Source organism: Oreochromis niloticus, unplaced genomic scaffold, assembly GCF_001858045.2.
Source record: "Oreochromis niloticus isolate F11D_XX unplaced genomic scaffold, O_niloticus_UMD_NMBU tig00008304_pilon, whole genome shotgun sequence".
Classification (NCBI taxonomy): domain Eukaryota; kingdom Metazoa; phylum Chordata; class Actinopteri; order Cichliformes; family Cichlidae; genus Oreochromis; species Oreochromis niloticus.
Genome location: NW_020329108.1, coordinates 1 through 126,332, shown reverse-complemented (window position 1 = coordinate 126,332; position 126,332 = coordinate 1). Strand labels below are relative to the sequence as shown.

Below are 126,332 nucleotides of genomic sequence, written 5' to 3'. Positions count from 1 at the left end.
TTGTGCAAAAACATAGAATTTCTGCAAAATCATAGTATATCTGTTATGTTATAGTATTACTACTAAGTCACAGTATTCTGCCAATTCGTAGTATGTACTAAATCATACTACTCGTGCCAAATCATAGTATTGAAATCAAAATATAGTATTTGTACCAAAGCATTGTATTTGTACGAAGTACAGTATTTCTGGCAAATCATAGAATTACTGCAATTTCATAGTATTTTGAGGAATCCCTTTTGTTATAGTATTACTTCTAAGTCATAGTATTTCTGCTTTGTCATAGTATTTGTACTAAACATAGTATTTCTGCCAAATCATAGTATTACTTCTAAGTCATAGTATTTGAGTGAATTACAGTGTTTCTGACAACAAAACATTGTATTTCTGCAAAATCATAGTATTTCTCTCATCTTAAAGTACTCAATTATTGTATTTGTGCCAAAGTTTAGTATTTCTGCCAAATGATATTATCTCTGCTAAATCATAGTGTCTGCCAAATCATAGTATTTATGCCAAATTATGGGATTTTGCCAAAACATGGTACTTGTGCAAAATTATAGTATTTGTGCCCAATTAATATTTCTGTTATGTTATAGTATTACTACTAAGTCGTAGAATTTCTGTTATGTTCTGCCAAATCATAGTATTACGGCTATTTCAAAGTATTTGAGTGAAATTACAGTGTTTCTGCAAAAACATTGTATTTCTGCTAAATCATAGTATTTCTGTTATCTTAAAGTACTTGCACTCAATTATAGTATTTGTGCCAAAGTTTAGTATTTCTGCCAAATCATATTATCTCTGCTAAATCATAGTGTCTGCCAAATCATAATATTTGTGCCTAAGCGCAGCATTTGTACCAAAACATAGTATTGCTGCTATATCATAGTATTTGAGCCAAATCATAGTATATGTCCTAAAACATAGTATTTCTGCCAAATCATAGTATTTGTCCTAAAGCATAGTATTTCAACAAAATCACAGTATTTCTGCTATGTTATAGTATTTGTGCTTGTAGAAAAACCTGTGTTAGTGTGAGCTACATTACCCAGCAGCCTCTGAGCAGTGAGGAATTCATGGGACTTCTGAGCTAGATGGTCTTCCTTCGTTCCTGGGCTAACGATTGAGGAGAGAGCTGCTGGGAAGGGGAGCAAATAGCCCATCCTGTATTTGTTGGGGATGGTGTGTGTCACATAAGCGTGAGTTAATGTTCCATGCTTAAGATGTTTACCTTGCTACTTGTGTGTATTGGTTTTAGTTACCTTTAGCGTATGTGCTAGTTAGCGATAGCTATGGCAGCACAGTTATTTGATTGTTTGGGCTTGTTCCTGCTTTGTTTGTTCCCCCTGCAAATTTATGTGAATTTGTACACTGTAATATCACTGTATTACGTAGTGGCTAAGTAGGAGGCTGACTGTTACTAAGTGCATCAGTGTACATAGGTCATCTGTTGTGTTGGAGTGCCCTCTTGTGGCGCCTTTTGGGTAGTGCCTTAGTAAACGTGAACACTGCAAAGAAGTGGTATCAGACTGGTTTGTAGTGGAGGAATTTGTTGCCAGTTTCTTTCATCTTTAATCTGTATTCATGTTGTAATGTAGTAACTTTTGTGGCGCAAATACCACAATATGGCAGAAATACCATGTTTTGGCACAAATACTTTGATTTGGTATACTTTAGCTTCTTCACCCCTTTTCAGCAAAATTTTCATTTTTTTCACCCCTTTTCAGCACAAATTCCAGCTTTTTTGGCGGTTTTCAGAAAAAAAAACTCTTTTCAGCAGAAACTCTGCTGATTCACCTCTTTTCAGCACAACGTTCTGCTTCTTTGCCTCTTTTCTGCAGAAATTCTGCTGATTCACCTCTTTTCTGCAAAATTTTCATCCTTTTTGCCTCTTATCAGCACAGTTCTCAGCAGCTTCTGATAATTTCACCACAATTGTCAGTCTATCCACCTCTTCTTTGTGAGAATGAGTTTGGCTCAGTGAGATGAGTAGCTGCCTTGAGACCAGGAAGTTCGAGGGGAATCCTGAATGTGAATGTAAGAAATACACTGCAGAAAACTTATACCTCTCTGTGTGTCTGTGTGTGTAAGGGCTGATTACAGCAGGTGCAGCTAATTTAACTGACCTAGATATACCAAGCCCAGACTCTTAACAGCCACTGTTCCTTTAGGCTCTGTGTATGTGTGTGTGTATCAATATTTCTCCCATTTTAAAGTATTACTCCTCCATAATAGTATTTCTGTTAAATCAAAGTACTTCTACTAAATCTTAGTACTTCTGCTCAATCATAGTATTTCTGCTAAATCATAGTATTTTGGCCAAATCATGGTATTTGTGCCAAAGCATAGTATTTTCACAAAATAACAGTATTTCTGCTATGTTATATTATTACTGCTCATAGTATTTCTGCCAAATCTTGGTATTTGTTCCAAAGCATAGTATTTCTGCCAAATCACAATATAACTGCAAAATAAAGGGGTTTTTTTAGACAAATCATAGTGTTTGTGCTAAATCCTAGTAATTCTGCTCAATCATAGAATTTCTGCTATGCTGAAGTGCTTTTTGCTAGATTATAGAATTTCTGCTAAGTCAAAGTATTTCATGTAAATCATAGTATTTATACCAAGTCCCAGTGTTTCTGCCAAATCACAAATCATAAATAATGTGGCGTGTTGGGGGAACAGCTAGTTCTCTCCCATCATTCCTTGGGACATGTGCTGCATTTTAGATGTTCTTGTTTCATTGTTTATGGTTACGTTACTTTTAACTGTTGTCTTGAATGTTGTGTTTATACTACGGTACAAAGTCACTGACAGTTATTGTTTTATAGGAAGAATGCAGTACCATAAGTGAGTTCTGTTATGCTGTTATTGACCCTTGAAGCACATTGTAGCACAAGCAAGTATGTTCAATAAAAAGCTCCCCCTACCAGCTTGGGGTGGAAATACAGGCTCAATCTCTCCCTGTGAGTTTCTTTGCAAGATTCATCTGCATGCCACAATAATTTTAATAAAGCAAAGTGTCGTCTTCCTGTTGAGCCATAAATTACGTTTGTTTTCAAACTCTTAAAATGAAGCCGTTTCTTCTCTCGTCATATCTCCGCGACGGAGGTACAAAGAGCTATGGAAATCGCAGTCAAAGTTCATGAAATTCTGCTGATTCACCCAGTAAAGGAGTTGTGCTTCTATCCCACCTAGTTTTTGAGTTACACGACATTTTGTAACTCCAGACGCTTTATGCCTCTCACCGTGATCTAATTCTGACTGCTCATCTCCCTGTTTTCCAGGCACCAGCTCTCTATGCTGGTGGCGCATTTGGTAATGACACGGGTCTCCAGCCCAAAGGTCGTGGGTTCAATTCCACCTTGGTCCACATGGTTTTTTTTCACTACAAATTTATACACTATCACAGACCTGTAATTTATATTGCTAATTTATTACAATTCTGCAAAGTTTTATGATGTTAGCAGTTTGTCTAATACGGACCTCAGATTCTTGTTAACGCTCCATGGCAGAAATACATACAAGTACAAGGCCTGATGAAGCAGACAGAAGCAGTACCTCTGATTGCAGAAAGTATTACTACTCCATAATAGTATTTCTGTTAAATCAAAGTACTTCTACATCTTAGTACTTCTGCTCAATCATAGTATTTCTGCTAAATCATAGTATTTTTGCCAAATCATGGTTTTTGTGCCAAAATATAACATTTCTGTTAAGCTATAGTATTACTACTAAGTCGTAGAATTTCTGTTATGTTATAGTATATCTGCTGATTATAGTATATGAGCCAAATCATAGTATTTATAGCAAATCATATTATTTGTGCCCAAACATAGTATTTCTTGCCAAATCGTAGTATTTGTGCAAAAACATACTATGTCTGCTAAATCACAGTATATCTGTTATGTTATAGTATTACTACTAAGGCATAGTATTTCTACCAAATCAAAGTATTCCTTCAAAATCATAGTACTACTGCAATTTCATAGTATTTGAGTGAAATCGTAGTATTTGTTCTAAAACATACTATGTCTCCAAAATCACAGTATATCTGTTATGTTATGGTATTACTACTAAGGCATAGTATTTCTACCAGATCATAGTATTCCTTCAAAATCATAGTATTACTGTAATTTCACAGTATTTGAGCGAAATCGTAGTATTTGTGCAAAAACATACTATGTCTGCAAAATCACAGTATATCTGTTATGTTATAGTATTACTACTAAGGCATAGTATTTCTACCAAATCATAGTATTCCTTCAAAATCATAGTATTACTGCAATTTCATATTGAGCGAAATCGTAGTATTTGTACGAAATCATGGTACTTGTGCCAAATCATAGTATTTGATGCAAATCATAGTATTCGAACCAAAACATAGTATTTGGACGAAGTCATAGTATTTGGACAAAGTCATAGTATTTCTTCTACATCATAGTATTTCAATCAAATCTCAGCAGGTTTGCTAAAACGCAGTATTAATGCCAAATCATGGTATTTGTACTGAAACATAGTATTTCTGCACAATCATAGTATTTCTGCCATATTGTGCTATTTGTGGAAAAAAATAGACTGTCTGCAAAATCATAGTATATCTGTTATGTTATAGTATTATTACTAAGTCGTAGACTTTCTGTTTTGTTATAGTATATCTGCTGAATGAAGTATATGTGCCAAATCGTAGTATTTATAGCAAATCATAGTATTTGTGCTAAAACATAGTATTTCTGCCACATTATAGTATTTGTGTAAAACCAGAATGTCTGCAAAATCATCATATATCTGTTATGTTAAAGTATTACTCCTAAGGCATAGTATTTCTGCAAAATCATAGTACTTTTGGAGAAACATAGTATTTCTGGTAAATCATAGTATTTCTACTAAATAATAGTATTTCTGCCAAATCATAGTATTAGTTTCAAATCATAGCATTCCAACCAAATCATAGTATTTGTGCCAAAACATTGTATTTGCACAAAGTCATAATATTTCTTCTAAATCATAGTATTTCAATCAAATCTCAGTAGTTGTGCTAAAACGCAGTATTATTGCCAAATCATACTATTTGTACCCAACCATATCAGTTCAACTTATTTAACTCGTCTCAAGACCCCAACACCTCTTCTTCATCCCGTTTCAGCAGAATTGTGAGTTTTTTCATCCCTTTTCAGCACAAATACCAGCTTTTTCGGTTGTTTTTAGCAGAAATCTCTTTTTTAGCGGAAATTCCACTGATTCACCTGTTTTCAGTGCAACGTTCTACAACTTTCCCTCTTTTCAGTAGAAATTCTGCTGATTCACCTATTTTAAGCACAATTTTCAGCCTTTCATCTCTTATCAGTACAAATCTCAGTATCTTCTGCTCATTTCAGAAGAAACTTTTTCACCTCTTCAGTACAAATTTGAACCTTCTTACCCCTTTTAAGCAGAATCTTTGCCTTTTCAACTCTTTTCAGCAAAAGATTCTGCTTCTTCACCTGTTTTCAGCAGAATTTTTCAGTTTCTTTACCGCCATACAATTTTTTGCAGCTTTTCATCTTTTTCAGTCATTTTCAGCAGACAGCTTCAGCGTTATGGCATCCACACAGCATTTTCGCAGGAAATGCAAATTTTTCTAATTATTATTATTCTCCAGTTTCCGCCTGAAATTTTGCAGCGAATCTCGCCCCGCAGTTTTGAGACAAGCTTCATATATGTTACCTCATTTTGTGCGGCCGGATCTGGAATGGTGTGCTATGACTTTTGGTGTTTATGAATTTTATAGTTTTTTAAATATTAATATTTTAGTGAAAATTTTCTCGTGCTCCTCTGCCGAACAGTTTTGACATTAGGGTTACATATGTTAGATCATTTTGTGCGGCTGGAGCTGGACTATTATGTCATGACTTTTGGTGTTCATGACTTTTATAATTTTTTAAATATTAATATTTTAGTGCAAATTCAGGCCAATTCATCTTTTGGCGCCAAATAAACAGACTTCATTTGTGGTGTGTTGGCTCTCTCTAGTGGTATGCCGGGAGTGGTACAGCCTGTCTACCCTTATTTGGATTACCGTAATGATGACAATTTCAACGGTGCGCACAGCGTCGCTGCTTTCAGGAGCCATTGGAATTTTTAAGGTTGCGCAAATCATTCAAAAGTTACGGTAATGCTTGGTGGAAAACTCAATATCCCACAATTCATAGCACACCTCTGCCGAGTTAAACAATGGCGGCCACCACTTCGTTTTATATGTCTTTTATTAGTGTTTCTAGGTCACAAAATAAACTTTTAAGATATTTTCAGGCGAGAATGTAGGTGTGTAAACTTCAAATATCTGCTTGTTTTATCAAGACATCCCATATTAGCGACAATGCTCTGACGACCTCGGTCCTGCCTGACAGCTAGCCGGCTACCTAGCTAGCTGCCGCACTTGGCTGCAAATGGACAGCGAGGGGACTCTCTCTCTCCTTTCACCTCCCCGGTCTCTCGCAAATGCTCGCACAGAATCGGAGTTACAGCTGGATGTGGAAAAAAATAACTGAGTTGTTTGGTGGTGCTATAATGCGGAGCTACAACAGTGGGCAGCTATCCACCGGTGTATGACAAAGGACATGCCGCGACCGCCGATCGACCGGTGTTTGCTAACGCGGAGGTCAATCGTGGATCAGGGAAAGCGAAGGCAGGAGCGTGAGGTGAACTGAATTTCAGGTAAGAAGTTATGACCTGCACTCTATTTGGGTCAGATATAAACCGAGTTTAGGTGTAGTTTATTTAGCAGCAGTTCTCTTATGTGTTGCTGATAGCCGGCTAGCTAGCTAGCGCCGCTAACATAGTTAGCTCGCGCCGCTAGCGACCCTTCGTGAAAAAGCACCCAGGCTTGGCTTATATTGAGGCGGGTGAAACTCGTGTCAGCACCCGGTCGCTCGCCGACAGTATGTGTTTTAGCTGGACTTATTTTTCGTTTATATGGGCCGATGATGCTGGAAACCGAAGGCAGGAGCGTGAGGTGAACTGAATTTCAGGTAAGAAGTTATGAACTGCACTCTATTTGGGTCAGATATAAACCGAGTTTAGGTGTAATTTATTTTCGTTGACCTTTTACAATCGTAATGCCACGGGAGTTTATATACAGCTGTGTGCGCACTAAGTTACTGACGTTGGACTTTATTTTATTCATTAGGGTTAGTTCATAGAGTTGCCGTGCCGTACAAACGGAATCGTCCCACATTCAGAGAAAACATTATGATTTATTCTGTCGTTACGAAGCCTCCCCTGTCATTCTCTCGCGTGTTGAAACGTCAATCATGAAACTGATCAGTGATCGGCTGTTCGCTCTTATTTATCGCGCTAAACAACAGCAGCACGTTTAAGCTTGATCAGCTGTTGTTAGAATTCTTTTGATTTTAATTTCTAGTATCAGCTGATGTTTGCTGGAGCATGAAGATGAAATCAGGAGATGTCCTTACTGAATCATCAGAGCTGAACTGGTGATGGAGAAACAGGTTTACACTTTAGGTGACATGAATGAGTTGAAGGGAAGTTATGAGTTGTTTCTGAGAGACAAAGACCAAGCTCCTTTTTTGTGTAGCTGACAGCTGGTAACTGTGCAGGGGCGGATCTAGCAAAGCTTTTGGGGGGGGGGAGAGCTAGGGCATTAACAGAGAAAGGTGGACACAAAGATATACTTTTCTTTCTTACTCTCATATAAAATATTTAGCTTTTATTAAATAGTTATCTGAATCTCACAACCAAAGTTTGTATAATAATACACAGGATTGGCTGTAGACCATTGTTCATAATTCAGAACACTGTGTAAAAATAACAAAAAACAAAAAGTGAATGCATGTGTGAAAAGTGGTCTATAATGTAATGCTTCAAAGTGTGTTCATGCAAACATTGTCGGGTCTGCCGTGGTACAATGGGACTTCTGCTCATGAACCTGTGTGCACAGCGTCTGCAAATCGGCGCTGTACAAAGTAACTTCATCTTTACACAAAACTGTAAGCTGTCATCTGTGAAGCGTGAGCGGTGTTTGTTTTTACCATAGTTCATGGTGGAGAATGGCTGCTCTTCTGAGTTTTGCTCTCTGTAGCCGTATGAATGGCAAACTACAGTGATTAGCAGCGGCATAGGCACACAAAATTTCTTCTGAAATTTTCGCTTTCTAGTTTACTATTACTACTCTAAAATATGAATTACATCTGACATGATCTACTACATGTAATAGAATGATTAATAGTACATTTCCCTTTTTTTCGGAAATGACCTGTATGTATCTGTATGAAATCAATAAAAGAATCAAATACATTATCTTTAGTTACATTGATAATATTTATTTATGGTAAAACAGTGGCGACATATCGCTCTTGCTTTCATATAACTGCAGCGGACATACCTGAGTGGCCGCGATCTAATCCTGTTTACATAAAGTAAACCTGCTCCCGAGCAGGTTTACGCTTACGGATCTGTTGCTATGACAGCAAGCCCCAGATGAGCTTCGGAGAACCGAACGATCCAAGATCACGCGAAATCGTCAACATTCAAATCCGGCTAACTTACTTAGCGAGGTACGAAGAACAGGCCCCTGCTCTGTGCTGCCCTTGTATACAAGTAAAACTGTTTCTCCTCTCCGATTCTCAACTGAAGTAGTGTTTTAGAATAAATCTCCTGACATTTGTAAACCTCTACCACCAATCTCATTACTTTTCCGACTTTATTAGGACACTTCAGTTGCACCATTACCTGCTTTAACTGCACATTTTTGACTGGAACTTCTTGGTTCCTTGACACCACTTTCCGGATGGCCAAACACTGAAAAGTCAAATACATTATTGAAACTTGAAAATGCATAAAACAGTCATGGCTTCTTAAAAAAGAAAAAAAGAACCAAGCAATATCCTGATCACAGCACAAATACTTACCTCCACAACCTCCCCTTCTACGGTTATAAGCCCCACATTTGTAGAGCTCATCTTCAGCTGGGTGAAAGGGGCCGGGGGATGCAAAAGATTGTCTGCTTTAGAAAGCAGCTCTTCGGGGACACAGAGGGCAGAGGCTCTAAAGAATTGTGTGGTGGCACTAATATGAATGGCATAGGGGGGAGCTGTCCCTTTTAGCTCATGCCCTTTAATTATATAAGAAACCCCTTCCTGCACTTTTGATGCAAATGCCTCAAACAAAGTCACTTTAACAACTGTTACCCCATCAGAGAGGGCTGCCACCATATTACACTTTTTACTGATGGGTTTTGCCACTCCCTCCTTCACATCCCATTTTATCACCCTTGCCTGTTCACAAACTTTTAATACACGCACATGTAAGGGTGGTGGACGAAAATAAGGGGTCTCAGGACGACTATTAATAAGTCTCATCAACGTCATTCTGAAAGAAAAAAATACATTCACAAATTTATACATTTCTGCTAGATACACTTCTGATATTACAGTAAAACACTTTACATTCATGTAGTCTCTGCGTTTTCATATAGACTCTTCACCTCTTACAACTTCAAAAACACATTTAGGTGTAAGACAGGGTGGGCATTCCAGGCCTTTTGGGCTGGTGTCCTGCAAGTTTTAGATGCATTCTTGATCTATCACAGCTGAGTACAATTGCATTCTCAACATGTCTTGAAGTTCTCCAGAGGCCTGGTAATAAACTAATAATGTGATTCAGGTGTGTTGACCCAGGGTCATATCTAAAATCTGCAGGACACTGGCCCTAGAGGCCTGTATTAGCCAACCCCTGTCTTACACCCAATTTTAAGTTCCTACTCCAACTACAACCCACAAATTATTACAGTACCTGTCTCAAATTACCATCATAAAATATAATTCTCAAAATAAATGTCACACTTATCAGCCTTATTTAAATACATAAATATTACAACCAAAAAGTTTGTCCACAGGGGAAAAAAATAAATCAATCACTTTTCTTTGCCCAACTTGTGTGTTTTTTTAATTTTATTTTTTATTTTTACAACTAATACTGACTTTTGAAAATATTTATATTACACTTCAGAAAACAAGGAAACATTTTAGAAAAAGTTCACCAAACATTTATGTTAACACAGTTAAATACTTAACTTTACCACTTAACTATAAACTTCTCCTATTTGGCATTCTCTCCTACTGTGTTCTTAAATTTTATTATAATGTACAATACCAATAACACTCCCACCAAAAGTATATGCAACAAGTACATATATAACTTTAGCATAAAAGTTTAAATTCAGGAGACAAAATCAAACTCACCTCAACTGCAATGGGACTGCAAAAAGAGAGCTGGAGGTGAGTGCAGTTCATTTATAATGTGTGCCAGGTGTGTTCAATTAAGGCACAGACTGCAGAGGCAATCAGTGGTGAGAAAGTGAATGACAAAACAAGGTCAGTCTGTTGAGTTGAGGGAGACCTAGGAAAAGGGCGCATAGAACTTGAGAGCAAACATTCCAGTAGACATTTTAAGTGTGAAAGTTAAATATATGTATGAACAATTTAATTTATTAAATTGGCCAAAGATTTTATGATTTCTGCAACTTTCCAATATTAACTTCAGCTTTTTCACCTGTCTTCAGCAGTTCCCATTGAAATGAATGGCAGACATCAGATAAGAAAGCGCCCAACTGGCTTTTTTTTTTTTTTTTTTAGCTAAATTACTTTCAGCTACTTTGACCTTCAACCACCATTCAAACTTTCAAATGTTCTCCCATTCTTGCTCTATCACTGTATAACTCAGCTCCTTCATATCCCTTGCCGTTGTCCTACAATTCATTTGCATTGGTTGATATCATTGCAAAGTGCGTGCAGTCTAACCTCTGAATATGTCCGAACACACTCCTGTTGCATACGTAGTTTTCCTTGAACCAACACAAATTATAAATCAAAACATAGGTATTTTTCTTGGCTTTCAGACAATGTCACTGTCATTATTCAGAGAGCTATTCCTCAATTTGCCTCAAAGTGACACAAGGTCTGAAAACTGAAAACATTCAAGCAGATAAAACCTGATTTTCATTGGTGGATTAAAATTTAGCAGATTAAATTTAATTTAATGTCATAAAAACACAGAATTCACAGTCTCTGATTAATTGTGCTCTAGATTTTGTGTGTGTGTTTGTGTGTGTGTCCACAGTTGTAAGCACTGTTAGGCGCAGGTGGAGGAATGCTTGAGAATTCTACTAATTTGTTAAAGATATGCAAAGTTTACATAACAATTTCCTAATAAAACGTCTGCTATTTCAGCTGGTTTCACCTTAATGTGTAAATATATAAACATAAATATATATTGCATAATCCCTTCTCATGTGTTCTCAACAGTGTTTATCTACCATCTACTAGTGTCTAGTGACCAGTGTAAACTTTCAAATAAGATTCGACACATCAGCTATGTGTAAAAAGAGCTGTGTCCAAATTTAGCATTCAGTACTTCACGGACTACATATGGCGGGTACAACGAACTGCGAGAAGTGCGGAAGTGAGATGCTGCTGAAATGGGACGGTCTGGCCTTTGTCACGCTGCTCAGGTTGCCTAGCAGCCATGATATTAACCGCGAGAAACGTTTCATACAGCTGTTTTGTTCATTCATTTTTTTTATGATATCACTTTGATTTGATAAGTATCTTGAGACTGATTAGTTGAGTATATCTGAGGCTGAGACCACAGGACTGTAAAAACATGATTGTTGGGCTTCATGTCTGTACTGAACAGTAATGTCTTCAGACACTGCTGACATGAACGGTCGAAATAGTTTTTACAGTCATCTTACTGTTGAGCCATAAATTATGTTTGTTTGAGGGGTGGAAATCTTTTCCTCCTGTCAGTTTTCAAACTCTTAAAATGAAGCCGTTTCTTCTCTCGTCATATCTCCGCGACGGAGGTACAAAGAGCTATGAAAATCGCAGTGAAAGTTCACCAAAGTCTGCTGATTCACCCAGTACAAGAATTGTGCTTCTATCCCACCGAGTTTTTGAGTTACACGACATTTTGTAACTCCAAAAAAGGCGTTTTACACCTCTCACTGCGATCTAATTCTGACTGCTCATTACCCTGTTTTCCAAGTGGTTGCTCTCTTTGCTGGTAGCGCAGTTGATAATGACACGGGTCTGCAGCCCAAAGGTCGTGGGTTCAATTCCACCTTGGTACACGTGTTTTTTCCCTACAAATTAATACACTATCACAGACCAGTAATTCATATTGATAATTTATTACAATTCTGTAAAGTTTTATGATTGCTGAATATAGTATATGTGCAAAATCATAGTATTTATACCAAGTCCCAGTGTTTCTGCCAAATCATAAATCATAAATAATTTTAACAAAGCAAAGTTAAGACAAGAGGCTTGTGCCAATTCATCTTCAGACACTCCTGACACTCACGGTCGGAGCAGTTTTTACAGTCATCTTACCGTTGAGCCATAAATTACGTTTGTTTGAGGGGTGGCAATCTGTCCTCCTCTCAGGTTTCAAACTCCGAAAATGAAGCCGTTTCTTCTCTCATCATATCTCCGCGACGGAGGTACAAAGAGCAATGAAAATCGCAGTGAAAGTTCACCAAAGTCTGCTGATTTGCCCAGTACAAGACTTGTGCTTCTATCCCACCTAGTTCTTGAGTTACACGACATTTTGTAACTCCAAAAAAGCGTTTTACGCCTCTTGCTGCGATCTATTTCTGACTGCTCATCAATCTTTTTTCCAGCTGCCCACCCCCTTTCCAGGTGGCGCAATTGGTAATGACATGGGTCTGCAGCTCAAAGGTCGTGGGTTCAATCCCACCTTGTTCAACATTTTTTTTTCACTACAAATTTATACTCTATCACAGACCTGTAATTTATATGGCTAATTTATTACAATTCTGCAAAGTTTTATGATTTTAGCAGCTTTTTTGGACCTCAGATTCTTGTTAACGCTCCATGGCAGAAATACATACAAGTACACAGCCTGATGAAGCAGACAGAAGCAGTACCTCTGATTGGTGAAATTGAGCAGAACCAGGTTGTTCTGCCTCTTTTCTGCAGAAATTCTGCTGATTCACCTCTTTTCAGCAGTATTTTGAGCTTTTTCACCTCTTTCCAGCTTTTTTAGCTTTTTCTTGTGTTTTCCGCAGAATTTTCATTTTTTTCACCTCTTTTCATTTGACAATCTTTTGCATCTGTTTTCAGCTGAATTTTCAGTTTATTCACCTCTTTTCAGCACATAGTTTTACTTCTTCTGCTAATTTCAACAGATTCCACTACAAGGCATCCACACAGCATTTTCGCAGGAAATGCAAATTTTTCTGGTTAAATTATTTATATTTATTTATTTATTAGTGTTAATGCTTATTTAATATTTGAGTGTATAAATTAATATTTATTCTTTGAGATTATAATAATGAATTTACTGTTATTAGTTTAACCCTATTACATGAGATTAATATATTTTTTAAAAATTGTACTTTATGAAATCAATTAGGGGAAAACCCTTACCTTTTCTAACAAGTCAAACTTTGAATTAGGGGAAATTAAGTTGGGAGTCCGGTCCCCGAAGGGGGTCGGGCTCCAATGCACTGTCCATACCTGCTCCCATCCCGGGCGTTCAGGTCTCCCACAGTACGCCCCAAAGGGGTACGATCGTCCAAGGGGCCGGTGATGATAACCCTGTCCCAGTTCAAAAAATTAACCATAATTTGGTTTTATAGTACACGTGTGTATCGTTGGGCCATCGCGACGTTTCGGCGAGATATTGGCCTTCTTCAGGCTGGCCCAACGTGTCTGTCTCTGTGTGTTTTGTGTGCCTCTCTTGGCTTTTATAGTGTGTTCTGTCTCCTCCCACTCTTGGGTTTTCTGTTTTTTTGTTTAACATTATTTTCTTTGGCTTTCTTTATTTTTTTATTATTTTTATGGCACCCCCTTCTTAAATGTCCTTTCCATTAATTTTTCTATTTATGGCACCCCCTTCTTATTTGTCCTTTCCGTTAATTTTTTCGTGACTTCGTGATTTTGTTGCTTTCCTGTGATTGTCCTGTTCCTCCTGTTTTGTCCTTGTTATGTCCTCCTCCGTGACCTTTTGTGTTATGTCCAATTGTTTTGTGTCCGTTCCATCCTCCTTCTCCATATGTTTGTCATTTTTATGTTTTTTCGTGTTTTTCAATTTATTATTTTTCTCTTTTGGTTTTATCTCTGTTGTGTACTTCTCTTTGACTTTTATGTTATGTCCAATTGTTTTGTGTCCTCCAAATCCTCCTTTTATTGTTTTTGTCCTAATTATGTGTTTCTCTTTTTCATGTCCAATTATTTATTTATTTATGTCCTCTGTGGTTAGGGTCAGGATATGTTAGGTCCAATTGTTTTATGTTTCCTGTGTGGTTAGGAAAAAACAAAATGGGGGCTCGATTGCCGAAGGCGAGAGAGGGAGAGAGAGAGAGGGTTGAGTTTGGGGTTTAGGGTCATCCCAATATAGGGTTAAAAGTGGGTTTAGGATTGAACTCAGGGTTGGGCTTCAGGGATAAGGTTAAGTCCAGCACAGGGTTAGAACTGGTTAGGTTTAGGATAAACCTCAGGGTCAGGATGCCACATCAAATATATACAGACAGGAAGAATGATGGTAATAACGATGATGGTAATAACGATGATGATAATGACGATGACAACCACAGCAACAATAAAACAGTAATAATAGACAACTATGTACATTATATGGACTTTATGCCCTTTAAAAACTTTTTTCATTTAACCCTTTAGGGTGTACAGTGTCTAATTTGGCAATCCAGACTCTTTCAGCCTTCCTCCTCTGCTGAGCTGTCCAGCTGGGATTTGCCTGTGTCACTGTGGCCCTGACAGATTCCCAGCCATGTGACAGGAAGTGTTTCACCAGATATGTGTGTGTGTTCTTTTTTCTTAACACATTATATCTGTGCTGGGTGAATCTGGTCAGGAGTGTGTTGCCTGTCTCACCATCATATTGGATTCCACATTTGCTGCAGGTAATCAAATAAACACAGTTCTTGGAGCGTGGAGTACCATTACACTGTGAGCGGAACACATTTCCGTTTGACAAGCTGCGCAACCATTTTTGGTGTTTAAAAAATTGCCCCTGGTCTCTGAGTTTGGGCTCAGAGAGAGGTGAAATTTTTGCCTTAATGAGGAAATCTCTCAGGTTTCTATTCCTCCTAAAGGCAGCTATCACCTTATAATCTCCCAGCAATTGGGTTTTCTGGACAAGATCTTGAAAGTTGTTCTTAATCACTCTGATCAATTTGCATGTTGATGGGGCATATGTCACAACCACTGGCAGAATAGGAGTTAAATCAATGGGTTTGGTCTGTAGGAATGATTTAAAGCATTTCCTAAGAAAAGAGCAACATTACCCTCTAGTGGTGAGAGCTGAAAATAGAATTTTGGTCGCTGCTCTGAAGTCAGTCTGCTGGGTGCAAATTCTATGAAATCTTAATAACTGGGAATTAATTAAACCAGCAGACGTATGTTTTGGGTGAAAGCTTGTTTTAAACAACAGAGCATGTGTGTCCGTGGGTTTGAAAACTACTTTAATGTCCAATTTGTGATTCTGTGGGAAATTTGGGCCTTTAAAGGTGGTTGTGTCCAAAAAGTCAATTGTGGTTTTGCTAATTGTGGATTTGAGTTTAATTGAGTCATTATGATCATTCAGAATGCTTAGAAACGTTTCAAAATCTTGTCATCAAGAAACCTGTAATAATACAGTGGTTTTTTAACACATTTTGCCAAGGCTGCAGTTTCCCATTCAGCCATGAATATGTTGGCATATGCAGGGGCAAATTTCTTGCCCATGGCTGTCCCTTTTATCTGCAAGAAGAAGTCCCCATTGAATTCAAAATCGTTTCTCGTGAGATCACTTTCCAATAATTGTAGTAATTCTTTTTCTGGCCTTTTCTTGTCCGGATACTTATGGAAAATATTCCTAATGGAGTTAATTCCTTCCTTAATATGAATATTGGTGTAAAGGCTGTCAATGTCAATAGAGAAGAGAAATGATTCAGCGGGTACTTCTATCCGTTTCACCTTTTCAACAAAGTCATAGGTATCTTTAATGTAGCTGTCATGCTTTGTGGACAAGGGATTTAAGAAAAAGTCCAGATATTCTGCTGTGCGGTAAGTTTCACTTTCACAGTCAGACACGATGGGACGCCCGGGGGGCACTTGGAATGGTACAGACCACTTTGCCGGGTCTTTGTGGATTTTGGGCAACAGATAAAACAGCCTTCCTCTTGGCTCAGAGGAGCCTAATAAATAGTTTTTTTGTTTCATATTAATGAATTTCTTTTGATATAGATTATTAATTATTTTCTCCGCAATAGGCAATGTTTTCAAATAGATGGGTTTCTTTAATTTTGAATACTATGTTGTATCATTTAGTTGTCTGTAGCCCTCCTGTAGATACTGATCTCTGTCCAGGATGACTACAGCACTCCCTTTATCTGCCGGTTTTATAATAATTTGTTTATTTTCCTTTAGTTCTTTTAGAGCTGTGGTTTCTTCTCCCGTCAGATTGGGTTTGATGCGGTCAATGTGAAAATGATTTTGAAAATATTCATAATCATGAACTTAAAATCTTATAAATAAACATTTTAAAAAAAAGAAAGAAAATATTCATAATCAGCTTTCACCAAGGTGGATACCTCAGGTGGAAGCTGACCCATGGGAGGAGACCAGTCAGATTTGGGAGTGAAAGGCTGGGGTTCTGTGTCAGACTTGTCTCCATAATGTATAGCCAATTTGACTCTTCTGTGGTATTGTTGTATATCATATTTACATTGCAACAGGAAATTTTTATTATAACCTTTTGTGGGAATGAAATTAAGGCCCCTGTTCAAAAGGGTCCGCCGAGCAGTGGAAGTCTGAAAGTGTTTAGACAAATTAATAACACCACTACTCACCCTCTCCCTTTTCGCTGGGCTTGTGGGGACACCACATTTACATAGTCACTCCAGTGCTCCAACATACACTTTGCTGTCTTATCAGTCCAATGGATATTGTCCCCCTCCGTGTTGAACATTGAGGTAGGAAGAGCAGGGATGTGATTGTCCAGACCTGCAATGAAAGTGTTCAAGTGCAGCAGTGTTTCCTGCTCATTCTGGGGCAGAGCTGAGGAAAAGTTAACAACTGGGATGTAGATGTCAGCCTCAGGAAATTGATCCTGGGCTGTCTTCAATGTCTTTTTCAGTTCTGTGACTGGTGTGTTCTTGTCCCTTTGTGACCTGTTGTTCAGTCCAAAAGATAACACCAGTGTTTCCACGTCTTCATCGCAGGTTGCTTTTTCCAGCAGGGGCTGTGCATGGCACCATCTTGCACCGGGAAAACTGTCAATTTGCACGCCCCGTGCTGAAAAGGATGGGAGTGTGCTCACATTTGAATCACCAGTGATAAGTGATGTTTCCCTGATGTGAAGACTCCACTCTTGCAGTTTCCTCTGCGTGTTGTGGTGTCTCGTTGGAGCGTGCACTTGTTGAACCGGTGAAGCTGGTGAAGAGGGAGGAGACAAGGAGGATTCCTCAATTCTCCTCGTCTGGAGGCGGGTCTGCACGCTGGATTTCAGTCTATCCGGAATGATGCGTGGCAGGCTGGAGTGTGAAACCGTCGGAGGTCTGGGCGCTGTTATTCTGCCTCCCTTGGTTTTGGTGGGGGTAGATTCCCCCTGCGTGAGGTCCATTACCTCGATCTCCATGTCCTCCGAAGGCTGTGGAGGCTGAGTGGGCGGAGGTGACTTCTCCCCAGTGGAGGTCACCTGGAGCTCGGAGAGGACCCTTCTCACTCTCTGGTCTTTTGGTGACGTTGGCTCGGGCTCTGGTTCAGGAGAATCTTCACGGGGGGTGGTGGGCCTCAGGTCGCCATCCTCCTCCACCTCTCTCTCTATGAAGGGTGACCAGTCACCTCTGATGAGGTCCGTCATGGTGGCCGCTGTCGCCATGGTTACAGTGCTCGCTGCAGGTGGAGCATGGACCTGCGCAGTAACCGTCATGGTCCGGCTGGTGCTGGGCTGTGGCGTGGTGGATCGCGCGTACGAAGGAGCTAGCTGCAGTACCTCATCAAGAGGTTCGATAGAGTCGAGCTGTATTAGGTCCTCGATCACCTCTGGTTGTCGTGCCGGCTGGCTGACTGTGTGGCCCCGCTCTGACGGTCTGGTGTCTGCCCTCAAGTCTGCCAGCTTTGCCACGATGACTGCCTGGGTCTGCTCCAACGATTCGGGTTAGAGGCGGCGGCCCAGGTTACGTTTGGCCCAGGATGTCGCCACTTCAAAAGGTCCCCTCCATTCCTGCTTGGGGAACTAAAATAGGTTTTTTACCTCCTCCTCTATAGCCCCAGAGTAATGTTCACGGAGGATTGAAATAGCAGTGTGCGCCCAGTTTTTAGCATTCCCCTCAATAAGAGTCTGTGTCCGTCTGCTGGGGACAGCTGGCTTAATAACAGTCATTAAGTTCTGGGCTATTTTGTTCAAAGAGGGCGGATATGCGTCCTTTGAAACATTTTTAAGGTGGTGGACTGATTTGATGAGTCTATGAATAATTCGGACTCCTAACCAATCCCCACTCCCCACCCTAACCCCAGGCCTAAGACCCCCCCCCAGAAAAACAAAAAAAGCCAAAAGAATGGAAAAACACAAGACACAGAATAAATACCCCAGCCAACATGAGGTTGATGCCATGGCAAAGCGATTGATGGAGTACTACCCAATGCTTAAAGAAACGTGTGGTGAGTGAGTAAGTAGCATTTGCTCAATACCACTCTGTGTTAATCATGAGTGATGTATCTTATCATCTTTTAATTTTTACCGTTTGTACCTGTTAGGAGCATGTTGCTAAAAAGCTAATGAAGAGACTCTCCAATGTCAAAAGTCCAAGGAAGGGCAAAAAAACTCCCGCGAAGAAGCCAAGAAAGGATGGGAATGAAAGTGTTGCAAAAAGTGACAGCAGTGGGGAGTCCAGTGCATCAACTATTATTCTAGATAAATCACCAGTTAGATCCATGGGCACCCCAGTGCACCACCAGGATGGCAGTGATGAAGAATGTAAGTATAATATAATGCACCCTCTTATTACACCCTGAGTATAAATGTGGTTTGGACGATACTTTTTCTTTTTTGTTAAAAATTCTGCTAACAATGGAACACAACTACTTCACTGTTTATCTTGGAATCTTTGCGTTCCATTTAATAGTGACAACTTGACAGGATGAATGAACAATTTTAAGATAGGTGGTTAGTTAATTTGTTGATCTAATTTACAGTTATATTTTGGTATTTTTGTTTTATTGTTTTGCACCAATAACAGATATATACAGCCTTACTGTGGCAATAAATGATTTACACACCTCTGCTCTGTGTGTTTAGCTGGTTCAGCTGACTTCTTTGACAGCCAAAAAACCCAGGCAAGACACTACAAGACACTTCAAGAAATATTCTTAAAGTTCAGATCCACATAACATGTTGATGTTAATAAAACCTACAAAAAAAAAATGGATCCATTTTAAACTGTAATGCAACTCAAAAATTGTGTTTCTTACGGTCTTCTTCTAATCCTCTTTTTTTCTGTCATGTAGACTTCAGAAGACCCTGAAGGCTACCTGCGCCAGCGACCCCTGGCTTGTCCAGTTCTGCTTGTCTCTGAAGGCAACTGCATGATAGCTGTTGGAACCACACCGGTGAGCACCTTTGACCGGATGGATCTTAATGAGGGACTGCTCTATCTGATGGCATATTACTATGCCCTCCACCTCACATATCCAAAGTGCATTTCCACGCTGCTCTCTGTCTTGCAAACTGAAATACTCAAAGACTCCATCCATGTCCGAGATTCAACCCCCTCTTACAGGAAGGCGCTTGGTGAGTGGAAGTCATTCATTGAGTGAGTCTCTCAGATGACAGACATCCATCTGCCTTGTTTATCAGACTCAGTGTTAGTCAGTGAGGTTGTTTTTTTTTCTCTAGAAAAGTTGTTCAAATGTAAAACACATGTTTGTTTGTGTGGTCGTTCTAAAACGTTATGTAATATAGGATTTGAAATAGTGATTGTTTTAAGCTTCAGCAAAATTTATTTTTGATACCAGCCATGAGTGTGTTATACTGTTATTATTCATGTTAAGAGTATCTGGAATATGCACTTCTTAAATTGGCCATGGCCAATGTAGGTAATTTTAGGCATGATTCTCCTGGAACAGACGTCAGTGAGTTACTGACCCATTGCTGTGTCAATAAAAGCGCAAAAACTAAGAGTGCTTTTGCTGTCTTAATTTAAGATGAATTCCCTTAATTTTAGTAGCTTTTTGAAGAGATGGTGTCTTATCCTCAGGAATTTTTGCTGATTATTGTTCTCAGAGTCGAAACATAATTCTTATACTTAGCTCAATCAAGAAAGAAACAACTCAGTTTTAAGAAAATTTGTCCTATAGTAAGTTTTTTTTAATGTGAAAAATCTAAATTAAGGTGTAGAATCTTAAAGTAAGCAAATAATTCTTGAAAACAGCTTGTTCAAGAAAGCATAATACTCATTTTAGGTACAAATTTTCTAAATATCAAAGTGTCTTTCCTTATAATAAGTCACATTTTCTTCAATTAAGCATACATTTTAGACAATTTTGTCTACTTAAAAGGCATATGGCAGTTAGATTAATTTGCTAGTTTTAAGAATTCTAGTCAAGCAACTTTTGCTTACCCATTGGCAGATTTTTTTGCTCAAAACAAGAAAATTTTGTCAGATTTAAGAATATTTGGCTTGTTTCAAGTATAGCTGTTTTTGCAGTGCACAGAGAAAAACTAAGTAACAGAAACATATAAATAGAAGACAAGACAGTCTCTAAAACTCATTGAGCCCAGCCTGAAGAAGGCGAAGTAACGCCGAAACGTTGCGACGGGCTCAATAGAAACAATAAATGGCCACTACCACCCGAGATGGGTAATTTTTTGAACCGGGGGCATCAGTGCCCACCCCAGTTGAGTGAGCGTGCATCAACGGGGGACCAGCACTTGCTGGGACCCTGTGTTTCTTTCCAAACCCTAACCCCCCCTAAAATTTATTAATCCTAAATTTGGAATTTCTCCCTATTGTACCTATCCCCTGATCTAATCTGGCCCTAAAACTTGAAAATTTTGGAAAAATAATCCCATTTCTACTTCTTTCCTGGAAATCAAATCTTGAACCTTACCCCGAGTAATCCTAACCCCATCTGAAACCTAAAGCCTAACCCAAAGTCACATCGCCTTTCTAAATTGGACTCCCCAAGTCGGGTTGAGTGTAGATATAAAAAGCCAAGTCGGCATTAATAGTAGCCTATTAATTAACTACATCTGTCCTCTTGACCAAACGGAAGGGTAAAGGGCCGAGGTCAGGAGAGGGAAAGAAAAGGATGATGAGAAAGGGAAACGCCAAAGGGAAAAGAAAAGAAGACTTGAAAAGAAGACAGAAAGCAGAAGGGAAAGATTAGAGCCAAAAAGTCTGGCACAATTGGAAAAACACAAAAAGCTGAAAAAAACATGAAAAGTAAAGCCAAAGAAAGCCAAGGAGGCGGGATCAGAGGGGAGAGTATAAATAGGAGCTTCAAACACAGAGCTCTTCAGTATGCCCTCTCCTGAGGAAGAAGCAACACCTTCGAAATGTCGCGACAAGGGCATACTCATTTAATTTTTTCAACTTTATGTTAGTTTGTTATTTTAGTTTGTTATTTTGGGGGATTGTATTTCATGTATTAATTCATATTTTATTGATTTTCCTTAAAAAGCTCTAATCAGAGATACATCAAAACTAAATTAAAAAAACACACAGAAAACAAATTGGGATTGAAAACACTTTATTGAAAACAAGCCAAAGTAACGGACACGAAAAATGAGAACCTGCAAAAAAGAAATACTTACCTTTCAAAATTTAAACCAAAAACCATACTTACCTGAAAAGAAAAACCGGTATAAGAAATACTTACCTTGAAAATCAAAAACACTTATGGAGGTAGAGGGATGTGAGGCTGTGGACCATCGGGGTTGATGGCCCGTGCACGTTCTGTTCCTCCTTCGGGAGGGACAGGTTCTTTTTCTTCAACCCTAACCCCTAACCCTTAAATACACAAACCCAAGAAGTATAGAAACATAATTTGGCCAAAAACATACAAATCCAAATTTTAAATTATAAACACATTTCTCTACAAACCTAAGAAAATTCATAAAAACACAATTGGATTGAATCTTTAAAAATTCACATAATATAGAAAATATAAATACACTTCATACAATTTTGTTACAAAGGTTAAAAAACATGCATTCATTTTTGTCTAAAATCATCACAGACATTCTAAAACACATTGTCTAACCTCAAATTCAAAAAACTCACGAACACGAAACCACGCCTATAAAAGGCTGCACAGCAGAGAGGCAGTATTGCCAACTTAGCGACTTTGTCGCTATATTTAGCGAGTTTTCAGACCCCTTAGCGACTTTTTTTTTCTAAAAAGCGACTAGCGACAAATCTGGCGACTTTTGGAGACTTATTTATGACGACTTTTTGACGTGAAAACGCGTGTCGCTCTTACTCTCAACAAGCAGCGGGTGCTGCCGTGGGCACCTCACCCGTGCCAAAGCACTCACAGGCGGAGGATAGTCCTCCCCCAGCTGCTATCAGGGCAGGAGATGTTCACACCTATGCGTCCAAACGGCAAATGAATCGCACATGAGCGAAGCCGCAGCTCCCGCACTGTCTGTAACGCAGTCAGTTCTTCTTTTACTGTTATGCTGTTTTGTGGATCACAAGGTTTAAAACTACTTATAAACACACACTCACACACACAAAGTAACTCCACCAGAGTGCCAATTTCGGGTCACTTTTGCTGGTCCAAACCCGGATAAAGGAGCAGGGTTGGAATTGTGACATTAAAAAACAATAATTACTAAAAGAAATAGAATTTATTTAGAACTACAAATTAAAACTGCATTTAGGACGTTTACTCACTTTATGTCTCTTCCACGATGTTATTTCTCTCTCCAACAACGTACGTTACAATTACATTAGCGTGACCAAATATGCAAATTAGGCGATGACGTCATTTAGCGACTTCTAGCGACTTTTAGGACAGCCAATAGCTCTCAATACCAATCTCTTGCTGTGCTCATTCCCAGCTTACAATTCATTGTGCCCCAGCCTGAGGAAGACCTATCTTGGGTCGAAACGTCGCGGCAGTGGGCACATTAATTCATTGATTTTCACTTATTAAAAATTAAAAAACTTTGTTAATTTTGTTTATTATTTTTGTTTAAAAACACAAATTTCATTTACGCCTTTTCTTTCTTTTTTTTCTCTCGCCTTTGTTTGTGATTGTGAATTGATATACAAATATTTTACATATCTAACTGAAATAAATAGCACATTAAAACAATTATTAAATAAAGATAACAAAGGCAACATCAAGAGACACAAAACAAGAAAATTAAAAATTCGAACATGGGGTCCCGGCTGGACTGTGGTGCCTTCCCGTAGACGTGTCCAGCAGGCGACAAGCGGCAGAGACGGAGGGATGGACAGAGCACCATCTGGACCCTTTAGGGACCGGACTCAATCCCGCACCCCTAACCCAAATGGAGACAGCACATCAGCAGGGCCAGTGCAGCAGCAGCAGCAGCAGCAGCACATCTTTTTCGACTGTAAAGGAGACAGGAGGCCGACTCATCCCCTCGGCCAAATGGAGACAGAGTAGCAGCAGGGCCAGTGCAGCAGCAGCATATCTTTTTCGACCGTAAAGGAGACACGAGGCCGACTCACCCCCTCGGCCAAATGGAGACAGCACATCAGCAGGGCCAGTGCACGAGCAGCAGCACATCTTTTTCGACCGTAAAGGAGAGATGAGGCCGACTCACTGCCTCGGCCAAATGGAGAGAGATTTTCAGCAGGGCCAGTGCAGCAACAGCAGCACATCTTTTTCGACCATAAAGGAGACAGGAGGCCGACTCACCCCCTCGGCCAAATGGAGACACAACAGCAGCAGGGCCAGTGGAGCAGCATGCATCTTGTTTAGCCGTAAGGGAGACAGGAATTTGTGATGGTGGTCCCCGGGGCACCCTGGAGGTGGGGGAGATCAGCTATAAGCTCACGAGGAGAGTGCGTACAGCGGACGTGGCAAAGTGTTTCTGCGCAGTGTACCAGGGGCATGTGGAAGAGCTGTCATACCATATGCACGGGGAGTACTTAGCAAAGTGCTGCTGAGACTTGTACCAGGGGCATGGAGAAATGTTGTAGCACCATATGCACGAGGGGAGCATGTTTCAGGGAGCTATTGGGGCAGTGTACCAGGGGCATGTGGAAACGTTGTCATACCATATGCACGAGGTTTGTGTGGCAAAGTGTTTCTGCGCAGTGTACCAGGGGCATGTTTGAATTTGCTTTCTGGAGTACCAGGGGCGCGAGGATTTTGCCAGTGGTGTTCTACTTTGTTAGTGGGAGGGGGCTTAAGTGTGGGTCCACGGGATCTGCTGGAGGTCAGGGTCCATACTGTATATTCGGTGGAGGGTAACTGCAAGAGAAGAAGCTAGTGGGGGACTAGAGCAGGGGAGCATGTGGGTCCCCGGGGCCTGCTGAAGGTCAAGGTCCATGCTGGATATGCGGAGGTACAGGTTAACTGCAGGAAAGGAAAGCTACTGAGGGACTAGAGCAGGGGAGGATGTGCGTCCCCGGGGCTTGCTGGAGGTCAAGGTCCATACTGGAAATGCCTGGGGTCGGCAACCCGCGGCTCTGGAGCCGCATGCGCCTCTTTTGTCCTTATACTGCGGCTCCGGGTGGTTTGGGAAAATAAATTAGAAGTATTTAGCTGAAATGTATTTTATTTATGTTAGTGCTTTTTAAACTTGTAGTTCTAAATTGGAAGATTATTGTGATTTTGAAATATAAAAATACAATTATATTTTATTATTTCATCGCTCACAATAAGCGTCACACTCGCGGAAGTCGGTATACCCGCTGAAACGCCATGCATTTATCGAGACTTTCGACCCTAGGTAGGCCAATTATGGATCTTCAAATTCACATTATGTCGGCAGCTGTTCTCAATAGGGGTGGGTTTTAATAATCGATTCATAGATTAAAATCGATTGTGGCTTGGACAACGTGAAATTCATTAAAATCCTGAATCGATTTTTTAATATAAATTTATTTTGCCCGAAACGCCAGAATCTCAGGTGAAACCTCACAAAATTTCAACAACCACCAAACAGCTAAGACAGTAAATGAGACCAGGTACACAGATTCTGCACAAGGACGTAAACAGACAGCGCGGATCAGAATCAGTGAGATGTCGCCTTTCTCACCCGACGGGCGCTGCAGCTTTAAGCGGCTGCGCGCGCTCCCGCGGACGGCAATCACTTTCTGGCACAACAACTGCACGGACACGGTTGGGGCTGAAAGCCGACAGCTTGCTGATTCTGATGTTTCGGCGGGTCCACGCTTTGTGTTCACGCCCTTTTTGCGCTGATTCTGAAGCTGTTAGTTTGATCTCTCTCCAAACAATATTGACCGAACCAGCAGCAAAAGAAGATCCAAACTACGCTTCACATAAACATCGTCACGAATTCACTCTGACTTTTACTGTTTTGCTTCACCCACGATAAAATCACACTTCATGCACAGCTCTCTCTCTCTGTACTGTTTTCTGCATTATTCTCTTGCTTGTTACCCACAAGTCTACCGTTGTTTACAGCGCTGTCCGCCGCTGTTTTTTTTTTTTCGTTTTACATACTTCCGAAAAGAAAACCTAATTTCTGCCGTTCAATACTGAACAAATTTAAACTTTTTTAAATTATGCAAAGTGCAAAACGCTTAGCCGTGTCTCTAACAAAACCGCTGTAACGTCAGAGGTAACGTTCATATGTTGATTAATGGTTTTCTTTCGTTTTTGATGTACTGCAGAATATTTTTATAAAATTCCAGGCCAGGAAAACCACCTTCATGTTTTTCTGTGTTTTATCTTCAGCTACTTTGACACAAAGGCATCTGCTGTGACGCTCACACCTTTGATAAAGTCTTGCGTGTGTCAACTTCCTTTTTATAGATACAAAAATATGTCAATGTACTGATCTGAATTATAATATTTCTGACTGTCAAAATTTCCCAGATTCAAATCGAACTGAATCGAATCGTGGATCGAATCGATTTGGGATCTTGTGAATCGGAAATGAATCGATTCTAGAAATCAGTGACGATACCCAACCTTGGTCTCAACCATGAACTATGTTAAAAACAAACACCGCTCACGCCTCACAGATGACAGCTTACAGTCCTGCGTAAAGATGAAAGCCCCGATTTGCAGATGCTGTGCGCAGAGGTTCGGGACCAGAAGTCTCATTGTAAAAACATCACGGCAGACCCGACGATGTTTGCATGGACATGCTTTTCAGCATCTCTTTATTGACCACTTTTCACACACGGTTGCTGTACGCATACAGCAGGCTGTGGCTTTTCAGCTCACAGCCCGCATATACCAACAACAGCAGAGAGAGCACAGACTTTAAGGCGGCGAGGCGTGATTGCGGGTGCCGCTCAGGTGCGTCCGATTCCCATGCAGCAGCACTGCAGACCACGCCCCGCCACACACATTAACCAGGTAAAATACATATTTAGGCAGAATTTTGCAAATATCTATTTTTTTAGCGGCATAGTGCTTTTTTTTTCAATTACTTTTTAATTGAAAAAAAAAACTGTTGTGAGGGTGGCGGCTCACAACAGTTTTTGTTTGCTACATGGATCATTTTAGTTCAGCTGGGTGTCTTCCCTTTTGTTATATTTCTTTAAGAGTTCAAAATGCGTTAATTGCATAAACAAAATGTACTTTTCTCTGTAGCACTTCATGGATTTCATAAGCAACACACCTTAGTTTCTCTGTGGATTCTTTTAAAAAGCAGTTAAAAACTTTTCTGTTCAAACAAGCCTTTTGTTGATCTACGTATTTTATATTCTTTACATTATTTACATTTGATCTTTTACATTGTGTATAATGTCTATTGATTGTATTGTTTATTTTAATATTTGTGTACAGCACTTTGTGACTGCCTGTCTGTGAAAAGCGCTTAATAAATAAACTTTACTTACTTACTTTAGTTGTTTACACAAAGCACAAAGGTAAAAAACAATATATACAGTGTTATCTTCATTTTAGATGTCAAAAAGTATTTGCGGCTCCCAGTGTTTTCTTTTGCGTGGAAACCGGGTCCAAATGGCTCTTTCGGTGTTAAAGGTTGCAGACCCCTGGGATATGCGGTGGAGGGTAACTGCAAGAGAAGAAGCTAGTGGGGGACTAGAGCAGGGGAGCATGTGGTTCCCCGGGGCCCGCTGGAGGTTGAGGTCCATGCTCGATATGAGTAGCAACAGGGCCAGGGCACCAGCAGCACATCTTTTTTGACCGTAAAGGAGAGGGGAGGCTGACTCACTGCCTTGGCCAAATGGAGAGAGATTTTCAGCAGGGCCAGTGCAGCAGCAGCACATCTTTTTCAACCGTAAAGGAGGCAGGAGGCCGACTCACCCCCTTGGCTAAATGGCAGCAGGGACAATGTAGCTGCATGCATCTTGTTCAGCTGTAAGGGAGCCAGGAAGATGTGATGGTGGTCCCCGGGGCCCCCTGGAGGTGGGGGAGATCAGCAATTAGCTAGCGAGGAGAGTGCGTACAGCGGACGTGGCAAAGTGTTTCTGCGCAGTGTACCAGGGGCATGTAGAAACATTGTCGTACCATAGGCACGAGGAGTGTATGGCAGAGTGTTTCTGCGCAGTGTACCAGGGGCATGTGGAGAAACATTGTCGTACCATATGCACGAAGAGTGTATGGCAGAGTGTTTCTGCGCAGTGTAACAGAGGTACGTTTGAATTTACTTTCTGGAGTACCAGGGGCACGAGGATTTTGCCAGTGGTGTTTTGCTTTGTTAGTGGGAGGGGGCTTAAGTGTGGGTCCCTAGGGCCCGCTGGAGGTCAACGGCCATGCTCGATATGCGGTGGAGCGTGACTGCAAGAAAGGAAAGCTACTGGGGGACTAGAGCAGGGGAGGATGTGGGTCCCCGGGGCCTGCTGGAGGTTGAGGAGATCTGCATTTAGCTAGCGGTGGTCAGAATAGCAGCAGGGCCAGTGCAGCAGCAGCACATCTTTTTCGACCGTAAAGGAGACAGGAGGCCGACTCACTGCCTCGGCCAAATGGAGACAGCACATCAGCAGGGCCAGTGGAGCAGCATGCATCTTGTTCAGCCATAAGTGAGTCAGGAAGTTGTCGTGGTGGTCCCTAGGGCCCCCTGGAGGTGGGGGCGATCAGCAATTAGCTAGAGAGGAGGGGGCGTACAGCGGACGTGGCAAAGTGTTTCTGCGCAGTGTACCAGGGGCATGGAGAAAAGTTGTCATACCATATGCACGAGGAGTGTGTGTGTGTGTGTGTGTGTGTGTGTGTGTGTGGCAAAGTGCTGCTGGGCAGTGTACCAGGGGCATGTGGAAAAGTTGTCATACCATATGCACGAGGAGTGTGTGCGGCAAAGTGCTTCTACGCAGTGTACCAGGGGCATGTGGAAACTTTGTCGTACCATATACACGAGGAGTGTGTGTGTGTGTATGTGTGTGTGTGTGTGTGTGTGTGTGTGGCAAAGTGTTTCTGCGCAGTGTACCAGGGGCATGGAGAAAAGTTGTCGTATCATATGCACGGGGAGTATTTCGCAAAGTGCTTCTGCGCATTGTAAAAGGGGCATGGAGAAAAGCTGTCGTATTATATGCATGGGGAGTGTATGTAGCAGACTTCTGCCTAGTGTACCAGGGGCACAAGGATTTTGCCACTGTTTTTCTGCTTTGTTAGTGTAATGGGGGCTTAAGTAAGGGTCCCCGGGGCCTACTGGAGGTCAAGGTCCATGCTGGATATGCGGTGCAGGGTAACTGCAGGAGAAGAAGCTAGTGGGGGACTACAGCAGGGGGCCTGCTGTAGGGGGGTGGGGTGGGGGGTGGAATTGTGTTTGAATGAATCACTGTGCAATAGACTGACAATAGTCAAAATACAGTGCAATAGACATTTGTCTGCTACATCTCATTAATAAGTTTATTCCATCTCTATTTTCATCTCTATCATATCACAGATTCATGGTATGGCTCTTCAGTTTTAGTCCTCTGTAGTTACTACAGCTCTGCACTATACCCTTGTTCTTGAAAATTCATACTACTACTGGACAGCTGGAAGGCCACCCTGCATGTATTTGTTTTGTTTTGTTTGTTTCTTTGTTGTTCCCATTGCGCTGATCTCGAGGTGCTGTCTGGAGACAGCTAGTATGGTCTCAAAGTCAAAGTAAACTTTATCGTCATCTCTGCTATATACAGTACAGTATATAGAGACGAAACGACAAGGCCCCAGTTCTATTCAGTGCAAGAGACAAACAATAAATATAAAAAGAGTAAAAAATACATATACACTTAATTGCCCCTTGGCAATTTCTGATTCTGATTCTGATAAGGTAAAAGCTAAAAGGTATAACTATACACTTTAAGACTAAGGTAAAAGGATCAATAACAATGAAAAATTTACAATTTACAGTTGAATGATTTAAAGTGACCCTTAAATGGTCTAAAATGACCAGCGTACCAGCTTTACAGTTTACAGTATGAGTGATTTAAAGTGACCTTGAAGTAATTTGAAGTGACCAGTGTAGCAGCTTGAAAACACGGACAGGATTCTTCAGAGTAAGGATTGTCCATAGAGCAGCATCTGCATTTCAAAGGCAGTGGTATGTGGAGTGCAATAGAGTCAGTTAATGGTTTGTGTGGGTGTGTGTGGTGGGGCCGGGGGGAGTGGGGGAGTCAGTAGTGAGTTCAAGACTTTGATGGCTTGTTTGAAAAAGCTATCTCGCAGTCTGGAGGATCGGGCCCAAATGCTGCAATAGCGTGTGCCGTATGGGAAGAGGGGAAAAGTCCATGTGCGGGGTGTGAGGGGTCAAGCACGATGCAGGAGGCCTTACTGATGCAGCGCTTGTGAAAGATGTCCTGTAGCACATGGAGGGATGTTTGTCAACATTCAGTGACAGGTTTTTTACACTGCAACAGAACGCCAGCTGCTGAACCTCATTTCTGTACGCTGACAAGTCGTTGTTTCTGATGACTCCTGTAGAACATGTGTTCTCAGTGGGCTGAGAACAGCCCACTGTTGACATGGCAGTGTCAATGAGTGTGGATGAGTTTCTCTTCAAGCCATGTATGTTTTAATGTGATTATATCACAAGTTGTTCACAGATCTGGACATTGGTCTCAGTGAAGTTTTATACAATCCAGAATTTTTTTCCAACATGTTATGGAGTTATCTTACCCTTTCTTATCCCAACCTCAACTTCAACCTCTCAGCTACAATCAACAAAACCTAGCCTGCTGTGCTAAGTCAGCTCCTCTGACTGAGCCTGCTCTGGTAACTTGGCCTCCTTAACAAATAATCCTCATAAATATACATCTTTTGGAGTATTTCCAAATGACATTAGAGATGACTGCTGTATTGTAGTTGAAAAAAATACTACAATTCCAAAATCTAAGTTGATTGATTTGATTGAGTTGATTTGTCATTACACGTTAATTGAAACATTTCTCTGAGCAAGTCTTTCTTCTTGACATAGCTCTAGTTAACTGGAAACAGATAAAACTGATAGTCTCTAGTGATGATGCTGTTACCTTTTTCATTTGAATATTAAATAAACATGCTCCATTCAAAAAGCTGAGAATTTAAAATAGGGATAATCTCTGGTTTACAAAGGATTTGGCTGATTTGCTGCTTGAGTGGTCAGTTGCTAGAAAAACCAAGTCTGCATCTGACTGGCAGCACTTTCATGAACTTAGAAACAAAAGTACTTCACTTATCGGAAAATCTAAGTCTAGTTATTATTTACATCTAACTACAGGAACTTACAGTGACCTGTCAGTTTTGAAAGTCTATTAAAAGGCTACAAAATAAGCCTGCTTCCAGTCTTCCTCAGAAATTGAAATATAGTAACACTTTTACTAATCATAAAAAGGATATGTTGAATCTATTTAATGTTTATTTCTCCATAGCTGCCGTACCTGGAGAACAGTGTTCTCAATTTGGAGCAGTACACCTGGATGAACGATGTCATCATCACGTGGCTTCACATTAAACCCCAGTCATATGCTGTCATGGTCCCAGGACTTATGACCCAGTGTTTTGAGTTTTGATATTCTGTATTAGGTTCATTTGTATTCTTAAGACCCTTAGGTTCCGTATAGTTGGTTTGATTTGATTAGATGTACCCCTTGTGTCTTTGCCCTCTGTCTCCTTTAGTGTGTCTGTGTTTATTGAATTGTAAATTCTTGTGCCTTTTTTCCCTTGTGTTTTATTCCATCATGTTTATCACGTTTCCCCAGCTCGTTATGTCTGTGCTCTCCCCGTGCTCTCTCTCCCCCCTCCTGTCTGCTTGTGTCCTTCCTGTGTTACATTTAAGGTCCACTGCTTGGGTCAGTATTTTCAGTTCCATGTCCTCCCTGTCTTGTTATGTGTAATTGTCCTCAACTGTGTTCCTCGCATGTTGTGTGCCTCTCTGTGAAGTTTAGTTTACATTTTTCCAGTCTAGATTAGTTTTGTATCGCTCCTTTGAGTTAATAAATAAAGCTTTATTTTGAGTTAATTCCCGTGTGTTGTGAGTCCTGCATTTTTGGGTCCAATTTCCTGCCTGCACACAGCACCCCTAACCCAAAGTGAAGTGGACTATAACAACATTGAGGCTTGCCACCCTCTACCCCAAAAAAATGATGGTGACAAAAACAGCCATCATTGTGAGACTGGTTAACAGAAAACACAAATTGCACTGATAAAACAAGGAAAGAATCTGAAAGGATCCGAGGTCTTCATGAATGAACATCTGAAAAAACTAAATGTGGACATCGACAGGAAAGCACACTACTTGAAGAAACAGGGAAAAATTCAAAATACATGGACCACAAACAAGCATTGATTAAACTCAATGGAACACAGGAACAAGCCAAACTGTTGATCATCTGATGACCATGATTTGTTCCCCCTGTCTAAATCATGGACAAACAGTATCCTACAGTTGTTTATGTTTTTAAACCCATTTTGCACAGAGAGCCATTTTTTGAAAAATGTATTGATAGCAATGTTGAATATTATTACACAGGAAAAAAAACAACTTCACATAAAATAATGCACTGTGACACCTCTGCCTTTCTAAATGGAGGGACAGTAGCTGCGTGTGTATATGTAAGCGTGTAACAGAGGTGGGACCAAGTCATTGTTTTGCAAGTCTCAAGTAAGTCCCAAGTCTTTATCCTCAAGTCACAAGTCAAGTCTCAAGTAAAGTCAAGCAAGTCAGAGTCAAGTCGCAAGTCAAGACAGACAACTTTCAAGTCAAGTCCCAAGTCCGAAACTTTGAATTTCAAGTCCTTTCAAGTCTTTTTTTTAACCCTCTGGGGTCCCGGGTATAATTGGCCGTTCTTGACTACTTTTGATTTTACTTCTATATTTCACTTTTAAAATATGTTTTTCTTGCCTTGTTTGGTATCATTATTTACAGCACAACCTCAAATATCTGAAATTTGAGTTATTTTTTTCATTTTGGTATACTATATTAGCACAGTTGATCTAAATTCAGACAAAAAATTCAGAATCCGAGTAGAAAAAAGTTATATTTTTTTACATGTTTAACGAATCATTTTCATAACTTGAAATGCAAATAGAAATTGTACATTTCTAAAAATTATGCACAAGTTTTGCAAACAACAAAGTTATATGATGCTATTTACCTAAAAATGCAGCCAAGGCCTCAGGCGTTTTTTATATAACCATTTAAATCTATTTACAGAACAATCAGGTGTGCTGCATCAAATAAGAAGGCACACAAATTATTTGTGCCAGTCCAAAAAATGTAGTTTGTGTTCAGTATAAGACAGAGGAGAACACCACAGGCCTAAACCCTGCAGGTCTGACAACTGGAGGTGCAACAGTCCAGTTTTCTATGTGGAGACAGCGTTTACACTGGAATCTGCCTTTGACAGCTTTTTTAGATCAAATATGAAATTCAGCAGTCTAACCGACACACAATACAAAACAATAACTACACAACAAACTAACTACAGCCTCCAAACACGCTAAACGTCACTAATGTCTCACATATGAAAACTCGCTCTCTCTCTTTCTTTCGCTCGCCCGCTTTCCGTCGCGGGTGTCACTCCTAAAAACTTCCCCTTCTCCCTAAACAACCAAATGTCACATGTTGCCTTATCATTTTTTTGATTGGCTGACATGGTAAACTCTAACACCAATAGGGAAGGGGTGTTTTTTCTTTTTCTTTTTTCACTCGCAAGTGGAGAGCGTATGCTAGGCTGTCTGTAGAAAACACCGTTTTTGTCTAGCATCCCTGTTGAGAATAACCTTTGCAAATAAACAACAGCTAATAATATAAGATCAAAGTATTTTATTTGATGTATTAACATAAATGACAGAAGAAAAAGGCTATGTATAGCAGGACTACTCAATTACACACTAAGGTGGGCCAGATTTTCTAACCAAAAAAAAAAATTTTCCCTGGCTCAGACATGCAAAAGTTAAACACGACCATACACTAATTGCAAATTAAACACAGTGATTTTGAATTGTGATGTGATGGTAAAATAAATATTTGTCAGTCTAAAGTGGGTTAAATCTACGGGGTTAATGATGGGGAGGAGACGGAGAGAGACTGAGTACAGCTACAGAACCCACTTTCTGAAACGGACCCTGCTCACCATTCACCGACAATTCTGAGCTAACAAGCTGCATGTTATTCTTGGATGCGCTTGCAGGACCGGATTTAAAATAGCATGACAAACATATCATACCTGTTAAAGCCAAACAGTATCATCAACGTAGCCCGAAGAACATTTGCTAATAAGATGAAGTTAGCTAAGTAAGTAAGCTATTTCATCGTAGCAAAAAAAAAAGAAAAAAAAAAAGCACCACCTACCGTTCTTTATGCAACTTCAAATGTCGGACAAAGTTGGAAGTTGTTCCATCTCTGTCTGTGATTCTCTTCTTGCATGTTTTGCATATTGCATTTCGTTTTTTGTTGACTACTTCGTAGTTTATGTACCCGAAAGAAATTACTCTTGGAAGCATTTTTGGCTCAAGCGTTTTTGTTCTTGTTTTTTTCAAATCTGGTTAATTTGATTGGCTGTGCTACAGCCCACGCTCACATACATACGGAGTGTGGTAAGAATGAATGAATGAATAAAGTGAATTAATGGTCCGCACTTTTTATATAATATGTATGTTAAATTTTAGATTTGGGTAAAATATCAAGTCTTTTCAAGTAAACAGGTTCAAGTCCAATTCAAGTCCCAAGTCACTGGTGTAAAAGTCCAAGTCAAGTCACAAGTCTTACAACCTTTTTTCAAGTCAAGTCTAAAGTCATAAAATTAATGACTCGAGTCTGACTCGAGTCCAAGTCATGTGACTCGAGTCCACACCTCTGGCGTGTAAAACCTGAAGATGTAAGATTAACAGTAACAGTATTTTGTCTCTATCTGCCATTCTGCAATTCATCTCATGTAAACAATAACGTGCGCACAGCATGACGTAAAAAAAGGCACATACCTTTGACGCTGCGTGACCAACTCTGTATACCTCGTCCACACGTAAACGCAAAAAATGAGTTTTAAAAAAATCTCAGTTTTCGGTGATTCAAAACGCCGTTTACATGTGCACGAAACAGCTGCGTTTTAAATAATACCCATGTAGGTGCGGACGTAGCGTAAAAGAGTTAGTAGTTTATTTTATCCCATACGGTAAAAAAATACATTTTTCCTGGCCAAAATATATTTCAAATATATGGTAAATATATTTTGTATTTGTGATGCTCCAAAAAAATATATTTTTGAAATTGAAAATATATTTCTTTCAAACCAAAATACATTTCAAAACATATTTTAGGGTGAAGAAAATACATTTCCAACCTTACAGTAGAATGCATATCAAAGTATCCTTTATTTAAAATGTATTTAGTGCAATAATGATAATAATACTAAAAGTAACATGTTTTATGCACATCTGCAAAAAACAGTTGGATTCAAACAAAACAGAGTCAAAGGTCTATCACGAATTAGGTTGTTTATTCATTTGCTTACAGTATTTCACATTACACAATATCTCACTATAATGTAGCGTTCATTGACTTTGAAATTATCTGTCAGTGATACAGTAAACAAGATACAACAACTGCTATGTACACTTTAGTTTTTGACAATATATACAGTATAGTATATAGGGCAGCACGGTGGCACGGTGGTTAGCACTGTTGCCGCACAGCAAGAAGGTCCTGAGTTTAATTCCACCATCAGGCCGGGGTCTTTCTGTGTGGAGTTTGCATGTTCTCCCCGTGTTTGCGTGGGTTCCCTCCGGGTACTCCGGCTTCCTCCCACCGTCCAAAGACATGCAACTTGTGGGGATAGGTTAATTGGATAATTCAAATTGCCACTAGGTGTGAATGTGCAAGTGAATGTGAGTGCGAATGGTTGTCTGTCCCTGTGTGTTGGCCCTGCGACAGACTGGCGACCTGTCCAGGGTGTACCCCGCCTCTCGCCCTATGACAGCTGGGATAGGCTCCAGCGCCCCCGCGACCCTGAAAAGGATAAGCGGAAGCGAATGGATGGATGGATACAATATAGTACTTAAAGGAACACACTCCACTTTTTTTGGAAATAGGCTCATTCTCCATCTCCCTCAGAGTTAAAAATGCAGCGTCTTCTTTCTAGATCCATACGTTAATAGGGCTCTGGAGCGTGATCTTACGGGATGGGGCGTAGCCAAGATTTTTGGTCGAGGCGCCATATTAGCAGGCCAAACAAATGCTTGCTGTCTGGCCGGTTGTAATGTTAGATTGCACTACCGGCAAAGGAATAAGCTTGAAAACAGGCTCTCTTTTCATTGTTTCCTCACCTGGAAGAATCATGAGGGAGCTTATGTGTTGGATGTTACCAAAAGAAGGCGTCTAGCCTGGATAGCAGCTGTGAGACGAGCTGATATTCAGTTCTCTACCATCCCCAGATATCTGTTGGTGTGCTCCAGTATTTTCATTCAGGTAAGTTCTAAATAAGTTCATATTATTCTTTATAGCCTGTTAGTTTTATTTTCAATGCGCTCTGAGATCATAGCACAAACTTAGAACAAACATGCAGAACTACCTTCTATTTATAGAGTTGCTAATTATTTGGCATTATTGCAGCAAACCAGCCTATGAAATGAATGAAACAAATCCTGACTGGGTTCCAACACTACACATGGGGCACTACGAAATCCCTGCTTCAAACTACATGCTACACACCACCATACCAATCAGATTACTTCTTCCATGTGTGAGTAAAAAGGTGACCCTCCTGGATAAGATGGCAAAGGTTTGCTGCGTTTTGGTGAACATGTGCCCCAGTGTGGTAGTAAAACTAGGGGAAAATACTCTTGTTAAATACTCTTAAGTCTTGTGCTGTTTATGTAGTGATAAGTTTTCAAAAGAGACAGTAAATTACAGAATGCTAGTAGTGGGTGATATTATTTAAATGCTGTCATCATTTTATGTGAACATTTTGTCATTTGTAAACTATACATAACATTGATTCTACATTGTAACTGATTTGATGTTCTACAAAGTGCTTTTAATTAAAAATAGGCAAACATTTCTTTGTTTCTTTATTCAACTTTTGAACAGTGGTGCTTAGTAAGTACATATTCAGTAAATGCAAATTATTTACATGGCCCCCTAAATTAAAACATTATGGGTTATTCAGAACAGAACTATGCTTGGAAAAATATTGTCCCATCAGTTGATCCAACTCCTTCACAGTAGCAGGTGAAACTTTTCTTTTTTGAGGAGAGCTTCTTTTACCTGTCACAACGAATGGTCTGTTTATGTTTTGATCAAGAACCTTTTTTTGGGCAGCTGAAGAGGAGAAGTCTATCTTATTGCCAACCTCTGGCTGTATCTTGGTCATATTACCAGGCAAAACCCAGTATGCAGGTTCATCTGTAAAAGTCCTTGTGCCACAGAGCCGCACTGTTGCTTCTACATTAAACAGAAGAGCAGCGACATGGGTGCAGGTCTCCACGACTCCGGCCATACAGGTGCAGTGGGCGGCTTCAACCTTCCCTGTGATGCTCACAATGACCTGTGGCTGCAATGGTGCAATTCAGTCTTTAAGAGTGCAGTACCTGAAACACACACAGACAAAGTTCATTTAAAGACAAGAGCTTTAATAAGCCAAGGCCGACACAAATGTGTTTTATCTACTTTCAAATCCATTTATCATAAATGTAACAAATAAAGTGTTTTTATGTATCCATGTATAGAACACTGCATCTTTCTAAATCTGCCTGTTTCTTTTTAGAAACCTATCAGCAAAAAATGAACCTAAAGTATGTAATGCAAGGATGTAATCACTTTCAAGAGGGAGAAAACACAATGTTCGACTTTAAGTGACAATTATGGACACCTAATATGATAAGGAGATTCTGCAGGTCATTAATCAATGTATAAAACTAAAACAGAATGTATTTTTAGTGACACAGGACACAAACAAGGAAGCAAGATGTGTAATTAGGGTTATTTATAATAAATATGAATTAATTAGGGCAATTTCTTTAACCATAAAGAATAACTAAATCCTTAGGACAATGTCACATCAATGCACTGAACTCACTATGTTATCCCTCTAACAGAGCCTCTACATGTTCTCACTGTAATTTCCCCCTCATCAATGAATTTATGCTGCACTAATTTGAATGTTCGGGGGGGATCAAACGCATTTTACTCGCAGTACTCAAGCTGACTTACCTTTGCTTGAATGACGGCGTACTCACAACGTGGAGGCTTAAAAATAGCCAAATCTTGTACCCAGTCCTTGGTGAATTGGATGTGCGCCTCCAGAGATTTATAATTGCGAAACTGGTGCGCCATGTATGCGCTGACTCCACAGACAAGGTACGAGAGTAGATCATGCTAAGTCAATAGCGGTTTGGTCTTCAGGGTTTCTACTCCACGGCCGTATTTCATACGGGTCCACATTTCAACAATCAAGTACCGTCTCTTTGCATCTGGACACAATCTGTCTCTATACCGTCATTTTCTTTTGAGCTACGTTTCAGAATGGTTCGTAGCAATCTTGTTTTGATTCGTGGCCTGCCAAGATGGTGCTGCGCTCCCACAATGCATTGCGACATTACATCAACTCCAAAGCCCTTTGCGTGCAGGAGAGTATGCGCATGCGCATTGCCATGGTGGTTTAAAAAATAAAGATATAATGAAAAGTAATTAATAAAAATTAAATATTTAAACATTCCCACAAATATGCAATGAACGTGCAAAAACTCTCTTTATTAGTTGTTGCTCTTTCTTTCTTTCTTTCTTTCTTTTTTTTGAAAAATAACGACGTCTCTGAGGCGCAAATTCCGACAGTGAGAGGAACGGCCGGATACAGGAGACGGGAAGAAACAAGCCGATTATGTTCGCTTTAATTAAGTGGTTGGAAGATGTAAAATTCTCAATTCTGCCAACTGAACATATACGAGATTTTAATGAGGATGAATAATTAGCCGGCATGGAGGAAACGGACAAGAAGGAGGCGGGTGGCCGGTCTATGAAGCCTCCATCATCAAGCTAGCAGGTGCCTTTTCTCATATAATATTACTTTATTCTCGCTTATTTGGCACGGAAGCGTAGAGCTGCCACCCAGGCAAAAGAGAAATAGAAGTATATCACGTTATAACGTGAAAAGTTTATCGATCTAACAATATACTATCATGTTTATACAATATACTTTTCATGTTTGAACAACATTGTACGAACAATGTACATCATTATCACGTCCGTACAATATTGTGCGAACGTGATAATTATGTATATTGTAATAACGTGATATTATATTATACATACATGAAAAGCATAATGTTAGAACAATAAACTTTTCACGTTATAACGTGATGTAGCTCTATTTTTCTTTTGCCTGGGTGGCAGCTCCACGCTTCCATAATTTGGTAATCAAAATATGTAACTTAATTGATTATATTGTGACGTACTTTTGCCTTTTCTTATTATTCTGCCTTCTCAGAAAGGGAAAAAAATACAAATAAAACTGTTTTACACTTGTTATATACAATAACTATCAAAACCTATTCACATTTAATTTGGCTTTCACAGAAATCCCACCTCTCCTTCTGGCTACAGAGCACTTACCAAGGTTAGAAACAAAGCACAGTTATGCTTAATTAGTGTTCGCTAATTACAATGTTCCACATTTCCTTGCCTTTTAAGTCATTTTTAGGCTTTTTAGAGTTTTTGTTTTTTGTTTTTTTAGCAGTAATGTTTCTGCCTATTTATTTCAGCCCATGAAATCGAATGCAGATCTTCCTGATGTCAGATTTACATAAATGTAGGTAATTTTGTTTGTCATTGTCATTAATGTTGTTGCTGTTGTTGTTTTTGTGCAGTTCGCAATCATATAAACCTAGCAAGCATCAGTCAGCACAGTGACTAACCTAAACTGATTCTTGCTTTATTCACATATATTATATGTAATTATATATACCTGCACATTGTACCTAGGGTTGCGGCCACTTGGCCCCACCCCATTGTTGTGACAGCCCTGATTGTACTTACACACTGCATCTGAACAGGGAACAGTCTGCCACATTAATGTATTTTTAAGTGACTTGTTTGTAATACATGAATTTGTTTCTTACAGATGTCAAAGTCTCAACCTCATGCTGCCCTCCCCATCCTCCTAAAGTAAGTATTTGTTGTTGTAGTTTTTTATACAGTGTCTGTGTCACATGCTAATCATAATTATTGAAATAACTGTTTTCTAACAGATTTTCCAAAACACTAGTTATGTTTGTTGTCATTCAGACCAGTACTACTGCTTAGACATTGCTTAGTGGTCATGCATGTTTGACAAGCTTGTTATGATACCAAAACAGTAGGCCTGTCACAATAATCGATATATTGACTTAACACACAATACATGTACATGACCTCAATAATTGTTGATGATGCAATTTATCTGCCATTATATTTACAAAAATAAAATATAATAATAACAACACAATAACATTAAATAACATTGTTTTCTATTTGTTAGAAAATTTACTATTTATTCAAGTTTTTACGGTATCTAATATTTTGATACCTAATTTCCATGATCTAAATATTTATTTATTTTATTTTATATTTTGTTGGTTTGACAATTGAAAGTGTGTAGATCTTGCATTATTATGGTGTTATATTATGATTATACATTCAAAGACATAAAATGGTCTTAAAATGACAATGACATAACTTGTCGCAATTGTTTATTGGTCAATATACCGACCAACAAAAAGTTGTTATCGTAACAGGCCTTCAAAACAGACGGTTTTATGATTGATAAATTCAAAACATAAATAAATTTAATTTCTCTGAGATTCTCTAATATTCAGTTACAGTTCACAGCACAGCTACCTGTACATGCAGTATTATACTGTAAATATAAATCTCTGCATTTAGCATCCCACTAGAAGAGTCACAGTTACTGCCTCTTTTTTTTTTTTTTACAAATACCTGTACTATTACTAACACATTTACTGTTTTACTTTTAGCCTGTGGATACAAATGCAGATTTCCTTAATGTAAGTTGTGCATTTTAATTACATCATGTTATTTTTATTATTATTTATTTATTTTATTTTACATTCAAATATTTCAAGCTTCTTGGTTAAAGAGGTAAAGAATAGTAGGTAAAGAATAGTTCACCTATAATTGATATTCCCAATTAATTTCTCACCTCTGATTGAATGCCTTTGTTTGTTTGCCTTTTTTGACTATAACAAAACATTTTTGCAGGATATATATGGTGAATTTATATGCATAGATACAGTCGTAGTGCTTGACACATGCACACAGCAGTAGATGTACTAAAAAGGAAATAATTACAATCATGATGTTGATTGCTGATGTCAGTATATATATTTTAGAGGAATGTTTTGTTTTTCACCCAAAATGAACTATATTGCTTCGGAAGAGATTTATTACCCTACCTGACTCTTATATATTGTTCTGTTTTTTGTTTGATTTTGTTATTTTCAGGTTCAATGGTGCGTGTTCTTCTAATGGCTGCCTTCCCACTGGAGGTTTTGATCCACAGCAATTTAAAAGGTAAACAGCTTTGAAAGTCAGTTCAAATGGTTAGCTAATAGTATTCTAAAAAGCCTCTGTCACCAGTTTCTTTACCAAAAAGTACCCATAAAAGTATATCGCATATCATTGTAGTTCAAATGTTTAGTTGTACAAATATCAGATTTTTGGAAATCTAAAACTAGTCAAACACTCAAATGTTCATGCTTTTTATAGGAGGACAGAGCAAAACGGACATCGGCGCAGAGCGAAGAACTGCCCTTCATAAGGACACTATGACAGCCATATATAGTAAGTGAAGACTTTCTGTGTATCTAAAATTGCATACAGCACAAGTAACTTACTTTACAACCATTAAAATAGGTTGTAAAGTAAGTTACCAATACAAATAGGTGATGATGCTTTGTAGTGGTTGGTCTCAGACAAAGAAGGTCAACAGATTTATGAATGCTGGAGGGTAAGGAGAGACAACCAAAAGGGGTGTTAGCATTACTGTAATGTGAACTGGATAGACTTTCCATCTAGGAAAAAAAAGAGGTAAAATTATGCATAAAATATATCTGTATTAATATCTGTATCTATATAAACAGAAATATCTGTTTGCTAAATGAAGCCAGCTAACATAAATCATATTTTTATTTTAATTCTGATAAAAGTAATAGAACTGTGACTTTTGTTTGTTACAGGAAGAGGTTTCCCAATGTGTCCAGAAGGGCTTTGAGGATTGCAGTGAAAGCTGGGGGAACTGAGACTGCTGGAAAAGGAAAAGAAATTACATTTTAAGTATGTTGACTTATGTTCATACAATCACACACACATATACACATACACACACACATATATATACACACACATATATGTATATGTGTGTGTATATATATGTGTGTGTGTGTGTTTCTTTTAGAATGTTTAAGTATGTAATGAGAATAAAATAATAAAATGAATACTCCTTGCTTGATTGATATGCTATATGTATGTTTTAAACATCAAATAAAGATTTCTTTCAGCTGTTACATGTGAATGTGTTTTCTTAGAAATATATGAAGGGTTAAATTTATATATTTTTGAATGATTTTGAATAAGTTTAAATTGTATTTTGAAATATATTTTATAAATATATTTCAAAATATTAAAAAAACAGCCAAAAAATATATGTGTTAAAACACATTTCAAAATATATTATAATATATTTTTTAAATATATTTTAAAATATACAAAAAATGGCCAAAAATATATGTGCTAAAATATATTTCAAAATACATAAATATATTTTAAAATGTATTTTAGCACATATATTTTTTGGCCATTTTTTGTATATTTTGAAATATATTTCAAAATGTATTTTAAAATATATTTTTTTACCGTATGGCATTACTACCTGTAATTTAATGCTGATTACTTGTATTTGCTTAATTGTTTACTAAATGTTTGAGATGTGAAATAAACCGCAATGGAGTTAAATATGGGTTTGTGTAGTTGGAGGATGTGTTAGTGCGTGTGTGTGCGCGCGTGGGGAGGCGGGGGTGAACATTTTTTCTTGTAAAACAAAGGGCAGCCTAGCAAAAAAAGTTTGGGAACCACTGCTATTAAAGTAAAAAATCTTTTTAAAGAAATGGTCCGGGAACAGGTCACTCAGGTTAATCCTGTGTGAACAACTGTAAATAGCTGTACATAATGTTTTCCTGTCATGGTGCTGGGTCGTTGACCCAGCGTTTTGTGTTTAACATGATTATTGTCTTCTGTTCTAGTTTAATCTGATTTTGGTATCCTGTGTCCTACCCTTGTACCCTGTTCATGTCCCTGAGTTCGTGTTGTGGACTTCCTGCTTTATTTTGAAGCGCTGTGTCTGTTGTCACTGTGTTCAGCTTGTATCCTCCATTCGTTTTGTGTATTAGGATCAGCTGTGCTTCCCACCTGTGCGTCATTACCTGGTCTCCTTGTGTATGTATAATGGCTGTATCCCAATTCAGGGTCTGCAGCCTTAAAGGCCGCATTTTAAGGCCGATTACGTCACAGCAACGCGACAAAGGCTGTCCCAATTCAAAGGCTGCTCGAAATGCAGCCCTCAAATGCGTCCTTCATTTCCCTGAATTCTAAGGATGTGGCGGTGTACACTTCATGGCCCAAAATATCCCAGACTTCATAGCGCAGCGGTGGGTGTGGATAATTTTGCCGAAAAAAAAACAGTGGAAACTTTTAAAAGTAAGTACTGAATATTATGTCACTTATTTATGTGCAAATGTTTAAAAATGAAGAATACTAAAACATTACTGTTGGCCACATGTTGGCAAAGTAATGTGACATTAGTGATGTTTGTACTAACTTGGTTTTAAAGCCTTTACTGTAAAATATATGTCGTTCAATAGTCGACCTTAATCTTACAGAGAATGTGATGATTTTATGGATAATTAAAGTCAGTCATATATCCACAAACACAACAAGCTGAAAGTCAGTGATGCTGCTCGGTTTGCAGTCCTGAATATGACGGCACAAGCAGGATTCACTGCACTGTTAATGTTAGCTATGTCATATTGCTGCCTCTGTTCGGTGGTGTCGAGCCAAACGGACTTTAACGTGTGTCTGAACGAGCTGACGGTTCACTCGTTAAGCTGAAAGAAAGATGCTTTAATCACAGGAGTCACACATGTGTCCACTGGACCATCTGGGAACTCTTCTTGTTTAGCACTCGTAATAACACAAACACTAAATCCTCCTTCTCTTGTGCTGTTTTGTAGCAGTGTGTACACCTGAGACTGTCACCTGTCTGTCTGTCCTGCACTCTCTCTCTGTTTCTTTCTCTCTGATTGTGGAATAAAAGTATGAACATGTATTTATAAGTTACACTTGTGTTTGAATCCTGCAGCTTATCACACATTTGATTTCCATGTGTGACAACTGCAAGTGTCCAGAGTGAGGACAGACTGAGGGACCCACTGCTGCACATCATCTGTGAGGCTTTGCACCCCTGATGATCCACCAGGACAAACTCAGCAGTGTGTGAGGAAGAGGAGGAGGAAGAGCCAGCAGCAGCTGACAGATGGAGAGAATAGACAGACTGTTCCCGGTTTGTGAAGGACTGCTAGGAAAGTTTAACATAACTAATTGTCTGTCCTGAATCAGTCTTATTAGGTAATGTTCAAATAATTTTATCATTCCAGTGTTTTCAGTGTGGGAGAAAGTACTCAGGGCCTTCAAGTTACACACTATGAAAGGCAGCAACAAGTTTAATATTCAGAAACCTAAAGTATGTATCAGCAGCAGAATGGAGCTAAAAATAAATGTTTGTTTCAGTTCTATGAAGCTTTGAGTATTTTGGATTAGTAGTACTGCTGTGTTTGTTGCATCATATTGCTGTAATTGTTTATATGCTTTATATATTCTACGGTTCCTCTTCCTGTTGGTAATTGACTTCATCATGCGACGATCACTTGACCAAGCTGGCATCGGTGTGGCCTGGCACGAAGTTCGTAATCTTACTGACTTGGATTTCGCAGATGACATCGCCCTGCTGGGCTCGACTCAGGAGGACCTCCGAAAGTTGACTGCGGCCCTGCAGAGGGAGGCGACGAAAGTTGGATTAAGAATCGGCGCCAAAAAAGCCAAGGTACTCCGATTTGGCTATGCACGTGCCCGCATTCCTGTCATAATCGACCAACAACGTGCTGAAGAGGTGGAGAATTTTACATATCTTGCCAGCATCATCTCGAATGACGGGGTCTCTGATCGGGATGTCGACGCCAGAGTAGGGAAGGCGGTTGGTGTCCTGCAACGTCTGCAACCTATTTGGAACTCGACCTCCCTAAATGTTAGGGTCAAGATCAGACTATTGAACTCTATCGTTCCTACTGCACTATACGCTAGTGAAACCTTGCGCTCAACAAGTGTAATTACCCAACACCTGAATGTACTTCAACAACATGGCCTGTGGCGAATCCTGAGAATTTCCTACCGGGACCGAATAACAAATGAGGAGGTCCTACGAAGAGCAGGCACCCGCCCATTAGCCGATGTTGTTGCAGAAAGGCGCTTCCGCTTTGTGGGCCATATTTTACGCCTACCCCCTCATCGCCCACCTAAGATTGCCATTACATGGCGTACGCGTACTGGCAAGGCCAACCAAAGACCACATGGCGTCGAACATTCATGGACGATCTGAGAACTGTCGACATTGTCTGGGACGAAGCTGAAGCAGTCGCTGCTGACCGACATCGATGGAGATCACTAGCTGCCCGATGCGCCGCCCGGCGTAGGAGGAACTAAGTGCTAAGTAAGTAATATATTCTACGGTAAGTTGATCTATAGTGTTACATCATATACATATGTGTTTGTATATTTTCTGCCCAGTTTGACCCATTTAGCAGAAGTCAGCCTGTTTAAGGCTCTGATATCTATTCTGTATGACTTAAAGCACTTATGACATGGTCTGATTTTTCTCACCCAATAAAGGAATATTTAATATATCAGTCTACTCTTCATGTTATCAGAAACAGTTTTCACAGCTCGTACATTTTCTTTTTCCACATATATATGTAAGCATTGAGCCAAATGTAATAATGCCAACATATTAAAAACAATATTTGTCTCTTATATATAACACATCTATATATATACACTGTCAAAGATACTTGTCTTTGAGTGAAGATTTAAGGTGATAGGAAATATAAATAACTGCAACTTGAATCTTTACTGAAGCTCAGTATTTGACACAGAGTTCAAATTCACTGCTGTAATAACTAATAATGATTAATATAATAACTATAATATTGGCCATATTATATTTACATTACCAAAGTGAGATGACTTTAGTCTCATGAACAACATTAACTAATTGTTACTTACTAGCTAATCTTAAAATGACTGTTCAGTACAGAAATGAAGCCCAACAATCGTGTTTTACAGTCCTGTGGTCTCAGCCTCAGATACTTATCAAATCACACAAAGCTCATGTAGAAACAAATGAACAAAATATGTTCTACTTCATTTCTGTCAAACAAAGCTGTATGAAACGTTTTCAGCTGTTAGTATCATGTTGCTAGGCAACCTGGGCAGCGCGACTGAGGCTAGACCGTCCCATTTCAGAAGCCTCGCACTTCCGGCCTTAGCGGTCTTTGAGTACGTGGCCCTTGAGGACCATTAAGGCTGCGTACTTTGAGGCTGAAGACCCTGAATTGGAATACAGCCATGCTGAGAAGGTCATTTAGTCATTTAAATTAGCTGTGTTGGATCAAGTACACATCTAACACTCCAAACCAGTTGGTGGCGGTAATGCCTCATTTTGCTGTTTGCCAACCGCCAATAAAGAAGGAGGACACATCTAAAACCTGCAGGACACCGGCCCTCGAGTTCACCACCCCTGAATTAGGGTCTCGTCTCTCAGAGTCTCGGCATCAGTCAGTGGGGGGAAATAACCACGACTGCAGTCGTCATCACATCACAAACTTCTGGCCACTTCAGATTTAGCAGTGTGCACGTAGCGGCACATTTAAGATCTAGTTAAAAGGGCTAACAGGATGAACTGGGACTCAGGTCTGAACTCTCGTCCCATCTGAAGACAGAGGGTTACCCAAACAACACGAGCAGACAGGTTCAAACCTCAATCTTTCATTCTATGGATACAGGCAGGTAGAACAGAATATGGCCTGCAGATGAAACTACAGGTGGAAAGGGAAATAAGAGGTCACACAGACACGGCTGACTCTTGTTGTTTATCATGATGGTTCGGCAGGGTCAGTCGATCTGACTGCTTTTACATTCAACTTTCAGACTAGAGACAGAAAACATCAAAATTACATCAGCTGACTGCCAGGTCATATGACCTGTCTGAGAAAATCTGCACTACACAGCTCTGTTAATGTATGTTTACAGGAAGTTAAAACGTCAGATTTTCATCTTAAACCCCTAACCCACTGGAGGAGGGGATCTTCCACTCAACATTCAATAAAAATGATTCTGATCAATAAACACAAGTTATTTTCAAAGACTATTTCATCTGCACAACCACAGGAAGTGAAACACCTGGAAACTTTCCTGCATCCCTGTCTCTCAGTGAGTAACTTCAGTCCAGCTAAAGTAAAGGAAGGAGACGAGTTGAAGCAGCTCGCTGATCAGCACAGGACAGTTTCAGAGCTGAGACGATCACCAACTGTCCTGCTGATCAACGTCCAATGATAAAAAATAAAAAAAACCCCTGCAGTTCATGAACCACAAACATCTCCCAGTGTCCTCCATCTACAATGAGTCAGACGTAATAAAGAATGAGTCGTTTTAAAGCTCTGTTTCTGTCCCCTCCAACTTTTCTGACTCTATCAAAAGAACCTTTTGATAGGTTGGAACTCATTCATGCACACACCTGTGCAGGTACAGGGCAGCGTCACTGCCTCTGTGCTTATAAAGCTAAGTGATACTGTTTCATTAACACATTAAAACTCCAGATTTAATCATCATGCATCACCACATGCTAACCTGCATGTTTGTAGGGGTTGTCACCTGTTACCCCAACTCTAACCAGCGGACCGCCTCAGACGGGCAGCGTTCAGGTGAGCCCATAAAAAAAAAAAAAAAAAAAAAAAAAAAACGACATGGTTTGTGTTTTAAAGCAGCGGTCCCCAACCTTTTTTGCACCACGGACCGGTTTATGCCTGACAATATTTTCACGGACCGGCCTTTAAGGTGTCGCGGATAAATACAGCAAAATAAAACTAGTACCTTTACTGAAAAAAGAAGATTTATTCATAACACACGTGAAAAGACCCAGGAAAAACGAGTTAATGATAAAAACGATAACAAAATAACGCTAATAACCGATAAAAACCCTGAAAACCATACATTTCACACCTGAGCCTCAACTCTCGCGGCCCGGTACCAAACGACTCACGTGGCCCGGGGGTTGGGGACCGCTGTTTTAAAGAATGGCAGAACCCAGAAACACCCCCCACCCCCACACACCCTCTCACCCCCCCCAAAAAAAAACACAACTCAGAAACGAAACCTCAGAACAGAACCAAAACCAGCTTTGGCCTGAACATGCTGCTGTCACGTGTGATGCTTTCTGTCCCTGCCCCCAAATTGTCCAACTAAACAAAATAAGCCTGGAGATGGTAGGGTTGCCATGGTAACTTGTCTACAAGCTTGACTGACAGCATGCAGTTAAAGTGAGCTAGTGTCCGTAGAACTTTAGGCATCGCGCCTGCCAGTTGTCAGTCGCCGCCGTAACAACGGTTTACATTCAGACCCTGGTGGGTCAATGGTTGCTGGGTGAGTCTCAGTAACACACGCTGCCGATCTCCTCTCTCTGTTAGCGGTCCAGATCATCCAGCTTGCCTTCTTCACCATCTTCATTCAGCCCCTCCTTCTCCTCCTGCTGTTGCTCCTCAGGTTTCTCTTTGCCAACCTCCTCCTTCTTCTCCATCTTTTCCTCCTGCCCCTCTTTCAACTCCTCCTTCTCCTGCTGTTTCCCATCTTTCTCCGCCTCCCTTACTGTTGATGCGCCCTGCTTCTTCAGGTCCTGAAACACCTCGGTGAAGAAGTGTGGATCGGCGTTGATTCGCAGCATGTCGCCGCTCAGGCGCTCGATTAGCTCCAGCGCTCGATCCCAGAATGCATCACGACTGGACTCCACCAGAAAAGGCTTCAGGGGGTAGGAGATCTCATTGCCCAGGTAGGAGTAGGCCAGATAAAGACAGGTGAGGAAGGTGGCGTGGAGCTCGTGCTCTGAAGCAGTGTCCTCATCCACCACGTCCCTGCACAGCAGGTACACAAACACCAGGCTGGCCGGACTGATGAAGCACTGGTCCTGCAGGGGGACAATCGAGAGTGGACTTTAGTCATAGAGTCATCCACCCATCCTTCCTCCCATCTGTCCACCCATACGTCTACACATTAGTCCATACGTCCATCCACACATCCATCATGTTCATCCACTCATCCATCCCCCCCATACGTCCACACATCCATGCACTTATCCATCCACACGTCCACCCATATGTCCACACATGCATTCACACGTCCATCCACTCATCTATGTACAGATCTGTCCACACATCCGTCCACACATCCATGCAAGCGTCCATCCACCCACACATCCACCCACTCCTCCATCCACACATCCATCCACACATCCATTCACACTCATACAGAGCTGTTTTACACTGACTTAACTATAGAGGTCTTTCTGAGGACGGTACTATGCCCAAGGACACGTTTCAAAATGTGGACTGATCTCAATCAAACCATCAGCCTTCCATTTAGCAGACAACATGCTCTACCACCTGACCAACGCCAGCCAATGACAGGCCAATGCAGGGACAACAGTACTAGTACTACAGAGAGAGCAGCTGAACTAATAGGTGAATTATTCTGGATTAATATCAAGGTTATGTATTAGTTTGTGGTGTCACAACACTTCCACCGATGATGACTGACCAATAGCAGATGACATCCAAGTGACATCATTATGAAGCTTATGCATAAGTTCAATAAGCATACATCTACCTGCTTTCCTGGGTGTTAGGCTCTTTTTCTGTTCTATGCATCATTATCAGTTCCCATGCTGTCAATCTCAGTACTGACATGGTTAGTCCAATCATCTTCGAGCCTGCCTTCTTCAAGCCAATCAGCCTCCAATTTGCTATGTAAATCTATGCTCTGAGTCGTTCTCCCTTTCAGACTCTCATTTGTGCATCCCACCTCCTCCCCATCTCCACCTCATAGATACCTCAATTAGAGCCCCATCCAAACCAGTGTCTAGACTCCCAGGAGTCCTGTCCTAAATCCTATCACCACTGGTAGTCCGTTTTGCCATGACAGGTCATCAGAGTCTAATGACCAAATACATATAATAATATAATTTCTCTATCTCAGTGAATCACATTCAATTCATCCAAGTGATCTCTCCTTATTAAAATTACATCATTAACCCCTTAAAAGCAGACGGCTGCAAACTGAAGATTAAACAACCCAGTTCAGACTTGATGCTGATTTTGTTCATGTAATTATTCATCTGCCCGTCTTTCTTCTTTCTGACTGCCACTGCAAATTTCTGGAGAAGGGTTTTGAAAGAGATCAGAAGCTCATGTCTAAGAACTGCCACCAACCATCGATCTCGCTGAAGTCTGATGTTCTCTTGAGACAATAATCGAGCCCACAGAAACTGAGGAGGCCAATAAAACCAAGCCTAACTCAACCAAACCAACCTGAACCAAACAAAGCCAAACTGAACCAAACCAAGCTGAACCAAACCAAACTGAACCAAACCAAGCCAACCTGAACCAAACCAAGCTGAACCAAATGAAGCCAACCAAACAAAACAAAACCAAGCATGCTGCTCCAGTGTTCAGCTGTGCTAACATGACCTGAATGTAACGCTGAGTTTCATTTTCAGCAGCAGTTTGTAAACAGCACAATCTACAGCAAAGGACATGTTTATTAAATACCACAGTAGATATGAAATAAAAACATACAACATGAAGTTAAAGCACGCACACACACACACACACACAGACACACACGTTTCCACCCACAGCACTGCTCTGTGTGCAGCAGTCTGTTACTTTCAGTCTGTAGTATGTCTGAAACCTTCATATTTCTCTCAAATACAGTTTGTCTTCCTTTGGAAATGAGCCGCTCAGCTGTCACCACAGTAAACACTAGGGATGGGTATCGATAAGATTTTCACGATTCTGATTCCATTTTTGATTCTGTTTAACGATTCGATTCTTTATCGATTCTCTTATTGATTCTTTTTAAAAAAGGAGAACACTAAGGTCGATTAGCTTAGAACTTTGTTTTATATCTTCTCTTTGAACAAGATAGAAATTTAGGAGTAACATGGCCTTACAAACCCAACAGTGAGATCTTAACAGATCCACAGCCTACGGCTCCCCAATGGGGTGTCACAGGGTCCCCAGGAAAAAAAATTGTAAATGTAAAATAATAAAATAAATATTCTTCTGTAGCAATAACAAAGTATGAGATAAATTATTCTGTAGCAATTACACAAGAATATCCAGTAATGTCCCTGCCTACAATTAAACACATTCACTTACCGAAAATCGGGGCATCTGCTGTGGCAAATGGGTGCAAGCCTTTGACCACAAACTTAGTCACTGCTTGGTGACATTCGTCTATCCTGGCCTGAAAGGAGACGCTACCGGTAGACTGCAGCGAGAACTGCCAGCCAGACTCTGTCTGTCTCATCATGGTCACCTAAATGCACAGTAATGGCAGGTTTTGTAATAAGGCAGATCGCGCTAACATAATAGGCACTGTTAGCGGATTATTTACCTGCCGCATTAACGGGAGAGGACGTGCAAACGTTACCGCTGCTGCTGGGTTGAGATTCACGAGTCCGGAGCGGAATTAAAAACACGACATTCATTTAAGGTTATCGCGTGTTTTGTGAGCAAATGCTTTTGCATATTCGTAGTGTTTCCTCCCTTAAATGAAATATCTATTTTGCAAGTATTGCAAGTTGCCCTGTTGTCATCCGTTCTCGTAAAGTATAACCAAACTTTTTAGCGTTTGAGCCGCTTTGGCGCTCTGCCAGGTAAATGACGCTCCGCAGCGTGGTGACGTCATTCGGGGTGACTGGAATCGATAAGGGAATCGTTTGCAAAAATGGCAAACAATTCCAAGGAATTGAAACAGTGGGAACTGGTTCTCAACAAGAACCGGTTTTCGATACCCATCCCTAGTAAACACTGTGACTGGCCAGAGGAGTTGCAACCCCCGCCGCTTTCACGTAAGCACACATGTTAAACCCTGACGTTAAGGTAAATGAATCCAGATAACAGCTCTGGACAGGTGAGACTAGCACAGACACACCGATGGGCTCTCACCTGCCAACCCTGAACCAGCAACGCTCGGTCCACGTTTCTGAACCACAGAACGATCTGATTGGATGACAGCTCCTTCAGTTTGATGCAGCGTTGACACATGAAGTCAGAGAGACAGTGAAGGAGCTCACCTGTGGATGCCTGCAAAGAAGACAAGGAAACAAGGAGCAAGGAGAGGACGCTTTTTGTTTTAACACAGGAAGTAGAACAAAATGTTTGGGTTTCTGTAGAACCTGAGGTTCTGCTGAAGGTTCTGTAGGTGGAACCTGTCCTCTGGGTGGATGCATGTGGCGCCCTCTGATGGTTTAAACTTTATAATCAGATGGGAGTTTTTTTCCTCCGGGTGTTTTAGACTGAAAACTGTCTTTGAACCACCTCAGACCCTTCACAATAAAACTGTATTTACCACAGAATTTCTAGTTATTATTAATTTCAGAATAACTCTTCTTACACCCTGTTTTATAAAAATCTTATTTTATGAATGAATCTATATTACTTATTTTACATCTTTTATTCCTGATTTCTTTGTTAGGTTTCACGGCTTCTCTGTTTTTATTATTTAGCTTCACGTTTTTCTGCCTTCACTGTTCCTAATGTTCTGACCTTCAAGCGCGTGCACTGGCCCACTGTCTGTCCGCGTGTCTCTGATTAGAAACCAGCTGATGACCTCTGCAAACACACCTGAGCGCCCCTCACTGACTCACCCACCTGAACCACCACCCTCCGCGGGGACACGAGCGGCTCGGGTTGGGCCTGTCTCTGGTTCTGGTCTGGGACCGTGGGCACTGGCACCGGGATGGGCCCGTGTTTGTGTCCGGGCTTCGCTACTCTGGGCTCACGGTGCTCCCGCTGCACGTGCCCGGGCTCGGACACTGCGGGCTTCACTTTCTTCCCTCCCTTCCTCTTCGCTCGCGCAGCCACGAGCCGTTTCTTCCAGCTGAGCGCATGCAGCAGCACAGGGTGCCTCTTGTTCTTCCTCGTCCCGTCCTTCTCCTCCTTCTCCAGCGGCTTCTTCACCGCGAGCTCCTCTGGGCCCCGAGCGGCTTTCCGCAAGCCCGGAGATAGAGACAGCACCGTTCCCATGACGACAACCGGATGGAGGCGAGAGGCTCTGCAGCAATGGAGGAGGAGGAGGGAGGAAAAGGAGGAAGGAGGGGGTGAGAAAGAGAGAGGAGGAGAGAGATAGACTGTCCGTCTGTCCGTCTCACCTGTCCGCGTGACACAGGCTGCCGTCGAAGGGGCAGGGCATACGTTTTAGGCAATGATCCGTTGTTTTTACAACAAAGATAAACAGATGCAGTCACCCACAATGCACCTGGAGAGACAAGCAGCTGTGAGGCATCTGCTGCAACACCTGGACACACCTGGAGAGGGGGAGAAAATAAACAGACATACTGTGTAAAAATACACACTGAAGTACACAAACAGAAGTACTGATCCAAATGTTTGGCTCATCTGTGATCTGCAGTTCAAACCCCACTTCCTGTGGATGTTTCACAATAAAAGCCTCTCAGAAGAGACAAACTCCGAGGCTTTTATTGTGCAGGAAACCGAAGCCGGAACCTTTCATAATAAAATGTCAGAGATCATGAACTTGTCAGATTAAAGGCAGATGCATCCTGTGTGACGGTTAAGCTGTTTGGTTGGTCGGTGGTGCTTTTATTAGTACAGATTCAGAATCAGTTTTATTGATCTCTATTACCACAAACACACTAATCAGACCTCTCAGTTTGACCTGCAGTTTTCTCAGTGTCCTCCAGAGGGAGCTGTCCTGTTGCTGAGGAGGAGGAGGAAGAGATGCAGTGACTGAAAAGAGCTGGTTGTTGCTGGTGAGCTTTTGTTTAACTCTAAAACATTTGAATACATTTTTAAGTCATTCTTACTAAATCACTGAGTTGTTAAGTAAAAATTAATGAAAGCATTTAGATATTTTCAGGCTGGATATTCGAGGAGCTTTCAGAGGAAAGTGAGAAAGCAGTCCTACATATTTGTTCAGTATGTGCATTGAAGGACATATCCTGGTCAAAAATGACTCCAAGGTTCCTCACAGTGTTACTGGAGGCCAAGGTAATGCCATCCAGAGTAAGAATCTGGTTAGATACCATATTTCCAAGATTTTCAGGGCCGAGTACAATAACCTCAGTTTGATCTGAATTAAGAAGCAGAAAGTTAGCGGCCATCCAGGTCTTTATGTCTTTAAGACATTCCTGCAGTTTAACTAATTGGTGTGTGTTATTGGTTATTGGGTGTTTGTAAACTCCATTTACATGACCAAATTGGAGTCTATTAGATATATATGATACAAACCACTGCAGTGCAGTACCTGTAATACCTACAGCGTGCTCTAATCGCTCTAATAGAATATTATATAAAGAGTCTAAATGAGTATCAATGGTACTGAAAGTAGCTGTACATAATGTTACGTCTGTGAGATGGTGATCAGTCATTTTTTAATTAATGGTAAAAATGTTATTTGTGAAGAAGTTGTGTGACAAATGTGACAAATGAAGCAGCAGTGTTCGTTGGTCTGCAGTTTTCTTTGGTACACGTGTAATTTAATGTTGTTGTTTTAGAGATAAAATCATAAAACTACAACACAAACACGTTTAATTTTTGAAAGTTGGAAACATGGTTTATTATTGTAAATAATCTGTGTCCATGGTAACACACGTGTGGGATCAAACCCGAGATTTACATGTTTCACAACAAATCTTTGTTTATTATAGACTAATGAAAACACACACAGCTGATCCAAAGTCAGATTACTCACAGCGCTGCACATGTGTGTGTGTGTGTGTGTGTGTGTGTGTGTGTGTGTGTGTGTGTGTTGGTGGGCGGGGCCTGTGGCAGCAGAAGGTTCATTGTCTGAGGAGGCAGAGAGAGGGTGGAGCGAGCTGCACAGAGACTGCAGCCGGGAGAGAGAGAGACAAAGAGGTGGGAGGCCGACTCTCTCTTTCTTTCTTCGTGTGGGGGAGGAGAGGGGGAGGATTAACCGGCTGATCTGCCACACGCGCTCTCACACACACACACACACACACACACACGCACACACACATTTCAGACAAATAAACACACAATAACACAACAGCCAAGCAGGCTTCATCTGGATCAGCAGCAGAAGCATCAGCAGCGGCGGCAGTGGCGGCGGTGAGGGCAAGAGACAAAGAGACAGACAGAGAGAGAGACAGGCAAAGAAGAGGAGGAGGCAGACGCTCTTCATCGTCTGAGGAGTCAGACAGGAGAAAGAGAGAGACAGGCCTTCAGCAGTTCGACCGCCTGTCTGCGTTCACAGTGATGGCCGACCACATGTTCCTGTGTGTGTGCTGAGTGTGTGTGCTGCTGTGGGTGGGTGTGTTCCCGTGTTCCTGCTCGGTGTGTGTTCACGGCGCATGTGATGGGTAATGCCGAGAGCATGGAGAGCCAGCTGGCCGTCATCCGGTCCAGAGCCGCCCCGGTTCGACTCCCGATGCCAGACCCGGCCGAGCTGGAAGAGAGGTTCTCCATCGCACTGGTAGGATACTCGCACAGACACGCACACAGGCATGCTGAAAATATGCAGTCACGCTCTGCAGGTCTGACGTGGGTTAGTGGGCTCTGCAGAACCTGATCACCAGGCCGTGAGATCCTGGTCTCCAGGTCTACTGGTTTTACATGCCTGTGGTTCTGCAGGGTTCTGGTTATGAGGGTCTGTGGTTCTGCAGGGCTCTGGATCTGTAGGTTTCCCCTCTTTGGATTTCTGGTTCTCCAGGTCACTTCTCTTGTGGTCTTTGGTTCTAGAGGTCTGTAGTTCTGCAGGTTCATTCTGTAAACTGTGATGTAGTCTGGCTCAGGAGACACGGATCTTGGTCTGAATCTGTCTGGATCTAAAGAGAGGAACAATCAGAACCACGTCAGAACCAACTGGGTCTGTTCAAGAGTCTGTTCACACGTTTGTCTTCAGATTCACGCTCAAAGCCCTTCTAGCAACCACACCACTTTAAACCCCTGCAGGCACTTATTTGGGCAGCTATTTTAAATGTTTCCTACCAACATGGAAACTACAGAGGATGTAGGCAGTGTGCTGCATCCACAGCATGTTCTGGTCCATTTGGCCGGATGTGTAAGATCATAGTTGAAAACACCAGCTAAACCCAGATTAATGTTTAGTAGAGTTGAACTCTCCTCAACCTTTACTGTTCGTGAAGTCTAACACAGATCTTCTCTGTGATGATGGTGGGGATGTCTCTGACGTGTTTGATGAACTTCAGGTGCTGCTGACGGTAAATACAGAGCCTTACCCGAAGTTTAAGACCTGATGTTTGTCTCCAACTCAAAAATATGCTGAACATGTAAAACTTTGCTCTCCCATCTGTAGCTGGCCTGTGTTTGATGAAGGTCAGATGGCCTGAGGGCCCCAGCCTGCGATTTATCCTCATGTGATGGGCACAGAAGCCAGGAACAAACCTGATGAGACCAAAGCCAGGAAACACACTTTTCTGAGAAGCGATGAAGAAGAAGAAGCAGGAAGATCTGACACAGTACCCCTACATCACCAGCAGGAGTTGTTTATAGATTCATTGAGCTAAATGTTAGCTAGCGGTGGTTCTCGTGTATTTGTGCTCCTTGAAGACTAAAATCCATAAAGTTTGGGTTCTCTATGAATGTCACAGCACAGTATAGCTGTGCCAGGAGATGTGCACAATAATTAGCTGGCACACTGCGCAAAATGATTCAGAAACTTTACAGCACGACTGACGAGCTAACTGCAATCCCTTTGACCCTTTCAAAGACACTAAACTGTGGTGATGGCCCCCCTTTGAGAACATTAGACAGGGTTTAGGTTAGAATATATCAGAAAACCAGAGAATTAGACTGGGCATGACAGACAACAGTTTGTTATACGGTCACTCACCTGACTTCACTTGGGGCCCTTTCTCTGTACGCTTAACTCATCAGAGATTTACTGGGTGATCCAGGACTCTGGTAATGCTGATCCAGTTTGTTCAGGTCTTCAAAAACACAAGAGAATTAGATTAGCCAAGTCAGACAGGGGAAACACGTTGATACTGGAAACCATGATCAGCAGCTCTGGGACTGGACCAATAGGAGGGCTCAAAGTTTCACCCTGACATGACCTTCAGTATGAGGGCTGTAAGACACTTTAGCTATCCACTGAAAATATGAAACAGCTGACTTGTGAAGGTATACAACCTGACTCAGTATCTCTAAAAGTCACAAGCCAAGGTAAGTAAAGAATCACTTGATGGTGGTCACATAGTCCACCAGTAACAGCAGGTTCCTCCTGCAGAAGTAGCATGTCATGGTTGGTTGACAGCCAATGTTCCCTCTAAGCTGCGCACGTGCGCAATTGCGCACTGCTGGCACGGTCTCTGCGCACAGAAAATCTGCGCTGTGCACAAAAAAAATCTAACCTGAATTGAAATTAAAATTAAAACTTTAACAATTCTGTTTTGCAGTGTTAGTCAGTGAGTGACTGGCTGCTCCTGTATGGGATTAGAACGATGCCACCTTATCCTATAGTCCAGCCAATGATGCGATTCACATTCGTATATACGCAGCCAATCAACGTCGCTGACAGGCTATGACAGCGTCCTTATGTGCCAACACCGGTGTTTTAGCTAGCAAAGCGGCATGGCTGATGTGCAGTGAAGCCACATTAATGACAACGTGTCCAACCATTGGAGATGTGAGCAGGACAGACGGAACAATTGACGGAAAAAGTGTGGACTTTATACCAGTTTTTAAATTGTGTTGATCGGCCACGTAAAACCAGAGTTATGATAAAAATATCTGCAATGTTTGGTTTTCTTCCTGAATACTATTGTTGTTTATATTTACTGCGGGAAGAAACGGTAAAAACGGCGTTTTATAAGGAAAACGCTCGAAAGCACTCTCCACCTGTGAGCAAAAACAAAACCAAAAACCCCCCACCCTTTCCTATTGGTCGAAAAAAGTACCGTGTCGACCAGTCAAAAAATGATATGGCAACGTGGCATCTAGTTGTTAAGAAACGAGGGGGAAATTTTAGGAGTGACGGCGGTGTTCTGAGATGTGAGAGATTTGAGACGTTTAGCGCAAATCTTGTGTAGTTAGTGTGTAGTTAGTGTGTAGTTAGTGTGTAGTGTAGTCAATAGTTTTGTTGTGTGTGTCAGAACAATGAGGCGGCTGCTGAATGTTACAGGTGTTACAGCAGTGATACATCTCCTGTTGTCAGGCCTGCAGGTATCAGGCTGTTGTTCTCCTTTATCTCATAGTGGACAGAAATTATTTTTTGGAGTGGCACAAATAATTTGTGTGGCATCAGATTTGATGCAGAACAGCTGATTGTTCTGTAAATAGTTTGAAATGTTTATTTAAAAAAACACCTTGGTTGCATTAAAAAAAATAAATAGCTGCAAAAAACTTTGTTGTTTGCCAAACTGAGTTACTTTTTTGAAGCAGTAACTATATAATTAATTGCCCAACATTGGTCATTATATGCTGTATTTGGCAGACAGAGTTACAGACTCTCTCCCAGACCACAGACTCATAATACAAGTCAGAGCTTTATGAAAAAAAAGAAAAGAAAGAAAGTTGTGTTTTCAAAATTGGAATTCAAGTTATTTTTACTTCCAATAGTGTTAACATACTACACAGGTCATGAACAGGATTTTTTAAATTTTCATTGTAAGTGGGCTAAAGCAGTTAATTAAAAGTAGTAAATGCTGTAATTTGATTATTTTAATAAACCATTTAACTTGGATGGATTAGATGCTGGCGTGACCACAGTGCACACGTCTGATGTCGCTCACAGTGGTCCAAGGGACGCTCAGGGAGTTTGTGTGTTCGCTCAGACACATGAAATATTTGAGGGAACATTGTTGACAGCCATCATTTAATTGTGTTTACACTAAATAAACCTGGTACAAAGTAAATTTCATGTCATGGAAAAATTCATGGTGAACCAGCAGATCCAGGATCAGTCCAGATCGTCATCACATTAATCTTCAAAGGCTCAAATCTTGTTGTTTTTGGAGCAACCTTTGGTATCACTGACTCTTTTATTTAATCTGTGGATTTAAGTACAGACATGTTGTGATTTGGAACATCCAGATTTTGTCTCAGGCTGTTTAGTGAATAAAAAAACAAGAGTTGGGAGTTTAGAGTTGGTTCTGTATTTAGGGTTTGGGGGTTGAGATTTACAGATTACGTTGATTTTCTTTAAGGGTTTGTGTCTGTATTCATGCACTAGGGTTCAAAATGTTGTCTTTTTTTGTTTCCAGACATGTCTGAGCAATAAAAATGTCTGATTTTCAGAATTCAATGAACCTGCCACCTGACAAGGTGCGTCTGCTGCGTTCCTACGACAATGAAAAGAAGTGGGAGCTGATCTGTGATCAGGTAGGTGGATGTTTATGGGACTGCAGGAACAAATTGGCAAGAAGCTTCAACTTATTGATCTGAATATTGAAAGAGACACAAATCATAAACTGTGCAGATATGATTTGTCGTGTGACTTTGGGGTCATTTGTTATCCCATTTTGGTCATTTTACAAAACAGATTGTTTTATGTGTTTCCAATGTGGCATTTTTATCTAATTTTAGTCTTTTTCCAGCTGTTTTTTGCTGTTTTAGTAGTTCACGGTCATTTTACATTTCTCCTGTATCTCATCTTAGTTATTTAACGTTTTTCTGGGTTATATGTCATATGTCTTGGTTTAGATTAGGGTTCTTGGACTTTCTGGGCTCCCATACCTTTAGTTCCAGTCTGTAATTTGCCCCACTTCTGTCATGTTTTGGCTGATTTGCAAAATCCTGCAGCTGATAAAGTTGAGAGCAAATTTAATAACATTTTAAAGTTTCTTTAAAAAATGAAATTTAGAATCATTTTCCCCAGTGAAAGTCAGACAGGTGGTGCGGTGGGTGGGGCTTCATATCTGATCCCATCTAGGCACACTGTTTTTATGTTTGATGTAGGAAAGATTTCAGGTCAAGAATCCTCCTCACACCTACATCCAGAAACTGAGAGGCTTCCTCGACCCGGCCGTCACACGGAAGGTGAGACGGCAAAGTTTAAAGTTTATTGCGCTGACAGAGAAAACTTTCTTTTAGAGTCCTACTGGTAGTGCTTCAGTTATGGCCTGTGTTTATATTTTTTTAAAATATTGACCAGTTTGTGTGTTTGTCTGCAGAAGTTCAGGAGAAGAGTTCAGGAGTCGACTCAGACGCTCAGAGAGCTCGAGATTTCTCTTCGTACAAACCACATTGGGTACCTGTCTGTCAGAACACTTGTCTGTCTCTCTAACCTGTCTAACAGTCTCATGGCTGTCTAACATCTGTCTTCCGTCTGTCTGCAGGTGGGTGAGAGAGTTTCTGAACGAGGAGAATCGGGGTCTTGATGTTCTGGTTGAATATTTGTCGTTTGCTCAGTACGCTGTCACGTGAGTAAAGACGGGGCTTCCTGTTTGCTTTCTGAGCTTCGGTCTGAATTTTGAACTTCACATGTCGGATCTTTTTATGGTGCGATCGCACTAAGAGATGAAATGTAGTGTTCAGGTGATTAGTTCGGAGCAGGTTTGGGACGTTAAAAATATTTTACTAACTTTTTGTGCTCAGGTTTGATGGAGAACAGTCAGAGGCTGGAGGCGAGGTGTCGTCCATCGACTCTCCCTGGAGTCGTTCGATAGAAGATCTCCATGGTGACTGCAGCCTCCCCTCACCATCCTCCTCTGTACCCCGAGCAGCTCGACACTCCATCAGGTAGCAGAACATAATGTATGAATAAAACCAGAAGAACTCACCTAGGCGCGCTAACGTGAAGTTTCTGTTTGTAGTTCGACTCTGGTGACTCGATCCAACACGCTGCCGAGTCGTCGAACTCTCAAGAACTCACGACTCGTGTGCAAGAAAGATGATGTTCACGTTTGTATTATGTGTCTGAGAGCCATCATGAACTACCAGGTAACTTAATCTGCCCGGTGATAGAAGGTTTGTGTCAATTTGAAGTCAAACCTGTCCTAAATCTGTAAAGTTTAGATTTTAGAGCTGGAAACATGACTGACCTTCACCTGTGTCCTCATCTTCATCAGTACGGCTTCAACATGGTGATGTCTCATCCTCACGCCGTCAATGAAATTGCTCTCAGCCTCAACAACAGGAACCCAAGGTACTTCTGCAGATACGACTAATACAAACACTACCACTGCTGCATCTGTCTCTCTGCCAGAGAACAAAATACACCTGCATGTTAGAAAATACAAACTTTGAGTGAATTCAAACAGCTCCTGAGAAGAAACTATAAGCCAAAAAGTCAGTTAAACCACAGATTTAGACATTGTTTCTGTTCATTTTTGAAAAATTAGTGTACGAAGCTTGTTTTTCTCTCTATTAAGAGCTTTTTAAAAATTTATTTGACACATTTTCTTCATCAGGACAAAGGCTCTGGTCTTGGAGTTGTTGGCCGCAGTGTGTTTGGTCAGAGGAGGGCACGAGATCATCCTGTCGGCCTTCGACAACTTTAAAACTGTAAACAAAACAACAACAGGAGCAACACACTCTAAACATAAAATAACAAATAATCCTTTTCTCATTTCTCCACTTTGTGCCTCCTGGTGTCCTCGGGTCTCTGTCAGGATACATGAGAAGGAGAAAGTAACGCATGAAACAGGTGTGCCACAGAGCTGGAATCACCAAACCATGAAGGGAGGAGGACGTTTCTAGTTTTAGAGATATTGCACGAAGGGAAGAAAGCAGTCCTAAAGATGTTTGTTTATATGCGCATTGAAGGACATATCCTGCTCAAGAATGACTAAAGGTTTTCCTCATGGTGTTACTGGAGGCAAAGGTAATGGCATCCAGAGTGATCATCTGTATGCGTTATTATAAAATGAGGCTCTGGAGTAAAGAGCTCTTCCTGTTGTTAAAAACCTGTTGATTCCACTCCTTGTATTTCCTCCAATCACATCTCAGATGGGAGGAGATTATATTAAAGGAAAGGAGGTACAAACTGGGAAAATGAGAAGGGAGTAAACAACATACGTTTGATTGATTGATTGATTGACTGATGTGTTGCAGGTGTGCTCCGAGTCAATGCGTTTTGAAAAGTTGATGGAACATTTTAAGAATGAAGATGACAACATCGACTTCTTGGTAACTTTGTCTCAAATGAGACCTAATATTTCAAGCTTTTTCTTTTAAATTGATTGCATGAAATTTAAGATCCATTCAGCTCACAAAGTTTACATCTGTGTGAATATTTTGGTAACGTCAAACTTACCTGGTGTGACATCAGGTTAATAATGGGCAGTGAAATATGTTTCCAGGTGGCCTGCATGCAGTTCATCAACATTGTGGTTCACTCTGTGGAGGACATGAACTTCAGAGTCCACTTGCAATATGACTTCACCAAACTCAACCTGGAAGAACACCTGGAGGTAAGACAGCAGCCAATCACAGCAGACAAACTGCCCACCACAATCAGAGCATCTAGTGCTGATCAGAAGATGATGTGTTTCACCAAAACCTGTCTCCTCACCTGTGCCTTCACCTGTTTCACCTCAGCGGCTAAAGCACACAGAGAGCGACAGGCTGCAGGTTCAGATTCAGGCATACCTGGATAACGTGTTTGATGTTGGGACACTGCTGGAGGATGCAGAGACCAAAACTGCTGCTCTGGAGAGAGTTGAGGAACTGGAGGAGAACCTGGCCACGGTAAGACCTCCAGGTGGAGGGAGACAGGTGGAAACAAAGGAGTGAAGTCTTACAGGTCATGATAAATCTCTGGTTTTGTGCTGACCTTCACCAGCCTCTTTCTTTCTCTATATGCCTTCAGATGTCAGAACGTCTGCTGGATGTGGAGAACGAAGCAATGTTGAAGATCGTGGAACTGGAGAAACAGCTGATGCAGACCAACAAAGAGCTGGACCAACTCCGGGTCAGTCTTGTTACTGTGGAAACCACATGTACATTGTCACCATGGAGAAAAAAATTAGGCAAATAAATGTATAAGAGTAGGTCAGATGGTGATAATAGAGACATCTACAGGGAATAATGTGGCGTTTACAGGACTGAAATACTTTTTAAACATGGGTTTGTGGACAATGTTGGACTGCTCTTTGGCACCACTCTTTCCCCTGATTCACTTCCACCGCTTACCTCTGCAGGATGTGTATGCCAGTGCTAACTCACAGGTGCATACCTTGCGGCGGATGGTCCGGGAAAAGGACCAGACGATCCGACGTCAGAGTCGTCTGGAGCGTCAGGCTCAGGAAGCACAGCAGGCCGGAGGACCCGGAGCTCCTCAACCGCAGAGAGGAGAGGGCGATGGAGGGGTGGCTGATTCTGCCTCTCCGTCACCTCCACCCTGTCCTAACCTGTCCCCCAGGTGAATCACGGGACCTAGAACCTGTAGTATCTCACACTTAGAAACTGCTGGCTGAGGATTTTGTTTTTGATTGATTTTGATTGATTCCTGCAGCCCTGAGACTGTAGCTTATCACAGCACGGGACCGGGGATGGGCGGAGCCCCAGGCATGCCGGCCCCACCTCCTCCACCTCCTCCTCCACCAATGCCAGGCACAAGTGAGTTGAACCTTGCAGGTACTGATGTTTCTAAGCTTCAAATCTTGCAGTCCTGCTTAGATTCCATTAGAGATTAGATGGCTGATAATTATCTTCAACTAAATGCTGATAAAACTGAAGTCATTGTCTTTGCTCCTGAGAAATTTGTTCCCCCCGTGGTTAAAAATCTAGGCCCTCTTGCTTCTTATATTAAACCCTCCATTAGGAACCTTGGTGTTACATTTGACCCAGCTCTGACGCTGAACACACACGTTAAATCTTTGGTTTACTCTTGTTTTTACCATTTAAGAAATATCGCTAAGCTGAGTCCCATTGTGTCATGCTCAGAATTGGAAATGATTATTCATGCTTTTGTTTCATCTCGCTTAGATTATTGTAATTCCTTGTTTACTTGCTTAAGTAATGCCTCCCTGGAACGACTGCAGGGTGTTCAAAATGCGTCTGCTAGGCTTCTAACAAAGTATCCCAAATACTCCCATGCCACTCCCCTGCTGATTCAACTGCATTGGCTCCCTGTCAAGTTCAGGGTGCATTTTAAGATTATAATCATGACCTACAGGGGCCTTCACGGTGTAGCTCCAACTTACATCGGTGATCTTCTTCTTTCTTATCACCCCATCAGGTCCCTGAGGTCTTGTGACCAGGGCTTGCTGGTTGTCCAGCATACAAGGTTAAAAACAAAAGGTGACAGAGCGTTTGTATCTGTGGCCCCCAGACTCTGGAACTCACTCCCTTTGAGTTTGAGATCTGTGGACTCAGTCGTTTCTTTTAAAAAGCAGTTAAAAACTTATCTGTACTTGCTTTTGGTTGATTTTGTTTGTTTGAGGATGTATGTCCGTTTCTGCTTCTGAGAAGCACTTTGTGATTTTTATCTTGAAAGGTGCTGTATAAATAAAATTTTACTTTACTTTACTGCTGAGTATCACCTGTGTAATGAGTAATAACATTGTCTTCTTTTTCTCCTCTTCAGTGTCCAACGGACCGTATCCAGCACCTCCTCCACCTGGTCCTCCTCCTCCTCCCCCTCCCCCTCCTCCTCCTTGTCGGACCAGTGAGCTCTCCTCCGTCCCCATGCCCCCGCCTCCTCCACCTGTGGCCCCACCACTCCCAGGAACAGGGGGGTCGCCTACAGTCATCTTTAACTCTGGACTTGCAGGTGAGACTGTGCACAGGCTGTGTAGAACTGAACCAAACCTGACCATCAAACTGTCCTTTCCCCTGTAACCACACCAATACTACACCTGTACATTACCGCAGTCAGGTGAGGAGTAAATGCAGTTACAGTTAATCAGGACATGAACTATAGACATCAGTTTCACATCATTAGTATGAAAAAAATAATAGAAACTATAAACATGCTGACTCATCAGCTGATCTTGTTTTTCAGCCAGTTGTTAGTTCTCTTTACTTTTCTCAGTTGAGAAGTTGGTTTTCGGTAACATTTGGGTGAAAAACAAAGGTCTGCAAAGATCAAACAGAAGGAGGTGGTCGTAGATTGGCTCAGCAAATCTCAGTGAATCTGTGTTAGTTAGAGGCCGGGGTTCTCAACCGATGGTTGTTCTTTCTAGGTTGTAGGTTTGTCTTCTTCATAGTCAGAGTTTGTTTCTGAAATGTTGGAGAGGTAATACATCAGATCAGGGAAGAGCCATAAATAGAAGATCTGTTGTGGCTAGATGGTACTCATGCAGAGCAGGTAGTCAGTGAATCTGAGCTTTTGTTTGATGATGGTGGTGATAACTGGTGACATTGGATTCAGTTGAATTTGTTCAGAATTTGGACTGATTTGGAATTTGTGTTGCTCTGGTTTGGAGTTAAGGTTGGTTTAGTTTGGAGTTTAGCTTGGTTAAGAGCAAGGTTTTGCTCAGTTAGTTTTGTCTGGTTTGAAGTTTGGCTTTGACCGAATCGTTGGTTGAGAGTTTGGCTTTTGGCTTGGATTCTTTTGGTTTAGGTTGGGTTGGTTTGGCAGAGTTTGATTTGGTATGCATTATTTGGTTGGGTCCAGATTTGATTTAGTTGAGAGTTTGGTTTGGTATGGACTGTTTTGGTTTGATTCAGTTCAATTAAATTTTCAATTCAGTTTTATTTATACAACACCAAATCACAACAACAGTCGCCACAAGACGTTTGGGTTAAAGTTAGGATTGATCTGGTCTTTGGCTGGTTTGGCTTGGATTGGTTTGGTTTGGACTCTAGTTTGATTGAGAGTTTGGTTTTGCTTGGTTTGTTTTGGTTTGGAGTTTGGCTTTCATTGATTGTTTGGTTAAGAGTTTGGTTTGCATCATTTTTCCTTGGATGAGTGCTTTGTTTGCTTTGGTTTGCAGGTGGCTGATGGTCAGACTTAAATAAACACATGTCCTTGAAATCCAAGAGGTCACAGAGTCCTTGTCTGCATATTTCAGTGATGGAGGTCTTCTCTGGTGGTTAATATTTACTTCTGGGAAGTTAGTTTCTTATTAAATATTAAATATTTCCAACAGTCTCCATTGGTGGATGGATGCTGAGATATACAGAGTATTACTTTTTTAGGATTTTCCTCAGTTTAATGTTCTGTCCATACAGAAAAAGTTGCATATTATTTGTACTATTAATGAAGAACCAGTGAAGTGAAATGGAGCTCAAATTTCAGACTGTTATCCTACTTATACCATCGTCACTAATAAAACACATTAGAGATATTTGTTCCGTCACATTTTATCAAAATTAACCTCCTAGGACCTGCCGTCACATTTTGCCGTCACACATCACATTTTGGGTTATTTAGACCAAAATACTCAATTTTGCTCTACAATGGCCTGATATCCGCTTATGAGGACATTATACTGCTACTGTTCTATCGAAATTTTAAACGAATATCCTCATATGTGCCTCTCATTTTCCTTAGAAACAAAAATCAGGTAAAAAATACAAAATTGGTAATTCTTTGGTTTTACATTGCTCAGGTCCCAATATGCCCAAATATCAAACAGAAATTAAAAATGCATGCCATGGAAGAGTTCGGGTCTTAGGAGGTTAAATTTACAGAACTGATTAAACTTCAGCAGCTTCACCAGAACTCAGCTCTCATATTTTAGGGTTTACACAAATAACCACAGTTCAGATCTCTTTATATAAGCTGTCTATTCCTTACAATTAAATATGCCACACCTTCAGCCAATGAGAGTCCAGAAATATTAGTCATTGTGATAAATGTGTATGTTAACTGGCATTATACTAACATGTTGTTTCTTTTCTTCTGTTTTGCTCACAGAGGGTCCTCTCAAGTTGTTCTGTACGTTTACTTTCTCTAACATCTTCACAAAACACCCTTTCTTCCCCATCCTCCATCTTCTTCCATTCCTCCATCACCTGGAAACCCGCCGCAGCCAGTCAGTGGCTGGTTTCTCAATTAATCAACTGTCACAATTGTCAATCAGAGTCATATGTTTGATCCCACTTCTCTGATGTGTGTTCAGACTGAAGGATCATACCTTCTCTTACCTGAGAAGAGAAAAGATATAAATAAATAAAATAGAGTCCGAGGGATAGATTGGCTCTGATGAGACCCAAAGTAATGCTCATCCATGAATTAAGTTGAAGACCTATATTGGTTATGTTAGAAAAACAGAATTCTGTTGGTCTGTCCCATACAGACCTGCTCACCTGTCGCACCTGTACCTGACAATAGTGACAGGTGCAGTGACGCCTGTTAACCTTCAGCTGTTTGGCACCAACCGATCCATTGGTCTGAACACACACCTGGACTTTAGTCACTCGCAGTACCAATCTGAGGCCAGTCTCGTCCTCTCCTCACCTGTCTCCCTGCTCCCCTGTCTTGCACAGCGGTGAAAATAAAGAAGCCAATCCAGACCAAGTTCAGGATGCCGGTGCTGAACTGGGTCGCTCTGAAGCCAAGTCAGATCAACGGAACCATCTTCAATGACATCGATGATGAGTCCATCCTGCAGGTAACAACCAGTGTTGGGCAAGTTACTTTGAAAAAGTAATTAATTATAGTTACTAGTTACTCCTTCAAAAAAGTAACAGTTAGTAACTGAGTTACAAGATTCTAAAAGTAATTAATTACTTGAAAAATAACTATTGCGTTTCTTTAAAAAAATGTTTAACCTTCTGGGGTCCAGGGTATAATTGGCCATTTTTAACTACTTTTGATTTTACTTCTACATTTCACCTTTAAAAACTATTCACTTTGCCTTGTTTGGTATCATCCTTTTCAGCACAACCTCACAGGTCTGAATTTACAGTTATGTTTTCATTTTGACAAACTGCATTAACACAATTGATCTAAAATCAGACAAAAAACATAAAATCAGAGTAGAAAAAGTTATATTTTTTACTGTAATAACCACAGACATGTTTAATGAATCATATTTCATAATTTTAAATGCAAATATAAATTGTCAATTTTAAAATTATATGCACAAGGTTTGCAAAACAACAAAGTTATTTGCAGCCATTTACCTTTTACTCTTTTTTTTTTTTATAACCATTTCAAACTATTTACATAACAATCAGGTGTTCTGCATTCAATAAGATGCCACACAAATTATTTGTGCCTCTCCAAAAAAATAATTTCTGTCCAATATAAAGGAGAACATCACAGCCTGATACCTGCAGGACTGACAGCAGGAGATGTATCACTCCTGTTTTCTACCTGAAGACAGCAGTCACTTCATTGTTCTGACACACAACACAAAACTATCCACAACACTACACACTAACTACACAAGACAACACATTAACTACACACTCCAAACACACTAAACGTCACAAATCTCTCACATCTCAAAACTCGCTCTCTCTCTTGCCGTCACTCGTAAAACTTCCCCCTCTTCCTAAACAACCAAATGTCATCTTGATGCATTCTCAATCATCCAGGGAAGTAAATCTCCAAAAGTTGAATCTGTTCATCTGGACGTAGCGTTTTGTGGGAGAAACGTTTCTCACAGCCCATTGTTCCTTCAGTGGGCTGGGTTCAGTCATTATGCAAATGTACTGTTTATAAGATTTGGGGAAACCTGCAGTCAGCTGAGACTGAAGAAGTCACCTGGATGAGTGACGAAACGTTTCTCCCACAAAATGCTACGTCCAGATGAACAGATTCAACTTTTGGAAACCAAATGTCATGTTGCCATATCATTTTTTGATTGGTTGACATGGTGCATTTTTCCACCAACACGAAAGGGCTGGGGGTTTTTTTGGGGGTTTTTTTCGTCATAAGCAGAGAGTGCTTGCTAGCGCTGTCCGTAGACAGTAAACGTGGCGAAACTATTCAGAAAAAACACGCGTATATATTGTTTATCATGACTCTGGTTTTACGTGGCCTATCAGCACAATTTAAAAACTGGTATATATCACCTTGTTGCTTTGTCATTTTGAAGGGGTCATGTGATTGGCTTACCACGACTACTTTATTCTTCCTCAGTCAAACAGCAGCACTCATGCGATTGTTTTGCCCCTTAGCTCCAGGTGTTGTGCCAGAAAGTGATTGCCGTCCGCGGGAGCGCGCAGCTGCTAAAGCTGTAGCGCCCAGATTACTTACAGCTACTTCCGTGCAGCTGATATAAGATGCGGTAAGCTGAACACAGCTTCAACCGTCTGTTTGTTGAAAAATAATAACGCGACCACACCACATTTTCTTGTTAGTAACGGTAACGGCGTTGTAACGACAGAAATAGTAATTAGTTAGTGGCTGTGGCTACAACGTAGCTTGCCATCACCAGTGTGTGAATGTGTGCGTGAATGGGTGAATGACTGGATATGTAAAGCGCTTTGGGGTCCTTAGGGACTAGTAAAGGCGCTATATAAATACAGGCCATTTACCATTTACCATTTAGATTACTCGTTACTGAAAAAAGTAACGCCGTTACTTGTAACGCCATTATTCCCATCACTGGTAACAACCACAGCGAGAGGCACCATTCAGGGCTGACAAAAGCTTTTCACCTGTCTAAAATCTGCGATGACCTGTGTGTGTCTCAGGACCTGAACGTGGAGGAGTTCGAGGAGATGTTTAAGACCAAGGCTCAGGGTCCAGCCGTGGACCTAACGCTGTCCAGGCAGAAGCTTCCTCAGAAACCTCCGTCCAAAGTTTCTCTGCTGGAGGCCAACAGAGCCAAAAACCTGGCCATCACGCTGAGGAAGGCCGGCCAGGGGTCAGAGGTCATCTGCCGTGCCATCCAAACGTAGGTGGAACTGCACCAGGTTACAGGTGCCAGCAATGCCAGCTTGGTGCCAGAGTCAGAAATAGGCAAAAATTAATGTAGCTTCGTTTATATACCAGCAATGCACAACAGCAGTGTGTCTACAGGTGAGTTTAGGTGGGCATATGATTCTGTCCACCCGAGCTGCTGCTTTATGATCCATCGATCTCTTCATATCTTTGATCCTTGATCTTCTTCTTTCTGCCTCCGATATCAGAGATTTTAACATTTGGAGTTTGTTACCTCTGTTAGCTGAGAATTTACTCATGGTGGCTTCCATTCATCAGACAAACAGCCTTCACACCCAGCCTGAGATAACATCATAGAAGCTCCTCTGTCTCAGAGTACTTCAGAGTTTTAAACAGCATCATAGTGAGCATCCTGTGACCCCAAAAAAAGCAGGTCTGGTCTGGCCTGGGTTCCATCAGTGATAATCAGACTTCAGATTCAGGCCTCAGAACTGAATCTGAGTCAGCCATACTGCAGTGTGCCTGAAATCAATCAGGTGACCCTCTACAGGTGTGTTTAAGTGGCTTATTAGGTACCTGTGTACACTCTGAGTCATGCTATCAGATCAACCCAGTCCATCATCTCTCCAGGTTCGACCTCCGGACCGTTCGAGTGGACTTTGTAGAGTGTCTGATGCGTTTCCTGCCGACGGAGGCTGAGGTGAAGCTGCTACGGCAATATGAGAGGGACCGAAAACCTCTGGAGGCGCTAAGCGACGAAGATCGCTTCATGATGCAGTTCAGTCGCCTTGAAAGACTAGGCCAGCGCATGACCATCATGACTTTCATGGGCAACTTCAGCGACAACGTCCAGATGTTAACACCGGTGAGACAGACATACAGACAGGAAGGTATGCAGGTATATCGGCAGGTGTGACCCATCTGACTGTCTCGTTTCCTTTCAGCAACTCCACGCCATGATCGCAGCCTCAGTTTCTATAAAGTCATCTCAGAAGCTGAAGAAGATCCTCGAGGTCAGTCTGAGGTTACCTGTGGATATTCTGCCTGATTCTCTGTTTCTGTATCAATAATCAGTCAGTGTCATCAATATTCATGCTCAGCTGCTGTGTGTTGTCGTAGATCATCTTGGCTTTGGGAAACTACATGAACAGCAGTAAGAGAGGAGCGGTGTACGGATTCAAGCTGCAGAGCTTAGACCTGGTAACACACACACACACACACACACACACACAGAACCACTGATCTGACCAATCAGCACAACATGATTTAGGTTTATTTTATTTTGAATTTAGTGTCTTTATCACTTAAACAGCTTTAATTTTTAATTATTGACGTTTCACTGCCTGACATGTTTATGTACCAAAATAAGCAACGACATCACATCCTATGTCACGTGAGTCGGTCGTGGATCTCTTGACTTTTATAACTTGGTGCGTTGCTGTGGCAGCTGGGTTGAACCAATTTCTCACAGACTTCCATCAGAAATCAGCACAGGCACCCCTGGTACAGCGAATCCCACCACAAGGCTCAGAAGGAGCTTTAATAGGCCCCGACACGCAGCTGTGAGCGTTTGTTTGTTTCAGGGCTCTAGACTAACTTTTTTTTCTTAGGTGCACCAGCACAAAAGTTAGGTGCCCACAAATTTTGCAACCGCATCGCTTAACACCACAACTTTACATGTTCACCTTGTTTTTAATTGGTGTCCATACAGACAGTATTGATTTGTAAATGATTAATGAACAATCTTGTCATCACAAAGTTCTTTATTTGGAGCACATTTCTACAAGAAAGATAAGTTACCATATTATTCAGACCATAAGGTGCATGGGATTATAAGGCGCATTAAGCAAAACCAAACAGTCAGACAAGTCAAACTTTACTCAACTCATTCTTCTTGCTTCCTCCACTTCTGTACCATTGATTCATTAATGTTGAATTCTCTTGCAGCTGCTCTATTCCTGTATGACTGTTAGAGTTTGAAATCCATTTCGTAAGCATGTCTGTTAACAGGAGCCATTTTGGGGTCCTTATACGCACACAATACGGCAATATTATGTTGAAGCACAGTACGTATTACTACACGAGGCTCCTGACTGCAGTAACCGTAATGCTCCAACAATCCATCAAGCGGTGCAGCTTCGTAGCTTACCAAAGTCATACTAAAGCATTTTGACAGATTTTTGAGCACCGTGTACCACATAAAATCGTTTCGTGGTCAGTAAGCACAACCAGAATTCATACATAAGGCACACTTTTGAGGAAATTAAAGGATTTTAAGTGCGCCTTATAGTCCTAAAAATAGGGTACAGAGAAAGTTCTTGTGCTTAAAGTGCTTCACTGAGCTGAAATTTAAACTTAAAATATCTTAAGATACATAAAATAAATAGAAAGTCAAAATTAAAAGTGCCTCAAAGGCTTTGAACTGAACTTCTCAATATCTGAACATCTTACCTTGTGCATGGGCATCTGAGAGGTCCGACCTTGACTATCTCTGATTGGTTAGACCACAATATGGGCATAATGTTGTCTGCTGTTGACCACACAGAGACTTTTAGAGTTGAGGAGATCTTTTTTTTACTCAAACGGCTGGTCGCACCGGTGCAACCTAGGATTTTTTTTTAGTCGCACCATTGAGAAATTAGGTCGCATTTGCGACCAAATTGGTCGCACTCTAGAGCCCTGGTGCTTGTTTGTTTGTTGTGGTTACCATGGTTGTGGGTTTTCTGCATAGTTACTGGAGACCAAGTCGACCGACAGGACACAAACGCTGCTTCATTACATCAGCAACGTGGTGAGAGAGAAGTATCCTGCTGTGTCTCTGTTTTACAACGAGCTTCACTACGTGGACAAGGCTGCCGCAGGTGAGTCTGACAGCCAATCAGGACGCTGCGCTTGCGGCGAGATGCCCATTTACCTGAGCTCGTTTACCTGTGCTGTGCAGTGAGTCTGGAGAACGTGCTGAGTGACGTGAAGGAGCTCCAGCGCGGCATGGAGCTCACCTGGAGAGAGTTCAGCGTGTCGCACAACGCTACGCTCAAAGACTTCATCAGCAGGAACGAATCACGGCTCAGCAAACTGCAGGAGGACGCGCGCATTGCTCAGGTGAGAAACACACATACACCATGTGGTACCACGCAGCCATGATTCAGGTACAACTCCTCCTGCAGAATCAGCTCAAATTGTGAACACGAAACAGCCGAGCACGAAGAAGGATGAGAAGGAGAAGAAGAAGAAGAAGGATGAGAAGGAGAAGGAGAAGAAGGAGAAGACGAACAAGGAGAAGAAGAGGTAAAAGGAGAAGATGATGAAGAAGGAGAAGAAGAAGAGGTAGAAGGAGAAGACGAAGAGGTAGAAGGAGAAGAAGAGGGGTAAACCCACTAAACTACCAACACTAAAACTACAAGTTTTACACGTTTTTAACTTTTTTCTAAATCAGTTTTTTATGTATTGTTAGTTTTTTTTTTTAAGGTAAGAAAACAGGTAAACTGATGATAACCAGCTGTCTGTGTGTCTGTGTGTGTATACAAACTTTAGGATGCCTTTGAAGATGCCGTGAAGTTTTTCGGAGAGAGTTCAAAGACGATGCCGCCGTCCGTCTTCTTCCCAATCTTTGTTCGTTTCATCAAAGCCTACAGGGTGGGTAACCTTTGTCTATAGAACATTCTCCCTCTCTGACAGTGGGCCAATATCAGTTGGGTTTAGTTTTGCATTAATATGTTTCTGTGCATCTCCAGCTGGCTGAGGAGGAGAACGAGCAGAGGCGGCGTCAGGAGCAGATGTTGTTGGAGAAACTGGAACAGGAGGAGCAGCAGGAGGAGGAAGAGGAGACCAGGGTGAAACTTCATGACATAATCCATTACATAGCTATCATTATTTCAGCTGGATTGAACCTCCTGATGGAGGAGGAGCTTATGCTCGCACCTCCATGTTGAATTCCCACATTAAACCAAAAGGTTTAGTTTTCAGGTATTTTAAAAACGCCTTGGTTCTCTGAAGGTTTCTTTACATCTTTGTTTTTAAAAATGAAGCTCAGTAATTCTCTTTGTCCTCGCTGACATCATCATTTCAACAGTCTCTGATTGGTCAGCAGGCCCGAGGGGTTAGATTTAGGTTTATTCTGATCACTAATCGATCGATCAAGTGACGTGACGTGTCACAGCATGTAATACTGAAGCCCCTCCCCCTCTCAGTCTCCATCCCACAGGGGGAAGCGGCAGCAGCAGGAGCTGATCACGGAGCTCAGAAGGCGCCAAGGAAAAGACAGCCGCCATGTTTACGAGGGGAAGGACGGCGCTATCGAGGATATCATAACAGGTAAACATGTTGCCAAGGCACGTGAGTGACCACAGCAGGTGTGTCAGCTGTCCTCTGACTGGCTGTTTATTCTCTTACCTGCAGCTCTGAAGACCGTCCCCTTCACGGCTCGGACTGCCAAACGCAGCTCTCGCTTCTTCTGTGACCCCGCCCACACAGAGGAGCACTATTAAGAGGTCGCGAAGAGCGACAACGCCCACTTTTTATCGATGGGACCAATTAGCACTTTGAACTTTTCTGATCGCTCTAACTGATGACATCATGTTTTCTATGTTATTTTATTGGTCTCTTTGTGCATAGACTGGGCGCCCACACACCTGACCTCTGCTAAACCGGATCGATCGGAAGGACGCCCTGTCCTGCTGTGATTGGCTGTTTGGCTGTCAGGTGAACACTTCAGCAGGTGTTTTAAACACCTCTTGACTGAAGTCCAGCAGCATGACAGAACAATCAGGGCGCAGCGTCCCTCCAGCTGATCTGATATAGTCCTAATCATTGCCTTTCCTCCTCGCCACAGACATAAAATAACACCTGATTAGATCACATGACCTTCCCAGCAAATGTTCCTCAGAGCACTTTACAGACTGAACCTGACCTTTGACCTCTCCTGACAAAGATCATGTGGTCTGTCGTCAGATAGAATTTCACTTCCTGGAACCATGCGGCTCTGAACGCCGTTGACTTGACAACCGAGAACCCGCAGTGCTAAAAACAAAGTCGTGTCTAGCCACAGGTGGTGCTGTAGAGCATCATTTGGGTTTGGACTGGAGCAAAGGCGCACACATGCCTTTTCACACCACGAGGGCTAACAAACACGTGAAGGGTCAAAGGTCGGGGGGGTCAGAGTGCATGGGCTTCTCCGGTCTGTTTCTTTAACTGTACAGGGTTCTACCTTCACTATATTCTACTGTGTTCTACTGTATCTACTGGCCTTACTGCAGGTACCAGAGCCTCACTGAAGTATCACTCTGTTTACCTGTGGCTCCACCCCTTCTCCACCCTCCTGAGCCCACACCTGTCAGTTAACCTGTTAAATTGCAGAGACTCACCAGCAACAACATGCTGTTCTCCAGCTGTTCATGCACACACACCTGCACAGCTGGTCACCCAAAGGTCACAAATCAGTTAACGCTGCAGTGTGGAGCGTGGCACAGAGGGGCCGCTGTAGCTGAAACCCGAGGAACTCCCACCTGTGTACCGGAATCCACCTGAGCAGGTTCACGATGACAGCGAAGTTGGCAGGTGGGGCTCTGTGCTCGACTCACCTCGACTCCCACCGATGTACCTGTAGTGTTTCTGCAGTCCCCGTTTCCTTTTGGAGGTCCAGTCTCAGACTTTAGAGCCTCCCCTTCTCTCCTCTTCATCATTTAGATTCAAAGAAGACAAAAAAATGGCAGCACAACGTTTTCTATGTGTACAGACATTTTCTAGATCACCGTGTAGCAATGCTTGTACGTGTCTGTGTTTGTGTTTGGTGGTGATTCTGCACTCGGTGTGTAAATAAAGCGCACCTTGTCAACATGATGCAGTCTGTTCTGTTTGACACTACATTACCCACAATCCCTCTGATGTCACTCAGGTTTTATTTCCAACATAAAGCATCATTAATCTGTGTGACTGATGATCGTTAATTATATATCAGTACACTAATTGATTGACAAGTAATCAGCAAACGTTGATTAGTTCATCATGTTGATGTGTGCTGTGATTGGCTGTTAGCGTTCACTGATGGATCAGGTCTTGTCCTCCTGAAGTTCATCCAGAGAAAGCGTATGAAGGTCGACCTTTGACCCCGAGTCCCGTGACCTGTGCACACACACACGCAGGAGTCAGGGCAGGTGACAGTTACCCAGTTAAGTGGCGACCACATTGACGGAATTGGCTGAACAGGAATTCAGCCAATCAGAGCCTCACTTTAACAAACAGAATGACCCGATAACAAAAGCTCTCCCTGAATGAAATAGTCTGCTCTCCCTTTGATCTGGAAAGAGTTTGAAGGACATTATGAAAACTTAGCTGATGTTCTCAGCAGCTGAATGCCTTTGACCAACACCCGAGTTCTTTGGGATCATTTGTTTCTGTAGAGACTGAACTGTACCCCACAATGAACCATCCATCATCCATTCAGTGGACTTAGCTCTACGCTTGTCCTGCTAGACCTCAGTGCAGCGTTCGATACTGTCGACCATAATATTCGATTAGAGATACACCAGCGTCCTACACCACTTACTGGAAGAAGCGGAATGGACCACAGAAATCTTTGCACGCTTAACCGAGCCGGTGCCTTGGTTGTTAGAATTTACGCCCTTCAAATGGCTCTACTAAATGTAAGATCTTTAGCAAACAAGACATTTGTATTAAACAACTTCCCAAAGTCACAACAGCTGGACTTCCTGTTTCTGACAGAAACATGGCTTCAACCCGGTAAGTCTGTAGCTTTTTCAGAACTGGTTCCTCCTGATTGCTCATTCTTCAGCCTCCCTCGGTCCTCTGGTGGGGGGGAGAGATAGCCACTGTGTTCAACACTCAATTTCACTGTCATCAAACATTACGGCACTATTCATTTTCTAGTTTTGAACTCCAGCTGTTTGATTTACACCTGAACTGTGCTGCCCCTTTGTTGTGTGCCCTTATATACCGTACTCCCAAGTTTAATAAGTGATTGTCTCGCCCCAAGCTTGCTTAAAAACACTTTTAATACTGTTGGGCCTTTTATCCTGAGATTAATTAATATGTCCCTTGCTACAGGCTGTGTCCCATCATGCTTTAAGCAAGCTATAGCTCAGCCTCTTCTTAAAAAACATAACCTGGACCCAACTGTTCTTTCCAATTACAGGCCAATCTCAAAGCTTCCTTTTCTTTCTAAAGTTCTGGAGAAAGTGGTCTACTTGGAGTTGCAGGCCCACCTTGATTTTAACAAGATCTCTGAAAAATTTCAGTCTGGTTTTAAATCACTACACAGCACTGAGACGGCACTTTTATGGGTTTTCAATGATAGTCTTTCAACTCTGGACTCTGGCAGCCCTGCTGCCATTTTATTGTTGGACCTGTCAGCAGCTTTTGACACGGTCGACCACGACATCCTGTTATCACGGCTGGAATTTCATGCTGGCCTAAAAGGATCTGCCCTCCAGTGGTTTCAGTCCTACTTGTCAGGAAGGTGTTTTTATGTTAATATGGGCCCCCATAGCTCCAAAATATCCCCTCTTAATTATGGTGTACCTCAGGCCTCTATTTTGGGTCCTGCCCTGTTCGCACTGTATTTGTTGCCATTGGGTTCTATCTTTTCGGGATACATTTCATTCCACTGCTTTGCTGACGATTTGCAGATTTATCTGCCTTTAAAAGCAGGGTCAGACTGTCCCCAGCTTTTATTACGTTGCCTTGATGACATGAAACAGTGGATATCTTTAAATTTTCTAAAGCGAAACAAAAATAAAACTGAAGTTGCCATTTTCGGCAACTTTGTCAAAATCACATCGATAGCACTCTGAGCCCCCTTTCCTCCTACTGTAAAACACATGCAAAAAAACCTTGTCTACCTTGATGGTTCTTTTCAAATGAATAAGCAAGTGAGTGCAGTAGTCCAATCCTGCTTCTTTCAGTTAAGACAGCTAGCCAAGGTAAAGCCATACCACCTGGCTAACGTCTTCGAACGTGTCATCCACCTTGTAGGATACTTGCAGATTGGACTACTGCAATTCATTGTATTTTGGTCTCGACCAGGCCTCATTCATAGTCTTCAGATCATCCAAAATTCAGCCGCTCGCCTGCTAACTGGTACCAAACGGAGAGATCATATACCCAATCAGACCAGGAGTGACAGGTTTAGTCGCATGTTCTCCATAAATTGCTGGCTGTCTGAGTGGTGTCCAAAAAACGATGTGGGCTTCATAGATAATTGGGAAACTTTCTGGAGGAAACCTGGTCTTGTTAGGAGAGACGGCATCCATCCCACTTTGGATGGAGCAGCTCTCATTTCTAGGAATATGGACAAATTTGTTAACCCTCCCAGAATATGACTATCCAGAGTTGGGACCAGGAAGCAGAGTTGCAGTCTTACATGCCTCTCTGCAGCTTCTCTCCTCCTGTTACCCCCCCCCTCCCCAAAACCCATCTCCATAGAGACTGTGTCAGCTCCCAAACAGACAAAAAACAAACTAAAAACCATCAACAAACAATTTAAACAAATAAAAAAATAAAAGTAAAAAAAAAAAAAAAATCACAAAGAAAGAACAATACAGTATCCACATCTGAACCAAAGAGTAAAACAGTGAAATGTGGATTATTAAATATTAGGTCTCTCTCCTCCAAGTCTCTGTTAGTACATGACTTAATAATTGATCAACAAATCGATTTACTCTGCCTTACAGAAACCTGGTTGCAGCAGGATGATTATGTTAGTTTAAATGAATCAACACCCCCGAGTCATTCTAACTACCAGAAACCTCGAAGCACAGGCCGAGGGGGCGGTGTGGCAGCAATTTTTCACACCAGCCTATTAATTAACGAAAGACCAAGACAGACTTTTAATTCATTTGAAAGCCTGATGCTTAGCCTCGTCCACCCCAGCTGTAAAACTCAAAAAAACAGTCTTACTTGTTATCATCTATCGTCCACCTGGGCCTTACACAGAGTTTCTCTCTGATTTCTCAGACTTTTTATCTGATTTAATGCTCAGCTCAGATAAAATAATTATTGTGGGTGATTTTAACATTCATGTAGATGCTAAAAATGACAGCCTCAACATGGCATTTCTCTCAAAATGTAAAAGAACCCACCCACCACTTTAATCACACTCTAGATCTTGTTTTAACATATGGCATAGAAACTGAACATTTAACAGTGTTTCCTGAAAACCCTCTGCTGTCTGATCATTTCCTGATAACATTTACATTTACAATAATTGATTACACAGCAGTGGAGAGTAGACTTTATCACAGTAGATGTCTTTCTGAAAGTGCTGTAACTAAGTTTAAGAATATAATCCACCCACTGTTATCATCTTCAATGCCCTGTACCAACATAGAGCAGAGCAGCTAATTGAACGCTACTCCAACAGAGGTCGATCATGGTAAAAATGGTAAATGGCCTGTATTTGTATAGCGCTTTACTAGTCCCTAAGGACCCCAAAGCGCTTTACACATCCAGTCATCCACCCATTCACGCACACATTCACACACTGGTGATGATAAGCTACGTTGTAGCCACAGCCACCCTGGAGCGCACTGACAGAGGCGAGGCTGCCGGACACTGGCGCCACCGGGCCCTCTGACCACCACCAGTAGGCAACGGGTGAAAGGGGGGGGGGGGGGAGAATGCAACACAAGAAAAATAATAAAAAGTAGTAAATCACACAACCACAGCTTTACAATGACTAGTCGTTTTATTAACTTGACAGGTAGCGAGCGTCAGGGTGGGCATGGCCAAAACAACAAACAAAACACACTGGAAATGAATCAGAACTGACTTACCTATAGTGAGTCAACCCCAAAAGAAAATACAAACCTCTAACCTGTCTCCCTACCCGAAACAGGAGAAAAAGGTTGTAAAAGAAACGGCTTCCCACCCCTACAGCTACCATGTCTAGATAAACGACTCTCTACACTATTTTTACTGCAGCCTAGCTCTGTCACACGGCACGAAGGGCCCCAAACGCGCAGCTCACTGGAAACAGGAAGTAGGAGGAGGGGCTGCCAGCCCAGTCAGGTCCCAATTTGTAGCTGGCCTCATTCCCTCTTCCACCAATGGTCAGCCTCCACCTGGAAACTTACCTAACACAGACATCACAGAGTACAAACAATGCCCCCGCATGGTGTGGCGAGTAACAGCACAACACGGCAACAATGACCTGGGTCATAACACCCCCCTATCTAAAATCAAGCATCTCCATCCTTTAAGAGATGCTGAATCTAGGTCTCTACTCGGGATAGTGCATTGGCCACAATATTATCAGCCCCTCGCAGGGCTCTAGAGTGCGACCAATTTGGTCGCAAATGCGACCAAATTTTTCAGTGGTGCGACTAAAAAAAAAATATTTGGTCGCACCGGTGCGACCAAATATTTTCGGGTAACAAAAAAAAAAAAAAAAAAAAAAAATCTCTCTGCAACTCTCCGTGTGGTCAACAACAGACACACATTATGCCCCTATCGTGGACTAAACCAATCAGAGATAGTCAGGGGCGGGACCTCTGTGATTGGCCCTGGTCCAGTTGAAAGTGCAGGTGGAAAAGAGAGGTGAGTAGCTTGAATAAAGCGATATCAATTCATTAACGGATTCCACACAAAGACGTAAACACAGAGCGGACCCAACGCATCAGAATCAGCTTTGTCTTTCTCGGCTTTCTCACCCCACAGCCCGAACACAGACACGCTGTCGGAGCTTAGCAATTCTGATGCGTCGGGTCCACGCTGTGTTTCCGTCTTTTTTGCGCTGATTCTGAGCTGCAGGTTTTGTCTCTCCAACCAAAATTCGCCAAGCCAGCAGCAAACTACGCTTCACATTTGATCAATGTCGTCATGAATTCCCTCTTACTTTTGCTGTTTTGCTTCCACCACGATAAAAATCACACTTCATGCACAGCTCCCTCTCTCTCTCTCTCTGTACTTCAAGAACAGTTTCCCGTCTCAAATCTCTGTTTTCTGCATTATTTATTCGCTTATTACCCACCAGTCTACCGTTGTTTACAGCGCTGTCGGCCGCTGTCTTTTTCTTTTCTTTTTTTCACTTAAATGACCTCGGACAAGAAAGCCTAATTTCTGCTGTTCAATACTGAAGAAATTTAAACTTCTTAAAATTATGCAAAATTGCAGAATATTTTTAAGGTTATCTGCTATAAAACTCCAGACCAGGAAAATCTCCTTCATGTTTTTCTGTGTTTTATTCTCAGTTACTTTGACACAAAGGCATCTGCTGTGATGTTCACAATTCTGATGAAGTCTCATGTGTATCAGTGCTGATAAATGATCAGAATTATAATATTTCTGACTGTCTGAGGCTAAATTGAATCGAATCAGGACTTTGAGAACCGGAATCGAATGGATTATAGAAATCAGTGATGATACCCAGCCCTAGTGAGCAGCCTAGGCCTGACAGAAGTGGATGTAGCTGTGGGTAATAAGAAAAGAACTATTGATAACTTTTGTGTTAAGTTAAGGACTGATCCATCTGAAATTCATAGCCAGCTCTGACATGGTGCCATCAATCTTTGAATGCTGAAAAAACAGCAGTTTATCCAGAAAACACATTATATGCTGCAATGAATGCACTGCCCAAGTGTCCCCTCTCCCCACTGCCTTTCAGCAGCAGGCAGCAGCAAACAGGTCGTCAGAGGAGGCCAAGATGATGATTAAGTTTAACATTTTCTATAATATTGACAAAGCACTTTAAGCACAAGATTGTTAGTTAATAATTTAGAAATGAATATTGTCTGTATGGACTGCAATTTCCCCCCCAAAAAACATGTAAAACTGCGGTGTTAAGTGATGCGGTTGAAAAATTTGAGTGCGCCTAACATTTGTGCCAGTACGCCTAAATTTTTAAAGTTAGGCGTACTGGTGCGCCCATGTCAAAAAGTTAGTCTAGAGCCCTGGCCCCTCGGAGATGATGAATGTCAATGTTAAAGTCCTGCAGCAACAAGGACCATCGCATGAGGTGCTGGTTGTTATTTCGCATGCGAGAAAGGAAGACCAGGGGATTGTGGTCAGTATAAACAACAGTTGGTGCGGGGCTGGAACTGACATACACTTCAAAATGTTGGAGGGCCAAAAGTAACGCTAGAGTCTCCTTCTCAATTGTGCCATAAATCATCTGATGCTTATTGAACTTTTTCGAGAAGTAGCACAGTGGGTGATCAATTCCCTGGTCATCCTCCTGCAAAAGTACAGCACCTGCACCATAAGCACTGGCATCCACCTCTAACTTGAACGCGCGAGTAAAATCAGGGGCACCTAACACTGGGGCACTGCACAACAGGGCTTTGGCTGAGTCAAATGCTTCCTGACAGTCAGAGTTCCACAAAAAGAGGTGTGACGGACTTGTCAACGCAGTCAAGGGAGTAACCACTAGGGATGGGTATCGAAAACCGGTTCTTGTTGAGAACCGGTTCCCACTGTTTCAAGTCCTTGGAATCGTTTGCCATTTTTGCAAACGATTCCCTTATCAATTCCAGTCGCCCCGAATGACGTCACCACGTTGTGGAGCGTCGGAGCGTACCTGGCAGGAAACACGGCGCCTAAGCGGCTCAAACGCTCAAAAGTTTGGTTATACTTTACCAGAACGGATGACAACAGGGCAACTTGCAATACTTGCAAAGTAGATATTTCATTTAAGGGAGGAAACACTATGAATATGCAAAAGCATTTGCTCACAAAACACGCGATGAACTTAAATGAATGTCGTGTTTTTAATTCCGCTCCGGACTCGTGAATCTCAACCCAGCAGCAGCGGTTTGCACGTCTTCTCCCGTTAATGCGGCAGGTAACTAATCAACTAACAGTGCATATTATGTTAGCGCGATCTGCTTTATTACAAAACCTGCCATTGTGCATTTAGGTGACCGTGATGAGAGAGACAGACAGAGTCTGGCTGGCGCTCGCTGGCAGTTGTCGCTGCAGTCTACCGGTAGCGTCTCTTTTCAGGCCCGAATGTCACCGAGCAGTGACTAGTTTGTGGTCAAAACCTTGTAGCCATTTGCCACAGCAGATGGTAAGTGAATGTGTTTAATTGTAGGCAGGGACATTACTGGATATTCTTGTGTAATTGCTACAGAATAATTTATGTTATACTTTGTTATTGCTACAGAAGAATATTTATTTTATTGTTTTACATTTACAATTTTCCCCGGGGACCCTGTGACACCCCACTGAAGAGCCATAGGCTGGATCTCTTAAGATCCCACTGTTGGGTTTATAAGGCCATGTTACTCCTAAATTTCTATCTTGTTCAAAGAGAAGATATAAAACAAAATTCTAAGCTAATCGACCTTAGTGTTCTCCTTTTTAAAAATAAGAATCGATAAGAGAATCGATAAAGAATCGAATCGTTAAACAGAATCGAAAATGGAATCGGAATCGTTAAAATCTTATCAATACCCATCCCTAGTAACCACTGTGGCAAAATTTTTGCAGAACCCACGGTAGTAGCCACGCATACCCAGAAAACGGCGAAGTTGACGCCGTGTTGTTGGTACTGGGAAATCCAAAATGGCCTGAACTTTGGCCGTGAGAGGGCGGACCTGCCCCTGTCCCACCTGTTTCCCCAGATAGGTAACCACAGCTTTGCCGAACTCGCACTTGGCAAGATTCACTGTCAAACTGGCATCCTTCAACCGGGCAAAAACTTCCCGCAGCATGTCCATGTGCTCTGGCCATGTTGGTGAATAAACTACAATATCATCTAAGTAAACCTCACAGCCATGGACACCCAATAGCACCGTATCCATCAGTCTTTGGAACGTGGCCGGAGCATTTCTTAACCCAAACGGCATCACAGGAAGTGGTCTGGTGTCACAAAAGCAGAGATCTCAGCCGCCCGTTGTGAAAGGGGCACCTGCCAATAACCTTTCAAAAGATCCAGCTTTGTGACAAATCTGGCTGAACCCACCCTATCTACGCAGTCATCCATACGTGGGAGCGGAAAAGAGTCTGGTTTAGTGACGGCATTTACTTTGCGGTAATCATTACAGAAGCGTGGAGTTTCGTCAGATTTAGGCACCAAAAGGGTAGGTGAACTCCAGGGGCTGAAGCTAGGGACCGCAAAACCATTCTTCAGCAAATATTCCACCTCCTCCTTCATAACAGCCCGCTTTACTGGGTTGACCCGGTAGGTATGCTGCTTAATGGGCCTGTGGTCACCAACATCTATATCATGCTCAAGCACGGTGGTTTGAGTCGGTTTGTCACTAAAAAGCATGGTATGGCCACAAATCAGACTATATATGTCCTGCTTGAGGGGCTCATCCAAGTAAAACAAATGAGCCTTAAGATCCTCCAGGATTTTAGAATTCTCTAAGCGTGCCCCAGAACTTCTATCTGGGGTTTTAATCAGATAATATGTGTCACTGATTTGGCGCTCAACCTCATAAGGACCACTGAAGTGAGCTTGAAGACATGAACCCACGACTGGTAGGAAAACCAAAACATGCTCACCAGGCAGAAAGGTACGCTTGAGGGTTTTCCTATCATACCTCTCCTTCATATTACTCTGGGCATTAGAAAGCGAGCTACGTGCCAACTCACACGCAGCGTGCAACCTCTCCCTAAACGAACTCACATAATCAAGTACATTGTGCGCGGGTCTCGGCTGGTCTGCAAGCCGCCTCTCCTGGAGCAGACGTAAGGGTCCACGCACAGTGTGTCCAAAAACCAGCTCCGCCGGGCTAAAACCCAGGGACTCTTGTGTGGCTTCTCGAATGGCAAACAGCAACAATGGCAGGCCCACATCCCATTCTGAATCAGTTTCAACACAGTACTTCCGCAACATGGCCTTTAGAGTCTGGTGGAATCGCTCCAATGCCCCCTGAGTTTCTGGGTGATAAGCACTAGACACCCGGTGCTTAACAGACAGTTCAGACATAACTTGAGCAAAAACCCTAGACAGGAAATTAGATCCCTGGTCGGTTTGAATGTGTTTCGGTAACCCAAATGTAGAAAAAAACTGAACTAGTGCTTTCACAACGGCCTTTGCCCTGAGCGATCGCAGGGGAATAGCTTCTGGAAACCGTGTGGCCGCACACATTATGGTAAGTATATACTGGTAACCTGCCTTGGTCTTCGGCAAGGGCCCGACACAGTCCACTATGACATGTTCGAAGGGCTCACCTATTGCAGGGATAGGAAGTAAAGGGGCAGGAGGGATGACCTGATTGGGCTTGCCAGACACCTGACAAACATGACAGGACCGACAATAAAGAGCCACATCAGATTTAAGCCCTGGCCAAAAAAAAAATAGCGGAGCACTCTGTCATACGTTTTTCTAATCCCTAAGTGGCCCGACAGATGATGCTCATGGGCAAGACTCAAAAACTGGGGTCGGTACTCCGTCGGCACCACAACCTGAGTGACCACATCACCCTCTAACCCAGACACCGGAGTCCACTTGCGCAACAGAACCCCGTGGTCAAATTGGTAGGACGCAGGACCAGGTACAGCCACCTGCTGCAAGGCAGCATATCGGAAGGCAGACAAAGTATCATCAGACTGTTGAGCCTCAACGAGCTGCTCCCTGTTCACTGCCAAACACAAGTCCTCTGATACTACACTAAAAACCTTAGATTTCTCACCGTCTACCTCCGGGGAAGGGCTATTATGTGAGTCAGAACCATCCAAGAACATCTCAGATATGTCCACCACGTCACCAAGGAGACGAGCCTGAGCACGTGTAACCACACATGCCGGGAAAACTGTGGAGTCGCCAAGTCCAGAAGAGGTATGACACAAAATATCCGGAGTAGGACATTCAGTGACTTCAGGAGTGGCCAGAAACACCTTTCCCCCAGCCAAGTCGTTTCCCAGAATAAGATCAATGCCTTCAATTGGCAGCTGATCTTGCACCCCCACCCGCACTGCGCCCGATACAAAGGGCGAGTATGAAGCGGCATAGGCAAAATACTCATCTTAATTCCCCACACCAACAAATCAGAGCCACAATACGACTGCTGAGAGAAAGGCACAATTCCACATCGCGCTACAGAATGCTTTGCCCCCGTATCCCTTAATATGGTGATTGGAACCTGGTCCGCTGCATCACCAGACAGTGACAAAGAACCCACAGAGACAAAAGGTCTGAACACCTCATCTATCTCCACCGTAAAAACCCCATCGGGCACTGGCCCAGGGCGGTCCACAGTAGAACGACACTGTACTGGCCCCACCCCAGATGTGGTTTTAGTCTGCGATACCTCCTTTGTCCTTAGCACTGGACAAAAAGCAATGAGGTGACCGAGCTCATGACAATAGAAACATCTGCGGTCCCCACCCGCCACTGTAGGGCTACGCCGTGGAAGCGGGGGAGATCGTGCCCCCCACCACCCCAGGCAAAACTCTAGGGCCCCGACGCGGCGGAGGCGAAAAACCACTTTTGTGAGTCAAGGCAAACTCATCCACCAGGACTGCTGCCTTTGCAAGGGAGTCAACTTTCTGTTCGTTTAAATAGACAACAACCTGCTCTGGCAGGCACCCCTTAAAATCCTCCAACAGCATCAATTCCCTCAACTGTGCAAACTCCTTAACCCTTGCTAGCCTGACACCACTTTTCAAAAAGCAGACCTTTCTCACGCGCGAACTCCAAATAAGTCTGGTTAGCCCCTCTCTCACACTGCCGAAATTTCTGACGGTACGCTTCCGGCACCAACTCAAAAGCACGCAACACAGCAGCCTTAACAACATCATAATCCAAACTTTCAGTTGCCGAGAGACTAGCACACACCTCCTGAGCCCTACCCACCAGCCGACATTGAAGCAGCAAGGCCCAGACCTCCTCCGGCCATTTCAACGCAGTAGCAACACGCTCAAAAGCAGCAAAGAACGAATCCTCCTCAGACTCACTAAAGGGTGGCACCAATTTAATGTGCTTACCCACATCAAAATCTTGATGAGGAGCTTGGGTGAGACCAGGTCTGGGTGGCGCAGGGGTAGGGCTACGTGGCGGAGGCTGGCGTTCTAGCTCTAGCGCTCTCACCCGAAGGCGCATCGCCTCCACCTCCAACTTGCGATTACTCAACTCCACCTCCTTAATGCGGAGCATCAGCTGGAGCTCCTCAGCTGACGTCCCCACCGTAGGAATAGGAGGAGCTACAGAAGAAGAGGTTACAGGAGGAGTAGTGGAAAGAGCAGGTAAAGGAGCTAGCGGCTCCACAGCAGCCACGCCCGCCTCACTTGCAACTGCCACACCCGCCAACAGGCCCCGCTCACCTAAGGCCTCAGTGATAAGCCGCCGCAATTCGTCCTTCTTCACCACCACCGGAGCATGCACATCAAAACGGCTGGCAATAAGCAGCAAATCCTCCTTCCTACACTTGTTCAACTGCTGCAAGGTAGGAGTCTTAGCGAAGTTATCCAAATCAAACTGCATCTGCGGCCAACAACACAAACCAGCCACCAAACAATAGGCACACAAAGCAACAAACACCACACGCCACCACACAACCCCACAAAACACAAACGGGCAAGGACGAGCCCCCAATTATGTTACACACCGGCCTGGGGGTGGGGGCTGGAGTGCAACACAAGAAAAATAATAAAAAGTAGTAAATCACACAACCACAGCTTTACAATGACTAGTCGTTTTATTAACTTGACAGGTAGCGAGCGTCAGGGTGGGCATGGCCAAAACAACAAACAAAACACACTGGAAATGAATCAGAACTGACTTACCTATAGTGAGTCAACCCCAAAAGAAAATACAAACCTCTAACCTGTCTCCCTACCCGAAACAGGAGAAAAAGGTTGTAAAAGAAACGGCTTCCCACCCCTACAGCTACCATGTCTAGATAAACGACTCTCTACACTATTTTTACTGCAGCCTAGCTCTGTCACACGGCACGAAGGGCCCCAAACGCGCAGCTCACTGGAAACAGGAAGTAGGAGGAGGGGCTGCCGGCCCAGTCAGGTCCCAATTTGTAGCTGGCCTCATTCCCTCTTCCACCAATGGTCAGCCTCCACCTGGAAACTTACCTAACACAGACATCAGAGTACAAACAATGCCCCCGCATGGTGTGGCGAGTAACAGCACAACACGGCAACAATGACCTGGGTCATAACAGTGTCGCAAATTTAGAAGATCATCATTTAGCCTGGAGAAATAGTTTGTTGCTTTATAAGAAAGCCCTCCATAAAGCTAGAACATCTTACTATTCATCACTGATTGAAGAAAATAAGAACAACCCCAGGTTTCTCTTCAGCACTGTAGCCAGGCTGACAAAAAGTCAGAGCACTGTTGAGCCGACTATTAGTATAAATTTTCACTGCTATGCTGATGACACCCAGCTCTATCTATGCATAAAGCCAGATAGCACACACCAATTAGTTAAAGACCTGGATGGCCGCTAACTTTCTGCTCCTTAATTTGGATAAAACTGAGGTTATTGTACTCGGCCCTGAAAATCTTAGAAATATGGTATCTAAGCAGATTCTTACTCTGGATGGCATTACCTTGGCCTCCAGTAACACTGTGAGGAACCTTGGAGTCATTTTTGACCAGGACATGTCCTTCAATGCACATATTAAACAAATATGTAAGACTGCTTTCTTCCATTTGTGCAACATCTCTAAAATTAGAAATATCCTGTCTCAGAGTGACGCTGAAAAACTAGTTCATGCATTTATTACTTCCAGGCTGGACTACTGTAATTCATTATTATCAGGATGTCCTAAAAAATCCCCAAAAAGTCTTCAGTTAATCCAAAATGCTGCAGCAAGAGTCCTGACAGGGACTAGAAAGGGAGAGCAGATTTCTCCTGTATTGGCTTCCCTTCATTGGCTCCCTGTTAAATCCAGAATTGAATTCAAAATCCTGCTCCTCACACACAAGGTTTTAAATAATCAGGCCCCATCTTATCTTAATGACCTTGTAGTACCATATCACCCCATATCTCGCACTGCAGGCTTACTTGTTGTTCCTGGAATATCTAAAAGTAGAATGGGAGGCCCCTCTTCCATGGAACCAGCTTCCAGTTTGGATTCGGGAGACAAACACTATCTCTACTTTCAAGATTAGGCTTAAAACTTTCCTTTTTGCTAAAGCATATAGTTAGGACTGGACCAGGTGACCCTGAATCCTCTCTTAGTTATGCTGCAATAGACGTAGGCTGCTGGGGGATTCCCATGATGCATTGAGTTTTTCCTTTCCAGTCACCTTTCTCACTCACTATGTGTTAATAGACCTCTCTGCATCGAATCATATCTGTTATTAATCTCTGTCTCTCTTCCACAGCATGTCTTTATCCTGTTTTCCTTCTCTCACCCCAACCGGTCGCAGCAGATGGCCCCGCCCCTCCCTGAGCCTGGTTCTGCCGGAGGTTTCTTCCTGTTAAAATGAAGTTTTTCCTTCCCAGTGTCGCCAAAGTGCTTGCTCATAGGGGGTCATTTGATTGTTGGGGTTTTTTTCTGTATCTATTATTGTAGGGTCTACCTTACAATATAAAGCACCTTGAGGCAACTGTTGTTGTGATTTGGCGCTATATAAATAAAATTGAATTGAATCTCCAGTTTTAGCCTCCCCACTGGCTTCCTGTCTCCTACAGGATCCAATTTAAACTTTTACTCTTTGTTTTAAGTCACTTAATGCCCGAGCTCCTTCTTACCTGTCTGAGCTCCGTTCTGTTTATGCTCCAGGAAAAGTTATGAGGTCTAGCTCAAAATTAATGTTATCCATCCCACGGACTAATCTCAAATCTCGTGGCAATAGAGCCTTCTCTGTGGCAGGTCCCAGACTTTGGAATAGTCTTCCCCTAAATATCAGATCTGCACCAACACTTGATCATTTTAAATTGCTACTAAGGACATACTTTTATGCCCTGGCTTTTAACACATTATGACCCAAGCATTTTGGTTTTATTTATTGGTTATTGGTTACTTAGTTATTGTTTTAATTCTTTTATTGTCCTATCATTGTTTTATATCATTATTATTGTTTTATATTGTTTCTTTTTAATGACATTTTTATATTGTTAAGTATTTTGTGCAGCATCGTCTGTCTGGAAATGTGCCATATAAATAAAATTGACCTTGACCACTAACCGGCCATGGCCACCACTCCCTGAGCCTGGTTCTGCGTGAGGTTTCTTCCTGTTAAACAGCAGTTTTTCCTTCCCACTGTCACCAAAGTGCTTGCTCGTAGGATGTTGTCTGATTGTTCGGATATCTTTGTATTATTGCAGGGTCTTTACCTTACAATATTACAGATGATCCAAGAAGTCTGAGCTCCAGTCTGGGTCAATGACATAAAAGTTGAGTACATCCATCTACTGTAAACAGTCTGAGAGCTCTTTGTGTTTCATCATCTTGTCACAGTCAAGTGTCAAAAGTTTATTAAAAGGGAACACATGAGCTGCCAACTCACCCTGAAGGTGCTTCCAGCCAGGGGCTGCTGTTTGCTCTCAGACTGGCTGAGGCCCAGACTGGCCGAGGTCACATAGAGCTCAGAGTAGTCTGGACCTCCGAAACAACATGAGGTGGTCTTCGTCACCGGCAGAGAGATCGTCTTCAGCCGCACACCTGTGCGTGTATGACAGGTAGTCTACATCATCATCATCACCACCACTTTAAAATGACCGCACTTACAGTAACACCCAGAACCAGCAGAAACCAGAACTAACCAGTAGCAGGGTCGATGTTGATGACCCGCCCTCCGTCATAACAGGCCACCCACAGACGACCTTCAGCATCAAGAGTCATCCCATCAGGAATCCCTTCCCCCTCCTGCATGTGGTATACCACACGGCGATTACCTAGGAAACACAGCTATAAATACAGATGTACTACACCATAAGCACACACAATGTGAAGCATAAGTACACAGGTACCAATATGCCCAGTGCTGGGGTCATGGTCGAAGGCGTCGACAGTCAGAGCCAAACTGTCGATATAGAAAAACATCTTCTGATCCTCAGACCAGTCCATCCCGTTAGAGATGTCCACCTGAGAGGCAGACAGGTGAGACAGACAGGTACAGTGAGACTGTACATTTATTTTACATGGTCAGGTATCACGTTAACCGGGCTCATTGATTGTCTGGTTCAATGAGCTGATCATCTTGCCAACCTAGCTGATGGATTACGTCGTTAATACAGCCACTTGATTAAGAACACCAACAGGATTATCTTGGTCAGTATAACAGGCAGGTTAAGTTACCTGGCTCAGGTGTTTGGTCACAGTGAGGTCAGGGGCCACAGAGAACAGAGCTCCTTGTTTCCTTTCCCCGGACAGGTGATCCCTTAACATCGTACCTAAAACACATCACACTGTTACCATAGCAACAGAGAGACACACAGGTAAGACAGTAACCAGGTGTGCAGACTGACCCGTCAGCAGTCGTCCACTCGGATCAGCCTTCCCATCGTTCAGGCGGTTGTTTGGTTTGTCTTCATCGACCTCCACCAGTGATGTCACCTTGTGCGTCTGCCAATCAACAGCCACAATGTTGCGACCCACACCTGCAACATACCCGCCTGACCTGCGAGGAACCGCGAAGCCCACTGTGTCAGCTGAGGGGAGAAGGACAGGTGAGACATGGTCAGGCAACATTCAGGTAAGCGTCAGACAGGTGAGAATGCTGATTGGCCCACCTGTTTCCACAGACTGTATGTGATTGGTCGCAGGACTCCAGCGGTGGATTTTCTGCCCTATGATGTCAACAAACAGCAGGGTCTGTTCCGGCTCCTCCCACACCGGCCCTTCACCAATCAGAGCGCTTGATTTCACTATGGGGTCCACCTTCACTGATGACATCTTTGGGGCCAATCACAGAGCAGGAAACTGTAGGCATGGAAACAGCAGGTCACTTGTTTTAAATCAAATTATGTACTGAACTCACCTGTACTACATATACCTGTACTGTGTACTACACACCCCTGTACTGTGTACTGTGTTAGTGAATCAACCAATCACCAATCAGCTGCTAGGAGAATCAACTAATCGCTGTATGAATGAGCAGCTGAGCAGGTGTCTTGTTGACTGGTGAAACAGGTCTGATGGGACGTTACCTGTTCTGCTCAGAGGAACGTGGGCGAAGTATAACAGTCACCTGGACAATAGCGCGACGTCGACATGACCTTCGTGACCTCCACTCATAAAAACAGGAAGTTCTGCTGACGGCGAGTCGGGCTAGACCCTGATCCCGGAACAAAACACTTTCTGATGTCATAAACACACCTGGTGATATCATAAACATGAGGGCAGCAGGTGAAACACAAACATCAACCTTATAAGTCATACAGTCCAGACTGACACTGTGGAAATGGAAACGTGCCCACAGAGCAGCCGTTACCTCGACATTGACCCCGACTGTGAGCTCTGTGCTGGGAGATACTGCTGTCTTACATAAAGTAGTACTACTCATGTTCAGAAAGGAGTACTGCATCACGCAGTCTTATGTAACGTGCAGCCTACATGACAGTGCAGTTTTTTTTATATTGATCTGCTGATTGATTATTAACTAACTGGTGAGTTAAACATTAAACTGAGTGAGCCAGCTTTCTTTCATCTCTCAGACACTTTAAAGAGCCGCTGGTTCCCTGATGTCTTTATTACCCCACAACAAATCAGCAGGAGTCTAATGACCCTGACGGCGTTCTGCTCGTCACTTTGATGTCCCATAAAACCTCACAGGTTCAGGCATAACCACAGACGCTCACAGAGACAGGTGAAGGTGCAGGAGGACAGCAGGGACATCGCCCCACACTAGGACAGCCCACTGTGACCTCAACACTTTTCATCTGTTCTGTGGTTTCCCAGCAGGAGTGTGCCATGACGCCTGCTCCTCCACACATGAGGGGAACCTCCCCAAGTTTCATAGCTCCGTGTCCTCCTCATCATGCTCCAGGAGCAAAGACTGTTGTGGACCCGATCATTAAACATCTGCCACGGCAGTGACACGTGTGTGAGGATCGCACAGGACACCGTCTTTAACTTCGACCATCCAGCAACCACGCGCATGCGCGCACACACAGAACAAAACAAGTTTAAAGACCGCAGAGTCCTGCCGGACCAACACGCTGCTGCCGCTTTGTGTGTCTTTGTACGTGTCGGCCTCACCTGTCTCATCGAACCATAGGTGAACTACGTGAATCTGAGGTCGCTCGTCCTCGCTCGGCTCGTGCACGTCTTCATTAGGGCGAACGAGCGTGTTACAGTGAGGAGCTGAGCCCCGCCGTGCCAAAGTTCAGATTACCACGGAGTCCCGTTAATTTTGAAGCAAAGACTAATGCTGAATTAAAAACAGACTCGCTTTCATCCGGAAACACCAAACTTACCAAACTTCTACCTCGCAAGCCTCCGGAAAACCACGCGACACTAAACATCTGCACATTTTTATACGGAGTTTGGTTCGGTGTAAAGAAGTTAAGTTTGTAGCTTTCTGGAGCGCTACCGTGTACTCAGTGTACTGAAACATACCTGGACAGGCACCCACTTACCTGCTGCAGTACCAGAAGCAGTACTCTGAAGTACTCTCCGTGTGTGCACGCTGACCCAGTCTCGCAGCTCCGCCCCTCCCAGCGGAGCACCCCCACCAAGCGCACCCAGAGAAAGTTTAATAACATTGAACTGAGCCGCTCAGTCACATGACCCAGTGACACATGTCAGGTGGAACACCCCTCCACTGGTTTTAATCTGGGGTGGGTGTATGGGCTCAAATTGTGGACATAAACATTTTGTACTTGTAGATCAAATGCGTATTTGTAAATCAAATGGTTATTTGTGAACTGAGTTTTGTAACCTTGTAAACCAAAATATCTGAAAATTTTATGTTTGTGCATCTGTAGATGAGAATTTGTGTGCACTGTAAAAACTGTGACTAGAGGTTACTTAAAAAAGTTATGGCAACAAAGTGACACTTAAAATAATTAAGTAGATTTTAATTTCAACAGATTTATGTAAAATGTAGAGAAAATTTTAATTAAATTCAAATAGAAAACAAAAGTAGATATTAATTGAATTAAACTGTAAATATGTGTTGGATTTAGGGACAAAATCTCAAACTGAAGGTTAAAATTAACCAAAAAAATAATTGATATGAAATAAATTTCTGAGAAAAATTACTTTGAATTTACTATCTGGCAAAGGTTTAGTAAAAACTTTCTAAAATATCCAGTACAAAGAAATGAACATTTTTGTTTTTTCAGTAAAACTCAAATTGGATTCAATAATTTTCCAAATACACCTTATAAATAATGACTGAATAATAAGAGAAAATCAAAAGAATTTAACTTATTTTCTGAGTAAAATGAATCAATTTCACAAAGAAAACATCAAAGCAGTAATTTGTTTCAGGGGCGATTTTAGCCCATTTTAGCCCAAAATGAATCAAAGCACCCCCAAAGATTTCTTACTTTTTTGACAATATTTGCTGTTTTTGTGACACACTACTTAAAATATAAAAAGCATACAGTACTTGGTTGAGACGTAACATTTCAACAACAAAAGTATAGATACCGCCCCCCCTCCCAAAATGGTTTGTTCCAGCTCGCCTCTCCCCTACTCTGAGACGCAGCAGAGCGGAGGTGTGAGGGCCTGGCTGAAAACAGGACATATTAGATGCATTTAACCTGCAGTTACTCTTTATATGGTTAGGTAGGAGTCAGACCATGTTTCTTTTTAGCTGAAAAACATTACAAACAAAGAAAACCTGCAGTGTTGAAAACGTGTTTTCCGATGATGTTTGTTACCCTGCAATTCGCCCTCGTGTAGTAAAATCAGCGACATTTGACCGTCCTGTTGCTCCCATTGACATTTATACAGCCTATTTAAAATCTAAAACTTAAAATTGTCTGTAGCCCACTGTTGTTACCACTGTCCTGTTTGAAATGGAATGAGAGAAGCTGATTATTTTGTCATATGTGCCGATATGAAACCCAGGAGCAACATTCAGGTAAAAGTGTAAGAACAAATGATCCATCAATCAAGAATGATGTTGGATCAGTATTTCAATATTTATATCTTTCATTAGATGTACATGTGTTTTGGTTATTTGCCTTTTGTTTGAAAGTACACTGAGAGAGGACTTCTTTTATTAGTGATCTTAATAATATTTTTTTCATATTAATGTAATTTTTTTTTCATCCAATTGAATATAATCTATTTGTGTATGACTGTCAGTCCAAAGAGGGAGAGAGGAAAGAGGGGAACGTGAGGAGAAAGTACAAGGTCAGGAAGAACCAGGTAAGGAAACAGACAGGGAGTACTAACAGGCAAAACAGAAATTGTTAACCTGCTTGAGAGTTGACCACCAAAAGTAATTTGCCAATCAAATCTGCAGAGCCATAGTAATATCTGCAGTAAAGATCTTTTCATACATTGTATACATTGTACCATAGGCAAAGTTGCCTCAATTTTTATAATTTTTTTTATCAATATTTTGTGCATTTGTACATTTCAAGCACTCTATTTTTGGAGTGTATTTTTATGTATCTATTATATTATACATACATATTAAAAGTGAATCTCTGTCCAATAAATGCACTCAGTTTACTTCTTATTCACTATGAGCATCATTCATCATTCTCCCCCTGTAATTAAGGTTAGGATATGTATTTTTTTTTTTTATTCCAATCCATTCTTCTTTTGCAGCATTTAAATAACCTTTATCAGATTTGGTGGTTTTGTTACAGACTTTTCAAAAAAGTGCTTTTCTTTTCTTTCACAAATGTGGGGATTAAATTGTGTTAAAATGTACAAAACACTGATGTCATGTTTTGTGACGAGGACCCAGGCACAGAGAGACTTGATGAATTTAAGAATCTTATGATTTAATAAAGAAATTTGCAGACTTGCACAGAGAGGGTAAAATTATGATGACTGATAACGGAGACGAAGACAACAGAGGACAGGGAGGAACAGGAGTTTAAATGCACCAAGGAGACAGTCAGAGGGAACTCGGGACAACTGGAGACATTTAAGGATGCAGGGACTGACAGAGACGGGGAAGAAGTCTCATCGTGACGAGTAAAGTTTATCTTGCCTGGCTGAGCAGCTCTCTGGGTGCTCAGCACCCCCAAAGCTCTGATCCTAGAATCGCCCCTGATTTGTTTTATTGTGGAAAATAAAACACGGTAATTTATAATATAACATTTTTCTGCTTCTATACACTGAAATCTTATCAACAATCTCCTGATCTCCTAAATACATTCCCCTGCTGTAAATTTGTTTTAGTGTGATAAACAGTTTATCACACAGCTCTGTGTACAGAGCAACAGCAACATAAAGAAACTACATGAATGTTAACCAGTTTTGTAAAAACGAAATGAATCATTAGATTAGACTGTAATGTCAACATGAACCTGAAATATGAATATTCTTTACTCTGTTTCCTTTATCTCTGTTACTTATTTATGATTGACTAACAAAAACTTAAAAAAAAATTGAATCACTCAATATAACTGTAGAACAAAGGTTTATCACTCATGTACATGGTATATCAATAATGTAAATCAACCTTTTATCCCAATTTGGATGTTTAACCTGAGAAAATCTAAGACACATGTAAGAGGAAGTAGCATTTCTACAGTTACAGGACTGCAATTCTGTTAAATTTTAAAGTTGTTTTAAACTAATGTTTTATAGTAACATACACTATAAACAAAGAAAAGCTTCACTAGTGATTCCTCCAATTTGTTGCCTTTCAAACAGAACATTCCCAAGAAACTTGTAGGTAATAAAAACCAAACATTAAAATAAAGAGCACAAATACAGCCTGACACATTGCAGGTCTGAAAAGATAGCTGCATCTAACAAAGACAAACCAAAAGTTTTCGGTGAGCTTACTTCCCTTTCATTCTTTCAGAGTCCTCATTTAAGCCAATAACTTATTCTTGAGGCTGTTCACTTTTGGTGAGAGCCTAGCACAATCCAGTTCAAGGAAAAGTTTCTGGAATACTTCCAAGGTGTATTTTAGCTCTTTGGGATAGGCAAGATCGACTGCATATGTCAATCCAACCAGCATTGCACATGCACTTGGAAAATTACCCAGAGCAGGCATAACTCTCACACCCTCCAGCACAATGCCAATGTCATCCTCCTCAGATCCAACAGCCTTGATTTTGTAGATTTTCATACTCTGTCCAGAAAGATCTTGTGATACACCATCCTCATCAGCATCCTGAAACAACAAAAACATGGGTTTTTTCTGACTGTAATTGCACACATGAAATATTTCCTGGACACATCCTGTAGCTGAATGACAAATAAAACATGATAATGCCTCAAATTATTTGAAACTTGACAAACACGTATGAATAACGAAAACAGAATAATGTTTCTATTTCAACACTTACACTGTACTCTTTGATCAGTTGATCAATGGACTCCCCAAGGTACACCATCAAGCACTGAATAACCAGATTTCTGGTTATGTTATTGCTAGGATTGCTTGGTGACTGAAAATGAGCAAGAATTCCAAAAATTACCATCAGATAAGTGACCATTTATTAAGACAACCCGCGAGACTGTAGGACAAAACAAAAACGCAGCAATACCTGTACTTGTGTTTTTTTGGTTTTGGTTTTTTGTTTTTTTTTTTACTAAGAACAGACATGTATTTATAATACAATTAAAACATGAAACCCATTATTGTGTTGTTAATTATATCAGTGACGTCCTGACGTCCTCTTGCACTGACAAAAAAATGGTAAAAATGGTAAATGGCCTGTATTTGTATAGCGCTTTACTAGTCCCTAAGGACCCCAAAGTGCTTTACACATCCAGTCATCCACCCATTCACAAACTGGTGATGGCAAGCTACGTTGTAGCCACAGCCACCCTGGGGCGCACTGACAGAGGCGAGGCTGCCGGACACTGGCGCCATCGGGCCCTCTGACCACCACCAGTAGGCAACGGGTGGAGTGTCTTGCCCAAGGACACAACGACTGAGACTGTCCAAGCCGGGGCTCCGGATTACAAGGCGAGCTCCCAACTCTTGAGCCACGATCGCCCTAACATGCAAACAAGTTAGTGGAGCTGTGCACCATGCAAATGAGTCTTGAAATTTGACAAAAAAAAATCTTTAAAATTCCAAGCTGAAATGTCTGTGGAAAATACCTTGGCTATGATAGCCTGCAACTTCAATCCCATGGCTCCCCCCTTGGAATGGAAAAGGGCCAACAGTTTGGGAGTGTATTCATCCAGCATGGACATGAATTTGGGTTCAAGATGTACCAGGGTGATCCTGTAGAACTCATCCTGCAGCTGAATGACAAATAAAACATAATAAAGCCTCAAATTATTTGAAACTTGAAAGATTACATTAAAAACAACACAAAAGCCTACCCAAAATGAATTTGGAACTCACATGAGATGCCTCAAACAAAGCTGGCCATTTGGCTTTGATGTCCTCAATGCTGGGTTGACAATTTCATGTCGTCTATGTGCAAATGTGTTAGCCATTTTTCTTTTATCACTTTGTTGTTGTCTCTTTTCTTGACTTCAGTAAGCAACTGAATTCGCTCTTCTTCTTGACTGTCCTCATCTTCACCTGCTGGATATGGCGGAAGGTAATTTACCTCTACTTTCCGAGGCTTTTTCACTTCATTTGCAGACTTCTGGTCACCTGGACTCTTGTGTTTCATGGCATTGCATGTCAACTCAGTGTTACGAACTTGTATTTTCATGTGTTTGTTCTGGGCAGGTAATATTTGTTTATGTTAATTCAGCTGTGCCAGGGCTCTGCTCCGATTGGTGCGTGGATACACCGCCCTGACGCGACTGGTTCCAGCTGGAGGACCCGCCCATTAAAAGGAGGCTGGAGTGCTACGGCTGGAGAGGTCCTCGCGTCTTCTCCCCATTACCCAGCAGTGTGTCTGTGGCAGCCGCTGGCTGCAGTGCGGCTTGAAAGTGTTGGAAGTGGAGTGGGTAGGGGTGAGCTGCCGTTTCTTTTGATCACCCATTTTTCTCCTGTTTTGAATTGGTTAAGGAGGTCAGACTCTGTCTTTATTTTTGACTTTGTTTTGGTAAGGTCAGGGGTGCGGGATTTGTGTAGATTTGTTTTGTTTATTATTTTGGCCTTGGCTCACCCTGAAGTGTTGACACTCCCGTTTTGTTGTTCCTCTTCTTTCTTCCACTTTGTAAATAAATCACAATATAACGAACGGATTTGTTTCCTGTGGCTGCTTGGGTCTTGGGGGGGAAGCGAGTGCCTCGTTCATGTTATGGCCTGGCCCTAGACGGGTCGTAACATGAATTGGGGGCTCGTCCTCTGCCTTGTTCTGTGGTTGTTCTCATGTGGTTTGGTCTGTTTGGCAGTTTTCTTGTTGTGGGGGTGGTAGGTGTGTGTGTGATTATGGAGTTTTCTTTGGATGATTTTGTTACTTCGCCTTCATGGGACAAAATAGTGGGGTGCAAGAAAGCAGATTTGCTGATTATTGCTAGTTTTTATGATGTTCAAGTGTCCTATGGTGCCCGTAAAGCGGAGGTTAAGGACGCTTTGTGCGCAGGGCTGGTGGAGCGAGGTATCCTTTCTGCCCCGAAGGCAGCTGTAGAGCGGCCTGGCGGCAGGGGTGTGAAGGTGGCTCCAGAGACTGGGCCGGAGCCGGATGCCAAAGGGCCTGTTAACGTGCTCCCGGCTGGGGTGGAGTCTGACGCAGCTGAGGTGGACTCTGATGCGGCTGAGGCGGTGTCTGAAGCGCCTGAGTCTGGTACGGCCGGGGAACCCCTGGCGGGGCGGTCTACGGAGGATCTCCGTTTGACCCTCCGTATAAGGGAGGTGGAAACCCGTGCTAAAGAGCTTGAGGTACAGGCAATGCACCTCCGTGTCAGAGCTTTGGAGCTGGAGCGGAAGCCCTCCACCTCTGCCTCTAGTCATCCTAGTACATCCACCGCGGTCTCAACTGGTTTTGACATCACTAAGCACGTTAAACTGGTTCCCCCGTTTCGTGAGGCCGAAGTGGACTCCTATTTTAACGCTTTTGAGCGTATAGCGGCCGCGCTAAGCTGGCCGAAGGAGTTTTGGCCACTATTGTTGCAATGTAAACTGGTCGGCAAAGCCCAGGAGGTGTGTACCAGTTTATCAATTGAAGATAGCCTTGATTATGACATCATGAAGAAGACTGTGTTGCAGGCATATGAGCTTGTCCCAGAAGCCTACCGTCAAAAATTTAGGAAGTGTGAAAAAACTGCCAATCAGACGTTTGTGGAGTTTGCCCGTGAAAAGAGTCGCTTGTTTGAAAGATGGTTGCAGGCCAGTAAAGTGAAGGATTTTGAGGGGCTGAAGGAACTTCTCTTGTTAGAGGAATTTAAAAAATGTTTGCCGGACCAAGTAGTCATTTATCTGAATGAGCAGAAGGTGACGTCACTTGCCAAAGCTGCAGTGATGGCTGATGAGTTTACTCTCACTCACAAAACTATATTTTCAGCCGCTGTCGCACATAATATCAGGGTGGGACAGGAGAGGAAAATAAAGTCACCAAAGGTAGGATGGAAGGATAGACAGGAGGATGGTGGAAATCGCGACTGTTTTTATTGTCGCGAACCCAGACATCTGATCGCTGTCTGTCCCGCTCTCCGGAGGAAAGAGCAGCGCAAAGGCTCTAAAAATCCAGCTGGCGTAGGTCTTATTAAAGTTGTGCCTTCGCCCGAAATGCGTTCCACCCGTGATTTGCACCATACGGATGCTGAAATAGAGCCGCGTTTTAAACCATTTATCACCAAGGGCTTTGTTTCTGTGACGGGAGAAGAGAAGGATAAGGTACCTATGACCGCATCCCTCGAGGCACAACCGCACCATAAACCACCGTCAAACCTCTATTCAATGTGCTGAAACCAGCAACCACTCATACTGCACTTGTGGCCGCATCACCAGAACACGGCCGCATCATAAACCAAAACCTACGGAACGCGTTACTCGCGCACAACCGCACCACAAGCCAGTATCTGCTTTACCTTAATTCTATACTAATTTTATGGCCGCATCAACGAGGGCTCAACCGACACCATAAACCAACTTCAAAACCTCTATTCAATGTACTGGACTTATGGCCGCATCTCCAAAAGAGATTCTAATGTATTATTGCTACAGAAGCCAGTCTTAGACAAAGTTAAATGTGGAAGGTAAAGTGGGCTGCAACTAGCTAAACGTAGTATATTATTAGTTTCTTGGTAGAAGCAGTTTATCTAACACACTGGAATTCAGCCTCAACTTATGTTGTTAGTATCTCGTGCCAAAAACCAGACACCGACAAATTTAATGTGAAAATACGTGTAACTCAGCGAACAGATTAATTTGGAAAGCCCAATATGCACATTTGGTATTTATAATACAACAGGCTGTGCTTACCTTTCTGTTTGGACCGGTCCTCTGTTCGCCTCGCCCCACGATCTCACCACAGGCCAAATCTGCCCTTCCTCAGCACACCAAAGATCCGGGTCACCGGCACCAAGTTGTTAAAATCTCCCAGTTCTTTTAATCTTTGGGCTGAAGGAAGGACAATACTCGGTGTATAAATGCTCAATCAACAATATTTTATTTCCATACAATTCAACACTTAAGAGCATAAGAACCATCATGATGGGGAGACCTGCCTGCAGAGGGTCACAGCAAGTCTCAAAATGGTGACGGGTTACTCAGCTTCTTATAGCGTCTAGTGGCCCCCACCTAGTCGTAAAAGCCTAAACATTCACATTCTTTCTCTCTTACGGCGCCTAAGTTATGACCTCGGCTCCTTGTTTTTCTGCTCTCTGTAAAGGTGGGGGTATGGAATGTGGTCTGTCTCTTCTATTATCGGCACAAGGTCTTCTGCACACAACATTCTCTTCATGATTCAGCAGTATGCAATGTCAAGAAACAGTGTAACACATTCAACAGTGTCGAGTAATACAGGTCAATCCAATAGATCTAATGATTTTCACACTCTTTTAAGTCAGAAGTATAATGCAAACTAAAACTACATACTGATCACACACTCTATATTAAGGGGTATAATATGACCTACAGCAGTATCATAATTCAACTACTTTGATTACATATATAAGGTAACATATAATAACAGAATAATCTCACAGTGGGCAGCTCTGTCTGCTTAAACATCAGCATCATGGAGAATTATGTGTTTGGATTTAAGCTTAATCCTGATGAGCTGTCGTTTTGGTAATAATTGGAACTGAAATGCTCTGACTTGACCTCAGCACTGGTCCCAGGTCACCCACGAGTACTACAGTAATTATGGTATACAACAACTTTATCCTTTCAATAGCTACTGAAAGTTAGGGGACCTAGCTTCAGTGAGCATTTTGGGTTTTATGACAGTTTATAAGCAGTGACATTAAGGAGTACTCTGTCATACAGTACCAGATTGACCAAGAATACTTCTGTAGTAATTGTAGTGCAGTGTCTGTCTGGTGTCATTAAGCTAAAGTCTGTTGATATTTTTCTTTATTGTATGTGTCGTGTTCAAAATTTTAAGAAGGAATTCAGGAGAAAAAGATTTAAAAAGATTGAATTTGCTTCAGCAGTTGAAATTACAAGTTTACCATGCCAGACTTTTGTGTGAACCAGCTTCCCAAAAAGGATAACGCTGAAATGGGCTTTACAGCTTATATACTGTGACAATAAGAACAGATTATCATTATTATTATTAGTATCATTATTATTATTATTATTATTATTATCTTCTCCCTGCACCCCAACATGATGGCTCCATTTGAATCTTCTGTCATGGTCTGGGTGAGCAGCTGGGATTTTCCATCAGTGCCAGAGCACCCTTGGCTCCGCCCGTGGGCAGGACTTCCTCAGCTTCACGCATCTGGAGCTAATTGGGGCAATCAGGCCAAAGAGGGATTTAAGCTCTGCGCTGTCATCTCCTCCCTGCCAGTTTGTCAGCTACCTGATGTTGGTAACCGGCCCTCATGTTCATGCTGCTAATCTCAAGTTGTTTGACTCACGCTGTTTCTTGTGCTTCAGGACCTATTCTCCAGTGTCGACTGCTGCTCACCACTTGGATCTCAGCTCCTTTCCACTTCACTGGGAAATATCTTCAAACCTCACCTGCCTGCCCTCCTACTCACCCACCACTTTGGATCCACTGAACCCCAGGTCAGCCGTTTCACCTCCCCCTCGATACGACACCTCCACCTCCTGCAATGTGACCAATACTTACCTGCCTAGATCCAGTTGTCCTCACGTTTATGCCACGCTAATAATTCCACGGCTACGTTTCCACACTGCAGTTTGCCACGTCCTTGTGTTTTCACCCATATTATATATTCACCAATAAATTGTGTTAAAACGCCCTCTTACCTCCGCTCTGTGTGTCTGCGCTTGGGTTCTGTTTAAGTTGCTGGCCTCCGTCCAGCGTGACATCTTCTCCATTCATGTCCGACCTCATATCTGCTCACATTCCTCGAATAAAGACAAACAAACAAACAAACAACAAAAAAAAAAACCCTGCGTAGCCTTGGTATAGCCCTGCTATTATTCTTCTGCTGATTCTAAGGCCCAGTTCAGGGCATCTTGTTCGGACTCCCTAACCCAGAGACTAATCTAACCATTATCATGTGTTTGTAAGCATGCTGCAATACACCCTCTGCACTCTACGTGTTCCTGCAATATTTCAAATACATCGCTGAATGACGCTCTCAACCTTCAAACATGGAGTGCCAACATGCTTATGAGCACATAACAGCCTTATTTAATAATTTTATAAACAACTTAATAATTGTTCAACCCTAACAGATGTCAGATGTGTTTAGGGACTAAAGTTATTTTGCATCGGGTTATTTGTTTTGAAGTATGCTATACTCAAATTGTGGGTCATCTGTGTCATCATGAGAACGTCCACAGGGTACTTCAGAGGGAACCCTTCTTAAATGGGACAGTGTATGATACATCCATAGGGAAACGTGCAAATCTTTGAAAATTGTCAGATTGTTTTACTTAACAGGTGACTGTAAATCAAGAGGACCTTGGTCTATCTCCCTCCAGAATAGAGAACCTGGAATGTTCCTGTGAGTCTTTGGTGGGTTCATTTGTTTCCATTATTAAAGTAAAGTTGTTTGAATTTTTTTGAATACAGCAAGATGGCACAGGTTAGAACATATTTAAAAATAATTTTTAATGCAATTCAGTTTCTTTACTGTATTAACAGGTTAATCAAAATAAAAAGATTTTCATGAGAATATTATTTGGTTTTATTGATTTTAACGCAGTTTGACATTTCATTGTTCCTTCAACGCACTTCATATGATATCAGTAATTCAATAATTGTTTTCTTCTTTTAGGTGGCTTTAGGAAGGCACGTTTTCCAATACTTTCAAAATAGGCTGGTGCAGTCCTACCAACAGCAGCCCTTGGACCTTGATCATATTGAGTTCCTCTGCATGAACGCATCAACTCTAATCTGTTCTCTTTCTGCTCATATTAATGTTCCATCACTGGTAGGTTTATTTGATTTAGTTTTGGTTACCTTTAAAAATATTTTCAATATATGTAATTCTTATGCATCTTATAATGTTAATTTTCCAGTGTAGTAATTATGCTATACAAATAAACCTGTCATCCATTGCTTTGTTAAATCCAACATGAAATTTTGTTCTGTGTTTCAATATAAAGATTGTGGATAAGAATAATGTTATTCAGATGGTAAAACTGAATTCTAGGATTTCATCCAACTAAATATTTGAATGCAACCATTTTTTTAGGTAGTTCAAGCTCTTCACCACCTCATCTGCCTCATCTATTCCAATATGGATACGAGAAGGTCTGCCATTGTTGTTGACAGCTCAGCTGGTGAAGGGGGGGAAGGCAAAGCTCTATGTTTCAAAAGACCACATCAAAGATCTAATAAAGATGGACCTCTCAGTTCCTTGTATCTCCAAGCTTTTGGGCATTGTTACGACCCCCTCTGCTAGGCGACAGGTGGGGAGGAAACATACACAAGCCCTCTCACGAAATCAGAGTAAATAAGGGGTTTTATTGTAAACGTTAAACTGAAAACCGACGGGGCTGTTCAACAGACCACCGGGCAAATAATTGATACACAATGAAAAGAACAGGCAAGAATAAAAACTAAGGGTTAACTAAGGTAAGCTGGCAGCACACAAAATAAAAGCTAAGGGTTAACTAAGGCAAGCCAGCAAACACAAGACTCTAATAAAACTAAGGTCAGCTGTATATATGGGTTTACAAACACAGTTCAAATGCTAGGCAGACGAGGAGGCCACTGCATGTTCACTTCAGAGCAGCAGCTCCCCACAGTGTGAAGAATCTTCAGCCTTTTTATACTCCCAGGTGCAGACAATCAGCCAGTCAATTGGTCTTGGAGTGTCATGGGATCTCCAGGCAGCCAATCGTCCGCGAGGTCTGGCACACTGTGATCTGCATAAAAGAAGGCTGGCACAGGACTCCCAGCAGCCAATCCTCCACGAGTCCTAGCACACTTGGATTTGCATAAACAAAAGGGCAGTCTCACTCCCTCCAAGGCCCAGGGCCGTAACAGGCATATTGCAGAAAACAGTCCAACGAAGAATGGAAGAGTGGACCCGCTCAATAACAGCAACCTACGGCTCACTATCAGATGATGAACTTGACAACTTAATTTCAGCCATAAAACAGGAATCGAAAGATCTGGGTTAGTTATTCATGTAAAAAATAATGCTGGTAATAAGATTCCATTTTATTTTTCTTGCTAACAACCTTTCATATTTACATGAATAACACTAGCTGGATGTAATGATCAGTTAGTAGTTATGTGTGCCTATGCCAAGAGGCACACATATTACTATTCCTCGGATTTATTTTATGTGTGCCTATGCCAAGAGGCACACATATTACTATTCGTCGGATTTATTATTATTATGTGTGCCTATGACAAGAGGCACACATATTACTATTCGTCGGATTTATTATGTGTGCCTATGCCAAGAGGCACACATATTACTATTCCTCGGATTTATTATTATTATTATTATTATTCTCCAGTTTCCGACAAGCTTCATATATGTTACCTCATTTTGTGCGGCCGGATCTGGAATGGTGTGCTATGACTTTTGGTGTTTATGAATTTTATAGTTTTTTAAATATTAATATTTTAGTGAAAATTTTCCCGCGCTCCTCTGCCGAACAGTTTTCACATTAGGGTTACATATGTTAGATCATTTTGTGCGGCTGGAGCTGGACTATTATGTCATGACTTTTGGTGTTTATGACTTTTATAGTTTTTTAAATATTAATATTTTAGTGCAAATTTAGGCCAATTCATCTTTTGGCGCCAAATAAACAGACTTCATTTGTGGTGTGTTGGCGCCATCTTTTGGTCCCATTGAAACAAATTTCAAACTTCATTTGTGGTGTGTTGGTTCTCTCTAGTGGTATGCCAGGAGTGGTACAGCCTGTCTACCCTTATTTGGATACCGTAATGATGACAATATCAATGGCGCGCACAGCCTCGCTGCTTTCAGGAACCATTGGAGGCTTTAAGGTTGCGCGAACCATTGAATAGTTACGGTAAACACAATGGCTTCTATGCTTGGTGGAAAACTCCATATCCCACAATTCATAGCACACCTCTGCCGAGTTAAACAATGGCGGCCACCACTTCGTTTTATATGTCTTTTATTAGTGTTTCTAGGTCACAAAATAAACTTTTAAGATATTTTCAGGCGAGAATGTAGGTGTGTAAACTTCAAATATCTGCTTGTTTTATCAAGACATCCCATTATTAGCGACAATGCTCTGACGACCTCGGTCCTGCCTGACAGCTAGCCGGCTACCTAGCTAGCTGCCGCACTTGGCTGCAAATGGACAGCGAGGGGACTCTCTCTCTCCTTTCACCTCCCCGGTCTCTCGCAAATGCTCGCACAGAATCGGAGTTACAGCTGGATGTGGAAAAAATAACTGAGTTGTTTGGTGGTGCTATAATGCGGAGCTACAACAGTGGGCAGCTATCCACCGGTGTATGACAGAAAGGACATGCCGCGACCGCTGATCGACCGGTGTTTCCTAACGCGGAGGTCAATCGTGGATCAGGGAAAGCGAAGGCAGGAGCGTGAGGTGAACTGAATTTCAGGTAAGAAGTTATGACCTGCACTCTATTTGGGTCAGATATAAACCGAGTTTAGGTGTAGTTTATTTAGCAGCAGTTCTCTTATGTGTTGCTGATAGCCGGCTAGCTAGCTAGCGCCGCTAGCATAGTTAGCTAGCACCGCTAGCGACCCTTCCTGAAAAAGCACCCAGGCTTGGCTTATATTGAGGCGGGTGAAACTCGTGTCAGCACCCGGTCGCTCGCCGACAGTATGTGTTTTAGCTGGACTTATTTTTCGTTTATATGGGCAGATGATGCTGGAAACCGAAGGCAGGAGCGTGAGGTGAACTGAATTTCAGGTAAGAAGTTATGAACTGCACTCTATTTGGGTCAGATATAAACCGAGTTTAGGTGTAATTTATTTTCGTCGACCTTTTACAATCGTACTGCCACGGGAGTTTATATACAGCTGTGTGCGCACTAAGTTACTGACGTTGGACTTTATTTTATTCATTAGGGTTAGTTCATAGAGTTGCCCTGCCGTACAAACGGAATCGTCCCACATTCAGAGAAAACATTATGATTTATTCTGTCGTTACGAAGCCTCCCCTGTCATTCTCTCGCGTGTTGAAACGTCAATCATGAAACTGATCAATGATCGGCTGTTCGCTCTTCTTTATCGCGCTAAACAACAGCAGCACGTTTAAGCTTGATCAGCTGTTGTTAGAATTCTTTTGATTTTAATTTCTAGTATCAGCTGATGTTTGCTGGAGCATGAAGATGAAATCAGGAGATGTCCTTACTGAATCATCAGAGCTGAACTGGTGATGGAGAAACAGGTTTACACTTTAGGTGACATGAATGAGTTGAAGGGAAGTTATGAGTTGTTTCTGAGAGACAAAGACCAAGCTCCTTTTTTGTGTAGCTGACAGCTGGTAACTGTGCAGGGGCGGATCTAGCAAAGCTTTTTGGGGGGGGCAGCTAGGGCATTAACAGAGAAAGGTGGACACAAAGATATACTTTTCTTTCTTACTCTCATATAAAATATTTAGCTTTTATTAAATAGTTATCTGAATCTCACAACCAAAGTTTGTATAATAATACACAAGATTGGCTATAGACCATTGTTCATAATTCAGAACACTGTGTAAAAATAACAAAAAACAAAAAGTGAATGCATGTGTGAAAAGTGGTCCATAATGTAATGCTTCAAAGCGTGTTCATGCAAACATTGTCGGGTCTGCCGTGGTACAATGGGACTTCTGCTCATGAACCTGTGTGCACAGCGTCTGCAAATCGGCGCTGTACGAAGTAACTTCATCTTTACACAAAACTGTAAGCTGTCATCTGTGAAGCGTGAGCGGTGTTTGTTTTTACCATAGTTCATGGTGGAGAATGGCTGCTCTTCTGAGTTTTGCTCTCTGTAGCCGTATGAATGGCAACTACAGTGATTAGCAGCGGCATAGGCACACATAAAATTTCTTCTGAAATTTTCGCTTTCTAGTTATTATGTGTGCCTATGACAAGAGGCACACATATTACTATTCGTCGGATTTATTATTATTATTATTATTCTTCAGTTTCCGCCTGAAATTTTGCAGCGAAACTCGCCCCGCAGTTTTGAGACAAGCTTCATATATGTTACCTCATTTTGTGCGGCTGGATCAGGAATGGTGTGCTATGACTTTTGGTGTTTATAACTATTATAGTTTTTTAAATATTAATATTTTAGTGAAAATTTTCCCGCGCTTCTCTGCCAAACAGTTTTGAAAATAGGGTTACATATGTTAGATCATTTTGTGCGGCTGGAGCTGGACTAGTATGGTATACACTTTTGGTGTTTATGACTTTTATAGTTTTTGAAATATTTAGATTTTAGTGCAAATTTAGGCCAATTTCCATAGAAACAGACTTTATTTGTGGTGGGTTGGCTCTCTCTAGTGGTATACCGGGAGTAGGACGGCTGAAAATCTGTATGCTTGTTACAAAACTCCATATCCCATAATTCATAGCACCCCTCTGCCGAGTTAAACAATGGCGGACACCACTTCGTTTTATATGTCTTTTATTCGTGTTTCTAGGTCACAAAATACACTTTTAAGATATTTTCAGGCGAGAATGTAGGTGTGTAAACTTCAAATATCTGCTCGTTTTATCAAGACATCCCATATTAGCGACAATTCTCTTAAGTGTTGCTGATAGCCGGCTAGCTAGCTAGCGCCGCTAGCTTAGCTAGCTAGCGCCCCTTCGTGAAAAACCACCCAGGCATGGCTGATAGTGAGGTGGCTAAAATTTGTTTAATCGCCTGATCGCTCGGCAAGGGTCTGTGTCTTAGCTGGACTTATTTTTCGTTTATATGGGCCGATGATGCTGGTCGATGTGGAAAAAATAACTGAGTTGTTTGGTGGTGGAGCTACAACAGAGGGCAGCTATCCACCGGTGTGTGACAGAAAGGACATGCCGCGAACGAGACATACAAGGCGGTGAGGCTACCGCCGATCGTCCGGTGTTTGCTAACGCGGAGGTCAATCGTGGATCAGGGAAAGCGAAGGCAGGAGCGTGAGGTGAACTGAATTTCAGGTAAGAAGTTATGACCTGCACTCTATTTGGGTCAGATACAAACCGAGTTTAGGTGTAGTTTATTTAGCAACAGTTCTCTTACGTGTTGCTGATAGCCGGCTGGCTAGCTAGCTAGCGCCGCTAGCTTAGCTAGCTAGCGCGGCTAGCGACCCTTCGTGAAAAACCACCCAGGCTTGGCTGATAGTGAGGTGGCTAAAATTTGTTTAATCGCCCGATCGCTCGGCAAGGGTCTGTGTTTTAGCTGGACTTATTTTTCGTTTATATGGGCCGATGATGCTGGTCGATGTGGAAAAAATAACTGAGTTGTTTGGTGGTGGAGCTACAACAGAGGGCAGCTATCCACCGGTGTGTGACAGAAAGGACATGCCGCGAACGAGACATACAAGGCGTTGAGGCTACCGCTGATCGTCCGGTGTTTGCTAACGCGGAGGTCAATCGTGGATCAGGGAAAGCGAAGGCAGGAGCGTGAGGTGAACTGAATTTCAGGTAAGAAGTTATGAACTGCACTCTATTTGGGTCAGATATAAACCGAGTTTAGGTGTAGTTTATTTAGCAACAGTTCTCTTACGTGTTGCTGATAGCCGGCTGGCTAGCTAGCTAGCGCCGCTAGCTTAGCTAGCTAGCGCGGCTAGCGACCCTTCGTGAAAAACCACCCAGGCTTGGCTGATAGTGAGGTGGCTAAAATTTGTTTAATCGCCCGATCGCTCGGCAAGGGTCTGTGTCTTAGCTGGACTTATTTTTCGTTTATATGGGCCGATGATGCTGGTCGATGTGGAAAAAATAACTGAGTTGTTTGGTGGTGGAGCTACAACAGAGGGCAGCTATCCACCGGTGTGTGACAGAAAGGACATGCCGCGAACGAGACATACAAGGCAGTGAGGGTACCGCCGATCGACCGGTGTTTGCTAACGCGGAGGTCAATCGTGGATCAGGGAAAGCGAAGGCAGGAGCGTGAGGTGAACTGAATTTCAGGTAAGAAGTTATGACCTGCACTCTATTTGGGTCAGATATAAACCGAGTTTAGGTGTAGTTTATTTTCGTTGTGCTGACTTTTTCAATCACTTACAATAACTCGTACTGCGTGCTAGCTAGCACTACGGAGTTTGTATACAGCTGTGTGCGCGCTAAGTTACCGATGTTACCGATGTTGAACTTTATGACAGCCTCCCCTGTCATTCTCTCGCCTGTTGAAACTTCAGTCATGAAACTGATCAATGATCGGCTTTTCTCTCTTGTTTGTTTATCGCGCTAAACAACAGCAGCACGTTTAAGCTTGATCAGCTATTGTTAGAATTCTTTTGATTTTAATTTCTAGTATCAGCTGATGTTTGCTGGAGCATGAAGATGAAATCAGGAGATGTCCTTACTGAATCATCAGAGCTGAACTGGTGATGGAGAAACAGGTTTACCCTTAGGTGACATGAATGAGTTGAAGGGAAGTTATGAACTGTTTCTGACAGACAAATATACACCAAGCTCCTTTTTTCTGTGTAGCTGACAGCTGGTAACTGTGCAGGGGCGGATCTAGCAAAGCTTTTGCCAGGGGGCCAGGTAGGGCATTAACAGAGAAAGGTGGACATAAAGATATACTTTTCTTTCTTACTCTCATATAAAATATTTAGCTTTTATTAAATAGTTATCTGAATCTTACAACCAAAGTTTGTATAATAATACACAAGATTGGCTGTAGACCATTGTTCATCATTCAGAACACTGTGTAAAAATAACAAAAAACAAAAAGTGAATGCAAAAGTGCATAAATATTTATTTTACGTGTTTGATGTGTGTGGCGGGGCGTGGTCTGCAGTGCCGCTGCAGGGGAGGTGGACCCACCTGAGCGGCACCTGCAATCACGCCTCTCGGGCGTAGTCTGTGCTCTCTTGGCTGTTTTTGGGTGTGTGTCGGGCTGTGAGTTGAAAAGCTACAGCCGGCTGTTTGGGTACACCAACCATGTGTGAAAAGTGGTCCATAACGTAATGCTTCAAAGCGTGTTCATGCAAACATTGTCGGATCTGCCGTGGTACAATGGGACTTCTGCTCATGAACCTGTGTGCACAGTGTCTGCAAATCGGCGCTGTACGAAGTAACTTCATCTTTACACAAAACTGTAAGCTGTTATCTGTGAAGCGTGAGCGGTGTTTGTTTTTACCATAGTTCATGGTGGAGAATGGGTGCTCTTCTGAGTTTTGCTCTCTGTAGCTATATGAATGGCAAACTACACTGAATAGCAGCGGCATAGGCACACATAAAATTTCTTCTGAAATTTTCGCTTTCTAGTTATTATTATTATTCTTCAGTTTCCGCCTGAAATTTTGCAGCGAAACTCGCCCCGCAGTTTTGAGACAAGCTTCATATATGTTACCTCATTTTGTGCGGCTGGATCAGGAATGGTGTGCTATGACTTTTGGTGTTTATAACTATTATAGTTTTTTAAATATTAATATTTTAGTGAAAATTTTCCCGCGCTTCTCTGCCAAACAGTTTGAAAATAGGGTTACATATGTTAGATCATTTTGTGCGGCTGGAGCTGGACTAGTATGGTATACACTTTTGTTGTTTATGACTTTTATAGTTTTTGAAATATTTAGATTTTAGTGCAAATTTAGGCCAATTTCCATAGAAACAGACTTTATTTGTGGTGGGTTGGCTCTCTCTAGTGGTATACCGGGAGTAGTACGGCTGAAAATCTGTATGCTTGTTACAAAACTCCATATCCCATAATTCATAGCACCCCTCTGCCGAGTTAAACAATGGCGGACACCACTTCGTTTTATATGTCTTTTATTCGTGTTTCTAGGTCACAAAATACACTTTTAAGATATTTTCAGGCGAGAATGTAGGTGTGTAAACTTCAAATATCTGCTCGTTTTATCAAGACATCCCATATTAGCGACAATTCTCTTAAGTGTTGCTGATAGCCGGCTAGCTAGCTAGCGCCGCTAGCTTAGCTAGCTAGCGCCCCTTCGTGAAAAACCACCCAGGCTTGGCTGATAGTGAGGTGGCTAAAATTTGTTTAATCGCCTGATTGCTCGGCAAGGGTCTGTGTCTTAGCTGGACTTATTTTTCGTTTATATGGGCCGATGATGCTGGTCGATGTGGAAAAAATAACTGAGTTGTTTGGTGGTGGAGCTACAACAGAGGGCAGCTATCTACCGGTGTGTGACAGAAAGGACATGCCGCGAACGAGACATACAAGGCGGTGAGGCTACCGCCGATCGTCCGGTGTTTGCTAACGCGGAGGTCAATCGTGGATCAGGGAAAGCGAAGGCAGGAGCGTGAGGTGAACTGAATTTCAGGTAGGAAGTTATGACCTGCACTCTATTTGGGTCAGATATAAACCGAGTTTAGGTGTAGTTTATTTAGCAACAGTTCTCTTACGTGTTGCTGATAGCCGGCTGGCTAGCTAGCTAGCGCCGCTAGCTTAGCTAGCTAGCGCGGCTAGCGACCCTTCGTGAAAAACCACCCAGGCTTGGCTGATAGTGAGGTGGCTAAAATTTGTTTAATCGCCCGATCGCTCGGCAAGGGTCTGTGTCTTAGCTGGACTTATTTTTCGTTTATATGGGCCGATGATGCTGGTCGATGTGGAAAAAATAACTGAGTTGTTTGGTGGTGGAGCTACAACAGAGGGCAGCTATCCACCGGTGTGTGACAGAAAGGACATGCCGCCAACGAGACATAAAAGGCGGTGAGGCTACCGCCGATTAGTGACCGGTGTTTGCTAACGCGGAGGTCAATCGTGGATCAGGGAAAGCGAAGGCAGGAGCGTGAGGTGAACTGAATTTCAGGTAAGAAGTTATGACCTGCACTCTATTTGGGTCAGATATAAACCGAGTTTAGGTGTAGTTTGTTTTCATTGTGCTGACTTTTTACAATCGTACTGCGTGCTAGCTAGCACGACGGGAGTTTGTATACAGCTGTGTGCGCGCTAAGTTACTGACGTTTAACTTTATTTTATTCATAAGGGTTAGTTCGTAGAGTTGCCGTACGAACGGAATCGTGCCACATTCAGAGAAAATATTACGATTTATTCTGTCGTTACGAAGCCTCCCCTGTCATTCTCTGCCTGTTGCAACTTCAATCATGAAACTGATCAATGATCGGCTTTTCGCTCTTGTTTGTTTATCGCGCTAAACAACAGCTGCACGTTTAAGCTTGATCAGCTGTTGTTAGAATTCATTTGCTTTTAATTTCTAGTATCAGCTGATGTTTGCTGGAGTCACAGCTGTAAAAAACGGCTGTTCCAAACCAGATGTCCTTACTGAATCATCAGAGGTGAACAGGTGATGGAGAAACAGGTTTACCCTTTAGGTGACATGAATGAGTTGAAGGGAAGTTATGAACCGTTTCTGAGAGACAAATACAGGGAGTGCAGAATTATTAGGCAAGTTGTATTTTTGAGGAATAATTTTATTATTGAACAACAACCATGTTCTCAATGAACCCAAAAAACTCATTAATATCAAAGCCGAAAGTTTTTGGAAGTAGTTTTTAGTTTTAGCTATTTTAGGGGGATATCTGTGTGTGCAGGTGACTATTACTGTGCATAATTATTAGGCAACTTAACAAAAACAAATATATACCCATTTCAATTATTTATTTTTACCAGTGAAACCAATATAACATCTCCACATTCACAAATATACATTTCTGACATTCAAAAACAAAACAAAAACAAATCAGCGACCAATATAGCCACCTTTCTTTGCAAGGACACTCAAAAGCCTGCCATCCATGGATTCTGTCAGTGTTTTGATCTGTTCACCATCAACATTGCATGCAGCAGCAACCACAGCCTCCCAGACACTGTTCAGAGAGGTGTATTGTTTTCCCTCCTTGTAAATCTCACATTTGATGATGGACCACAGGTTCTCAATGGGGTTCAGATCAGGTGAACAAGGAGGCCATGTCATTAGTTTTTCTTCTTTTATACCCTTTCTTGCCAGCCACGCTGTGGAGTACTTGGACGCGTGTGATGGAGCATTGTCCTGCATGAAAATCATGTTTTTCTTGAAGGATACAGACTTCTTCCTGTACCACTGCTTGAAGAAGGTGTCTTCCAGAAACTGGCAGTAGGACTGGGAGTTGAGCTTGACTCCATCCTCAACCCGAAAAGGCCCCACAAGCTCATCTTTGATGATACCAGCCCAAACCAGTACTCCACCTCCACCTTGCTGGCGTCTGAGTGGGACTGGAGCTCTCTGCCTTTTACCAATCCAGCCACGGGCCCATCCATCTGGCCCATCAAGACTCACTCTCATTTCATCAGTCCATAAAACCTTAGAAAATTCAGTCTTGAGATATTTCTTGGCCCAGTCTTGACGTTTCAGCTTGTGTGTCTTGTTCAGTGGTGGTCGTCTTTCAGCCTTTCTTACCTTGGCCATGTCTCTGAGTATTGCACACCTTGTGCTTTTGGGCACTCCAGTGATGTTGCAGCTCTGAAATATGGCCAAACTGGTGGCAAGTGGCATCTTGGCAGCTGCACGCTTGACTTTTCTCAGTTCATGGGCAGTTATTTTGCGCCTTGGTTTTTCCACACGCTTCTTGCGACCCTGTTGACTATTTTGAATGAAACGCTTGATTGTTCGATGATCACGCTTCAGAAGCTTTGCAATTTTAAGACTGCTGCATCCCTCTGCAAGATATCTCACTATTTTTGACTTTTCTGAGCCTGTCAAGTCCTTCTTTTGACCCATTTTGCCAAAGGAAAGGAAGTTGCCTAATAATTATGCACACCTGATATAGGGTGTTGATGTCATTAGACCACACCCCTTCTCATTACAGAGATGCACATCACCTAATATGCTTAATTGGTAGTAGGCTTTCGAGCCTATACAGCTTGGAGTAAGACAACATGCATGAAGAGGATGATGTAGACAAAATACTCATTTGCTTAATAATTCTGCACTCCCTGTATAAAATATTTAGCTTTTATTAAATAGTTATCTGAATCTTACAACCAAAGTTTGTATAATAATACACAAGATTGGCTGTAGACCATTGTTCATCATTCAGAACACTGTGTAAAAATAACAAAAAACAAAAAGTGAATGCACAGCCGGCTGTGTGGGTAAACCAACCATGTGTGAAAATTGGTCCATAACGTAATGCTTCAAAGCGTGTTCATGCAAACATTGTCGGGTCTGCCGTGGTACAATGGGACTTCTGCTCATGAACCTGTGTGCACAGCGTCTGCAAATCGGCGCTGTACGAAGTAACTTCATCTTTACACAAAACTGTAAGCTGTCATCTGTGAAGCGTGAGCGGTGTTTGTTTTTACCATAGTTCATGGTGGAGAATGGCTGCTCTTCTGAGTTTTGCTCTCTGTAGCCGTATGAATGGCAAACTACAGTGATTAGCAGCGGCATAGGCACACATAAAATTTCTTCTGAAATTTTCGCTTTCTAGTTATGTGTGCCTATGCCAAGAGGCACACATATTACTATTCCTCGGATTTATTATTATTATTCTTCAGTTTCCGCCTGAAATTTTGCAGCGAATCTCGCCCCGCAGTTTTCAGACAAGCTTCATATATGTTACCTCATTTTGTGCGGCTGGATCTGGAATGGTGTGCTATGACTTTTGGTGTTTATGACTATTATAGTTTTTGAAATATTAATATTTTAGTGAAAATTTTCCCGCGCTCCTCTGCCAAACAGTTTTGACAATAGGGTTACATATGTTAGATCATTTTGTGCGGCTGGAGCTGGACTACTATGGTACGACTTTTGGTGTTCATGACTTTTATAGTTTTTTAAATATTAATATTTTAGTGCAAATTTAGAAAGATTCTACTTTTGGCGCCATAGAAACAGACTTCATTTGTGGTGTCTTGGCTCTCTCTAGTGGTATACCCGGAGTAGTACAGGCGAAAAGATCTATCCTTGGCCCAAAACTCCATATCCCACAATTCATAGCACGCCTCTACAGAGGCCTCTACCGAGTCAAACAATGGCGGCCACCACTTCGTTTTCTATGTCTTTTATTCGTGTTTCTAGGTCACAAACTAAACTTTTAAGACATTTTCAGGCGAGAATATAGGTGTGTAAACTTCAAATATCTGCTCGTTTTATCAAGACATCCCATATTAGCAAGAGTTGTCTTATGTGTTGCTGATAGCCAGCCGGCTAGCATAGCGCCGCTAGCATAGCGCCGCTAGCATAGCTAGCTAGCGCTGCTAGCGACCCTCAAAGCACCCAGGCTGGGCTTATAGTGACGCGGCTAAAATTTGTTGCAACACCTGATCGCTCGCCAAGTCTGTGTTTTAGCTGGACTCATTTTTCGCTTATATGGGCCGATGATGGTGGTCGATGTGGAAAAAATAACTGAGTTGTTTGGTGGTGGAGCTAGCCGGAGCTACAACAGAGGGCAGCTATCCACCGGTGTGTGACAGAAAGGACATCCCGCGAACCACACATAGGAGGTGGGGCAGGCCACCGCCGATCGACCGGTGGTTGCTAACCTGGAGGTCAATCGTGGATCAGGGAAAGCGAAGGTGGTTGCTAACCTGGAGGTCAATCGTGGATCAGGGAAAGCGAAGGCAGGAGCTGAGGGGTGAACTGAATTTCAGGTAAGAAGTTATGAACTGCACTCTATTTGGGTCAGATATAAACAGAGTTTAGGTGTAGTTTATTTTCGTTGTGCTGACCTTTTACAATCGTACTGCATGCTAGCTAGCACGACAGCTGTGTGCGCGGTAAGTTACTGATGTTGAACTTTATTATATTCATAAGGGTTGGTTCGTCAGAGTTGCCGTACAAACGGAATCGTCCCACATTCAGAGAAAACATTACGATTTATTCTGTCGTTACGAAGCCTCCCCTGTCATTCTCTCGCCAGTTGCAACTTCACTCATGAAACTGATCAACGATCGGCTTTTCGCTCTTGTTTATCGCGCTAAAGAACAGCAGCACGTTTAAGCTTGATCAGCTGTTGTTAGAATTCATTTGATTTTAATTTCTAGCAGCTCCTTCAGTGGGAGACTGCGGCACCCACGGTGTGGGATGGAGAGATTTCGCAGGTCTTTCCTCCCCACTGCTGTCAGACTCCACAACAAAGACTTTAACTGATCAAACACACACATGTGCAATAACACTAAGTGCAATAATCTTCCTGGCATCGTTGTATTTTTTACTCAGTTGTATATAGCATTTGTATTCTATTTTTATCTTATTGTATATTTTATTCTATTTTATTCTACTGTATATAGTATTTTATTTTATTCTATTCTGTACAGTTGTGTACTGTATTTATTCTTATTTTATTTTATTCTAATTTTTGCTTCATAACTTTTGCACTGTCCACTTCCTGCTGTGACAAAACAAATTTCCCACATGTGGGACTAATAAAGGTTATCTTATCTTATCTTAGTATCAGCTGATGTTTGCTGGGGCACAGCTGTAGAAGCGGCTGGTCCAAACCAGGAGATGTCCTTACTGAATCATCAGAGCTGAACTGGTGATGGAGAAACAGGTTTACCCTTTAGGTGACATGAATGAGTTGAAGGGAAGTTATGAACTGTTTCTGACAGACAAATATACACCAAGCTCCTGTTTTTGTGTAGCTGACAGCTGGTAACTGTGCAGGGGCGGATCTAGCAAAGCTTTTGCCAGGGGGCCAGGTAGGGCATTAACAGGGAAAGGGGGACACAAAGATATACTTTTCTTTCTTACTCTCATATAAAATATTTAGCTTTTTATTAAATAGTTATCTGCATCTTACAACCACAGTTTGTATAATAATACACAAGATTGGCTGTAGACCATTCTTAATCATTCAGAACACTGTGTAAAAATAACAAAAAACAAAAAGTGAATGCATGTGTGAAAAGTGGTCCATAATGTAATGCTTCAAAGCGTGTTCATGCAAACATTGTCGGGTCTGCCGTGGTACAATGGGACTTCTGCTCATGAACCTGTGTGCACAGCGTCTGCAAATCGGCGCTGTACAAAGTAACTTCATCTTTACACAAAACTGTAAGCTGTCATCTGTGAAGCGTGAGCGGTGTTTGTTTTTACCATAGTTCATGGTGGAGAATGGCTGCTCTTCTGAGTTTTGCTCTCTGTAGCTGTATGAATGGCAAACTACAGTGATTAGCAGCGGCATAGGCACACATAAAATTTCTTCTGAAATTTTCGCTTTCTAGTTATTATTATTATTATTATGTGTGCCTATGCCAAGAGGCACACATATTACTATTCCTCGGATTTATTATTATTATTATTATTATTATTCTCCAGTTTCCGCCTGAAATTTTATTATTATTATTATTCTCCAGTTTCCGCCTGAAATTTTGCAGCGAATCTCGTCCCGCAGTTTTGAGACAAGCTTCATATATGTTACCTCATTTTGTGCGGCCGGATCTGGAATGGTGTGCTATGACTTTTGGTGTTTATGAATTTTATAGTTTTTTAAATATTAATATTTTAGTGAAAATTTTCCCGCGCTCCTCTGCCGATTAGTTTTGACATTAGGGTTACATATGTTAGATCATTTTGTGCGGCTGGAGCTGGACTATTATGTCATGACTTTTGGTGTTTATGACTTTTATAGTTTTTTAAATATTAATATTTTAGTGCAAATTTAGGCCAATTCATCTTTTGGCGCCAAATAAACAGACTTCATTTGTGGTGTGTTGGCGCCATCTTTTGGTCCCATTGAAACAAATTTCAAACTTCATTTGTGGTGTGTTGGTTCTCTCTAGTGGTATGCCGGGAGTGGTACAGCCTGTCTACCCTTATTTGGATACCGTAATGATGACAATATCAATGGCGCGCACAGCCTCGCTGCTTTCAGGAACCATTGGAGGCTTTAAGGTTGCGCGAACCATTGAATAGTTACGGTAAACACAATGGCTTCTATGCTTGGTGGAAAACTCCATATCCCACAATTCATAGCACACCTCTGCCGAGTTAAACAATGGCGGCCACCACTTCGTTTTATATGTCTTTTATTCGTGTTTCTAGGTCACAAAATAAGCTTTTAAGATATTTTCAGGCGAGAATGTAGGTGTGTAAACTTCAAATATCTGCTTGTTTTATCAAGACATCCCATATTTAGCGACAGTGCTCTGACTATGTCGGTCCTGCCTGACAGCTAGCCGGCTACCTAGCTAGCTGCCGCACTTGGCTGCAAATGGATAGCGAGGGGACTCTCTCTGTCGTTTCACCTCCCTGGTCTCTCGCAAATGCTCGCATAGAATCGGAGTTACAGCTGGATGTGGAAAAAATAACTGAGTTGTTTGGTGGTGCTACAACGCGGAGCTACAACACTGGGCAGCTATCCACCGGTGTATGGCAGAAAGGACATGCCGCGACCGCCGATCGACCGGTGTTTGCTAATGCGGAGGTCAATCGTGGATCAGGGAAAGCGAAGGCAGGAGCGTGAGGTGAACTGAATTTCAGGTAAGAAGTTATGACCTGCACTCTATTTGGGTCAGATATAAACCGAGTTTAGGTGTAGTTTATTTAGCAGCAGTTCTCTTATGTGTTGCTGATAGCCGGCTAGCTAGCTAGCGCCGCTAGCATAGTTAGCTAGCACCACTAGCGACCCTTCGTGAAAAAGCACCCAGGCTTGGCTTATATTGAGGCGGGTGAAACTCGTGTCAGCACCCGGTCGCTCGCCGACAGTATGTGTTTTAGCTGGACTTTCGTTTATATGGGACGATGATGCTGGAAACTGAAGGCAGGAGCGTGAGGTGAACTGAATTTCAGGTAAGAAGTTATGAACTGCACTCTATTTGGGTCAGATATAAACCGAGTTTAGGTGTAATTTATTTTCGTTGACCTTTTACAATCGTACTGCCACGGGAGTTTATATACAGCTGTGTGCGCACTAAGTTACTGACGTTGGACTTTATTTTATTCATTAGGGTTAGTTCATAGAGTTGCCGTGCCGTACAAACGGAATCGTCCCACATTCAAAGAAAACATTATGATTTATTCTGTCGTTACGAAGCCTCCCCTGTCATTCTCTCGCGTGTTGAAACGTCAATCATGAAACTGATCAATGATCGGCTGTTCGCTCTTATTTATCGCACTAAACAACAGCAGCACGTTTAAGCTTGATCAGCTGTTGTTAGAATTCTTTTGATTTTAATTTCTAGTATCAGCTGATGTTTGCTGGAGCATGAAGATGAAATCAGGAGATGTCCTTACTGAATCATCAGAGCTGAACTGGTGATGGAGAAACAGGTTTACACTTTAGGTGACATGAATGAGTTGAAGGGAAGTTATGAACTGTTTCTGAGAGACAAAGACCAAGCTCCTTTTTTGTGTAGCTGACAGCTGGTAACTGTGCAGGGGCGGATCTAGCAAAGCTTTTGCCAGGGGGCCAGGTAGGGCATTAACAGGGAAAGGGGGACACAAAGATATACTTTTCTTTCTTACTCTCGTATAAAATATTTAGCTTTTTATTAAATAGTTATCTGCATCTTACAACCAAAGTTTGTATAATAATACACAAGATTGGCTGTAGACCATTGTTAATCATTTACTGTGTAAAAATAACAAAAAACAAAAAGTAAATGCAAAAGTGCATAAATATTTATTTTACGTGTTTGATGTGTGTGGCGGGGCGTGGTCTGCAGTGCCGCTGCATGGGAGGTGGACCCACGGGCGTAAAGTCTGTGCTCTTTCGGCTGTTTTTTGGGTGTGTGTCGGGCTGTCAGTTGAAAAGCTACAGCCGGCTGTGTGGGTACACCAAGCATGTGTGAAAAGTGGTCCATAACGTAATGCTTCAAAGAGTGTTCATGCAAACATTGTCGGGTCTGCCGTGGTACAATGGGACTTCTGCTCATGAACCTGTGTGCACAGCATCTGCAAATCGGGGCTGTGCAAAGTCACTTCATCTTTACCCAAAACTGTAAGCTGTCATCTGTGAGGCGCGAGCGGTGTTTGTTTTTACCATAGTTCACGGTGGAGAATGGCTGCTCTTCTGAGTTTTGCTCTCTGTAGCCGTATGAATGTCAAACTACACTGATTCGCAGCGGCATAGGCACACATAAAATTTCTTCTGAAATTTTCGCTTTCTAGTTATTATTATGTGTGCCTATGCCAAAGAGGCACACATATTACTATTCCTCGGATTTATTATTATTATTATTCTCCAGTTTCCGCCTGAAATTTTGCAGCGAATCTCGCCCCGCAGTTTTGAGACAAGCTTCATATATGTTACCTCATTTTGTGCGGCCGGATCTGGAATGGTGTGCTATGACTTTTGGTCTTTATGAATTTTATAGTTTTTTAAATATTAATATTTTAGTGAAAATTTCCCGCGCTCCTCTGCCGAACAGTTTTGACATTAGGGTTACATATGTTAGATCATTTTGTGCGGCTGGAGCTGGACTATTATGTCATGACTTTTGGTGTTCATGACTTTTATAGTTTTTTAAATATTAATATTTTAGTGCAAATTTAGGCCAATTCATCTTTTGGCGCCAAATAAACAGACTTCATTTGTGGTGTGTTGGCTCTCTCTAGTGGTATGCCGGGAGTGGTACAGCCTGTGTACCCTTATTTGGATTACCGTAATGATGACAATTTCAACGGTGCGCACAGCGTCGCTGCTTTCAGGAGCCATTGGAATTTTAAGGTTGCGCAAATCATTCAAAAGTTACGGTAATGCTTGGTGGAAAACTCAATATCCCACAATTCATAGCACGCCTCTACAGAGTGAACAATGGCGGCCACCACTTCGTTTTATATGTCTTTTATTCGTGTTTCTAGGTCACAAAATAAGCTTTTAAGATATTTTCAGGCGAGAATGTAGGTGTGTAAACTTCAAATATCTGCTTGTTTTATCAAGACATCCCATATTTAGCGACAGTGCTCTGACTACGTCGGTCCTGCCTGACAGCTAGCCGGCTACCTAGCTGGCTACCTAGCTAGCTGCCGCACTTGGCTGCAAATGGATAGCGAGGGGACTCTCTCTGTCGTTTCACCTCCCTGGTCTCTCGCAAATGCTCGCATAGAATCGGAGTTACAGCTGGATGTGGAAAAAATAACTGAGTTGTTTGGTGGTGGAGCTACAACAGAGGGCAGCTACCCACCGGTGTGTGACAGAAAGGACATGCCGCCAACGAGACATATGAGGCCGGGCAGGCGATTGCTAACGCGGTGGTCAATCATGGATCAGGGAAAGCGAAGGCAGGAGCGTGAGGTGAACTGAATTTCAGGTAAGAAGTTATGAACTGCACTCTATTTGGGTCAGATATAAACAGAGTTTAGGTGTAGTTTATTTTCGTTGTGCTGACTTTTTACAATCGTACTGCGTGCTAGCTAGCACGACGGGAGTTTATATACAGCTGTGTGCGCGCTAAGTTACTGACGTTGGACTTTATTTTATTCATAATGGTTAGTTCGTAGAGTTGCCGTACAAACGGAATCGTGCCACATTCAGAGAAAATATTACGATTTATTCTGTCGTTACGAAGCCTCCCCTGTCATTCTCTCGCCTGTTGAAACTTCAGTCATGAAACTGATCAATGATCGGCTTTTCTCTCTTGTTTGTTTATCGCGCTAAACAACAGCAGCACGTTTAAGCTTGATCAGCTGTTGTTAGAATTCATTTGCTTTTAATTTCTAGTATCAGCTGATGTTTGCTGCAGCCACAGCTGTAAAACGGCTGTTCCAAACCAGATATCCTTACTGAATCATCAGAGCTGAACAGGTGATGGAGAAACAGGTTTACCCTTAGGTGACATGAATGAGTTGAAGGGAAGTTATGAACTGTTTCTGAGAGACAAACACCAAGCTCCTTTTTTTGTGTAGCTGACAGCTGGTAACTGTGCAGGGGCGGATCTAGCAAGCTTTTGCCAGGGGGCCAGGTAGGGCATTAACAGAGAAAGGTGGACACAAAGATATACTTTTCTTTCTTACTCTCATACAGGGAGTGCAGAATTATTAGGCAAGTTGTATTTTTGAGGAATAATTTTATTATTCAACAACAACCATGTTCTCAATGAACCCAAAAAACTCATTAATATCAAAGCTGAATGTTTTTGGAAGTAGTTTATAGTTTTAGCTATTTTAGGGGGATATCTGTGTGTGCAGGTGACACTTACTGTGCATAATTATTAGGCAACTTAACAAAAAACAAATATATACCCATTTCGATTATTTATTTTTACCAGTGAAACCAATATAACATCTCCACATTCACAAATATACATTTCTGACATTCAAAAACAAAACAAAAACAAATCAGCGACCAATATAGCCACCTTTCTTTGCAAGGACGCTCAAAAGCCTGCCATCCATGGATTCTGTCAGTGTTTTGATCTGTTCACCATCAACATTGTGTGCAGCAGCAACCACAGCCTCCCAGACACTGTTCAGAGAGCTGTACTGTTTTCCCTCCTTGTAAATCTCACATTTGATGATGGACCACAGGTTCTCAATGGGGTTCAGATCAGGTGAACAAGGAGGCCATGTCATTAGTTTTTCCTTCTTTTATACCCTTTCTTGCCAGCCACGCTGTGGAGTACTTGGACGCGTGTGATGGAGCATTGTCCTGCATGAAAATCATGTTTTTCTTGAAGGATGCAGACTTCTTCCTGTACCACTGCTTGAAGAAGGTGTCTTCCAGAAACTGGCAGTAGGACTGGGAGTTGAGCTTGACTCCATCCTCAACCCGAAAAGGCCCCACAAGCTCACCTTTGATGATACCAGCCCAAACCAGTACTCCACCTCCACCTTGCTGGCGTCTGAGTGGGACTGGAGCTCTCTGCCCTTTACCAATCCAGCCACGGGCCCATCCATCTGGCCCATCAAGACTCACTCTCATTTCATCAGTCCATAAAACCTTAGAAAAATCAGTCTTGAGATATTTCTTGGCCCAGTCTTGACGTTTCAGCTTGTGTGTCTTGTTCAGTGGTGGTCGTCTTTCAGCCTTTCTTACCTTGGCCGTGTCTCTGAGTATTGCACACCTTGTGCTTTTGGGCACTCCAGTGATGTTGCAGCTCTGAAATATGGCCAACTGGTGGCAAGTGGCATCTTGGCAGCTGCACACTTGACTTTTCTCAGTTCATGGCAGTTATTTTGCGCCTTGTTTTTCCACACGCTTCTTGCGACCCTGTTGACTATTTTGAATGAAACGCTTGATTGTTCGATGATCACGCTTCAGAAGCTTTGCAATTTAAGACTGCTGCATCCCTCTGCAAGATATCTCACTATTTTTGACTTTCTGAGCCTGTCAAGTCCTTCTTTTGACCCATTTTGCCAAAGGAAAGGAGGTTGCCTAATAATTATGCACACCTGATATAGGGTGTTGATGTCATTAGACCACACCCCTTCTCATTACAGAGATGCACATCACCTAATATGCTTAATTGGTAGGCGGCTTTCGAGCCTATACAGCTTGGAGTAAGACAACATGCATGAAGAGGATGATGTGGACAAAATACTCATTTGCCTAATATTCTGCACTCCCTGTAAACACCAAGCTCCTTTTTTGTGTAGCTGACAGCTGGTAACTGTGCAGGGGCGGATCTAGCAAAGCTTTTGCCAGGGGCCAGGTAGGGCATTAACAGAGAAAGGTGGACATAAAGATATACTTTTCTTTCTTACTCTCATATAAAATATTTAGCATTTATTAAATGCTTATCTGAATCTTACAACCAAAGTTTGTATAATATACACAGATTGGCTGTAGACCATTGTTCATCATTCAGAACACTGTGTAAAAATAACAAAAAACAAAAAGTGAATGCGAAAGTGCATACATATTTATTTTATGTGTTTGATGTGTGTGTCGGGGCGTGGTCTGCAGTGCCGCTGCAGGGGAGGTGGACCCACGGGTGTAAAGTCTGTGCTCTCTTGGCTGTTTTTTGGGTGTGTGTTGGGCCATGAGTTGAAAAGCTACGGCTGCCTGTGTGGGTACACCAACCATGTGTGAAAAGTGGTCCATAACGTAATGCTTCAAAGCATGTTCATGCAGACATTGTCGGGGTCTGCCGTGATACAATGGGACTTCTGCTCATGAACCTCTGTGCACAGCGTCTGCAAATCGGGGCTGTACGAAGTCACCTCATCTTTACCCAAAACTGTAAGCTGTCATCTCTGAGGCGCGAGCGGTGTTTGTTTTTATCATAATTCATGGTGGAGAATGGCTGCTCTGCTGAGTTTTGCTCTCTGTAGCCGTATGAATGGCAAACTACACTGATTAGCCGCGGCATAGGCACACATAAAATTTCTTCTGAAATTTTCGCTTTCTAGTTATTATTATTCTCCAGTTTCCGCCTGAAATTTTGCAGCGAATCTCGCCCCGCAGTTTTGAGACAAGCTTCATATATGTTACCTCATTTTGTGCGGCCGGATCTGGAATGGTGTGCTATGACTTTTGGTCTTTGTGAATTGTATAGTTTTTAAATATTAATATTTTAGTGAAAATTTTCCCGCGCTCCTCTGCCGAACAGTTTTGACATTAGGGTTACATATGTTAGATCATTTTGTGCGGCTGGAGCTGGACTATTATGTCATGACTTTTGGTGTTCATGACTTTTATAGTTTTTTAAATATTAATATTTTAGTGAAATTTAGGCCAATTCATCTTTGGCGCCAAATAACAGACTTCATTTGTGGTGTGCTGGCTCTCTCTAGTGGTATGCCGGGAGTGGTACAGCCTGTGTACCCTTATTTGGATACCGTAATGATGACAATTTCAACGTGCGCACAGCGTCGCTGCTTCAGAGCCATTGGAATTTTTAAGGTTGCACAAATCATTCAAAGTTACGGTAATGCTTGGTGGAAAACTCAATATCCACATTCATAGCACGCCTCTACAGAGTGAACAATGGCGGCCACCACTTCGTTTTATATGTCTTTTATTCGTGTTTCTAGGTCACAAAATAAGCTTTTAAGATATTTTCAGGCGAGAATGTAGGTGTGTAAACTTCAATATCTGCTTGTTTTATCAAGACATCCCATATTTAGCGACAGTGCTCTGACTACGTCGGTCCTGCCTGACAGCTAGCCGCTACCTAGCTAGCTGCCGCACTTGGCTGCAAATGGATAGCGAGGGGACTCTCTCTGTCGTTTCACCTCCCTGGTCTCTCGCAAATGCTCGCATAGAATCGGAGTTACAGCTGGATGTGGAAAAAATAAC

General features: G+C 42.1%; 4 protein-coding genes and 4 long non-coding RNA genes across 20 annotated transcripts; 3 read left to right on the top strand and 5 right to left on the bottom strand.

Moving 5' to 3' along the window:
• Positions 1 to 8,511: 8,511 nt before the first annotated feature.
• On the bottom strand, positions 8,512 to 10,255 carry LOC106097488 (uncharacterized). The gene is made up of 3 exons (XM_013267764.3): positions 10,245 to 10,255; positions 8,913 to 9,372; positions 8,512 to 8,802 (listed from the first exon to the last, which is right to left on the bottom strand). Exons 2-3 carry the CDS (start codon positions 9,369 to 9,371, stop codon positions 8,551 to 8,553), a joined length of 711 nt encoding a protein of 236 aa, XP_013123218.1. The 5' UTR covers position 9,372; positions 10,245 to 10,255; the 3' UTR covers positions 8,512 to 8,550.
• Positions 10,256 to 35,541: 25,286 nt separating this feature from the next.
• Positions 35,542 to 36,560, top strand: LOC112845636 (uncharacterized). The gene is made up of 2 exons (XR_003218500.1): positions 35,542 to 36,042; positions 36,187 to 36,560. It is a non-coding gene; the product is annotated as an uncharacterized LOC112845636 (long non-coding RNA).
• Positions 36,561 to 37,077: 517 nt separating this feature from the next.
• On the bottom strand, positions 37,078 to 38,141 carry LOC112845634 (uncharacterized). Its single transcript, XR_003218493.1, has 2 exons — positions 37,786 to 38,141; positions 37,078 to 37,163 (listed from the first exon to the last, which is right to left on the bottom strand). It is a non-coding gene; the product is annotated as an uncharacterized LOC112845634 (long non-coding RNA).
• Positions 38,142 to 38,291: 150 nt separating this feature from the next.
• Positions 38,292 to 42,159, top strand: LOC109194744 (uncharacterized). Of its 3 annotated transcripts, XR_003218495.1 has the most exons (8): positions 38,292 to 38,614; positions 39,148 to 39,187; positions 39,333 to 39,379; positions 39,692 to 39,735; positions 40,584 to 40,613; positions 41,071 to 41,139; positions 41,335 to 41,409; positions 41,805 to 42,159. It is a non-coding gene; the product is annotated as an uncharacterized LOC109194744 (long non-coding RNA). The 3 variants fall into 3 exon arrangements; XR_003218494.1 differs by having other exon boundaries at positions 41,335 to 42,159; XR_002056505.2 differs by lacking the exon at positions 39,148 to 39,187 and having other exon boundaries at positions 41,335 to 42,159.
• A 5,735-nt stretch (positions 42,160 to 47,894) lies between these two features.
• Positions 47,895 to 53,361, bottom strand: LOC100693588 (cyclin-dependent kinase 5 activator 1). The gene is made up of 5 exons (XM_013267768.3): positions 53,346 to 53,361; positions 53,159 to 53,265; positions 52,659 to 53,061; positions 51,954 to 52,091; positions 47,895 to 48,910 (listed from the first exon to the last, which is right to left on the bottom strand). Exons 2-5 carry the CDS (start codon positions 53,197 to 53,199, stop codon positions 48,413 to 48,415), a joined length of 1,080 nt encoding a protein of 359 aa, XP_013123222.1. The 5' UTR covers positions 53,200 to 53,265; positions 53,346 to 53,361; the 3' UTR covers positions 47,895 to 48,412.
• Positions 53,362 to 54,596: 1,235 nt separating this feature from the next.
• On the top strand, positions 54,597 to 75,717 carry LOC100693318 (formin-like protein 2). 5 transcript variants are annotated; one of them, XM_013267765.3, is made up of 28 exons: positions 54,601 to 55,461; positions 59,247 to 59,330; positions 59,907 to 59,987; positions 60,122 to 60,198; positions 60,287 to 60,370; positions 60,546 to 60,689; positions 60,764 to 60,890; positions 61,019 to 61,095; positions 61,361 to 61,454; positions 62,004 to 62,078; positions 62,252 to 62,362; positions 62,490 to 62,639; positions 62,761 to 62,862; positions 63,092 to 63,312; positions 63,406 to 63,527; positions 64,480 to 64,665; positions 66,757 to 66,777; positions 67,329 to 67,453; positions 69,489 to 69,691; positions 70,309 to 70,543; positions 70,623 to 70,691; positions 70,798 to 70,878; positions 72,410 to 72,539; positions 72,620 to 72,780; positions 73,213 to 73,314; positions 73,413 to 73,511; positions 73,869 to 73,992; positions 74,077 to 75,717. In XM_013267765.3, exons 1-28 carry the CDS (start codon positions 55,345 to 55,347, stop codon positions 74,163 to 74,165), a joined length of 3,291 nt encoding a protein of 1,096 aa, XP_013123219.1. In that variant the 5' UTR covers positions 54,601 to 55,344; the 3' UTR covers positions 74,166 to 75,717. The 5 variants fall into 5 exon arrangements, 3 of the variants coding, with proteins under 3 accessions (XP_013123219.1, XP_013123220.1, XP_005466162.1); XM_005466105.4 differs by having other exon boundaries at positions 54,602 to 55,461; positions 63,406 to 63,509; XR_003218496.1 differs by lacking the exons at positions 73,869 to 73,992; positions 74,077 to 75,717 and adding an exon at positions 72,828 to 73,046 and having other exon boundaries at positions 54,597 to 55,461; positions 73,413 to 73,452.
• LOC106097489 (uncharacterized) lies at positions 55,676 to 62,339 on the bottom strand. 3 transcript variants are annotated; one of them, XR_001223719.3, is made up of 6 exons: positions 62,206 to 62,339; positions 60,992 to 61,148; positions 60,731 to 60,900; positions 56,842 to 56,938; positions 56,228 to 56,393; positions 55,676 to 55,813 (listed from the first exon to the last, which is right to left on the bottom strand). It is a non-coding gene; the product is annotated as an uncharacterized LOC106097489 (long non-coding RNA). The 3 variants fall into 3 exon arrangements; XR_003218498.1 differs by having other exon boundaries at positions 56,228 to 56,938; XR_003218499.1 differs by having other exon boundaries at positions 56,228 to 56,938; positions 60,992 to 61,169; positions 62,206 to 62,299.
• On the bottom strand, positions 75,559 to 93,277 carry rgn (regucalcin). Of its 5 annotated transcripts, none has more exons than XM_003460157.5 (8): positions 93,126 to 93,276; positions 91,278 to 91,467; positions 91,014 to 91,196; positions 90,844 to 90,938; positions 90,516 to 90,630; positions 90,309 to 90,440; positions 90,053 to 90,207; positions 75,559 to 75,798 (listed from the first exon to the last, which is right to left on the bottom strand). In XM_003460157.5, the coding sequence occupies exons 2-8, from the start codon at positions 91,438 to 91,440 to the stop codon at positions 75,748 to 75,750; spliced, it is 894 nt and encodes a 297-aa protein (XP_003460205.1). In that variant the 5' UTR covers positions 91,441 to 91,467; positions 93,126 to 93,276; the 3' UTR covers positions 75,559 to 75,747. The 5 variants fall into 5 exon arrangements, with proteins under 5 accessions (XP_003460205.1, XP_005466160.1, XP_005466159.1 ...); XM_005466103.4 differs by lacking the exon at positions 93,126 to 93,276 and adding an exon at positions 92,746 to 92,958; XM_005466102.4 differs by lacking the exon at positions 93,126 to 93,276 and adding an exon at positions 91,736 to 91,869.
• Positions 93,278 to 126,332: the final 33,055 nt, after the last annotated feature.

Excerpts from the sequence above, each read along its gene's own strand:
- LOC100693318 (XM_013267765.3), top strand. The coding sequence starts at position 55,345 with ATGGGTAATGCCGAGAGCATGGAGAGCCAGCTGGCCGTCATCCGGTCC. Across the intron at positions 62,863-63,091 it reads AAGAGCTGGACCAACTCCGG|GATGTGTATGCCAGTGCTAA; the intron begins GTCAGTCTTGTT and ends TTACCTCTGCAG. Across the intron at positions 63,528-64,479 it reads AAGTGAGTTGAACCTTGCAG|TGTCCAACGGACCGTATCCA; the intron begins GTACTGATGTTT and ends TCTCCTCTTCAG.
- rgn (XM_003460157.5), bottom strand. The coding sequence starts at position 91,440 with ATGTCATCAGTGAAGGTGGACCCCATAGTGAAATCAAGCGCTCTGATT. Across the intron at positions 91,197-91,277 it reads CATACAGTCTGTGGAAACAG|CTGACACAGTGGGCTTCGCG; the intron begins GTGGGCCAATCA and ends TTCTCCCCTCAG. Across the intron at positions 75,799-90,052 it reads TGGCTGGAAGCACCTTCAGG|GTCACGGGACTCGGGGTCAA; the intron begins GTGAGTTGGCAG and ends GTGTGTGCACAG.
- LOC106097488 (XM_013267764.3), bottom strand. The coding sequence starts at position 9,371 with ATGACGTTGATGAGACTTATTAATAGTCGTCCTGAGACCCCTTATTTT. Across the intron at positions 8,803-8,912 it reads TAGAAGGGGAGGTTGTGGAG|TGTTTGGCCATCCGGAAAGT; the intron begins GTAAGTATTTGT and ends TTGACTTTTCAG.
- LOC100693588 (XM_013267768.3), bottom strand. The coding sequence starts at position 53,199 with ATGCCCTGCCCCTTCGACGGCAGCCTGTGTCACGCGGACAG. Across the intron at positions 53,062-53,158 it reads AGCCTGTGTCACGCGGACAG|AGCCTCTCGCCTCCATCCGG; the intron begins GTGAGACGGACA and ends CCATTGCTGCAG. Across the intron at positions 48,911-51,953 it reads TGCTGGTTCAGGGTTGGCAG|GACCAGTGCTTCATCAGTCC; the intron begins GTGAGAGCCCAT and ends GTCCCCCTGCAG.